This window comes from Anomaloglossus baeobatrachus, chromosome 2 (genome assembly GCF_048569485.1).
Source record: "Anomaloglossus baeobatrachus isolate aAnoBae1 chromosome 2, aAnoBae1.hap1, whole genome shotgun sequence".
NCBI lineage: Eukaryota > Metazoa > Chordata > Amphibia > Anura > Aromobatidae > Anomaloglossus > Anomaloglossus baeobatrachus.
In genome coordinates, this window is record NC_134354.1 from 133,158,351 (window position 1) to 133,280,246 (window position 121,896).

General features: G+C 46.3%; 2 protein-coding genes across 2 annotated transcripts in view; one reads left to right on the forward strand and one right to left on the reverse strand.

Moving 5' to 3' along the window:
• Window positions 1–1,180, reverse strand: part of VTN (vitronectin) — a 65,524-nt gene extending 64,344 nt beyond the window's left edge. Inside the window, exon 1 of the mRNA XM_075333266.1 lies at window positions 1,114–1,180. Within this exon, the coding sequence (XP_075189381.1) occupies window positions 1,114–1,180 (67 nt within the window). The remainder of the gene's footprint in view (window positions 1–1,113) is intronic.
• Window positions 1,181–52,306: 51,126 nt separating this feature from the next.
• On the forward strand, window positions 52,307–108,738 carry SARM1 (sterile alpha and TIR motif containing 1). The gene is made up of 10 exons (XM_075335350.1): window positions 52,307–52,391; window positions 54,469–54,980; window positions 64,342–64,960; window positions 74,064–74,276; window positions 74,354–74,445; window positions 78,268–78,503; window positions 97,605–97,707; window positions 100,726–100,915; window positions 101,758–101,879; window positions 106,984–108,738. Exons 2-10 carry the CDS (start codon window positions 54,526–54,528, stop codon window positions 107,111–107,113), a joined length of 2,160 nt encoding a protein of 719 aa, XP_075191465.1. The 5' UTR covers window positions 52,307–52,391; window positions 54,469–54,525; the 3' UTR covers window positions 107,114–108,738.
• Window positions 108,739–121,896: the final 13,158 nt, after the last annotated feature.

A 121,896-nucleotide genomic window follows, 5' to 3' on the forward strand; every position in this document is an offset into this window, starting at 1 on the left:
ACACATCGCTGGAATCAGGATCTCCACCCCTATGTTATGCTGCTCTCAGATTAGATGGCAAAAACCTGATGATTCCCTTTAATGCTCATTCAGATGCTAGTGTTTCTTGTATAAGTTCTGTGTTTTTTTACAGAGAAAACACGACTGTTCAGATGTCCGTGTATTTTTGCTCACCGAGTGGTCTGCACAAAATCAAGGAGACTCATCCGACTTTGATCTGGGTTTTGGATCAATCCATGTGCTGTCCATTTTTTATGAACTCTATGATATGAGAATGATGAGAAACTGCCATCATTTTTTTCATCCAAGATAAACTGATGAAATTCTGCCAAAACTAACTATGATACTTTGACCCGTTTTCTCATACAAGAAAATCACTGACGTCTGAATGAACCATAAGGGCTGATCTTGGATCGCAATGCATGGATTGACCCCTCATCTCCCGAACCGAGTGTGACAGCCTTATACTGTAGAAATATATGAAGCTGTCACACTTAGGTCAGCAGACGCATGGCCTGTCAATGCATTGCGATCCGAGATTAAACTGATGATCAAGGACATGTAAATGAGCGCAAAGTTAAAGATCATAGTAGAGGTAGTCCCTTCCCAAACTGTAGCTGCTCCAGTGTTATGTGGTTTGGTAAACATTACTCCTGTTATTTTTATACATTGTCAGCCATTTACAAAAATGAGCTTAAGGGTGAGTGCACACGATCAGTGTCAGCCCTACTGCGGAGACTCAAGTGAATGCAGCGTCCGTGCCCACGATTAGGGTTGTGGGAACTGCAGACTTTTGCTATGTTCTCCCCTCAGAGAACACTTCCGTCTCCACAAGCATAAATTGATATGATGTGGCTCCGCAAACCGTGCCGCATGTCAGTTTACGCTGCAGAGAAAAGAAGCACAGTGGGCATGGGATTGCTATCAATCCCATCCATTGTGCTTTTACTGTACAACGCAGCGTCTTGGAGGCAGTGGATATAGGCTGGCTGCAAAACGTTGCTAATCCTGATCTCGGGAACCCGGCCTAAAACCTCTTTAAGGAGAACTTACTAAACTAAAGCTACAGCCATACATGTAGATATACACAACCATATTTCTATGTCCACCTACCTTCTGCAGCCTGGACAATCCATGCTGCCCCCAAGAGCAGGAGAGCAGAGAGCCGCGGAGCTCTCATCACTGGACTGGACACTTCATCTACGAGGTGCTCTCTGACCTCTGGTTTTATCTGCATCTCTGTTTGACATTTCATCACTTTTGTTTGCGCACATCCACAAATGAAAACATTTTTCTCTACTTCCCTCCACCTCCGCCATGCCTCTGTATTCTTGGTATCCAGGAATCCTTTCCAGGGCCTAAAACACACTTCCGCATTAAAAACGTATGTGTCTCTCGTTCCGTGTGTACGTGTGGAATGTCCGTATTGGCATAAAATACATACGTGTGCTGTCCGTTTTTTTAGAACCGTATTTTACCACTAATAACCTTGTTAGCCCATCATGATGTGCTCCAGTTGTGTTTAATTGGACAATTAACTTCCCAATTTAGTTTTTTAGGTTAAAAACCCTGTGAAATCAATGCTTTTGGGCTCTTTATCACATCATACACACTCCAACATGTCTCTCCCCAATGAAGCAACCTTGTATTTGCTGTGGTTGATATCTCGGAGATTTGGGGTTAGGCGACATGATTGAAGAAGAGCCAGCACAGGAGAAAAGGATGTGGATTCACCCCCTTGTGAAGCTCAGGAAAACACATGGGCATTTTAATATTCTGTATGCCGAAATGCGGAATTTCCTGCAACATGATGTAGGGGCAAAAACACTGATTTCAGAGATGTGCCACTTTATTTACTGGATGCATAATCACAATTATCACTACTGCAGTTCTAGCAAAGCTCGGAATGCTGAGCTGTATCTAACCCCATCCACACCACTGATTAGCAGTTTTGTGTCAATATGCAGTATACAGAGAAAACTGCCAATCAGTGCTGAGCGGTGGTTGGCCCAGGAGGCATGAGTCTTTTGCGATAATCTTCTGCACATAAAACACAGATTTAATTAAAGTAGCAAAAAACAGCCTAGTAAGTGACAAATATTTTACCTGGAATCAGGGTCTCTGACCCTATATTAACCCCTTCAGCCCCCAGCCTATTTTGACCTTACTGACCTCGCCATTTTGCGCAATTCTGACCAGTGTCCCTTTAAGAGGTTATAACTCTGCAACGCTTCAACGGATCCTAGCGATTCTGACATTGTTTTTTTGTGACATATTGTACTTCATGAAAGTGGTAAATTTAGGCCGATATTTTTTTGCATTCATTTTTGAAAATTTCGGAAATTTGGCGAAAAATTAGAAAATTGCGCAATTTTCAAAATTTGAAAATTTATGCCCATAAATCTGAGAAATATGTCACACAAAATAGTTACTAAATAAAATTTCCCACATGTCTACTTTACACCAGCGCAATTTTCAAAACAATTTTTTTTTTTTGGTTAGGAAGTTAGAAGGGGTCAAAGTTCATCAGCAATTTCTCATTTTTCCAACAAAATTTACAAAAAACTTTTTTTAGGAACCACATCACATTTGAAGTGACTTTGAGAGGCCTAAGGGACAAAAAATACCCAAAAGTGACCCCATTCTAAAAACGGCACCCCTCAGGCTACTCAAAACCACATCCAAGAAATGTATTACCCCTTTAGGTGCTTCACAGGAGTCAAAGCAATGTGGAAGGAAAAAATGAAAATTTACTTTTTTACACAAAAATGTTACTTTAGCCATAAAATTTAGCATTTTCACAAGGTTATCAGGAAAAATTACACCATAAAATTTATTGTGCAATTTCTCCTGAATACACCGATACCTCATATGTGGTGGAAATCACTTGTTTGGGTGCACGGCGGGGCTCGGAAGGCAAGAAGCGCCATTTAACTTTTCAAACGCAAAATTGTCTGGAATCGTAAGGGGACGCCATGTTGCGTTTGGAGACCCCATGAGGTACTTAAACAATGGAGCTCCCGCACAAGTTACCCCATTTTGGAAACTAGACCCCTCATGGAATTTTTTTTAGATGTTTAGTGAGATCTTTGAACCCCTGGGGGCTTCACAGAAGTTTATAACGTTGAACCGTGAAAATATTTTTTTTTTTTTACCAAAAATTGTTACTTCAACCAGGTAGATTTTTTTCACAAGGGTATCAGGAAAAATTACACCATAAAATGTATTGTGCAATTTCTCCTGGGTACACCGATACCTCATATGTGGTGGAAATCAAGTGTTTGGGTGCAAAGCAGGGCTCGGAAGGCAAGGAGCGCTATTTGACTTTTGGAGCTAATTTTCCATTCAAAAAGTCAAATGGCGCTCCTTCCCTTCCGAGCCCTGGCATGCACCCAAAGAGTGGTTTATGACCACATATGAGGTATCTATGTACCCAGGAGAAATTTCCCAACAAATTTTATGATCCATTTTATCCTGTTTCCCATGTGAAAATGAAAAAAATTGAGGCTAAAAGAAAATTTGTGAAAAAAAAGTATTTTTTCATTTTTACAGATCAATTTGTGAAGCACCTGGAGGTTCAAAGTACTCACTATGCATCTAGATAAGTTCCTTGGGAGGTCTAGTTTCCAAAATGGGGTCACTCCTGGGGGAGCACCAATGTGTAGGCACACAGGGGCTCTCCATACGCGACATGGTGTCTTGCTAACAATTTGAATGGATAATTAGCACCAATTATTTACGGACACCATGTGGCGTATGGAGAGTATGTAGTGTATGTCAAGGTTGGTGTGTGTGCGTGTAGTGTAGTATACATCAGGTTGGTGTGTGTGGGGTTTACCACACAGAAATCAACCTGACGTACACTGCACCCCGCACCAAACTAACATACACTACACCCCACACACCAACCTGACTTAGTGTATGTTAGGTTGGTGTGTGGTGTATGTCAGGATGGTGTGTGTGGTGTATACTACACCACACATACCATCCTGACGTACACTACACCACACACATAAACCTGACCTACACTACACCACATACCAACCTGACGTAGTGTATGTCAGGTTGGTATGTGGTGTAGTGTAGGTCAAGTTGATGTGTGTGTGTGGTGTAGTGTACGTCAGGTTGGTATGTGTGGTGCAGTATACACCACACACACACCATCCTGACATGCACCACACACCAACCTAACATACACTAAGTCAGGTTGGTGTGCAGTGTGGTAGTGTACGTCAGGTTGGTGTGTGTCAGGTTGATATGTATGGTGTAGTATACACCACACACACACACACACACACACACACTACCTGATGTACACTACAACACTCACACACCAACCTGACGTACACTATACCACGCCACATACCAACCTGACGTAGTGTATTTCAAGTTAGTGTGGTGTAATGTACGTCAGTTTGGTGTGTGTGGTTTAGTGCACTAGTGCTAGGTTGGGGGTTACTCACACTTTACTGTGGGTCTTCCTCCATGGCCTCCTGCTCTCCTCCCAGCCTCCAGCTTCTTCTCCTCCCGGCCTCCAGCTTCTTCTCCTCTCGGCCTCCGGCTTCTTCTCCTCTCGGCCTCCGGCTTCTTCTCCTCCCGGCCTCCGGCTCTTCTCCTCCCGGCCTCCGGCTCTTCTCCTCCCGGCCTCCGGATGATTTCTTGTCCTGCGACGTAGAGTCTGTGTCACTGGAGGAGGAAGAGTGGGAGAAATAGAGAAAAGTGGGACCCTCTCCCTCACTATCAGCTACGGAGGGACGGACAGGACATTTGTGTGTGCGTGTGCAAAAAATCCCAAAACCCTAAACTTTATTTTAGTGTGCGTGTGTATGTACAAGTGTTTGGTGAAACTTTCTACTGCAGGAGGGGGCTGAGGAGATGCAGGAGCCAGCAGGGGCCGTAATCACTGTGGCGCAATCTACGGGGCGCAGGCGGACGCAATCACAGGGGACGTAATCACAGGGATGCAATCACAGGCGCGTAATTACCGGGGCACAGGGGGACACATAATCACAGGGGCGCAATTGCAGGGACGCATAATCACAGGGGCGTAATCACTGGGGCGCAGGGGGACACAATTGCAGGGATGCAATCGCAGGGGAGCGCAGTCGCAGGTGAGCGCAGGGGCGCAGGAGGAGCGCAATCGCAGGAGGAGCGCAATCGCAGGAGGAGCGCAATCGCAGGGGCGCAATCGCAGGGACGCAGGGGGACGCAATCGCAGGGATGCAGGGGGACACAATCGCAGGGATGCAGGGGGATGCAATCGCAGGGACACAATCGCAGGGACGCAGGGGGTGCAATCGCAGGGACGCAGGGGGCGTAATCGCAGGGACGCAATCGCAGGGACGCAGGGGACACAATCGCAGGGACGCAGAGGGACGCAATCGCAGGGCCGCAGGGGGCGCAATCGCAGGGACACAATCGCAGGGATGCAGGGGGACGCAATCACAGGGACACAATCACAGGGACGCAGGGGGATGCAATCGCAGGGACACAATAGCAGGGATGCAATCGCAGGGACGCAGGAGGTGTAATCGTAGGGACGCAATCGCAGGGGGCGCAATCGCAGGGACACAATCGCAGGGACGCAGCAGAACGCAATCGCAGGGACGCAATCGCAGGGACACAGGGGGATACAATCGCAGGGACACAATCACAGGGACGCAATCACAGGGACGCAATCGCAGGGACGCAGGGGGTGCAATCGCAGGGACACAATCGCAGGGACGCAGGGGGACGCAATCGCGGGGACGCAATCGCAGGGACACAGGGGGAGGCAATCGTGGGGCCGCAGGTGGGGCGCAATCGCAGGGGTGCAGTTCGCAGGTGGGGCGATCGCAGGGGAGCGCAATCGCTGGGGAGCGCAATCGCTGGGGAGCGCAATCGCGAAGGTGGGACGCAATCGCAGGGGCGCAGGTGGGACGCAATCGCAGGGGCGCAGGGGGGTCCGGGTGATCACCCCCCTGCTGCCCAGTGATCACCCCCTGCTGCCCAGTGATCACCCCCCTGCTGCCCAGTGATCGGCCCCCTGCTGCCCAGTGATCGGCCCCCTGCTGCCCAGTGATCGGCCCACTGCTGCCCAGTGATCGGCCCCCTGCTGCCCAGTGATCGGCCCCCTGCTGCCCAGTGATCGGCCCCTTGCTGCCCAGTGATCGGCCCCCTGCTGCCCAGTGATCGGCCCCCTGCTGCCCAGTGATCACCAGGGCGGGGGATTGATCACTGGCAGCAGCAGCAGTCACTCACACCAGCTGGGTGTCAGAAGCAGGACACCGGTGGAGAGTGATCACAGGAAGCGGAGGTCGGGGAAGGCAGTGGAGGTCAGTGTGGGTTGGGGGGGGTAGAATCGGACGGCGGGGGGAGCGGAGGTCGGGGTGGGGGTGGGATTGGACAACGGGGGGGAACGGAAGACAGTGGGGGGGGGACGGAAGACAGCAGAGGGGAGCGCGGAACAGCACAGAAGTGAGGGGGAAGACAGGACAGAAACGAAGGGAAAGACAGCAAAGAGGGGAGAAAAACTTACCGGATGGTGATCGGTGGCAGCAGATCGCGGTGGCAGCAGATCGCGGTGGCAGCGGCAGCAGGTGACCATCCTCTTCAGCATCACAGTCCACGGTCAGGATGAAGCTGAAGGGGGGGGCACCCACTGGTCACATCGCTCCTCCACATCTTATTGGAGGGATAGCGTCACATGGACGCTACCTCCAATCAGATGGGGGGGCATTACACGGAGCTCTCCCTGCTCCAGCCAATGGCTGATGATATTGCATCATCAGCCATGGCTGGAGTGTAGTATTTCACCAAGTTTCATTGGTGAAATATTACAATCGTTCTGATTGAATGTGAAAGTGAAAGTGACACTTTCAAAAGCCAAGCAGAGCGATCGTAGCCACGGGGGGGGGGGGCAAAGCCACCCCCCTGGGCTCAACTACAAGTCCTTATGTACCTGCAGCGCTGGTGACATTTCAGTAAACCCAGTCACCAGCGCTGCAGGAACGGAAACCCGCCATGACGCATACGGTGTGTCAAAGGTCGGGAAGGCACAAGGTTTCATGACGCATATGGTGCGTCAAAGGTCAGGAAGGGATCTGCTTTCAGATTACATAGCAAAAACCTGTTGACAGATTCCTTTTAAACTATGCCTGATGAATGCTTAATTTTTGTTACCTTATTTTCAGCTAAGTACTTAAAGGTATAAGCTAATGAGGACCCACAATCTTGATTTTTTTCTATCTGGTGACTAAAGCCCCCGTCACACATAGCGAGATCGCTGAAACGTCACAGGTCACTGTCACTGTGTGTGACAAGCAGCAGAGAGCGGGCCCCTGCTGCGAGGTCGCTGATCGTGACACAACGATCAGGACCATTTTTTGCTTGTTGGTCTCCCGCTGTGCAGCACGTTTCGGCGTGTTTGACGGCGAGAGACCAACGAGTGCCGCCGGTTCTGAGTGTGCAGGGAGCCATTGTTACACGGGTCGCTGGTCGCTGTGGAGATCTGCCTGATTGACAGCTCAACAGCGACCATGTAGCGACATTCCAGTGATCCCTGCCAGGTCGGATCACTGGTGGGATCACTGGTACGTCGCTATGTGTAACGGGACCCTAAGGCTGAGCTCACATGTCCTGTAATCATCCTGCAGAGATCCATTCTCCATAGACTCCAATGTTAAAAATACAGATATCAGTTATTTAACAACGGACAAAAAAGTTGTGATTGCAAAAATTTGGCCCAGCCGATCTCTGCAGGATCCGTCCTAATGGATATGTGAACTCAGCCTTACACGATACACATACGGTATATTGTTCCTGTAGTTTTGATAGTCAGTATAAATAGGAAAGGGAGATATCACCACTATTACTAGCATGGCTACAAACATATACAGAAAATTGCTTAGCAAACTATAAGATTATATAAGTATTTATTTTCCGGATAGACTTCAGATTTTGTAATTTCCCTTTCATGCCTATTTCATTTTGCCTCCCTTTACTCTCTGTATTCTCAATACTCTAAATATTTGAAGCAATAATCATATAGATGTCACTGGCCAGAAAGAAAATTATTGGAATTGTTTGTGCCATTGCTGCTTCTCACATATATAATTCTGTAGCATGTGCCAATATTTCCAGCTCCATGCAAGACTCAGTTTTTATGCCTTGCAATCGACCAGATAAGAAATAGCTTCAATCTCTTTCATTAGCTCTGCCATATTTCTCTAATAAGCCATTAAGTATTACTATGGAGAAGGGGTTAAAATTGCAGAAATGTTCTGATATGGAAAAGTTTCCAAGCTGGAACCCTGGAGGAATCATAATCTGGAACATTAACATCAGAGCAAAATCAATGATCATTTTAAAACACAGAAAAGGGAAGAAGATGAGGAGGAGGAGATCTGCGAGTGTCGCCCATAGCAAATATTACTACAATAATGATGTGCACTTATAATGCATTTTTTTTTCCAATTGAAAGTTTTATTGAATTTTAAAAGCATACATTGAGAAAACATAGATCCCTGTTGTAACGAATGACGCGAATCAAAAGTCTAAGTGACATAACACATTCGCAAACTTCATAACAAAATATAGATGATTAATATAATGCTTGGGTAGTCATTTTAAATCTCAGAAAACACTAAAACAAAAAAGGAGAGATTAAGAAAAGGGCAGTCACCATGAGTAGAAAAGAAAGAATGAGTCCGGAAAGGAGGAAGGAAGATAAAGAGTAGAGAGTGTTGGCCGAGTCTAATGCATTGTCCGTTGTACCAAAACTTGTCATAGGGATGCTGTATATTGTCTGAAAGGGATATAGCCAAGGTGCCTAACTTCCGGAGATTAAATTAGTTCAAGAAATTTTTTGCCCGAAAGGAATGAGTCCCATTGAAACCATTTAGTGGCCGTCTCTACCGTCTGTCCATGCGACTGGGCCATCACCATTTCCATGCGGTGGATCACGTTCACCTCCATTACCCACTCATCTAGCGTAGGGGGGGCAGGGTCTTTCCAGCGCCGCGGAACCACCGTCTTGGCTGCTTGAAGGAGGTAACCCAAGAGGGATTTTTTATAGGCCTTTTCCGAAACGTTAAAGATGTACAAAAGGACTGCCTCCGGACGGCTAGGGACTGTGACCCCGGTGACCTCCTGTATGGCTGCCAACACTTTGTTCCAAAAGACCGCCAAACTCGGGCAGTGCCACCAGATGTGGGACATGGTACCCCCATGTGCTCCACAACGCCAACAGGTATCAGGTACTTCGGGACACCACGCATGGAGTGACGTTGGGACCCTGTACCACCTGGAAAGTATTTTATAGCTGGTTTCTTGCATCCTGGTGGCGACCACGGATCTGTGGGTCAGACGGAAACAGCGTTCCCACTGATTCCTTGGGAACGTCTGATTGAGCTCTACCTCCCATGCCGCGCAAAAGCGAGGGAGAGATACATCTGCCTTGCTAGTTATGATCTTGTAAATTTTTGATATGGCGTGACGTGTATTAGTAGGCCCAGTACAAAGGTTTTCAAAAGGCGTTATGGGAGAGGGGTGAGCCACGACAATGTTCTGCGAGACTATGAAATGTTTGAGTTGGGCATATTCAAAGTGGAACCGCATTTTGAAATTACGATTTTCCACAATCTGCAGTAGTGGTAGGAGAGAACCCCTCGGGGCCACCTGGTTCAGTCTTAGGGGGCTCTGTTTCGTACTACCCAGAAAATTGTTGGATGATGCCCCCGGTAAAAACTCTGGGTTATCGGTTAATGGCATGAGGGGTCCCCCGGACTGAATCAGGCGACCCCGCAATGGTGCAGAGTGCACAGTCTTTAGTGTTTGTTTAGTGCTATAGGACATTTCAATCTTATGTTTGGTAAGAAGTGGCCAGGTCCACGGCAGGGTCGGCACTGATAAGGGGCATAAGTCTTGTGCTAGACAAACCCAGAGTTTGGACCCAGAGCTATGTAAAAGGTCCAGGACTCTGGCATGGGCAGCCGCCATGTAATACCGCCTTGCATCAGGCAACCCCACTCCTCCTGCGTTCTTGGTCCTAGTCAAGACGCTACCTCCGAGACGAGCGCGTTTCTTCGACCAGACAAACTGATTAAATAGGCGCTGCATCCTGGCCCAGTAGGCTGCCGGGACATAAACCGGGACCGTCTGTACCAGGTATAGCAGTCTTGGCAAAGCCGTCATCCTGAGGGCACCAATCCTGCCAAACCATGAGAGAGTGCCCTTTTGCCATGAGGCTAAATCTCCCTCAAGTCTTGACAGGAAACTTTGATAATTTAATTGAAAGAGCCTGGTCAGGTCGGATGGGATGTTGATGCCCAAGTATCCAATACTGCCGTGGGGTGGCCATCTAAAGGGAAAGTTTGGTTTTATAGCATCAACCGTCGTTTGGGGCAGGGTTATATTCAGGGCCTCTGATTTATCAAAATTAATTTTAAAATTGGACCACCTGCTAAAACGGTTTAGTTCCATCATTAGGGAAGGAAGAGATGTGAGGGGATTACAGAGGTATATAAGGAGATCGTCAGCAAAAGCGGCGCATTTATGCTCCCGATTAGCGATCCTAATTCCCTGTATATCGGGGTTGGACCTGATGGCCGACAGCAAGTGTTCCATGACCAGAATATATAGTAGAGGTGACAAGGGGCACCCCTGCCGGGTCCCATTATGGATGGAGAAGGGTCTCGACAGAGTGCCATTAATTTTAAGATATGCAGTCGGGGAATGATATAAGGCCATAATCCTAGATGAAAAAACTGGCCCCAGACCTATATGGACTAGAGTCTGTGAAAGCGACTGCCAGGAGACTCTGTCAAAAGCCTTCTCGGCATCCAGAGATAATAACATTAGGGGAAGTTTTTTGGTGTGTGCGTGATGGATTAGATCCAGGGTCTTTATTGTATTGTCCCTTGCCTCCCTACCCGGGACAAATCCGACCTGGTCCAAATGAATCAGGTCCGGGAGCAGGGGGCCAAGTCTATTTGCCAAAAGCTTGGCATAGATTTTTAAATCTACATTAAGAAATAATGCATTTTTCATTGAAACTGGATTTAAATGCTTCTTAGTAGATTCTTACATTTGCATATAGATTATAGTTTCGGTATAATTGTGGCTACACTTAGACATAAAAAACTGAACGTCCTCAACAACCTGTTCTTTTAAACCTCTGAAATGAGAAGTCAAGATAAAGATACTGGATAAATATTGTACTGGCTCCAAAAGCGAAAATCACTACTAATGAAAAGTGAGGCAGACAGAGAAGAAATTAGGAGCGGAGGCCGAGTGTGGGCAGAATCGGTTGTAGTCTATAAGGAGCAACTGTTCTGTTTTTATGTACACTTTAGTCGGATGTCATTTGTATTTTTTGTATCCTATTTAATAATTAATGGCTTAATTGCTGTTATTACATGCCAAAACTCACTTCAAAGAAGCATTGATCACAGTTGGAAGCTGCTTGAGATAATGTTACCCAGAGGAATTTGACAATGAGGAGGGGCCAAATATATCATCAATCCTTATCTACACAAGATTAGAAAGGCAAAGTGAACTATTCTAAATGGTAACATTGTACCATATTATTGCATACAAATAAGTAAAAAGTAATTAAATCTATCAGGATAAAATAAGGCATCAGTGGTATATAGCTATAGATGCAGGAAAATTATGTAGTCATACCTGGTTACATTTTACAATTATTTTCAAGACTTGCGATGTGCTGAGCAGAGACGGACTGAGGCTAAAATTCAGCCTCGGCATTTGAAAGCACAGACGGCCATACTGTCCCCAACACTTTCCATAGATTGGGGTTTCTGTCACTAATAATACCCTGACTTCACAAAATCAAGATCTACTACAAGACCAATATACCCAATAATACTATCATACAGTATAAGAAATAATAATCTATATATATAATTGCCTTATTCTGTCTGTCTGTCTTGCTCTAAAATGACGTCATTACAGTGACAACCGTCGCACCACCTCGCGCGCGCAAAAGAGCCTGCGACCAACGGCTCAGCTAACTGAACAGCCCGAACTACGGGCCGACAGGACGACGCCCGTTACTTTTCCCCGTACCCACACGGAGCCCCGACTGCTGCACCCCCTGGAGCCCACACCGGCAACCCAGCCAACACATACCCACTGCTTGCCTCCGCCCCCCCACACATTACCCCACTCGGCTCCACCCCCCCCTGCATTCCACCCTCCGCATATAGATCCTGAGCACACACACACACGAAGTCACCTGCCTCCAGCCATGCAGTCCCCAGCATTGACGTCCTCAGCGCCATGGCCCCGCTCGGCTCCGCCACCCCCGCACCCTGCCCCCCGCACACATTACCCCGCTCGGCTCCACCCTCCGCATGTATACACTGAACACACACACACACACCTGGATAGTTACCTGTCCCCAGCTATGCAGTCCCCAGCACTGACGTCCTCAGCGCCACCCCCCACGCACTCCGCCCCCCGCACATTATTACCCCGCAGGATGGGGGCACATGTCAGGATGGTGGCTGCACTACGATGGTGGCACATACCAGCATTGGGCCACATCACAGCATCAGCATATTTTTACTTTACACTGTTCATGGCCTTCTTTCATTACAAGCCATGAACATCATTAAACATTAGACTCATCTATTAAAACTGTTCCTTCTGTTGTTTGTCATTTTAAAACCAATAAACAATTATAAGAAAACTAAATTAAACCTAACCCATCCGGTCAATTCCTTACCTTATTATTCAATCTGCTAACCTACATACACATTCTAGACTATCTGATACGTTAGAATCGGGCCACCTTCTAGTAATAATAATAATGCAATATAGCAGACAAAAAACACCAGACCATAATCCCCACTACACCAGTGCTATGCAGATCATATATGTGTGTATTGTACAGGCTCTAACCATTGACATACTCGCTGATTGTAGTCATGCATTTTTCCTTTTATTTTCCATTCGGCCCAGACCGCCATGACCATTTCTTCCAATCAAAACTCTCCAAGAATGTAATAAAATTACCCATCATCTAATTCAAACAGCAGTCTGTCATACCCAATTGTCAGGACAAGCTGCAGAAGAAACACAGCTCCCGAGACCTGTAACTCAATGATAAAGAAGCTGTATCATAAGCACACATACGTTTGTGAACCGAGGAGAAGAGCATGACATCAAAAAAATATATCTTCTCTGCTGGCTGACCACAAATAAAATTTTTTCTACAGCCTCAATCCTCTGTGTTCAGTCAACCAAGAAGATTTATTTCTTCTTCTGTCACTCACTTGTCTGGCAGTTCGAATATGTGTGCTTATGATACAGCTCACTTGGTTGATACATAGGTCTCAGGAGCTGTGTTTCTTCAGACTACAGCCCATCCTGAAATATGACTTAGGCTATGTGCGCACGTTGCGTAACTGCATGCGTCCTGCGTCCCCTGCATAATCTATGAATATTATGCAGGAGACGTGCGCACGTGGCATATTGGAACGCAGTGCTTCGGCTGCTGCCCGAAGCGCGCGTTCTAAAAAGTGACATGTCACTTCTTTCATGCGCTCTGCCTGCAGTCCCCGCTCTGTCTATGGGAGGGGCTGCAGTCAGAGTGCATGAAATCGGCTTTTTTTTCATTACGGACTGTTTCTGCAGCGATTTGAAGCGCAGATGTGCTGTTCAAATCGCTGCAGAAATTTCTGCAGGGACAGTACGCAACATGCGCACTAAGGCTATGTGCCCACGGGACTCTGTATCTGCGGATTTTTCTGCATAAAAATCCGCAGTTTTCCCCCGGAATCCGCACCTTTTCATAGGTGCAGATTTTGTGCGGATTTGACACAGATTTTGTTGCGGATTTTGCGATTTTTTTTTAAATTCAATTAAATAGGCAAAATCCGCATGAAAATCCGCAACAATAATTGACATGCTGCAGATTTTTCCGCACGAAAATCCGCACGATTTCCGCTGCGGAAAAATCTGCAGCGTGGGCTCAGCATTTCCCAAATGCCATAGAAATGGCTGGGGAGTAGCTGTGCTGCAGATTTCTGGAAAATCCGCTGCTTTTCCGCGAGAAATCCGCGGCAAAATCCACGCATTTTCCGCAGCGTGGGCACATAGCCATAGCCTAAGAAGGTCTGCTGTTTGAATAATGTGATGGAGGCCATTTTATAAAATTTTTGGAGAACCTCTTTAGAAAGGAGGAAGAAGCAATTAGTATTTATTCAGAGGATTAAAAGAGCATGAAACGGATCTGGCACAGCTTTAGGCCCGTTTCACACGTCAGTGAAAAACAGTGACGTTTTTCACTGGCGTGTAAAACACGCACATGTCCCTGCGTTGTCTAAGTGCAATCCGGGCTCCGTTCTCCGTGGCCCATGATTGCACTTAGAAAACAACTCACCTGTGCGCGCTCCCGCTGTCCATGGTGCTGATCGCTCCCGCGGTGCAGCATCCGGCCGGCGGTGACCCCCGTAGCAGCTGCTTCCGGGTCGGCTGTGTCGCGCATAATGAATATGCGCGACAATAATGAGCCGGCTCAGAAGCAGCCGGCAGAACGGGCTGCAGAGGACATCGCTGGACACCGGGTGAGTTAAAATGTTTTTTATTTTAAAGAAGGGAATTTTGTTACTTACCGTAAATTCCTTTTCTTCTAGCTCTTATTGGGAGACCCAGACGATTGGGGTATAGCTACTGCCCTCTGGAGGCCACACAAAGCACTACATTAAAAGTGCAAGGCCCCTCCCCCTCTGGCTATACCCCCCCCGTGGTATCACGGGTTCTCCAGTTTTAGTGCCAAAGCAAGAAGGAGGAAGCCAATAACTGGTTTAAACAAATTAACTCCGAATAACATCGGAGAACTGAAAAACCGTTCAACATGAACAACATGTGTACCCGCAAACAACAAAAAAACATCCCGAAGGACAACAGGGCGGGTGCTGGGTCTCCCAATAAGAGCTAGAAGAAAAGGAATTTACGGTAAGTAACAAAATTCCCTTCTTCTTCAGCGCTCTATTGGGAGACCCAGACGATTGGGACGTCCAAAAGCTGTCCCTGGGTGGGTAAATAAATACCTCATGTTAGAGCTGCAAAACAGCCCTCCCCTACGGGGGTGTCACTGCCGCCTGCAGGACTCTTCTACCTAAGCTGGCATCCGCCGAAGCATAGGTATGCACCTGATAATGCTTGGTGAAAGTGTGCAGACTGGACCAGGTAGCTGCCTGGCACACCTGTTGAGCCGAAGCCTGGTGACGTAATGCCCAGGACGCACCCACGGCTCTGGTGGAGTGGGCTTTTAGCCCTGAAGGAACCGGAAGCCCCACAGAACGGTAGGCCTCTAGAATTGGTTCTTTGATCCATCGAGCCAGGGTGGCTTTAGAAGCCTGCAACCCCTTGCGCGGACCAGCGACAAGGACGAAAAGTGCATCGGCACGGCGTATGGGCGCCGTGCGGGAAATGTAGATTCTGAGTGCTCTCACCAGATCTAGCAAACGTAAGGCCTTTTCATACCGGTGAACCGGATGAGGGCAAAAAGAAGGCAAGGATATATCCTGATTAAGATGAAAAGAGGATACGACCTTAGGAAGAAACTCCGGAATGGGGCGCAGCACAACCTTGTCCTGGTGGAACACCAGGAAGGGAGCCTTAGATGACAGAGCTGCCAGCTCAGACACTCGCCGAAGCGATGTGATCGCAACAAGAAACGCCACTTTCTGCGACAGCCGAGAAAAGGAAACTTCCTTCAGAGGCTCGAAGGGCGGCTTCTGGAGAGCAACTAGTACCCTGTTCAGATCCCATGGATCTAACGGTCGCTTGTACGGGGGCACAATATGACAGACCCCCTGCAGGAACGTGCGCACCTTAGGAAGACGTGCTAGACGCTTCTGAAAAAACACGGATAGTGCCGAAACTTGCCCTTTAAGGGAGCTGAGCGACAAGCCCTTTTCTAACCCCGATTGCAGGAAGGAAAGAAACTTGGGCAATGCAAATGGCCAGGGAGACACTCCCTGAGCAGAGCACCAGGACAAGAAAATCTTCCACGTTCTGTGGTAGATCTTAGCCGAATTCGACTTTCTAGCTTGTCTCATTGTGGCAACGACTCCCTGAGATAATCCAGCAGATGCTAGGATCCAGGACTCAATGGCCACACAGTCAGGTTCAGGGCCGCAGAATTCTGATGGAAAAACGGCCCTTGGGACAGTAAGTCTGGTCGGTCTGGCAGTGACCACGGTCGACCGATCGTGAGATGCCACAGATCCGGATACCACGACCTCCTCGGCCAGTCTGGAGCGACGAGTATGACGCGGCTGCACTCGGATCTGATCTTGCGTAGCACTCTGGGCAAGAGCGCCAGAGGCGGAAACACGTATGGGAGCTGAAACTGCGACCAATCTTGAACCAAGGCGTCTGCCGCCAGAGCTCTTTGATCGCGCGACCTCGCCATGAATGCCGGGACCTTGTTGTTGTGCCGGGATGCCATTAGGTCGACGTCCGGCACTCCCCAGCGTCGACAGATTTCCTGAAACACGTCCGGGTGAAGGGACCATTCCCCTGCGTCCATGCCCTGGCGACTGAGGAAGTCTGCTTCCCAGTTTTCTACGCCTGGGATGTGAACCGCGGATATGGTGGATGCTCTGTCCTCCACCCACATTAGAATGCGCCGGACTTCTTGGAAGGCTTGCCGACTGCGCGTCCCTCCTTGGTGGTTGATGTATGCCACCGCTGTGGAGTTGTCCGATTGGATTCGGATCTGTTTTCCTTCCAGCCACTGTTGGAAGGCCAGTAGAGCAAGATACACTGCTCTGATCTCCAGAACATTGATCTGAAGGGTGGACTCCTGCGGAGTCCACGTCCCCTGAGCCCTGTGGTGGAGAAATACTGCTCCCCACCCTGACAGACTCGCATCTGTCGTGACTACTGCCCAGGATGGGGGCAGGAAGGATCTTCCCTGAGACAATGAGGTGGGAAGGAGCCACCATTGTAGAGAGTCCTTGGCCGTCTGGGAAAGCGAGACTTTCCTGTCCAGGGACGTTGACTTCCCGTCCCATTGGCGGAGAATGTCCCATTGAAGTGGGCACAGATGAAACTGCGCAAAGGGAACTGCTTCCATGGCTGCCACCATCTTCCCTAGGAAATGCATGAGGCGCCGCAAGGGATGCAACTGGCCCTGCAGAAGAGATTGCACCCCTGTCTGTATTGACCGCTGCTTGTCCAGCGGAAGCTTCACTATCGCTGCTAGAGTATGAAACTCCATGCCAAGATACGTTAGTGACTGAGTCGGTGATAGGATCGACTTTGGAAAGTTGATGATCCATCCGAAAGACTGTAGAGTCTCCAGCGTAGCATTCAGGCTGTGCTGACATGCCTCCTGAGAGGGAGCTTTGACCAATAAGTCGTCTAGGTAAGGGATCACCGAGTGTCCCTGAGAGTGCAAGACTGCTACCACCGCCGCCATGACCTTGGTGAAGACCCGTGGGGCTGTCGCCAGACCAAATGGAAGAGCTACGAACTGAAAATGGTCGTCTCCTATCACAAAACGTAGAAAACGTTGATGTTCTGTAGCAATTGGCACGTGGAGATAAGCATCTTTGATGTCTATTGAGGCAAGGAAGTCTCCTCTGGACATTGAGGCAATGACAGAGCGGAGGGTTTCCATCCGGAACCTCCTGGCGTGCACATGTTTGTTGAGCCGTTTTAGGTCCAGAACAGGACGGAACGAGCCGTCCTTTTTTGGAACCACAAAGAGATTGGAGTAAAACCCTTGCCCTTGTTCCTGAGAAGGGACTGGGATAACCACTCCTTCCGCTTTTAGGGAATCCACCGCCTGCAGCAGAGCATCTGCTCGGTCTGGACGTGGGGAGGTTCTGAAGAACCGAGCTGGAGGACGAGAATTGAACTCGATTCTGTACCCGCGAGACAAAATGTCCGTCACCCACCGGTCTTTGACCTGTGACATCCAAATGCCGGAAAAGCGGGAGAGCCTGCCCCCGACCGGCGATGCGGAGGGGGGGGGCTGGAAGTCATGAGGTAGCCGCTTTGGAAGCGGTACCTCCATTTGCTTTCTTGGGGCGTGTGTGAGTCCGCCACGAATCTGAGTTTCTTTGCGTCCTCTGAGTCCCTTTGGACGAGGTAAATGGTGTCTTGCCCGAACCTCGAAAGGACTGAAACCTCTGCTGCCACTTTTTCTGCTGAGGTTTGGATGTTCTGGGTTGTGGTAAAGAGGAGTCTTTACCCTTGGACTGCTTAATGATGTCAGCCAATGGCTCACCAAACAGTCTATCTCTAGATAAAGGCAAACTGGTTAAACATTTTTTGGAACCAGCATCTGCTTTCCAGTCCTTTAACCACAAGGCTCTGCGCAAAACTACCGAATTGGCGGACGCCATTGAGGTGCGACTGGTAGATTCTAGGACCGCATTGATAGCGTAAGACGCAAACGCCGACATCTGCGTGGTAAGGTGCGCCACTTGCGGCACTGCTGGATGCATGATAGCATCCACTTTTGCTAAGCCAGCTGAAATAGCCTGGAGTGCCCATACGGCTGCGAATGCCGGAGCAAACGACGCGCCGATAGCTTCATAGACAGATTTTAACCAAAGGTCCATCTGTCTGTCATTGGCATCTTTAAGTGAAGCGCCATCCTCCACTGCAACTATGGATCTAGCTGCAAGTTTGGAAATCGGGGGGTCTACCTTTGGACACTGTGTCCAGCGCTTGACCACCTCAGGGGGGAAAGGGAAACGCGTATCTTTAGATCGTTTAGAGAAACGCCTTTCTGGGTGAGCGTCGTGCTTCTGGATTGATTCTCTGAAGTCAGAGTGATCCAAGAAAGCACTCAATTTACGCTTGGGATAAAGGAAACGAAACTTCTCCTGCTCTGCCGCTGCCTCTTCTGCTGAAGGGGCTGGGGGAGAAATATCCAACAGCCTATTGATGGCTGAGATAAGGTCGTTTACCATGGCATCCCCATCCGGGGTATCCAGGTTGAGAGGGGTTCCAGGAGTGGATTCCTGATCACTCTCATCAGACACATCACAGGGAGACTGATTGCGCTGAGACCCTGAGCAGTGTGAAGACGTCGAGGGTCTTTCCCAGCGAGCTCGCTTAGGGTGGCTGGGGCCATCATCTGAGTCATAATCCTCGGCCTGTGAAGCCGGGGACCCCCCTGTGGGCTGGATACATTCCAAGTAAGGGGGACCTGAGGACAGAGGCCTCGCCGTGCCCAGAGACTGCGTCCCATGCATAGATTGCAAGGTTTCAAGGATTCTTGCCATAGACACAGACATATTATCTGCAAAAACTGCAAAGTCCGTCCCTGTCACCGGGGCAGAACTTACAAGCGTCTCAGCCTGGGTCGCTACCTCTCCTGACTCCGGCTGGCGAAGCAGCACCGGGTCGGAGCATTGCACACAATGGGGGTCATCGGAGCCTGCTGGTAGATTAGCCCCACATGCAGCACACGCAGTATACACAGCCCTTTTTGCCTTGGCCGCCTTGCGTTTTGAGGATGACATGTTGCTGCTTCCACAGAGCGATCTGGGATATGCAGCCAGAAGCGCACCTCACAGTGCAAGAAATACAATATCTATATATCTGTACCCAGTACACTGAGACACAGTGAGGCACTAGAGGGACCAGCACAGAAAAATCGCTTACCGCCCGCTTAAAAAGCGGGTGTGTGGTCGCCAGATAGCCCCTAGTCCAGGTCTCCCAGAGCCTTGCGTCCTTCCTCCAGCCAGGCATGCATGTAATGGCTGCCGGCGTCTCGAGAGAGGAAGGGGGGCGGGCCCTGGGCGTTCCTGGCCAAGAGCGGGAAGCCTGCTTCCCTCTGTGCCAAGTGAGAGGGCTGGAGCATGTAAAACAGGCTCCAGCCCTCGTCGCTGCTAGCGAACAGCGTCTCTCCCCTACCCTGAATGACAGGGTGGGGGCGGGAACGAAACGGAGCTGCCGGCGTCCTAGGCCCAAAAAGCCGGGGACTAAATTTATAACCGCCGCCGCCGTAAAAGCGCGGACGGCGGATCCCCGGCGCACCACAAGTCACAGCAGCGCCGCCCGGTCCAGAGGGGGTCGGCGCTGCGTTCCCATACACAAAAAAGTCCCCCAGTAATCTGTAGGGACACTAACTCCACGTTGCGGTCCCCGGCGCACTACAACACCCAGCCAGCCCGGAGTGTGTCTGTGCCTGCCGGGGACACAGAGTACCTGTATGATGCAGGGCCTGTCCCTGATCGTACTCCTGCTCCGTCTCCATCAGGTTCTAATGGGTCTGTGGATGGAGCCCGGCATCAGAGCTGAGAGGCCGGCAGGATCCCACTTCCACAGAGCCCTACAAGGGGATGTGGAAGGAAAACAGCATGTCAGGCTCCAGCCCTGTACCAGCAATAGGTACCTCAACCTTACAACACCATCCAGGGGTGAGAAGGGAGCATGCTGGGGACACTATATGTGTCCTCTTTTCTTCCATCCGAAACAGTCAGCAGCTACTGCTGACTAAAATCTGTGGAGCTATGCATGGAATGTCTGACCTCCTTCGCACACAAAGCTAAAACTGGAGAACCCGTGATACCACGGGGGGGGTATAGCCAGAGGGGGAGGGGCCTTGCACTTTTAATGTAGTGCTTTGTGTGGCCTCCAGAGGGCAGTAGCTATACCCCAATCGTCTGGGTCTCCCAATAGAGCGCTGAAGAAAGAACGTTTTTTTCTGGCACGTGTTTCACGGACCACACCACTGCGTGGTCCGTGGAACATCAGTGATGCCAGAAAAAAATGGACATGTCTCCGTGCAGCAATCACGCACACGCGGATACGCCGCACGGAGACACGTGCAGTGAAAAATCACTGACGTGTGAGCAGACCCATTCATTATAATGGGTCTGCCAATGTCAGTGATTCTGGTACGTTTAAAAAAAAGCACAAACGTCCCAGAATCACTGACGTGTGAAAGGGGCCTTAGCCGATAGCTTCTGAGCAGGATGTGATATCAGCTACAGGACAGTGTTTTGTTGCTGTATAGCTAAGTAACATGTAGCAGTAGTTCTTATTACCTGTGGGCCATGGAACTATCATATACAGAGCACCTGAACCTGAAAACAGGATATATTAATTTGTCAATTAAAAAAAATTAAAACATTAAGTTTTGTCACTCATTGTCCCATTAAACATACTCCAACTCTCTAAGGAAATTGCTTTTGATGCTTATGAAAAGACCTGTTTCCACTTTCTTCCCAATCTTTAGCGGAACAACCCTTATGGCTGCAGAGCTATTTTTTGTAATTCGGGTTGTTAAAGAGTAATTGTTGTTTACAAAGATGTTCATAAATGAATAGTACACATGAAAATAAGAAACTTTTCAATATATTTTATTGTAGAAATCTCATTCTTTTTCATCCTGGACAGTCACTTGATCTATTGTTAATTCACAGACAAACTAAGTTGTCAATGAATACAGACTTCAAAGTTCAATAGAGAGCGGATGACAAGCAGGAGTGTTTTCTGAAGATCCAGAGGTTTTACGCCACAAGTGAATCCAATTTAATTTAAAATGAAATTGTCAGAACTCTTGTTCAGCTCTTCCATTATCATCTGAGAAAAAAAAGACAAATTGAAAACCCCAAATCATTAAAATGCTTGATTTTATAATAATCATTTTGTAAACATTTCAGAGCAAAGTAGAAGTATCTGCATAAATGAATCTTACCAAACATCCAAAAATAAAAGGTTGTGAAACCTGCTAATAGGGTAAATAAACATCAATGAGGGCTATGCCAGACTAAAGGCCCCGTCACACTAAGCAACATCGCTAGCAACATCGCTGCTAACGAACAACTTTTGTGACGTTGCTAGCGATGTTGCTGTGTGTGACATCCAGCAACAACCTGGCCCCTGCTGTGAGGTCGTTGGTTGTTGCTGAATGTCCTGGGCCATTTTTTAGTTGTTGCTGTCCCGCTGTGAAGCACAGATCGCTGTGTGTGACAGCGAGACAGCAACAACTAATGTGCAGTGAGCAGGGAGCCAGCTTCTGCGGAGGCTGGTAACCAATGTAAACATCGGGTAACCAAGAAGCCCTGTCCTTGGTTACCCGATATTTACCTTTGATACCAGCCTCCTCCGCTCTCACTGTCAGTGCCGGCTCCTGCTCTGTGCACATGTAGCTGCAGCACACATCAGGTAATTAACCCGATGTGTGCTGTAACTAGAAGAGCAAGGAGCCAGCGCTAAGCATTGTGCGCTGCTCCCTGCTCTGTGCACATTTAGCTGCAGCACACATCGGGTTAATTAACCTGATGTGTGCTGTAACTAGGAGACTGGGGGCTGGTCACTGGTTGCTGGTGAGCTCACCAGCAACTCGTGTAGCCACGCTCCAGCGATCCCTGCCAGGTCAGGTTGCTGGTGGGATCGCTGGAGCGTCGCAGTGTGACATCTCACCAGCAACCTCCTAGCAACTTACCAGCGATCCCTATCGTTGTTGGGATCGCTGGTAAGTTGCTTAGTGTGACTGGACCTTTAGGACCCCCTTCTATAAGTGAGTGGAAGCAGAAAGCCACTTCAAAGAGTTGCCCTTTTGCTGACAAACATAACGTCACTGTGTATGACATAATTGCCATTCAGTTGGTCAGGAGTGCAGTTTCATTTACAGAGGGGATTGTCCAGTAGGTCGGTGAGTAGAGACATGCAGATTTATATTTATGATCCTGCAGCCGAGCCTTTGCTGGTTTATAGCTCAGATCTAGCCTATAAATAGACTGCCACTTATTCCAAACCAATTCCAGACCTTTTTGTTCTCATAACTTAGAAAGTGACTCTTTAGGTTGTAATAGGGTATTTGATGGCTAGACTAGGGTGTAGAGACTAAAGGCTGCTTTACACACAGCGACATTGCTAGTTAGCGATGTCGCTCATGAAAGCACCCGTTCCGTCGTTTGTGCGTCACGGGCAAATTGCTGCCCGTGGAGCACAATATCGCTAGGACGCGAAACACACAGTTACCTTGGCCAGCGAACAACCTCTTTTTTAAGGGGGAGGTTCGTGCGCCGTTACAGCGACGTCACACAGCGGCCCGCCAATAGAAGCGGAGGGGCGGAGACCAGCCACATTAACGATATGCCCACCTCGTTGCCAGAAGACGCAGGAACGCTGATGTTCGTCGTTCCCGGGGTGTCACACATAGCGATATGTGCTGCCTCAGGAACGACGAACAACCTGCGTCCAGTACCAGCAACAATTTTTTGAAAATGAACGACGTGTCAACGATCAACGATTAGGTGAGCATTTTTGATCGTTAACACTTGCTCATAGGTGTCACACGCAATGACGTCACTAACGACGCCGGATGTGCGTCACAAATTCCGTGACCCCCGACGACATATCGTTAGAGATATCGTTGCGTGTAAAGCCCCCTTTAGAGATTCTCTAATTTTAACTTTAAGAACTTTAAGACCTTCAGGGAACTATGGATTTACCTACAATCAGATACAGAATTTATTGGGCCAGATTATGGACTAATTCAGGAAGTACAAGGACCAGACCGTAGATAAAACCAAGAGCTTCCAGGGACAGCAATCAGGAACAGGTCTCAGATGGACTCAGCAGAAATCAGGGGATCCAGGAGTGAGACCTAGTGAGGAACAGAGCAAATGTTTGTGACAGAAGACAGAATGAGTCAGGAGCATAGTTAGGAGAAAGCTGGACTAAGCGTAGCACTTTTGGTATCAGGTGTAGTATCCAAAAGCTTAAGATGAAAAAGTCAAAAGTCAATAATAAAAAGGCAGATCAGGGCAGGATCACACAGGCACAATGGCTAGAATGGTGCTGGAGAGGAGTGTGGTGACTGCAGCACTGAAAGAACTGTCTATCTGAATATGGAAACCATAGCACAATGTCTTGTTTCTGTTTTGTGCAGAGACAGTGCCACTCTCACATGTGGGTGTAATGCTCTCCGCTGGTGTTGAGGTGGCGAGCAAAAGTAGAAGTGGACACACTGCACTACAGGGGGAACCTGAGCTCACCCTCAGGTAGGAGGGGCTTAACACTAAGCTCTTGCCGCAAGGCGGACGCCAGGTACCACTCCCAGGGCAGTGACTGGGACTGTGGCAGCTGACCCCCCAGGGCAGGAGACGGACTCAGGTATGGATACAGGTGCTGGCAGGTACATGCAGGATGGCTGAGGCAGACAGGAAAGTGAGTACGGACAGGTATGGTGGGCACAGCAGGGACAGATAGGTATGGGAAGGCAGACTCAGGTCTAGCATCAATTGATGTGGAACAGCTCTACAGCAGTATTCCACACGACAAGGGGATAGAAGCTGTTCGATATTACCTCTCTACACGAGGTAACCAGTGCCGAGAACATAGTGATTTCGTGGTTGATCTCCTGCTCTATATTTTGTCACATAATTACTTCCTATTCGATGGAAGGGTGTACCACCAGCTCAGGGGCACGGCTATGGGGAGCCCTTGTGCCCCCACATACGCCAACATGTTCCTGGGTTGGTGGGAAGACACCCGTGTCTTCAGAGACGAGGATGTCATCTTTGCCCCCCATATACAATTTTGGGGGCGCTATATAGATGACATCCTCGTTCTCTGGACGGGGGAGCAAGCCCTTTTTACTCAATTCATTGAGAGACTTAACAGCAACGATCTTGGGCTAAAATTTACATTTGAAGTTGGTGCAGAGAGTCTAGCCTTTTTGGATCTGAAAATATCGAAGGACTTAGGAGGGGGATTGGTCACAAGCATCTATAGAAAACCCACAGCGACAAACAGCTTATTGAGGTGGGAGAGTCATCATCCAGCACCCCTAAAAAGGGGGATTCCTAAGGGACAATTCCTCAGGCTTAGACGGAATTGTTCGTCCCTGTCAGATTTCGAAGCCCAGGCCTTAGACATGGGAGGTCGGTTTCGACAGAGGGGGTATCCCCTGCACATACTCGAACCAGCATATAAATGTGCTAGATCAACCCCAAGGAAAGAACTTGTCAGGTCACAAAAAAGACAAAAAGATGAGCAGATTACCCGACTAATAGGAACGTATGATGACCAAAATCCCAGGATAATGGAGGTGCTTAGGCGTTATTGGCCCATCCTTAAATCTGATCCAGATATAGGGAAATGTATTTCATCACATGCCAGTGTTACATTTAGAAGAGGGAGGTCTATAAGGGACAAGTTAACACACAGCCATTTCTTGGCCCCAGAGGGACAAGGGACTTGGCTGGGTCGGAAGCCTCAAGGGACATTTAGGTGTGGTAGATGCAGTTACTGCCCACGAATCAACCAAAACAAAGAATTCCATAACAACAAGACAGGCAGAGTCTTTAGGATTAAAGAATTTGCAAATTGCAGGACCCAGGGAGTGGTGTATCTCTGTACTTGCAGCTGCCCCATGGGATACGTGGGCAAAACCAAAAGGGAACTACGTGTCAGAATTGGGGAGCACCTGGGGGATATTGGCCATAAGAGAGACACGGCTTTAGCCCGACATGTTAATACATGCCATAATGGAGACGTTGGCACGATATCATTTCAGGTGATCGAGGTGGTTAAGAAACCAATTCGGGGGGGTGATTGGAATAATAAAATCCTCCAACGCGAAGCCAGGTGGATATTTCTGTTAGATTCTGTTTCCCCGGTAGGAATTAATGAGAATTTGAGCTTTGTCAGCTTTATCTAAGCCCTTTTTGGCTTTCAGTGTAGGATAGGAAAGGCATCTTCTCGCCAATTTCTGGGTCATTTTTACCTAATTTCATTATAAAACAACTCCAAGAATCCTTAGAGACATATAACGACATTCTCACAGATTTACGCAGACTGTTGACACTAGGCAATCATTGTGTCTCAAGGTTAAGCTATATTTCATAACGAACTGGCACAGGCAGCATGTGCTAGCTGATTAATTAAAACATGTGGAGGTGGTCTTACGGGACAATATCAGTGGACAATGTGTATGGGCATGCGTTGACACTTGGTCTTAGGTGGGATTATATTGGCTGTAGTGATTACTGAGATGAATATTGGTATAGCTATGCAGTGTTGCTGAGGGCAGATGCGATTTAGTGATGCACCTCCTTTTAGTGCTAGCAACCAGGATAGGGCTATTGTGCTGTCAATCTAATCGAGTTACATCACATCCGGTCGGGCAGGATCTGTCTCTATCCAGGCTGATGCGGTTGCTGGGACGCCTGGGTGTCACTACCATTGAGGGCGGCTGCAATTGAGTGATACGTCACTCTCTGCAGTGTTAGTCACGAGGATTGGATGTGGGATCTGTCAATCCGTCCCTGACGCGTCACTTCCGGCCACATGGGATCCGTCTCCGATTGGTCCATCAACATGTCCATTTTCGGAGAACAGGATGTCCCACCCCTATATCGGGAGGCGGGCGTTTTAAAAGAGTAGATGGCAGTGGAGAGGCAGACAAGTAGCAGGGACATTACGGACCATCAGATCTTCAGCCTGGGAGGTCATATCGCTGCACCCTGGGGAACTTTATACGTCTGAGCGCCTGGTACCTTGGTCACTGAAGACCGAACCTCCTGCTGGTAGGTGACTCTCCTTATTTAATCAGGACTGTATATGATATCCAGTATCTGGATATGCTTGATGAAAAAACCTGGCACTAGCGCTATTTGTATATTATGTCTTCATAGGACGTGTTTATTTTACTAGTGGGATCTGAAGCAGTGACCTAGGATTCCCACTAAGGAAACACCTAGGGCTTCTACTAAGGAAATACCAGTGCCCAGGTAATGACAAGCGAGAGGGCAATGTAAGCCAATATGCTTCTGCCCTGCATGTGAGCTATACAATATGTTTTCTCTACATGGCGCTAACCAGGAGAGCAGGATCCACAACCTAAGAGAGGGCAGACAGATTTTTTCTGCTAGAGAGTGCACGCTGCACCTCATCTCAAGTGCCAAACTGTGCATCATCCATCATCTAAAACCTTCTTTCAGATTCATAGGTATTGTTGATATTTGTTGACATTGATGCCTGTTTATGGTTATATGAGCTTTGAGTATACAAACCCCTTTGGCCTTTTGAGATGGTCTTCCTTTCTCTTATAGCAAAGGCCTAGAAGTGGCGCCAGAGAGTTGACTGTTCCTGGAGAACATTATGCATCATTTACCTACAATGGGTATGCTCCGCTCTAGCACTAGATACCATAAGACACCATCTCCATGGTATATTGTGGAGAGATGTTATTTTAAAGCATAGACTTACATATTCATTTTTCTGTATTGTCTATGTACATGTAGATATGGTGGTGTTAGACACTGAACAACATTAATACTACATGTTGGAGGAAAAGAAAAGTGGACCTAAGAAGGTAGTGGCATAATATGCACTGATAGGTGTGATTATTGCATGGTGCAGAGATATTTTGGAGACACAATGACTTATGTGCTGTATAACTATATTGAATTCCAGGAGGACATCTATAGTCCCTTGTGTTGATGGTGTCAAGTTATATTGTACAAGCACACCCTGCTGCTGCTATTATACCACACTTGGATGCCGTTCCAAGTAAGTTTTGTATGTGAAGGGGATTTCTTGGAGACTGGTTGGATTTTATATTGAAAGACACCAACTGTCTGTTTTTGTCTATTCACAGGTGTTTGTTGGCTAATCACCCCTGATGAACCCCCGAACATTTATTTAGGAGGGGGGGAAACGCGTCGGGAGGAGCTGTGGGTACCGAATTCGTTGGGCCCATTAGCTCTGTCCTAAACTGCTGTTTACAGTATCTGGACTGTAGCACAGTCTCCAGTCCTAGTCAGGAACCAACAGATTTTAATATATTATATGTTGTCCTGGTCTTTTCACAATGCACCTGGTGGTGGTGGTTTAGGTCAGTGGAGTACAGGGATATACAGGGACAGCCACCCGGAGCGGGGAGTGTTCAATACTTTATAACACTCTCCGCAAGTAGGCAGGAGGAGTTGAGGAGTATTGTAGTCCCTCCTAGTTCACTGAGAGCTATTTAGCTATCTATCTCTGCACGCTCCCTTTGCTCTCCACTAGGCCTTGATGAGCACTGTGTCTTTGTGTTTATGTCAGACATCTGGTGTCTTATATTTTCTACCATAAATTTGAATAAAATATATTTTTATAGAGGTGTGTCTTAGTGGTTTTCGCGTAAGGCAGACTCAGGTGTAAGCAATGGGACAGGAGCACGGGACCTCACAACTAGCTAGCAGAAAAGACTGACTAACTAAAGGCATTAGGCAAGCACCTCCCCTAGTAGGAGGATGCCTTAAGTACCTAGTGCCTCTCAGCCATAGGCTTACAGGCTGTTACGAGGGGGACCCGGGTAAGCGTGCCAAGATGGGAAATGGACTGCTTCCGCCGGTCAAGGTCCACTGTGCGGTGTAAGGGACCGCCGCTATGGTGGGTGAAGAGTGAGCGGGTTGCTGCTAGCGATCGTCTGGAATGTCACAGACGATCTATGTACACCGATCTGCCCTAACCCGTGAGGGTTGTATGGCACAGATCTCACGGCTCGGTGTACCTGTTGCACGGGGAAGCACAGAGGTGCCCACGCACGTGTGCCAGTGGAAGTCACGAGAATATGGCACGAGGGTAGCACAGAGGTGCCCACGCACGTGTGCTTTCAATAACCAGGTGAGTCCAATGGAGACTTGAGGAGCTCACCTGGGACAGGAACACGGCCTGTTGACGGGGGTACTGCCGGAGCAGCAAGGCAGGAACACGGCCTGCAAACGAGGTACTGCCGGAGCAGCAAGGGCCAAGCCCACAAGAGACAGTAATGCCTGAGCAGTGGCGTGGCAGCACGCTGCCAGACATCCAAACATAGAAGGACGGTCGCGCGCCGCCATAATGGCAGGGGGAGCTTTTAAGGAGGTGCAGCTCCACCCGAGGGCGGGCGCGAGGCGGAGATGACGGACTTGACCCAATCAGGGTCCACGACGTCCCAGCCTGGCCAGTCAGGATTCACCACGTCACCAGCCTTGTCATCAAGCCGTGTGACGTCAGTGAGCGAATCAGGACCCACCACGCCTTGCACATGCTCACCCTCCTGCCTCTGGGAAATAGAGGCGGGATCCTCGGTCTCACAATGTGGAGAGATAACGGGAATCTCACTGCTTCCCTGAGCAGTAAACCTCTGCACATTGCGCAGCCTTGCAGACCTTCGGGGCCGCTGAGCAGGAGAGTCTGCGGCAGGCCAGGAATGGGAGACCGCTTCACTCCTTGTAACAGGAGAACCACTAGGTGTCACCCTTCTGCTGCCTCTCTGAGAAGGTATCTCCTGCACACTGCGCAGTCTGGCAGACCTTCGGCGCTGCTGAGCAGGAGTGCTCGTGGCAGGCAAGGAATGGGAGACTGCCTCAGTCCTTGCCTCAGGAGAGCCACGAGATGTAACACAGGCCCTTCTGGGAAATGGCGCTCCAGCCCTTTAAAAGGAGGGCAGGTGTGCTTACGCGTGCCCTAAGGTTACTCTTGGGGCAGTGCGTGAGTCGGCGTTCCTGCTGGGGAGAGGCAGGGTTGTGCAGGGACACCAATGCTACAGTCCCTCCACACGCACCAGGCCTAAAAGGAAGTTTTTTCCCAGCAAGATGTTCTTGATAGCTGTAGGAATGGCCAATAGAAGGGGTAGGGTGGATGGCTGTTGCTTGAGAGGACTCTATCTGGACCCTGAGAGGCAGACGGCACTGGCTTCCAGGACAGTCATCACTGAGGTTTCAGGAATCAGACATTTCTTGCGGCAATTCTGCCCCCAATGAAGCACCTCTCTGGATTTCAGGGCAGGCTCATGGGCACAGAGTTAAGGCAGACCCAAGACCAGTGGACAGGACAAGTTCGGAACCACCAAGAAAGATATCTTCTCTGAATGTGAAGTTATCACTTGAAGTCCAACCTGCTCAGAAACAAAGCGTATTGTTCCATCCACAGTGTTCCATCCACTGCAGACACCATCACGGGACTTCAGAGGCATCGGACGGGAATCTAGTACCGATTCACCACACCTTGTTGAAGTTCCCAGTAGATCCGGAATCTAGGTGGGCTGTCTCAGAGAACTGAATACCTTTATGCAAAACGGACACGGACAGGGCCAACGAGGATTTGTTCTCGCCAAGGGTGACCCCCACCTACTGACGCAAGGGAAGAGGGTACCAGCCTCGCGGGACATGCATGGATGAAGTGCTTCGCAGTAGAAACGTAGGCCCATGGCTCGACGATGGTCTCGATGTTGTCCAGACATCTTATTACGGTCAACCCGCATGGGTTCATGAGCAGGAGTGGCAATTTTAAACTGGGACACCAGCGACCTCTGGAGGGATGTATCGGTCTCCTATCACATATCACCTCCATGGATCGCTACTGGAACCAGAGGTCGACTCAGGTAGCCAAGGAAATCAGGTCATCCAGAGTACTGGGAATATAATGGCCTGACAGTTCATCTTTAATTTTACCAGATAAGCCTTCCCAAAAGGCAGACACCAGCGCCTGATTATTCCAGTCTAGTTCCGAGCAGAGGGTGCGGAACTGAATCACATACTGGTCAACAGTGTGATCACCCTACCGTAACTGCAGAAGAGAAGACGCAGCAGCGGCAACATGACTCTGCTCATCAAAAACCTCATGGAAGGCTTCCTTAAAGTGTAGGATGTCAGAGCAGTCCGGATCTCTTCACAGGAGGTTGACCCAAGCGAGAGCCTCCCCACTGAGATGCGACATCAGGAAAGCCACTTTGGCCCGGTCCGAAATGAATTGATGTGACAAAGGTTCAAAGTGCAAGGAGCGCTGATTAATGAACTCTAGGCAATCCATTTCTTGGGATTGCTGTCAAAACATGGAGGAGCAGACAAACAAGACCAGGATTCAGTCAATGCTGGAGCTGTGGGCTGCATGAATGCAGATGAGACAGCTGGACCCATTTCATTCAGACAGGCGTTGACAGTTCGCAGAAAGGAAATTATTTGATCTTGCTGTTCCTACATCTGCGACATCTCCCAGTACAGCGCTGGCAGCATTAGGGTGTCGGAGTCAGTGGAGTCCAAGGCCTGCACAAACTGTAACACTCACTGCTGGTGTTGAGGTGGCAAGCAAGAGTAGAAGTGGACCCACTGGACCACAGGGGAAGCTGGGTTTATCCTTAAGTAGGAGGGGCCTAACTAAGTGCCTGCCGAGAGGTGGACACCAGGTACCACTCTCAGGGCCGTGACAGTACAGGAGACTGACTCAGGTATGGATACAGGTGCAGGCAGGTACAGGCGGAATGGCTGAGGCAGATAGGAAAGCGAGTACGGACAGGAAAGGTGAGCATGGCAGGGACAGATAGGTGTTAGATGGCGGACGCAGGTGAAAGTAACAGGACAGGATCATGGGAACTGACAACTAGCTATCAGAAAGACTGACTAAATAAGTCATTGGGCAGGCACCTCTCCTAGTGGAAGGATGCCTTAAGTACCTAATGCCTCTCAGCCATGAGAAGCACTTCTGGGAAATGGTGTGCTGGTCCTTTAAGAAGAGGGCAGGTGTGCGTGTACGCATGCCCTAAGCTTACTCCCAGGTGACCTGTGCTGCATGCACAGGCCTCAAGTAGGAGGAGGAAACAGGAGCACATGTGGGGACGACCATGGGAGTGTGGGGTGATGACGCAGCCCAGCTGGGGCAGAGAGTGAGTCGGCGTCCATGCTGGAAGAGGCAGCGTATTGCATGGATGCTAGCGCTACAGTGGTCTGCGCCTGGTAGTGTAACTCAGCACTATACAACTGAAAGAGGCTGAGCTGCAATACCAGAGACTGCCCATCAGCAAGAGTAGTGTGGTCTCTGAAAAAATGCCATATAAAAGAGCTAAATGCGCTCAAAGGAAGCATAGTATGTATCTTTAAAACAAAAATAAAATAAAATAGAAGCAGTAGGGGATGCAGAAGTTGTAAATGCAATTTGGAATAAACTAGGGGGCCCATTGGCTTCACCTGCCACATAAAAGAACATGTATAAAGAAACAATAGCATAGTATGTTAATTGCTAATTGTGCCATTACTACTAATTAGATGAAGCTATTTGACTATAACTTACTGTATGTATAAATGATCTCTTGTTTCAATATTATTTAATGTGCTACATATTCGCAGTGGTGGGTCAAGACACATAAGGCCAAGGACCTGCAAGCTGTGATGAATGCTATTTAGCAACCAGAAAATGATAGCGTCACTATTGATTAGAAACCTTAGAGATTAAAGCTGGGTTCACACACAACGACAACGACGTCGCTGTTACGTCACCATTTCCTGTGACATAACAGCGACCTTAGATGATCGCTAGTTAGCTGTCAAACATGTAATGTTAAGCAGTGACGGAGTAGCGATCATAGCGACCTCAACGGTCGTTGTGCGGTGTCACACGCATCGCTATGCGACGACTCAGACCTTGATAGAGGCGTGGTGTTTACCCCTAGACATGTTTTGTGTTGCCTCTTTTCACGCCCCTCTGTTCTGATTGGTGATCGCTACAGCGCCTTTGTGTTGCCTTTTTTCACGCCCCTCTATTCCGATTGGTGATCACTACAGCCGCGCCTGATTGGGTAACCGTGCCAAACAAAGGAAGACGCAGTAGTGCTTTCATTCATTCTATTTCATTTCATTCAGAGCCACAAAGAACGACACACTAGCGACACCAGACAGAAAATCTACTACGTGGAACAAAGAATGGAACTTAAAGAATGAAATCACTGTAACGCCTTCGGCAAGGTACCCAATCGGAACGCTGTTGTAACCACCAATTGGAGTCATAAGGGCGTTGCAAAATACACCGCAAAAACACGCCCTTGTCCTGCCTTCAGTCCTACGTCACTGCCTTCAGCGTCGTCGTGACCGTCGCTGCTGCGGTGTCAAACACAAGGATGCTGAGCATATCATCATGGCGCAGCGGAATAGCAGCGATCAAAAAATGACCTGGAATATTCAGGAGCGAGCAGCGATTTCGCAGCAGGGGTCTGATCGTTGTTATGTGTCACACAAAGTGACGTCGCTGTTGAGGTCGTTACTGCGTCACAGAAATTGGTGACTTAGCAGCGATGTCATTGTCGTCGTTGCTGTGTGTGACACCAGACTTCAGAAATGTAACACCCCAGATAGCAGGAGGTCAAGAAAAGGCACAACAGAAAGATAAGGATGAACCTGACACATTTAACAATTGATATGAGAAATGCATATTACTCCTTGTAGAATATGCTAAGGGAGGACCGCATTCATTTGTAGTTTGTACAAGGTCCTATTCACACATCATTTATTTTATCATCCCTGTCAAATGTCTGTTTTTTCCACTGTCAGCACACGGACACATTAAATACTATGGCGCTATTTACATGGTCATTTTTTCTTTACGGACTCATGGTCCAACATACAAATAGCACAGCCATGGCCTAGAGAGAGGAGAAAGAGGAGAGAGAGAGAGAGAGAGAGAGAGAGAGAAAAAAAAAAATCCCGATTTCGGATTGTGCAGCCGGATTAACGGGTCCGGGTCAGACCCGGATCGGACGCTAAAACCACGCGGATCCGGATTTTTACACTTCGGGTCCGCTCAACACTACTGCTTAGGCCTCATTCACATGTCAGTATTACTTCATTGGGGGACACAGGAAATAATGGGTGTATGCTGCTGTCTCTAGAAGGCTGACACTATGCAAAAATAGTTGGCTCCTCCTCAGCATGGTGCACCTACCAAGTGGCACAAAGCTATTCAGTTTCAGTTAAGTGTCAGTAGGAGGCAGACACAGGTCTATCTTCACACCCGTCTGTACCTACAATCTTATTGTTTTTTTTATTAATCTTTTCTCTTTTTATTTCATATTCTGCTTGTGAGGGAAACAGAGCACTTACTTACTTAGTTATCCCACCTAGGAACCAATAGAACAGTGTGAAACCTGTCACAAGATGCCCTCTCTGGATTGTCCACCACAGTGACAGTGCCTGGTGTAAGACGGTCAAGGAAGTCTTTTCAGAGATTTTTGATGGCCGTCTACAGTGCCTTTGAAGAGGAGCCAGATTTCATCTTCAGGGATTGTCAGGTATTCTTTTCCCACAAGTTATTGACTGGCAGACTTTTACTGTGGCTCCTAGGGTAGCCACACTCCACTCCTTTTCAGGTCCTACTCCTCACCTTCAGGCAGTGGGGGTTTTCACCCCCATGTGGAGGCAGGTTTTTTTTTTTTGGCCGGACCAACTGCACCACTCCCATACTCTCCTTCGGCCTTAACTCTAAATTTAGCTCTCGCCTTCTATGAGGCCCCTTGCGTCAATATGCCAAACCCCCTTCTTCTCTCATCCATCGCACAGGCTTTCTCAATGCGTGTTTTTGTGATCACCCCTATTACCCTATTACCCTGCAGGCATCTCTATCAGTATAGTGCTGGCATTCGAACGCTGTTTCATTCTTTGCCTCTCTCTCCTGAATCACCATATTCAGTCCAGAGTCCTTATGCAACATTACTGTATTCCTGGTGTGCTCCAGCCTCTGCACACCATTTTAAAGCTTTGGATTGATTCTTTGATTCTCCACCTCCCCTATACCACCAGATCCTCCTGTGTCAGGTCAGGTAAACTCTGCCCTCGGTAGGTGTGACACTCCTCCTCTGCAGCTCCCTCAGGCTTCTTTGCTTTCTTCTATGTTGAACTCCAAGTGAGAGGTTTCTTGCCCTCCCACTACTCTTATAATACAATTCGCCTGTTCTTCATGCAAATGTAAATTCTATTCAGTTCTGTTAAGCTCAGTCATCCCCCTCTGCTCTGATTGCAGTCGCCCTTCCGCGCATGCGCCTCAAAAGCTTTCTACTGCCCAGAAGGAGATAAGGTTGACCCCTTTATGTGGGCCATGTCTATTTCTCTGTCCTTTGCCTACTTAACCAATGTCTGACAGACCTTATTCTCTGTCCTAAACCTCCTACCTAATCTCGCTCCCACCTTGGGGTCCCTGACCACACCCCAGACTGAGTCACACCCCACTTCCAGTTCTCAATCTAGTGGCAGGCCCCTTAAAAGATCCAAGGAAAAGATCCACTCCAGCTCCTCTTCTGGATCTCCTTTTCCTGGTCCCTCTGGAATGGTCCCTCTCTCTCGTTCCCCTTCCCTGGAGCTTAATGTAGCACTTGAATCCAACCCCGAGTCCAACTCGGATTTTGATCTGGATTCCAAATAGGCCTTCAAGTTAAGGAACATGGTAGATGGCTTAAGCTTGGTAATCAGTCTTTGAATGTTAAGGATGAAATTTCCTTTCCAGCGGAGCATTCGGTTTCCTTTAAGCAAGCAAAGCAAACCACCAGGTTTTTCGCTAACCATAAGGAATTTGATGGTGTTCACCGATGTTGGGGTAAGCAGTAGTAGGAGTGGACCCACTGAACCACAGGAGGAACCCTGGCTTACACTGACATGGGAGAGACTTGACTAAATAACCACCAAGGTGGATGCCAGGTGCCACACCCTGGGCCGTGTCCGGGACTGTGGCAGCTGACCCATAGGGCAGGGAATGCAGTGACGGACACAGGTGCAGGTGGGTACAGTCTCTAGGGCAGACGGGATGGCTGAGGCAGACAGAACGGCTGGAGCAGACAGGTATGGTGGGCATGACTGGCAGACAGATATGGGAAGGCGAGTACAAGGATGGATAACAGGACAGGAGCATGGGACCTGACAACTAACTAGCAAACGGTAGACTGACTAAGTAAAGGCGTTGCGTAGGCGCCTCTCTTAGTGGGAGGATGCGTTAAATTCTGGGAAACAGCACGCACAGGCGATCGAGCACATGCCCTAGGAGCATTCCTGGGGGAACCTGTGTAGCAGGCACAGGCCCTAGGAGGAGGCAGCAGACAAACACATGAACGGCCGTGGGATTGTGGGTGAAGATGTGAGTTGGCTTCTCTGCTAATGAGAGGCAGGGTAGTGCAGGGACGTAGGTACTGCACTAGAAGAAGAAACAACTGGATATCTCTTTCCTCCTATTCATCTAAATAATTGGACTGATTCTCCTGCCGTGGACCCATCAGTGTCCAGACTCTCTGCTAAGACTATCCTCCCTCTTTACGACTGAGCATCCCTCAAGTATTCTACTGACAGGCACATACAATCCCTGGGAAAGTCAGAGTTCAAATCAGCTGTCTCAGCCCAGCCTTCGCTGCAACATGGGTCTCCATATCAGTTTCGACCTGGAACAAGCAATTACGACAAGGCATTCTCGCAGGCGACTCTCCGGACAACCTGGCAGAATTTATATATAAGAATAAGGCTGCACATCAAACTTAGATAATGGTATAATGCCTCAAGCATATGGAAAAATATTGGAATATACAATGAAAAATGCTACTTGCTAATTTGAACATGTGAATAATGAATTGCATACCTGCTATGAATATCCCTCTCCACCCATAGCAGTTTTTAATTGCAATGAGATGACACACAGTTAGGGTCACAGAGCTAGGGACCCCAATATAGAGATATGCCTTGACGAGGCCTTGGGGCTCAGTTACATTGATCAATGCGATTGCTAAATATCTCCTTTTTCCTAATATTCATAGCAGGTATGCAATTCATTATTCACATGTTCAAATTAGCAAGTAGCATTTTTCATTGTATATTCCAATATTTTTCCATATGCTTGAGGCATTATACCATTATCTAAGTTTGATGTGCAGCCTTATTCTTATATATAGTATGTATTTTTGGCTTGCACTCATATATATATATATATTAGTGCTCACTTCAGTTATCCTATTCAGTAACCTGGCAGAATTAGCTGGACAGATTGCCCTCGCTGCAAAATATCTTCTCTTGGCCTCCCTTGATGCCACCAGTTTTACCACTTAAGCCTCCATCTTGCGATCAGATCACAGCTGTGGATGAGAGGAAGAGAGTAATCTCTCCATGTCCTCCATTGTCAGCTAGTGCTTATATCACACTGCACTTGGTTGACATCCGTAGACTTGTATAGGTGCAAGTGAGCCAAGACTCTCAATCGCAGCACGCTGTGATTTTTTTCTCACTCTGATTAGGGCTGCGGAAAAACTCGCAGATCTGAGCTGCAGCATTGTCCTACATGGGGCTGAGTGCAATGTGAGATTTTCTCGCATTGCACTCGTGCGAGTCATACGCCAGTGTGACTCTGCCCTAAGAAGCGGCTCATAGTCGGGTCAGTCTCCTGTCCCTCTCCTGCACTCTCATCTAAGCTCAAACCAAAATTTAATCAATCCAAGTTATATTTGAAACTAGATGAGCAAGGAGACTGAGCCAAAAGGGCACAGCTGTTTGGATTTGGACTGAGCGGCATTAAAGGGATTGTCAAGGAATATTTGTTTTTATTATTCCTGACTTCATAGATGCCTTTCCATTTCTGCTCCAGACACGGTTGACAAGTTCAAACAAGAAGCCTCATGGTTATACCTTAAGGTCTCATATAGGTCACACTGAAAAGGGTATACATTGACCCTCCAGTGTGACCACGAGACAGCACACTCCAGGAGACATATAATAAACAAGAGCACGAGGAGTTATGGTGCAAAAATAGAAGATTTATTTTAATCTCAATAGATAACAGGAAAAGAGTAAAGGACATACTAAGCACAAGAATGGGGAATTAAATACCCAGGTCCCGTGGACCACTAATATCAGTATTAATAAATAAATGCATTAATACAGTGGGACTCAAATTCATAGTCGACCTAACGGGGTCACAGAGCATATTGTGAGCTAGGCAGGACACAAAGGGTATTCTATGTCTGTTATATACTTATATGAAAGGCTGTATATAGTATAATGTAGTATAGTGTAAAATACACAAGCCTATATCAAAAAAGAGTACAAGTTTAAATAGATTGCCTGTCTGCTCACAGCTGTGGTGCAGGGGAGCCAGATCAGAGAATTATCTCCATCCAGGTCCCATGGACCCCAGCCATGCTAAGATTTAAAAGTATAGGTAATTGCTAAAAAGAGCCCACATAAGGTAGCACGTATAATTCATTATAGGTAAGGCAGTGTATTTACAAACAATCCACTTATAAGGGAGCCCCTGAGATAAATAAGAGTCAACAAAGTATAATGTATATTAAAGAGTCTCAGCGGTAACCCATATATAGAGTGGGTCATGAGCAAAGATGGAGCGCTTACCAAATAAGTGAAGTGGTGCAGGGGGACCCAGCCAGAGGGGATCTCCGACGGCCGTTTCGCGGTATACTACCGCTTCTTCCGGGAGGAGTAAGTGCGGTGTGGATGAACCGCGCCACCCTTTTGAATGTTCGCCACCCGGTCACATGATCTAAATCACGTGACCGGATGTCAGGGAATCCAGGGACGCCCGCGCAGCCGCATAACGGAGCCCCGCGCTGCACACTGAGTGCGCAAGCGCGCGACGCGTCAGAGGGAGCGCAGCGTCACAATTCCCCAGCAACAGGAGGGACACATGGGGCGCAGATTGCCAGGACGAGCACACAGGCACCCGTGGAGCACATAAGTACCAGGTGCACATCGGGCACTACACTCCCTGCGCCCCTCCTGGTGGCAGACAATGGAGAGCATGTTAAGTATAGGGATTATATTGTAATGGACATACAGAGTCCATGATCAACCACCAAATGTGTGACACATCACCGAGCATGTCGCCAGGCTCAGAGGGGGGACGCGTCACCGCCGACGAGCATGGCAGCTGTTCAAGGTGGAAAGTAAAACATTTGGTGGTTTTTGGGCAGACTGTCCAAAAACTGCTCCCATACACAAAAGGAGGGGGGGGATATGAGTACAGTGCTGGAAATATACAATTTGTATGCATGTCTAAAAGAGCTGAACTATCAGACAAGCCAAGGAAATAAATGGTATGATAGAAGAGGAAATGCAAAAATACTCGCATGTAATTACACATGTGTGGTATATAAACAAAACGCATGAATATATGTATTATGATATAAGTAACACTATAGATATACTTGTTTTCCTAGAATAAAGAAGGGGAGGAAAAGGAGAAGGGAAAAGAAAGGAGAGGGAAAAAGAGGAGAAGGGGGGAAAAGAGGAAAAGACAGGGGGAAAACATATCACACATAAAAAAATTTTTTTATGAAAGTGATGACACATTCCTCTTCAATATGGATTCACAATCCCAATTAGACGGCTTGAATGATGTCAGCTCACACCGCAATAGGTCAAACATGATGGGGGGGGGGATGATGACGAGCAAGAAGCCTAGTAACAAACAAAAAACAATGAATATATATACAACACAGAATTTAAAATTTAAAAACATATAAACAGGAGGATCATTAGTAGTTTATATTTTATCTCAGACCCGCATGTGGTAGATTCTCAATCTCTTACCTCTCACGCCTCAAAATCATAATATTTATATATGATTTAAATAATCCCTTACACCCACTGTGTAGGAATTGAAGGCATATATTATAATGATCTAATGGGGTAAGAAGGTCAGGGATAACAAAAGGAAGGAGGAGAGGAACGGAGAAGAAGGCCCAAATCCTCAAGAAAGCATGGAAATTACAAGAAAGGGGCAAAACTAATGGACTCATTTAGACCAGCGGGAGTAAGCGTACCAAGGACAGAGATCCAGCGGGTCTCAGTCTGTGCGAGACGTTTTTTGAGGTTGCCCCCCCTGATGCCCCCATGCACAACATCTATCCCCAGGACCTTCAATGATCTAGGATTACATTGGTGCGCAATCCTAAAATGTCTGGGTAGGGTCTTTAAGGTTGAGATGTCAGTTACCGTCTTGGCTCCACAAATATCCCTCACGTGTTCTCGTGTTCGTATATGGAGCTCACGTGAGGTTAAGCCAATGTATATCAAAGGACAGGCACATGTGGCATAATAGATGACATGGGTGGTATGACATGAAATGTATTCCTTAATTTGGAAAGTGCGAGAGCCATCGGCAGAGGAAAAAGAATTCCCCCTGCCGATGTTAACACATGCCACACAGTGCCCGCATGAGACACAACCCCTTCTAGGTGTGATCACACCAAAAAAGTTTGAAGGGGCTGGTACATCTAAGAGGACTGAGAACACCATTAGGTTTATTTCAACATACAATCAGCAGTGGGAGAATATGCGCCATATATTGACGAAGCATTGGTCCATTCTACAGGCGGAACCAGCCCTTAGAGATTGTCTCCCGGATGCCCCTTCCATGACTTCTAGGAGATCCAGGAACTTACGTGATCTTCTGGTGCGTAGCCACTATGTACCAGCCCCTTCAAACTTTTTTGGTGTGATCACACCTAGAAGGGGTTGTGTCTCATGCGGGCACTGTGTGGCATGTGTTAACATCGGCAGGGGGAATTCTTTTTCCTCTGCCGATGGCTCTCGCACTTTCCAAATTAAGGAATACATTTCATGTCATACCACCCATGTCATCTATTATGCCACATGTGCCTGTCCTTTGATATACATTGGCTTAACCTCACGTGAGCTCCGTATACGAACACGAGAACACGTGAGGGATATTTGTGGAGCCAAGACGGTAACTGACATCTCAACCTTAAAGACCCTACCCAGACATTTTAGGATTGCGCACCAATGTAATCCTAGATCATTGAAGGTCCTGGGGATAGATGTTGTGCATGGGGGCATCAGGGGGGGCAACCTCAAAAAACGTCTCGCACAGACTGAGACCCGCTGGATCTCTGTCCTTGGTACGCTTACTCCCGCTGGTCTAAATGAGTCCATTAGTTTTGCCCCTTTCTTGTAATTTCCATGCTTTCTTGAGGATTTGGGCCTTCTTCTCCGTTCCTCTCCTCCTTCCTTTTGTTATCCCTGACCTTCTTACCCCATTAGATCATTATAATATATGCCTTCAATTCCTACACAGTGGGTGTAAGGGATTATTTAAATCATATATAAATATTATGATTTTGAGGCGTGAGAGGTCAGAGATTGAGAATCTACCACATGCGGGTCTGAGATAAAATATAAACTACTAATGATCCTCCTGTTTATATGTTTTTAAATTTTAAATTCTGTGTTGTATATATATTCATTGTTTTTTGTTTGTTACTAGGCTTCTTGCTCGTCATCATCCCCCCCCCATCATGTTTGACCTATTGCGGTGTGAGCTGACATCATTCAAGCCGTCTAATTGGGATTGTGAATCCATATTGAAGAGGAATGTGTCATCACTTTCATAAAAAAAAATTTTTATGTGTGATATGTTTTCCCCCTGTCTTTTCCTCTTTTCCCCCCTTCTCCTCTTTTTCCCTCTCCTTTCTTTTCCCTTCTCCTTTTCCTCCCCTTCTTTATTCTAGGAAAACAAGTATATCTATAGTGTTACTTATATCATAATACATATATTCATGCGTTTTGTTTATATACCACACATGTGTAATTACATGCGAGTATTTTTGCATTTCCTCTTCTATCATACCATTTATTTCCTTGGCTTGTCTGATAGTTCAGCTCTTTTAGACATGCATACAAATTGTATATTTCCAGCACTGTACTCATATCCCCCCCCTCCTTTTGTGTATGGGAGCAGTTTTTGGACAGTCTGCCCAAAAACCACCAAATGTTTTACTTTCCACCTTGAACAGCTGCCATGCTCGTCGGCGGTGACGCGTCCCCCCTCTGAGCCTGGCGACATGCTCGGTGATGTGTCACACATTTGGTGGTTGATCATGGACTCTGTATGTCCATTACAATATAATCCCTATACTTAACATGCTCTCCATTGTCTGCCACCAGGAGGGGCGCAGGGAGTGTAGTGCCCGATGTGCACCTGGTACTTATGTGCTCCACGGGTGCCTGTGTGCTCGTCCTGGCAATCTGCGCCCCATGTGTCCCTCCTGTTGCTGGGGAATTGTGACGCTGCGCTCCCTCTGACGCGTCGCGCGCTTGCGCACTCAGTGTGCAGCGCGGGGCTCCGTTATGCGGCTGCGCGGGCGTCCCTGGATTCCCTGACATCCGGTCACGTGATTTAGATCATGTGACCGGGTGGCAAACATTCAAAAGGGTGGCGCGGTTCATCCACACCGCACTTACTCCTCCCGGAAGAAGCGGTAGTATACCGCGAAACGGCCGTCGGAGATCCCCTCTGGCTGGGTCCCCCTGCACCACTTCACTTATTTGGTAAGCGCTCCATCTTTGCTCATGACCCACTCTATATATGGGTTACCGCTGAGACTCTTTAATATACATTATACTTTGTTGACTCTTATTTATCTCAGGGGCTCCCTTATAAGTGGATTGTTTGTAAATACACTGCCTTACCTATAATGAATTATACGTGCTACCTTATGTGGGCTCTTTTTAGCAATTACCTATACTTTTAAATCTTAGCATGGCTGGGGTCCATGGGACCTGGATGGAGATAATTCTCTGATCTGGCTCCCCTGCACCACAGCTGTGAGCAGACAGGCAATCCATTTAAACTTGTGTGGCGCCCCTGACCTGGTCAGGCACCACTGAGTACTGCACCCATGCTGGGGACAGTACAATACAGGTAATCCAGAAGGCTGACAGGGGTGTGGTACACAGGCGCATAGTAATCAGCTCTCACACATGTACCCATGAGAGGACCCCTGGGGATCCCAGGAGGGGGAAAAGCCTTGACCTTCACTGGAATAGTGGAGGGGGCCAAAAGCCTCCATCTCCTCTCAAGGGGTGTGGTAAGAGAGTCTGGTTGCTAGGTGGCGTAGGCAAGAACAGGAGAGGAGGGGCAGTGAGTCAGTGAGGGCAGAACTCCATAGGGCTCAGTGAGGAGCAGACCTGTGGGGCTGTTGCTGTCTAACAGCGCCCGCGCAGTGGCTACTGACGGGGGAGAACGGTCAACTAGGAGTGCTACCCGAAATCCATCTTCAGCTAGAGAGAGAGCAACGGAGTGGGAAGTAAGGAGACTGCTAGAGAGTACCAGGCCCAAACGGGCGGCAGATCCCGAAGCGGAGATAGATCCAGCTTTCTTTTGCTAAACCTGCCGGTGTGGGGCTCTCAAAGCCCACACCACAACACCACAAAAGCCGCAGCCACGTAGCCACAGTTAGGGCCCATAGCTCACAGGAGGCAAGAAGCTGGAGTGATCTGGCCCAGGCGACAAGCACACGGCAAACGAAGGGGAGTGAGGCTTCAGCAACTTCCCTGGGTGACCCCCATAGGGACTCAAAGTCGGGGTCACCCCAAACCACCAAGGGCTAAGGAAGGCGAGTTAGTAGTCACCCTCACAAGTCAGCCTGAAGGACACCTGGTTCCCGCCTGGTTCATCCCAGCTACGCCCGGGTTACTCACCCTGCCACCTGAAGTGAGTAAAAACCCTGAAAGACATTCTGCCTGTGTGGAGTTATTCTGCGCCTTGTGGTACTACGCACCTACACCGGGCCCTGGGGCTTGCCTCACTCTCAGGAGGCTATTCCAACTAACTGCACACACCATCAGCCCCAGGCGACCCTCAACCTGCAGTGGCGGTCCCTACTGGCCGCAATACTGAGAGTGGCGTCACGACAAGAAGAAGATCTCCTACCTGTGACCAGATCCAGCTACGTGGAGTCCCTGAAGGTAATGCACCGACACAACACCTGTGGGGCTTCACATCTGGCGTCACGAACAGGATAAGGACTAGACCTGTTCAGACAGGTGACCATGTGCCTGGGCGGTCCGCTTGGAAAATTGGAAGCGCCGCCATATTGCCACCATGAAAAGCGCGCCGAAAAACAACAGCAGCCCGCGCTGGGAGAAGTTACCGCCCACGAAGAGGTGTGGTTACCCAGAGATCCTCTGCAGAGTTCTGACCTCGCTTGTGAAGAGAGCGGAAGCGTCCAGAGACGTCGGGACAGAAAGGAAGCCACAAGCCTGCTGCTGGGAGAGGAGCTGCTGAAAGAGGCAGAGCAGAAACTGAACAGCTTGCTATCAGAGGCAACGGCGAGTCCACAGCTGGAGAGTCGTGCAGAAGAGGGCGCAGAAGAAATGGCGTCTGACCGCAGAAATCCAGAACCGGGCTCCGCTGCCTGGTGGTATCGGGAGCTGGCCCAGTTCTGCGACCGACTGGAGACCCGGGTTGTGGAGCAGATCCGGGAAGAACGAATGGAAATGCTGGAGATGACCGCGGCGGTTCGGGCCTATGAAAGGAGAGCCGCGCGCCGAGTGCCAGACAGGACGGCGATGACGCAGACCCCGATGCTGCCACCGGTGGGTGAGTCGAGTGATGCCCCGGCCAGCGCAAGTGCCCCGACCCCTGCTGCCACGCCCGCGGTCCCCGAAGAGGCGTCCGGTGCGGCGACGCTGAAGCAGGCCGCAGCCACGCCAGGTGCGGCCTTCCAAGCCCCAGCGGCCGCAGCGATGCCCTGCTCGGCCCACCAAGACCCGGTCCCTGCAGCAACGCCCAGTCCGGCCCGCAAAGAACCGGCTGCCACCGCGACCCTCATCCGCGCCGCAGGCGTAACGCTGACCCAGGCCGCCGCCCTGCTAGGCCCGGCCCGCCGAGACCCCACCGCCGCAGCAACGCTCGTCCGCGCCGCAAGTGAGGTGCTGAACCAGGCCGCAGCCACGCCAGGCGCGGCCCGCCAAGCCCCGGCCGCCGCAGCGATGCCCTGCTCGGCCCACCAAGACCCGGTCCCTGCAGCGACGCCCAGCCCAGCCTGCACAGATCCCATCACAGCTGTGACGCCGATCCAGGCCGCCGCCATACAGGGCGCGGCCCGCCAAGACCAGGCCGCCGCCATGCCGGGCGCGGCCCGCCAAGACCAGGCCGCCGCCATGCCGGGCGCGGCCCGCCAAGACCAGGCCGCCGCCAAACAGGGCGCGGCCCGCCAAGACCAGGCCGCCGCCATGCCAGGCGCGGCCCGCCAAGAAGAGATTACCTCATCATTTACCCCGGCCTGCAAGGCCAGAGCAGACACCGCTCCCCAGTCCAAAGAGGTCCCTGCTAGGAAGACCCTGATAGGAGAGGACCCCGAATACTGGAAGCTGAAGGCTGACCTAGAGGCCCAGTTCCCACAAGAGATGGTGGATCGGTATCTGCTCCCTCCGCATACCCCCAAGGAGATTCAGGCAACCCCTGCAGCCGCGCCAGAGAGTCCACCGCCCAGACCAGCTGAGGACCACTCATCTCCAGCGCTACCACAACCAGAGTGCTCAGAAGCACTAAGGGGGAGAGGAGGCCAGGAAGCTGAGGAGCTGACTCCGGAGCCACCGGCAGTGGAGCAATACTCAGAGCCGGAGATGTTACCCTATTCACCTTGGGATGAGGAGGACTTGACACCGTCTGCTGACGAAGATCAGCCCAGAAACCTCACCTGGGGCCCTGCAGGCATTGAGGTAACAGCCCAGCAAAACCCAGCCCGCAAGACAAGGCGTCGCAACAGAACAACGCTGTCCCCTGCACCACAGTCTCCAGAGCAGAGAGAAGTCACAGCCAGAGACCTACAGGAGAAAAGGTTACTGAGAAGGTCCAGAGCCCAGGTCAGAGGACCCCTTTGCAGAGGAGTAGTGGAGGATTTCAATTTGAGAAGTGGATATGGATTCATTGTAGCCCCTGGTATCAAAGAAGGGATATTTGTCAACAGAAGAGATGTGAACGCTCATCTGCCTAGAGGACACCCTGGCAGAAACCTAAAGATGGGGGATTCAGTACAGTTTACCATGCATCAAGGCGAAAGAGGACTGTACGCGCTTGACGTAGCACTATGTGCCAGCAAACCTTACAGCCACCCCATGCTACAGGAAAGAGAAACAGATACAGGAAAGGAAACAGATGAAGATAGAGAAAGCAGAGACAAGGAACCTGCAGATGAGACAACAACAGATGAAGAAAGAGGCCAAGAAAGCAACAGGTGCCGCAGCCCTACAGGCCCAAGCCCTGGTATGGAGGAGTAAAGTAAAGAAAGAAGTTATCAGTTAAAGTTTTGAAAAAGTTTGTTTTGCAACGTTCTCAAGTTCAAGTAATGTGCCCACAAAAACTATTGTGAGAAAAACCATAAACCTTAAGGCTATGAACTGGCTATAGCCACAAACTCTCGCAGTGTAAATAGTTACACCAGAGGGCACCACCACCACCAGAGTCAGCCTGTTTAGGGGCTTGGCTCGTCTGCAACCAGGAGGAGCCCGTCCGTATATAGGGCCTTGGCTTACCTGCGACCAGAGAGCATGCCTGTTTATGGGGCCTGGCTCTCCACCACAAAGAGGGTACCTGGTCAGCACCAACTGTGGAGGCCGCCTCTGCATCCTGCCAGAAGAGGCTGAAGGCGCGGATCCACCAGGCCAGGTATACCCTGAAAACCACCAGCCCATGTAAGCCGCCTCTACATCCTGCCAGAAGTGGCTGAAGCCGCGGCCAACGTGAAAGGGTTTTGGGTGGGTTAACGGACTTGTGGGTGGAGGGTGGTGATGTATGGTACCTGGTGCTTTTAAAAATGTTTTACATGTTTTAATGTTTTATGCATTTTTAAAATGTTGTCTTGCAGCCCGAGGACGTGCTGGTGATAACTAAGGGGGAATGTGGCGCCCCTGACCTGGTCAGGCACCACTGAGTACTGCACCCATGCTGGGGACAGTACAATACAGGTAATCCAGAAGGCTGACAGGGGTGTGGTACACAGGCGCATAGTAATCAGCTCTCACACATGTACCCATGAGAGGACCCCTGGGGATCCCAGGAGGGGGAAAAGCCTTGACCTTCACTGGAATAGTGGAGGGGGCCAAAAGCCTCCATCTCCTCTCAAGGGGTGTGGTAAGAGAGTCTGGTTGCTAGGTGGCGTAGGCAAGAACAGGAGAGGAGGGGCAGTGAGTCAGTGAGGGCAGAACTCCATAGGGCTCAGTGAGGAGCAGACCTGTGGGGCTGTTGCTGTCTAACAGCGCCCGCGCAGTGGCTACTGACGGGGGAGAACGGTCAACTAGGAGTGCTACCCGAAATCCATCTTCAGCTAGAGAGAGAGCAACGGAGTGGGAAGTAAGGAGACTGCTAGAGAGTACCAGGCCCAAACGGGCGGCAGATCCCGAAGCGGAGATAGATCCAGCTTTCTTTTGCTAAACCTGCCGGTGTGGGGCTCTCAAAGCCCACACCACAACACCACAAAAGCCGCAGCCACGTAGCCACAGTTAGGGCCCATAGCTCACAGGAGGCAAGAAGCTGGAGTGATCTGGCCCAGGCGACAAGCACACGGCAAACGAAGGGGAGTGAGGCTTCAGCAACTTCCCTGGGTGACCCCCATAGGGACTCAAAGTCGGGGTCACCCCAAACCACCAAGGGCTAAGGAAGGCGAGTTAGTAGTCACCCTCACAAGTCAGCCTGAAGGACACCTGGTTCCCGCCTGGTTCATCCCAGCTACGCCCGGGTTACTCACCCTGCCACCTGAAGTGAGTAAAAACCCTGAAAGACATTCTGCCTGTGTGGAGTTATTCTGCGCCTTGTGGTACTACGCACCTACACCGGGCCCTGGGGCTTGCCTCACTCTCAGGAGGCTATTCCAACTAACTGCACACACCATCAGCCCCAGGCGACCCTCAACCTGCAGTGGCGGTCCCTACTGGCCGCAATACTGAGAGTGGCGTCACGACAAGAAGAAGATCTCCTACCTGTGACCAGATCCAGCTACGTGGAGTCCCTGAAGGTAATGCACCGACACAACACCTGTGGGGCTTCACACTTGTACTCTTTTTTGATATAGGCTTGTGTATTTTACACTATACTACATTATACTATATACAGCCTTTCATATAAGTATATAACAGACATAGAATACCCTTTGTGTCCTGCCTAGCTCACAATATGCTCTGTGACCCCGTTAGGTCGACTATGAATTTGAGTCCCACTGTATTAATGCATTTATTTATTAATACTGATATTAGTGGTCCACGGGACCTGGGTATTTAATTCCCCATTCTTGTGCTTAGTATGTCCTTTACTCTTTTCCTGTTATCTATTGAGATTAAAATAAATCTTCTATTTTTGCACCATAACTCCTCGTGCTCTTGTTTATTATACGGTTGACAAGTTGTAGTGGTGACGTCACACCTACAACACAGATGAGCACTGCAGCCACTCACTACGATCAGCCAGTAATTGGCTGCAGCGGTCATGTGTGCTGTAGTCATGTAGTCACAGCCTATCAACAAACACTGGAAGAAATGATATTGTCCACGCATTGCCTACATTTTATATACAGTATCTGCACGATTAGTCCCATTTGTAAGACGCTCCTGGTGCAGGGTATAGAGCTGCTGTAATAGACATCTGGCAGGAAATACATTATTATATGGAAACTAAAATAGTGGGGCTCTACCCTGGAGATATTCCATATAACACATAACAAGATTTCAGTATCCGCAGGATCCTCACTGGCTGCTAATGTGAGGCGGACAACACAGTGCATATGGCTCTGCATATAGCAGAATGACTCGGCAATCTTTAAATAGTGGCAGAGAAATCCAATAACCGGAGGGACTTGTCCTTAGGGCATCCTCTGCACTGAGCCATACCTCGCCAGCCATTACCAGTGAGGTGTCACATCCTTCACAGGCAGACAATAGTATTCTTTGTTTAATAAAAAGTTGTACAATTTTCTAATATATTTTCTGAATTAATTCAATGAGGGATCCAAGATCTCTGCTTGTTGTTCTATAAGAATCTTCACTGTTCACTTCCAATGGATAAAAAAACCTGCACAGCTCATGTGATGGACACACAGAGGCGCGCTGTTAAGTGATGGACACACAGAGGCGCACTGTTAAGTGATGGACACACAGAGGTGCGCTGTTAAGCGGTGGACACACAGGCGCGCTGTTAAGCGATGGACACACAGAGGCGCACTAAGTAATGGACATAGAGGCAAACTGCTCATGTGATGGACACAGAGGCGCGCTGCTCATGTGATGGACACAGAGGTGCACTGCTCATGTGATGCACACAGAGGTGCGCTGCTCATGTGATGCACACAGAGGCGCGCTGCTCATGTGATGGACACAGAGGTGCACTGCTCATCTGATGCACACAGAGGTGCGCTGCTCATGTGATGCACACAGAGGCGCGCTGCTCATGTGATGCACACAGAGGCGCGCTGCTCATGTGATGCACACAGAGGTGCGCTGCTCATGTGATGGACACAGAGGTGCACTGCTCATGTGGTGGACACAGAGGTGCACTGCTCATGTGATGCACACAGAGGTGCACTGCTCATGTGGTGGACACAGAGGTGCACTGCTCATGTGATGCACACAGAGGTGCACTGCTCATGTGATGGATACAGATGCGCACTGCTCATGTGATGGAGACACACAGAGGTGCACTGCTCATGTGATGCACACAGAGAGACTGCTCATGTGATGGACACAGAGAGACTGCTCATGTGATGCACACAGAGAGACTGCTCATGTGATGGACACAGAGAGACTGCTCATGTGATGCACACAGAGAGACTGCTCATGTGATGGACACAGAGAGACTGCTCATGTGATGCACACAGAGGGACTGCTCATGTGATGGACACAGAGGCGCACTGCTCATGTGATGGATACAGAGGCGCACTGCTCATGTGATGGACACAGAGGCGCACTGCTCATGTGATGGACACAGAGGCGCACTGCTCATGTGATGGATACAGAGGCGCACTGCTCATGTGATGGATACAGAGGCGCACTGCTCATGTGATGGATACAGAGGCGTACTGCTCATGTGATGGAGACATACAGAGGTGCACTGCTCATATGGTTGAATCTGCTGATATTAGCCAGGCCAGTAATAAAACTGCTGATGAACTGACTGGAGGTCCAGCCTGCAATCTAGACCATGCCACTTCACCACATTAGAGGATAATGCCATTATGGTACCTGAGTTGTGGACCCCAATACTTCATCTTTAAAGGGACTCTGTCAGCACAAAATAAAAGTGGTGCAGATGGAGTCACTGTGTGCTCTGTTGTGTATCATTTTTGGGGGTATATGCCTATTGGAGTCGGACACCCAGACATTGTAAATGCCTGGAAATGATGCACGACAGATTCTATCTGCACCATTAGGCCATGTGCCCACGGGAGATCGTACCTGCGGACTTTTCTGCAGGTTCACGCAGCAACTCCTCGGAATCCGCAGCTATCAGTTGCTGCGGTATATCTGCGGAGTTGTTACAGTAAACCTGCGGAAACAGTGCGGATTTCCAGCCCTGTATCTCCATAGTGGAGGAGCGGGAATTCCGCAGATAATTCTGCATGATTAATTGACATGAAGTTACGTGCGGCTGCAGGAAATCCGCAGTATTGATAAAACACTCCCCAAATCCCATGGGATAACATGGGGAGTGTCTGTGTGATGCACTGGCCGGGCCAGGTAGTCACAGATAGAGCCCCGCACTACACCAGTCCCCTAACAAGGTGACAGAAGCCAAACATTAAAACCCTAGTCACCCCCTCAGTGCTTGGTGGACACACCAGGGGGTGGAACCAGGCGGTTGGAAGACGAACACCGAGGAGTCTTAGACAGCCTGGGGCGGGAAAAAGTTCAGATCAGTTTGAGTGTTGAGCAGAAGTGGTCAGGCCTGTGTGTGACAGGCCTGATGTAAACTGAACCGGTGCCAGGGTAGGAGCCCTGGTACTGCTGGCTAGGAGGCAGACTGAGGCCTCTCTCTGCAGGAGCCGGGAAGACGGCTCAGTGGAACCGAGGTGGACCGGGACAGGGTAGTGGCCCGCCGGTACCGACCCGGGGAACCGACTCTGAAACCAGAGCACAAAGTGGGGGTACTCAGACCCTGAAGCTAAGTCCAGAAGCTACTGGCGGCTAGCTAATTAACTGATTGCGGCCAGGGCTATAGGTCCTGTCCCAGCCAAAGTCCTGACTGAAGGCAACAGCCCAACGAGGGGGATAGAAAGCCACCGCCACGGCAGAGAGATCCCAAGGGCCAGCGTCTGCGGGCAAAGGGCTCTTCAGGCAACCACAAGCCGGGAAGCGGACTCCTGAAGTTGCAAGCGCAGGTAGTCCACTATCACAAACAGGTGCAGGAGAAAAGCAGAGACCACCAACCGGGTGGGGGACCAGATTGCAGCCGGCTGCGGGCACCAACCACCATCATCTTGGTTTACCAGAGACTCGTGTGTTTACCAATAGTGAGTACATCAGTGCCCTCCGGCCGCCCATCTCCCTGCACTGCCAAACACCCCCAACGGGTCCCGGGGACACCATCCCTGCCCACGGAGGGGTTAACATCTTGCTGCGTAACATCTCCCCCGGGTGACCCATAACTGCAGCGGTGGTGTCCACCTTCACCACATCCCAGGGGTGGCATCACAAACTCAAACACGGCTCCGGCCGTACACCTACGTCCCCAAACCACAAACCCCTTTTGATCGACATGACCGCAGGACCCCCGGGTCCGGAGACCCTCGAGCCACCCACTGAAGGTCCGGATCCGAGCGGCTCTGCTGCTGCAGAGCACGGGGCGGCACAACTGTACTTGCGTAAACTCGTGGATTTATCTGGAAAATCTAGAAAAATCTAGGGTTTTACGCGTCAAAATCCGCGGTTACTTTCTCCCGCGGGCACATGGCCTTATAGTCAATGGCCCCATCGGTGCATATGTCTGAATCCCGTTTTGTGTGCGTGAGGGGTGTCCAGACTTAAGCCCCGACGGGGGCCACTGAATGTGGCGAAGAATGCAGTGTGAAACCACCCTAAAGCTTGGGTATACATTCACTTTGGCGTCCCCCTGACTCTCTGGTGCCTGAATCTTTGCTCCATAAGTCTCTACTCTGAGTCTGCTGAGACCATGTTCTCTGAGCCTCTTCTGAGTCTGCTCCCTGAGTCTCTGCTCTGGGTCTCTGTGTCTGCTCCCCGGGTCTCTGCTGAGTCTGCTCCCTGAGTCTCTGTTCTCTGAGTCTGCTCCCTGAGTTTCCGCTCCATGAGTGTCTGCCGAGTCTCTGCTCCCTGAGTGTCTGATCCCCGAGTCTCTGCTCCCTGAGTGTCTGCTGAGTCTGCTCCCTCCCTGAGTCTCTGCTCTGGGTCTCTGGGTCTGCTGCTCCCCGAGTCTCTGCTCTGGGTCTCTGTGTCTGCTCCCCGAGTCTCTGCTCTGGGTCTCTGTGTCTGCTCCCCGAGTCTCTGCTCTGGGTCTCTGTGTCTGCTGCTCCCCGAGTCTCTGCTCGTCCATTATTTATAGCCCTCAGAGCACATCACCGCGCGCTCTTTGTTCCGGACACTTCATAGACAGCAGCCCTCCCGTTCCGTGCTCCAGGCTGCTACCAGAAGCGCCACAACTGCTGATTGGCTACAGCCGGCTACAAGCCACACCCCAAGAGCTGATTATTGGAGGACGTGGTATATGCCCCGCCTTTCTTAGGCTGAAGCTGAAATAAGCAGAAGTGGATGTTGCTGTCAAGGAGACGGGATCTGACTGTTACCAGGGGGTGGGGCGAGGATGTGGTGACGTCACTCTGCGGCTGCTCGTCTCTGCGAGATGCTGGGAATCCAGACAACAGAAGATCAGCAGGACAGGTGCAGCCGCTTGCTCTCGGCCGGTGTCGCTTGCTCTCGGCCGGTGTCGCTTGTTCTCGGCCGGTGTCGCTTACTCTCGGCCGGTGTCGCTTGCTCTCGGCCGGTGTCGCTTACTCTCGGCCGGTGTCGCTTGCTCTCGGCCGGTGTCGCTTGCTCTCGGCCGGTGTCGCTTACTCTCGGCCGGTGTCGCTTGTTCTCGGCCGGTGTCGCTTACTCTCGGCCGGTGTCGCTTGCTCTCGGCCGGTGTCGCTTGCTCTCGGCCGGTGTCGCTTGTTCTCGGCCGGTGTCGCTTACTCTCGGCCGGTGTCGCTTGCTCTCGGCCGGTGTCGCTTACTCTCGGCCGGTGTCGCTTGCTCTCGGCCGGTGTCGCTTGCTCTCGGCCGGTGTCGCTTACTCTCGGCCGGTGTCGCTTGTTCTCAACCGGTGTCGCTTACTCTCGGCCGGTGTCGCTTGCTCTCGGCCGGTGTCGCTTACTCTCGGCCGGTGTCGCTTGCTCTCGGCCGGTGTCGCTTGTTCTCGGCCGGTGTCGCTTGTTCTCGGCCGGTGTCTCTTGTTCTCGGCCGGTGTCGCTTGTTCTCGGCCGGTGTCTCTTGTTCTCGGCCGGTGTCTCTTGTTCTCGGCCGGTGTCGCTTGCTCTCGGCCGGTGTCTCTTGTTCTCGGCCGGTGTCGCTTGTTCTCGGCCGGTGTCGCTTGCTCTCGGCCGGTGTCGCTTGTTCTCGGCCGGTGTCTCTTGCTCTCGGCCGGTGTCGCTTGTTCTCGGCCGGTGTCGCTTGTTCTCGGCCGGTGTCGCTTGTTCTCGGCCGGTGTCGCTTGTTCTCGGCCGGTGTCTCTTGCTCTCGGCCGGTGTCGCTTGTTCTCGGCCGGTGTCGCTTGTTCTCGGCCGGTGTCTCTTGCTCTCGGCCGGTGTCGCTTGTTCTCGGCCGGTGTCTCTTGCTCTCGGCCGGTGTCGCTTGTTCTCGGCCGGTGTCGCTTGTTCTCGGCCGGTGTCTCTTGCTCTCGGCCGGTGTCGCTTGTTCTCTGCCGGTGTCTCTTGCTCTCGGCCGGTGTCGCTTGTTCTCGGCCGGTGTCGCTTGCTCTCGGCCGGTGTCGCTTGTTCTCGGCCGGTGTCGCTTGTTCTCGGCCGGTGTCTCTTGCTCTCGGCCGGTGTCTCTTGCTCTCGGCCGGTGTCGCTTGTTCTCTGCCGGTGTCTCTTGCTCTCGGCCGGTGTCTCTTGCTCTCGGCCGGTGTCTCTTGCTCTCGGCCGGTGTCGCTTGTTCTCTGCCGGTGTCTCTTGCTCTCGGCCGGTGTCGCTTGTTCTCTGCCGGTGTCTCTTGCTCTCGGCCGGTGTCTCTTGTTCTCGGCCAGTGTCTCTTGCTCTCGGCCGGTGTCGCTTGCTCTCGGCCGGTGTCTCTTGCTCTCGGCCGGTGTCGCTTGCTCCCGGCCGGTGTCGCTTGTTCTCGGCCGGTGTCGCTTGTTCTCGGCCGGTGTCTCTTGCTCTCGGCCGGTGTCTCTTGCTCTCGGCCGGTGTCGCTTGTTCTCTGCCGGTGTCTCTTGCTCTCGACCGGTGTCTCTTGCTCTCGGCCGGTGTCTCTTGTTCTCGGCCGGTGTCTCTTGCTCTCGGCCGGTGTCGCTTGCTCTCGGCCGGTGCCGCCTTATCAGTGCATGTAATGGAGGCTTTTATTTTCTCTGTGTCAGGCTGTAACCGTCCATAGACGGAGGAGCTGCATTACAGTGCGCCGTGTAGTCCTTTCTCCCATCAGTGCATGTGTCTGAGGAGCAGTAGGTCACTTATTGATAAGTTCCTGTGCCCATTATCTGCAGGGTGCGGGGTTTCTGCAGTCAGTGTTGTCTTAGTGACTGTAGCATTGTGGTGCTGGAGAGAGGATGACCTGACAATCCCCAAGTCCAGGCTTGTGCTCCCCTTTGAGCTGCACAGCCAGGGCAGGAAAGGGTTAATAATACACTGTGATGAGGGGGTGCCTGTCTGCTTTGCCTGCTTTAACCCCCTGATGTCCAGTGTACTCTCTACCTCCCTATGGATGACATCTGTGCATTGGCTTCTGTGCGTCGCTGACTCATCTGCTTTATTTTTATACAGGTAACGCGGCGTCATCCCTAACAGTTCTGTCCGAGGAGAAATGCTGTAGGAGGCTCCATGGTCCTCACTCTCCTGATCTCAGCTTATAAACTCTGCAGATACATCACCATGTGTAACAACGAGCGCCTCGTCGTGCCGGGGTATATGAACAGCATTTGCTGGTGGCAGACTTCAGGGGGCCCTGGCAAGGCTGAGCAGGGGTCCCCGGGACTCAGCACTGATGTGCAGGTGGCTTTGGATAGAGTCCTGCCGGATCTCCATGTTGCCATCTCGAAGCTGAAGCAAGCCATGTGTGAGGAGAGCGTGTGCGACACCATCTCTGAGATATTTCAAATGGTGGAAGAGGCCTGGGTAATGCCAGCAGTGGGGCGCGAGGTTGCCCAAGGGTTGTGTGAAACAATCAGACTTGAAGGAGCGTTGGACTTGCTCCTCAGCTTCCTTCAGTCCACGGAGAAGGAGGTGCAGTACAAAGCATGTCACCTGCTGGAGCAGGTTCTGGTGCTGGAGAACAGGTAAGATGGGGCTGCGCTGAACACATGGACCTCTGTATAACCCAGCTGGGAGGCTATGGCTAAGTTCACACTTCCGTTGTTTTATATCCGTTAGGTCCGTCGTTGCGATTACGGCGGAATCTAGCACCATAGACATCCATTATAGCTCTTGACGGATTGCGACGGACACCTGCGGAGTGCATTTTTTTGCCGCTCCAAAAACGTTACATTCAGCGTTGCTCCCGCCTGACGGTCAGTCAGTAAATGACTGATCCGTCACACGACAGATGCAACACAAGGCCATCAGTCACAATCCGTTGCTAATAGAAGCCTATGGGGAAAAAACAGATTCCTGCAAAATATTTTGCAGGATACCATAATTTCTCAAGGCGACGGATTGTGACTGATGCAAAACAACGGAAGTGTGAACTTAGCCTAATGGGGCCATCTTAGGAACATTGACAGCTGAGGACTGTCCAGTAGTGATAAGCGCGCACTGCCATTCTCAGGTGCTTGATGCTGGTAACGACACTCAGACGGGCTCAACTCGTGTACCAAGTATAATGGAAGTCAATGGGAAGATCTTACTGAATAATACTCAAGTTCCCCATTCATTTCCATAACACTTAGTATACGAGTCGAGCCCGCCTCAACAAACAACTGCTCATTACGAGTACCAAGCACCTGAGCCTAGCAGTGCTTGCTCATCACTATTGTCCAGTGTTTACATGGCAGCCTGCGTAGATTTTTTTTTCTTTTTAAAATAACACATGGAGGGGTGTCGTCACCTTACACACCATCGTGCACCCAGCATAGGCCGCATCGGAGGTCTGCACCCGCTCCGGAAGGGATGCCACCTATGTCCGCATGTCACTGGCTGCAATAGTCAGGTGACTAGTAGTACAGCACATCAGCGGGAGTTTCTCGAATAACCCTCTCTTCTAATCACCTGACCATCAGTGGTGCTGGGACATCCCGATGGCAAAGTCATCATGTATGGAGCTGGTATAGTCCTCTGGAGCCGCCTATGCTGGATCTATAGGGATGACGGAAGGTGAATGTGCCTCTGTGTGTTATCTGGAAAAGTTATAGGACTACGAAAAATGTTTTCACTATCAGAGAACCCCTTTGCATGCTTTTCTCCTCTCAGCTATTATCCGTAAGTGCAGAGACAACATTTGTATAATATTTATATTAGTTTGAGCATTTAAGTACTTTTGCATTAAAAACACGTGTCCAGTAGAAGGAACACACGTCATGTAAATCTGCAAGCGATATTTCACGCCTTATACAGGGAGGTAAATACAAATCATAAGACCTCACATCAGAAACCTGAATTGAACCCTTTCCCCATTCCTAAATAAAAATTCAGTAGAGTAGGTAAGGTCATGGCACAAAGGCATCATACACCTAACGTTTAAAGCCAGGGTGACGGCATGTCCTGTGGTGTGTACAAACGAATTGTGCCTCTACTTATGCCCCTTAGTGACCATACCCCTTTTATGGCTCAAATAGAGTATGATGCCCCCTAAAATGCCCCCCCCCCCCCTCACACACAGTATGGTGATGGTGTATTTATGTGTTTCGCTATGTATTGTCATCCATCTGTTACTAGTAGAGCACATGCTCTGCGAACAAAATGACAATTGGTATATATAAGATATTATCCAGCACACATAAGAAACAAACACTAATACACAGACAGCGCAGAGATACCATCAGCCGTAATGTCCGTCCTCAGGATCAGCGGTGAGGATGTGATTATAGCCAGAGAGCTCTTCTGACTCTTCAGTAAGTGGCTCAGAGAGAAAACAAGATAAAGAATTATTCACTATTTTATGTCAATTATTCTGACTTAAAAGAGTTCTTAGACTAGTTATACCGGGGTGGAGTGGGTTATTTAATTTAGTACATCCTACCTCCTATTCAGAATCTGTTATCAGCAAGCAGCCAGTTCAGTGGAGCGACGGTGAACGGCGCGTCCTAAGGGATCTCGGAAATATTCACAGCCATTATCACTGCTAGATTTCATATCTCCTTTTACCTTAGCATCTGCATAATTACCTGTGAACGATATTCGCAGATCTTTTTGTAGGTTACACTAAGTTACACTGCAATAGGGAGAAGACTGTGCCCCTTGTAAAGGAACACTGATGCCCTTTATACAGCTAAAGGTCATTAGATGGGCTGATAATTTATTAATAATAATAATAATTGGGAATGAGCATTTATACTAATATACAAATTCGTTCTTGACTGTCAGCCCTAAACAGGCTGGCAAACACCCAACAAAAGAGCTTAAAATTGATTGTTCTCCGCAGCACATTGTCCTGTGTAAACAGGAGGTGTACTGTCATTAAAGGGTTTTTGTCAGCACAGAATGACTGTTCAAACCTAATACAGGCGCTCGGTGCATTATGGCGGAGCCAAGCATTTAAATACATCTTCCCACCTGCTTGTTTTCCATCTACCTCCATCCTCCCTACTTCTTTGATTGACAGCTCTGGCTTCATAGAGCCAGAGAAGGGAGGAGATAGATGGAAAACAAGTAGTTGGGAAGGTGAATTTAGATGATTGACCCAGCCAGGGTGCACCGAGCGCCTGTACTTGATTTCTACAGGCTCTGCTCTGACAGAATTCCTTTAAAATTTTGTTCTAGGAGTACAGAACAGTCGTATCGACCATCGACGTTGAGTATTTGGTGAGTTTATTACTTCAGTATTTGTAGCCAAAACCAGGCATGGGTAAGAAATACAGCAGTGGTGACGTGTTTCTATTATACTTTTCGGCTATGTGCACACGTCTCTGCGTTCTATTCCACAGCGTTTAAGTCACTGCATGTGCGTTTCAAAACGCAGCCGAAAAGCTGCGTTTTGAAAGCATTGTTCATGCAGAATTCATGCGTTCTGGTGCTTGCTTTGCCGTAGACAGAGTGGGAAAAGCATCCGGAACGCACAAAAGAAGTGACATGCTGCTTTTTAGAACGCAGCGTTTGGCAAAATATTTCAGCAGCGTAAAAGCATGAAAAATAGCACATGTGCGCACACAGCCTTCCTCTGATTGTTCCACTCCTCGTTTTGGTTACAAATACTGAGGTAAAAATCTCACCAAATAGTCAGCATGTGCACGTGGCCTCAAACATAAAACCACACATGTAGCCCTGTGGTCTGTATTTCTCATTACACTGTCATCTCTTTACAATCTGTTGGTCAATAAACAGAACTTATTAATCAGTGACATCATTGTTCGACTCTAATTCCATTTGCTGCTGCTGTGACATCACTGACTGGCTCTGATTTCATTTACTGGTGCTGTGATATCATTGTCTGGCTCTCATTTCAATTGCTGGTGCTGTGATATCACTGTCCGGCTCTGATTTCATTTACTGGTGCTGTAACATCATTGTCTGGCTCTGATTTCATTTACTGGTGCTGTAACATCACTGTCCGGCTCTGATTTCATTTACTGCTGTTGTGACATCACTGTCAGGCTCTGATTCTATTTGCTGGTGCTGTGATATCACTGTCAGGCTCTGATTTCATTTGTTGGTGCTGTGACATCACTGTCCGGCTCTGATTTCATTTGCTGGTGCTGTGACATCACTGTCCGGCTCTGATTTCATTTGCTGGTGCTGTGACATCACTGTCCGGCTCTGATTTCATTTGCTGGTGCTGTGACATCACTGTCGAGCTCTGATTTCATTTGTTGGTGCTGTGACATCACTGTCCGGCTCTGATTTCATTTGTTAGTGCTGTGACATCATCACTGTCCGGCTCTGATTTAATTTGCTGGTGCTATGACATCACTGTCCGGCTCTGATTTCATTTGCTGGTGCTGTGACATCACTGTCCGGCTCTGATTTCATTTGCTGGTGCTGTGACATCACTGTCCGGCTCTGATTTCATTTGTTGGTGCTGTGACATCACTGTCCGGCTCTGATTTCATTTGTTGGTGCTGTGACATCACTGTCCGGCTCTGATTTCATTTGTTGGTGCTGTGACATCATTGCCCGGCTCTGATTTCATTTGCTGGTGCTGTGACATCACTGTCCGGCTCTGATTTCATTTGCTGGTGCTGTGACATCACTGTTCGGCTCTGATTTCATTTGCTGGTGCTGTGACATCACTGTCCGGCTCTGATTTCATTTGTTGGTACTGTGACATCATTGCCCGGCTCTGATTTCATTTGCTGGTGCTGTGACATCACTGTCAGGCACTGTTTTTATTTGTTAGAATCAAGAGAGAGTAATTTGTGCAAAAAATAAACAATTTTATTAGAAATTCATAAACAGACAAAAAAGATCTAAAAACAACCACAGGAGAGTGGAAGGGGGAGACTAATGGCCCAATGATAGGAAAAAAAGGTTTCCAAATAATGTATAAAATACCACATTACTTTGCATTATATTGTATCAAATAAATACAGCAAACAACAAGACCCAAAAACCCTCCAAAACAGGGCAATACCAATATAATAAGTATAGGGGAAAAAAAAATCCCATATTACAGATGTTGTGCTGGAGACAAGTTATGGAGACATATATGTTGTATATCAAGCAAGGAAACCATATTTACCTAAGGTGCAAGTACAGAATAGTGCTGTTAGGAAAAACTCCTAGGCCATCAAGTACCCCCAAACAGGATCAGAGCACCACCAACGCGCGTTTCGCTACGGGTTGCACGCTTCTTCAGGGAGGAAGATCTTAGGAGTTTTTCCTAACAGCACTTTTCTGCACTTGCACCTTGGGTAAATATGGTTTCCTTCCTTGTTATACGGCATATATGTCTCCATAACTTGTCCGGCTCTGATTTCATTTTCTGGTGCTGTAACATTACTGTCTGGCTCTCATTTGATTTGCTGGTGCTGTGACATCATTGTCTGGCTCTGATTTCATTTGCTGGTGCTGTGACATCACTGTCAGGCACTGTTTTTATTTTCTGGTGCTGTGACATGACTGTTTGGCTCTGATTTTATTTGCTGGGGCTGTGACATCACTGTTCAGAACTGACATAATTTTCTGGTGCTGTGACATCACTGTCCGTTAATGGATGCATTCTCATTAGACTTCAATGTTAAAAAAACGGATCCTGCAGAAATCAGTTATTTAACAATGGATTAAAAAGTTGTGTTTGCAGAACTTTTTTGCCAACGGATGTCTTCAGCATCCATCCATAACGGATGATTAGTGACATGAACTCAACCTTAGTTTGCTAGTGGGATGTCACTAACCTAAGGTCAATCAAACATTCCCATCCTGCCCTTGGCAGTCTACGTTTTAGACAAGTTTACTCAATATTGTAATGACTAGACTGCAAACCTGACCACTAAGGCCTTGTTGTTTTGCCACAAAACTGCATGCAAATCCTCATGCCAGCAAAGTTAATGAGAATCCTGAAGTTTTGTGCACTTGTTGCTTTTTTTTCCCTTGCAGATTTGGTGCAGAAATAAATGCACCCCAGAATGAAAGGAAAAACAGCACCAAAAACATGTTAAAATGCACATTTTTTTCTACCAAGAGATGCAGATTTGTTGCACAAATTTCTGCAACCAAATACTTAGGGGTACTTTGCACGCTGCGACATCGCTAGCCGATGCTAGCGATGCCGAGCACGATAGTCGCCGCCCCCATCGCACATGCGATATCATGGTGATAGCTGCCGTAGTGAACCTTATCGCTACGGCAGCTTTACACGCACTTACCTACCCTGTGACGTCACTCTGGCCGGCGAACCACCTCCTTACTAAGGGGGCGGGTCGTGCGGCGTCATAGAGACGTCACACGGCAGGCGGCCAATAGAAGCGGAGGGACGGAGATGAGCGGGACGTAAACATCCCGCCCACCTCCTTCCTTCCACATTGCAGCCGGGACGCAGGTGGGAGATGTTCCTCGCTCCTGCGGCTTCACACACAGCGATGTGTGCTGGCTCAGGAACGAGGAACAACATCGTAACATCGGTCTTTCCGAAATTATGGAAATGACCGACGCTACACAGATCGTCGATTTACGCCGCTTTTGTGATCATAAATCGGCGCATCTAGGCTTTACACGTTGCAACATCGTTACTGGCGTCATGTGGCGGATGTGCGTCACTTTCGATTTGACCCCGACGATATCGCAGTAGCGATGTCGCAACGTGCAAAGTACCCCATGTGCGCACCTAGCCTAAAATGAAAGAAACTGCAAAAATATATAGAAACCAAATATACAGACATCACAAATACATTCTGTCAAGCAAGCTCCATTATACAAAGCTATGCTCACAATTGTTTATAAAGGGTATGTAAACATAAGTGAGGGCCAGCAAATACTGTGGTATCATGGTGCAACCTTCTGTATTGATTTATTATTCTATGCCAGGATGCAGCATGTTCAAAGGTACTGCACAATGTGTACTGAGCTCTCCGACAGACAGTCTCACTTCCTTTCCCGTCACCACCAGTATATACTCTAAGCACTAATCATTAAGGTATCTCTCATTAATCACGCCAATTTTAGAAGTGATAGAATTACTTTATTGCAATGCACTCAGAACTCTGTGTGCCGGGATCCTGAGCAGATCGGTGCAGAAAGCTTCTGGACTTTTTTTTTTTTTATTTATACTTAACCCCAGTGTGTGAATGAAGGTGTATGAGCACTTTAGAAACCAACTTTAGTTCTATAATGCTTATAGAATGTAAAAAGAAAAAACCTAATAATAATATTAGTAATATTTTGGCAAAAGATTTCTTGCTAAGGGTGATTGTAAGGTGCATTTACACTGCTCGTTTATCAGCAATGAGCATTAGAGATGAGCGGTTTTGGACCCATTCTTGACCCCAAAACTCAACCTCCCAATAAGTCAATGGGGACCCAAACGTCTGTGCTGTAAAATGGTTGTTGTTAGTGATGAGTGTACTCATGGAAGTTTGGGTTTGCCTGGTTTAGCCACACTTTAGTTAAAAGTTCAGACTTGACCCCTGACCCTGAACCTCATATAAGTCAATGGGGACCCAAACTTCTGTGCTGTAAAATGGCGGTGGTAATTCTTTCTCTCCCTCTTTCTCTTTTTCTCTCTTTTGCTCTCTCTTTCTCTTCCTCTTTCTTTCTCTCTCCCTCTTTCTTTCTTTCTCTCTTTTTCCCTCTCTTTCTCCACTACTAATGTGACCCACTTTCTTTTATCCTAACTACGGTAACACTTTCATAATATACTTCTATCAATGCTCCTGTAAGCTTATCTCTTAAGAAGCTTGTAAATACCTATATTGTTTTTGCAGATTTGATCCTTCCGGCTGCAGATCGGAATTGGACCAACTGAGCTGGGCACGTCACTGGTGAGGGCTAAGAGGAGACTGAAGAGTGATCTGGGCATGTGTACCGAGACAGCTATCACTCACAGAGAGGCAGCCCCATCCTTACCAATGATGTGCCCTGCTCAGTTGGTCCAATTCCAGTCTGCAGCCGGTCAAAGCTACAACAACAATAAATGTATTTACGAGCTTCTAAGGCTAGTTTCACACATCCTTCTTTTCGCCAGTTTGGCGGATCCGGCTCAGTCCAGTACAGTGTATACAGTACAGTGGCAGCGTGACAAGCTCCGGTCACATGCTGTCATGTGACCGGAGCATGTGACGTAGAAGTTACAGCGCTGCTAATGTACTGTATCATACTGGCGAAAAAGTGATGAAAGAGTCGGCTCAGCACAAATCCAATAAAATATAAAAAAAATTACTTTATTGATATTTCCTTAAAATAGTCATTCCTGGAAATACATCACACAAAGGTATAATCTGCATACAGGTGAAACTTTACGCGTTTCGGACCTATATCATAAAAACAAAAGGGTCCTTGGTCATAAGTGAATGTATCATACTGTACTGGAGTGCGCCGGATCCGCCAAACCGGCGAAAAGAAGGATGTGTGACACTAGCCTAAGAGATAAGCTTATAGGAGCAGGATATATACCGTAACATAATTTATTAAGAAGCTATTAGTTAGGAAGAGTTAGGATAAAAGAAAGGGGATCGCATTAGTAGTGGAAAACTTCTTTAAGGATCCAGCATATCCAATATTGGACTGCCAATCCTTACGTTCTCCCAAAAAAATGCTCCTGTGTATGGGAGAGTCTGGTGAGATAGCTGCCGGCTGAATGATCAACCGAACCATCATTCAGCTGACATCCCTCTTAGCCTAAGGTATATGAGGGCTTAAGTTCATCCATCCTGATTTTGACAGCTGTATATGGTCCATTTTTTTACATCAATAATATATACAAGTCCAAATACAGTTTCTTATGTAAATAACTGCACTGGATCTGTTATAAACAGATGCCATACAGATAGTGCCTGTTTGGCATCCATTGATTTGCACACCTATTGAAATAGACGAGTCTCATCTGAAAATGGATCAGACTAACTCATGCTGCAGTTTCTTTCAAACAGACCATTGATATTTGTAGAAATTTTTTTAATTCTTAAATCCACCCCCTTTTCTCATCTCCAAGTCCTCCTTTTGAGTTGTCAGTGTCTTGCCCCCTTTACCAATGTCGACTTTGACAACGCCCAAGTATATAGAGAGGACAGTACTGCAGGAGGTCCTAGTGATGCAGAGTGGTGGGGGAAAGTAGGTGGCACTAAGAGTGTCAGAGCAGGCCACACTGCAGGAGTGCCCCCCACAGTGACATGCCACACTTGTTGTTTTGGCCTGTCTGGCATCATGGGTCCTACTGTGATCGCAGGATGCTGCGGCTATAGGTGCGCCCCTGTATGTTATTTATTAAAATCCTGCAGTTATGTCTTACTTCCCGCACACTAACACTTTCAGCACACACGGCGAGTAATACGGAGCAAGTGGAATGCGATAAAAAAATTGCATTCCTCTCGGAACTCTATGGGCCCGCTCCCATGAGCGATTATTTTCTCAGCCCTAATCGGACCGAGAAAACAGTCTCAGCATGCTGTAGGTGGAATGTGATCCTGTTTCACTCGCACCCATTCAAGTCTATGGGGAAAGAGAAACATCACATTGCACTCGCGTTACACCAGTGTAACGCAAGTGCAGTGCGAAAATTGCATGAGCCAGCACTGGAGGAGATAGGGAGATAAATTCTTCCCTCTCATCCACAGCGCCTGCCCTCCCCTCCTCAGCACCGACTCTCCGCTCCGCAGCGCTGGCCCTCCCCTCCACAGCTGTCGTCTGATCGCACGATCGGCCCACAGTCACTTGACACTTGCATGACACTCGGCTCCCGCTGTGCTGCCAGCGTGAGCCGAGTGTCGTGCGACACTCGCACTAATCCCAGAGTGGCCTCAAACTTACAGTCCACTTAGGATTTTAATGTCCCTTTTATAGCACATGAACATGAAGTCCTTTTATACAATGTGTTTTGTGTTATTCTCTTTGCAGAGATCGCATTGCACGTGTTGGATTGGGCGTTATCTTAAACATTTCAAAGGAAAGAGATGACCCAAGACTCGCCCGACACCTCTCTGGCGTCCTTGAGCACATGTTCAAACACTCCGAGGAAACCTGCAAAGAGCTGATATGTGATGGGGGTCTGGACTCAATCCTGTTTTGGTGTCGCTGGACCGATCCACTAGTGCTGAGACATTGTGCTATGGCTTTGGCCAACTGTGCTATGTATGGTGGACCTTCTAATCAGAGGCTGATGACTGAGAGAAAGACGGCTGAGTGGTTGTTCCCTTTAGTTTTCTCAAAAGAAGATGAACAGATTCGTTTTCATGCTTGTCTGGCAATCACCGTATTAGCAACGAACAAAGAAATTGAGAAGGAGGTAGAAAGGTCTGGCACACTGGCATTGGTTGAACCCTTTATCTCTTCCTTGGACCCTGAGGAATATGCCCGTTGTATTCTGAACAATAGTGATAACACACAAGGAAGGACAGCTGGCGACCTTCAGCGGCTGGTGCCACTGCTGGACAGCACACGGCTGGAAGCTCAGTGCATTGCTGCCTTCTACTTGTGTGTTGAAGCTGCTATCAAGTCCCAGCACAAGAATACAAAGGTGAATTCAGTTATGTTTACCCTGTCCATTGATCCATTCTACAAAGGGTAAAATAAAAGTAATGTAGCTAAAGCCCCCAAACACAATAGAGCAACGTTGTCCGAACCCATCCACGATATAGATGTGTTTGGCTTAAGGCCATGTCTCACTAAGCGACATCGCTAGCGACATCGCTGCTGAGTCACGGTTTTTGTGACACAACAGCGATCTTGCTAGCGATGTCGCTGTGTGTGACATCCAGCAACAACCTGGCCCCTGCTGTGAGGTCATTGCTGAATGTCCTGGACCATTGTTTGGTCGTTGCTCTCCCGCTGTGAAGCACACAATCGCTGTCTTTGACAGCGAGAGAGCAACAACTGAATGTGCAGGGAGCAGGGAGCCGGCTTCTGCGGACACTGGTAACCAAGGTACACATCGGATAACCAAGCAAAGCGCTTTGCTTAGTTACCCAATATTTACCTTGGTTACCAGCGTCCGCAGCTTCTAGAAGCCGGCTCCCTGCTCCCTATACACGTAGCCAAGGTACACATCGGGTAACTATAAGCAAAGCGCTTTGCTTAGTAACCAGATGTGTACTATGGTTACCAAGCACAGCGCAGCGTCGTTACACAGGTCGCTGGTGCCTGGTGGCTGATCTCTGATCGCTGTGGAGATCTGCCTGATTGACAGCTCACCAGCGACCATGTAGCGAAGCTCCAGCGATCCCAGCCAGGTCAGATCACTGGTGGGATCGCTGGAGCCGTCGCTAAGTGTGACGGTACCTTTACAGTCTGATGTGTATTACTGATGATCGTCAGGTGAGATAAGGATCTGGTATGTCTGGCTTTGGAAAGCCGATCCTTTTACTCTTTCAAAATTAAGTTGCCCTAAAGATGTTTTGCAGTGGCTCTTTCATAGAGTACAAAATCACGCTCACTACTGTGCACTCCTGTATATGGGAGAGTTGGGCAAGATAGCTGCTGGCTGAACCATCATTCGGATGACAGCTTTCTAAAGTGTATGGGGAATTTAAGTAAGACTTTTTTTAGGCCGCTTTCACTTTGCGTTTCCATCTACATTCACTGGTCCCGTCGGGGCATCCATCAGAACCCCCTTACCCCCTTGCAAAACACGTTTCGGACGCATGTGCCGACAGGGCCATTGACTATAATGGAGCAGACAGAGTCAATGTGTGCTCTGTCTTGCACCATTTTTGGGCATATATACGTTTTCTGCAGGCGGACAACCGAACGTAGTCTGCTATGTCTGGGAGTCCGCCTACAGAAAACGTATATGCCCGAAAATGGTGCAAGACAGAGCACACGCTGACTCCGTCTGCTCCATTATAGTCAATGGCTCCTTCGGCACATGCCTTCGAAACACGTTTTGCGAGGGGGGTTTGGACGGATTCCCCCAACGGGACCAGTGAACGTAGGTAGAAATGCAATGTGAAAGTGGCCTTACCTGTCTACAGAATAAGTGATAAAAATTCGATCACTGGGGGCCGCACTTTTGTCAACCCTGTTAATCACTACAATGGGGGTCCGAAGCCCTCCATCTTCACTGCATTAGGAGAACTGTGATTGGAGCCGTGGTTGTGAGTATAAGCTGATGCGCCCTTCAAAATCAAAGACATAGGTAACTAAATGCCATGCACTGCTGTTTTGATAAGCTCACTAATAGGGATGATCGAATACCACAAATATTCGGCTTCGCGAATATCCAACGAATAGGTCGGCGCTATGCGAAAATTCAATGCGCAATGTAAAGGCCGCTTTACACGCAACGACATCGCTAACGAGATGTCGTTGGGGTCACGGAATTCGTGATACACATCCGGCCTCGTTAGTGACGTCGTTGCGCGTGAAACGCAGGAACGATCGTTAACGATCAAAATTACTCACCTAATCGTTGATCGTTGACACGTCGTTCTAATCACAAATATCGTTGCTGTTGCAGGACGCAGGTTGTTCGTCGTTCCTGCGGCAGCACACATCGCTATGTGTGATACCGCAGGAACGAGGAACCACATCGTACCTGCGGCCGCCAGCAATGAGGAAGGAAGGCGGTGGGCGGGATGTTACGGCTGCTCCTCTCCCCACCTCCGCTTCTTTTGGGCGGCCGCTTAATGACACCACTGTGACGCCGAACGAACCTACCCCTTAGAAAGGAGGCGGTTCGCCGGCCACAGCGACGTCGCTAGGCAGGTAAGTATGTGTGACGGGGACTAACAATGTTGTGCGCCACGGGCAGCGATTTGCCTGTGACGCACAACTGACGGGGGCGGGTGCTTTCACCAGCGACATCGCTAGCAATGTCGCTGTGTGTAAAGTGGCCTTTAATCTATGGGAAGGCCGAATAGTTGTTATTCGGGTTTCCCATAGACTTACATTGCGCATCAAATATTCGTAAATAGTCGAATAGCGGCGATCTATTCGGCGAATATTCGCAAAGCCGAATATTTTGTGGTATTCGATCATCCCTACTCACTAACAATCAATGAACCGTCAGGATCCATGTTTGGGAACTCCTGTATTCAAACGCATGTACGCAGAGAAGGAACGTTGGCTTATCAGCAATCAGATATTTATCAACTATAATGTGGATAGGGCGCATTATGGGAAAACCCCCTTAAAGGAAAACTCAATTCAGAGGAGAAACTTAACTCAGACTATATTCACATGCAGAGTTTTTGCAGCGTTTTCTTTTTACCTCATTTTTAATGCGAATTAAAAGCTGCATCAGTTTGAAATCTGCAGCTTATCAATTCTTTCAGCATTTTTCAGCATTTTTTTACCCGTACAAAGCAAAGAAAAAATGCTGCAAAAAACATGAGGTTTTTTTAAGTGTTTTTGTTCAATAGAATTAACTTTATTAAACATGTACCGTAGACAAAGGTCCAAAGCTGGCTTTACACGCTACGATATCGTTAATGATTTATCGTCGGTGTCCCATTGTTTGTGACGCACATCCGGCGTCATTAACGAGATCGCAGCGTGTGACACTTATGTGGACCTAAAACTATTGCAAAAGCGTCCAAAATCGTTTGCCGCGGAGAGGTAGTCCTAAAACAAAAAATCGCTCTCTTCTAATTAGCGTTGTTGTTCCTCGTTCCTGCGGCAGCACACATCGCTGTGTGTGACACCGCAGGAGCGAGGAACATCTCCTTAACTGCCTCCACCAGCTATGCGGAAGGAAGGAGGTGGGTGGGATGTTTACGTCCCGCTCATCTCCGCCCCTCCGCTTCTATTGGACGGCTGCCGTGTGACGTCGCTGTGACGCCGCACGACCCGCCCCCTTAGAAAGGAGGCGGAAAGCCGGCCAGAGCGACATCGCAGGACAGGTAAGTAGTGTGATGGGGGTAAGCGAGGTTGTGCGCGACGGGCAGCGATTTGCCCGTGTCGCACAACCGATGGGGGCGGGTACGATCGCTTGCGATCTCGCTAGCGAGATCGCAGCTTGTAAAGCCCACTTAAGGGGGGCTTTACACGTTGCGACATTGCTACCGATATATCGTCGGGGTCATGTCGTTAGTGACGCACATCCGGCGCCAGTAGCAACATCGCAATGTTTAAATCCTAGGTGCGACGATGAACGAGCACAGAAGCGTACAATATTGCTGATCTGTGTAGCGTCGTTCATTTCCATAATGTCGGTTCGACCGCAGGTACGATGTTGTTCGTCGTTCCTGCAGCTCCACACATCGCTGTGTGTAAACCCGCAGGAGCGACAAACATCTCCTTACCTGCGTCCTGCCGGCAATGCGGAAGGGAGAAGGTGGGCGGGATGTTATGTCCCGCTCATCTCCGCCCCTCCGCTTCTATTGGCCGGCCGATTAGTGACGTCGCGGTGACGTCGCTGTGACGCCGAATGCACCTTCCCCTTGAAGGAGGGTTTGTTCGGCGGTCACAGTGGCGTCGCCGACCAGGTATGTGCGTGTGAAGCTGCCATAGCGATAATGTTCGCTACGGCAGCAATCACCATGTATTGCATGTGCGACGGGGGCGGGTACTATCGTGCTGGACATCACTAGCAATTGCTAGCGATGTCACAACGTGGAAAGCCTGCCTTACACTCTAGCACCAGGAAGGTATAAGTTATGCTCAGCTGCTATAGTCCTGGTGCTCGGGAGAAAAAATAGCCAATAGAGAAAGTAGCCCCGACACACAGTACAAGAAAAATAGGAACAGTCCAGGTATGGTATGCTTGAACAGATTTTATTTTTCACCAATCAAACGGTACTGCCCGACGTTTCGGCTTGTGCAAGAGCCTTCAACAGGGACAGAAAAGTAACGTGGTTATCGGATATAGGAAAAAAATCTTATAGGTACATCAAGGCCTATAGATGGGAGTGAATGTTAAGAGTAGGCGTGAAGAATACTTGATGGGAAGATATCGTTGCTACATATGAAGTAGTCAAGGAGAGCGCCAGTAAAATGCTATCATGCAATGTGGACAGGGCTCACATAGGAGAAATGGGGTAGAGAATGAAAGCAATAGGACATTAGAGTATATGTAGTATAATAACTGATCAGGCGTAGTGTGGTAGATGAGACACCAAGGTGAGGTCAGTTACACTATTAGTAATGGGATAATGGTGAGAGCACCAAGGAAATACCTATCGCGGCATGGTGAAGGGTGAGTATGTGGAGGGAGCCTCATGCAGTGTAACACATCTCCTTCACGTAGAGTTGATCAGGTTGCTGACTGTGGTTTGTGCAGTGTTGCTCCACTTCTCTTCAATAGCTGTGCGAAGTTGCTGGATATTGGCAAGAACTTGAATATACTGTTGTATACACTGACCCGCATATGCTCAATGGGTGACACGTCCGTGAGTATGCTGCCATGCTAGAACTGGGATGTTTTCAGCTTCCAGGAATTGTGTACAGATCCTTGCAACATGAGGTCGTGTATTATCCTCGTTGAACATGAGGTGATGGTCGTGGATGAAGGGCACAACAATGGGCCTCAGGATCTCGTCACTGCATCTCTATGCATTCAAACTGGCATCAATAAAATGCACCTGTGTTCATGGTCGATAACATACGCCATACCATAACCCCACCGACATCATGTGCCACTCAATTCACAACATTGACATCAGCAACCGCTCACCCGCATTGCGCCATACACAGTCTCCATTCTGCCCTGTACAGTAAAAACCTGGATTCATCCATGAAAAGACCACCTCTCCAATGTGCCAGACGCCATTGAATGTGAGCATTTTCCCACTCATGTCAGTTACGATGAACTGCAGTTAGGTGGAGACTCTTGAGGATGATGAGCAGCAGATGAGCTTCCCTGAGACGGTTTTTCACAGCTTGTACAGATTCTTTGGTTTTGCAAACCTATTGTTGCAGTAACTGTCCGGGTGGCCGGTCTCTGATGATCTTGGAGGAGAAGATGCTGGATGTTGAGGTCCTGGGCTGGTGTGGTTACACATGGTCAGCAGTTGTGAGGCCGGTTGCATGTACTGCCAAATTTTTTCAAGTACCTTTGGAGACGGCTTATGGTAGAGAAATGAACATTCAGATCACGGGCAATAGCTCTGGTGGACATTCCTGCATTCAACATGCCAACTGCAGCTTCTTCAAAACTTGCAACATCTCTGGCATTGTACTGTGTGATAAAGCTGCACATTTTAGAGGGGTCTTTTATTGTGGCCAGCCTAAGGCACACCAGTGCAATAATCATGCTGTCATCAGCATCTTGATTTGCCACACCTGTGAGGTGGATGGATTATCTCGGCAGTGAAGTGCTGCTCACTAAGAGATTTACGCAAATTTGTGACCAATGAGAGAAAAATGACTTTTGTAAACATAAAAAAAGTCTGAGATCTTAAGAGTTCAGCTGAAAAAAGGGAACAAAAACAAAAGCGTTGAATTTACAATTTTGTTAGTTTATACACATATTAAATATTCATGCAGCAAATAAAGGATCGGCACTCCAAACTTCATAAACAATTATATTAAATATTCATGTGTTTTCATAGTGGACATGTGGCAAATTCCCCCATACACATTAGACTAAAGGCAGCCAAACCCGCCAATATCAGTGGGTCAGTTTAATATGTATGCGAACCTCCCAGCTCGTTAACTGTTAGGGGAAAGACGGATGCGACCTGTCGAATTTCAATGGCTGATCCTTTTGTTTGCTCTTATTCCAGCAAGGCATCCCTTAGTTTACTGGGTGCAGCAGTTGTGACAATCAGAATTTTTAGCTGTAGCATGTAGCAGAGCTCAGAAAGCTAACCCCTCCCACACCACAGCTTTCTGTATACATTGTCTATTGACAGTAAGCTGTGTACTAGAGAAGGGGGTGTTGTTGGACCAGGACTCACAAGGGACCTAGTCCAGGCAGTGATAATCTACTGGTGATAAAACACTTGTATTGAAACAGCAGCACACAGCCTAATAAGTGACACTTCACTGAAATCAGTCTCTCGGCTATTACCTCATGATGTCCTCAGATTACATAACAAAAACATGCTGGCAGATTCACTTTAAGCTATTGAAAGACACTTTTGCTAGTTGGTAATCTTCTGAGAGAACAAGGATCAGACATGTAGTAAATTAATTACCGTAACTTTTTGTTGACATCAGTCATCTGGAGAAGATTAGGGACATGAATGAACAGATGTTAATCCATTCATGAAAAAATTGGCAGGTTTGGATTACAGTCTCCTTGTGTATATGCCTGGGTATTCACATACAGTACAATCATTCAATCTGAAATGCACAGCAAGCTATTTTTTTCTATTGTGTTGAAGTTAACTACCACTTTGGATTAGGAAAGTTGTTCATAGATTCAAGGGAATTTGTCAGCCAGCGTTACCAGACATGTGGATCAGAAGAGCAGACTGTCAGTGATTACATGTCTCACACTGGCAACACCCCCATTCATTTAAACTAAGGGGTGCTTCACACACAGCGAGCTCGCTGCCGAGATCGCTGCTGAGTCACGCTTTTTGTGACGCAGCAGTGACCTCATTAGCGATCTCGCTGTGTGTGACACTGAGCAGCGATCTGGCCCCTGCTGCGAGATCGCTGCTTGTTACACACAGCCCTGGTTCGTTTTCTTCAAAGCCGCTCTCCCGCTGTGACACACAGATCGCTGTGTGTGACAGCGAGAGAGCGACAAATGAAGCGAGCAGGGAGCAGGAGCCGGCGTCTGACAGCTGAGGTAAGCTGTATCCAAGATAAACATCGGGTAACCAAGGTGGTTACCCGATATTTACCTTAGTTACCAGCCTCCGCAGCTCTCACGCTGCCTGTGCTGCCGGCTCCGGCTCTCTGCACATGTAGCTGCTGTACACATCGGGTTAATTAACCCGATGTGTACAGCAGCTAGGAGAGCAAGGAGCCAGCGCTCAGTGTGCGCGGCTCCCTGCTCTCTGCACACAGCGCTGGTAACTAATGTAAACATCGGGTAACCATACCCGATGTTTACCTTAGTTACCAGTGTCCGCAGCTTCCAGTCAGCGGCTCCGTGCAAGCGCAGCGTCGCTTGCACGTCGCTGCTGGCTGGGGGCTGTTCAGTGGTCGCTGGTGAGATCTGCCTGTTTGACAGCTCACCAGCGACCATGTAGCGATGCAGCAGCGATCCTGACCAGGTCAGATCGCTGGTCGGATCGCTGCTGCATCGCTAAGTGTGAAGGTACCCTAAGTTCCAGGGCAGATCATCAAGGAGATCTGTATCCAGACCACAGATCTTAACAGCTCATTTACATATTAAGAAAAATGTGGATGCCCTGGAATAAAACATTGGATCGCAGATATCAAGGTATAATTTTCTTTCAACTTTCTGTGGTCCACATGCCCATATAGCCGGTGTATGGTGATTTTCCTGAAAGAATCCCTTTAACTCCATTACAACCCATGATGTGCTATGTACATCACAAGTCATTTCCTTGCCTTTGGTGCGGGCCCATATGCTGAGCCCGCATCTTTATTTGCAGATGAAGGCTGTTAACCTGTTAAATGCCGCTGTCAATCTCTGACAGCGACATTTAATGCTTGCTGATAGGCAGTTCGTTGTTTTGATCCTTCATCGGTGTGCCTGCGACACGAATGCGGAACCTCAATGAGTGGTCATGACAGCCAGGGGACTGCTGAAGACCCCTGTGTCTGTCATCTCAGTATACCTATGAAAGCCAGCTTGTGGCCAGTGTTCATAGGAGACAGCGATTTTTTTTATATATACAGCAATGCTCTGGCATTGCTGTACATAGAACAAGTGATCAGAACAATGCAGGTTAAAGTCCACTAAAGGGACTATTAAATGCAGTACAAAGTAGATATATATATATATATATATATATATATATATATATATATACATACAGCATATGTTGAAATCATTCTCCTTTTTACCACATTTCAAATTAAGAAATAAAAAGCAGACATATTGGTATTGTTGCTCTCGTAAAAGGCCGAATTATAAAAATATAAAATAAATTAATTAGATCAGTAAACAGCATAACTAGAGAAAAAACAATATGCCAGAACTGCAGTTTTTTTTTACGGCTGCAACAACAGAAAAATGGTAATAACAGGGGATCAGAACAACGTATATTCCCTAAGATAATATCAATAAACCATCAACTCGGGGCGCAAAAAACAAGCCTCACATAGCCCCAGATCCCAAAAATTCAAAACTTTAGAAAGTCGTGACACAAGCAAGATTTTTTTTTCAAGTCTGAATTTTTTTTCACCACCTAAATAAAACAAAAATGATACGTGTGGTGTAATATAATCATACAGACCTGTAGAATCATACAGCCAGGTGATTTTTATGGTAAAATGAACGCTGTAAATAAAAAAACAATTGCAGAATTGCACTTTTTTTTGCTGTTTTGCCACACTTGGAATTTTTTCCTGCTTACCAGTTCATCATATGATAAAACGAATGTTGTGATTCAACAGTACACTTCATCCCACAAAAAAGCAAGACCTCACACTGCTATATCGGCGGAAAAGTAAAAAAGTTATGGCTCTTAGAATAATGGGAGGAAAAAAACTATAGCGCAAAAATAAATAAATAAATAGATAAATAAATTTAAAAAAAAATCGCCCAATCCTTAAGGGGTTAATTAAAGGACCTTACATGTATTCTCATTTTTTAGGTGTTCAGTGAAATTGGAGCAGCACAAAGCCTAAGACGGATCGTATGCTACTCTGTTGATTGTACGGTTTCCTCCCTGGCCAAAAAAGCTCTTCAGATGATTGGTGAAGAGGTCCCTTCTCGCATTGCACGGTCTGTACCTAACTGGAAACCATTGGAAGTACAACACTGGCTGCAGCAGATTGGCTTCAACAAATTTTCACAAACGTTTTTAGTAAGTTGTGGGAATATCACACATATACATGTACTTTATGCAGCAATGTTAACTAACATTGTACTTGTTCACAACAGGACCATCAGATAGATGGTGATCTGCTGCTGAGGTTAAGTGAGATAGATCTAAAAGAAGACTTGACTATGACCTCCAGTATCACTCGGAAGAGGTGAGTGTCTGGCCTACTGCATCACTTCTATCATGGGTTTTCTTTTGATGTAAATGAGGAGACCACGCCATAGAAAAGCAGTCATTTGTACAAGGTCCAGGTTCCATAACTCAGTCAATACTGTCGACTATCCAGAAAAAATACCAGTTTGCAAACTACTTAAAGTTGTTGTCTACTTTAGGAAACAAAGTACCGTTTTGATTTTTTTTTTTTACTAGAAGACACACCTGACCATAAAACGCACCTAGGCTAAAAAGAGGAAACTAGGGAAAAAAATTAGAGCAAAAAATGTGGTCATGATGCACTGTTATGGGAAGGATCAGCTGCTGACACTGTTATGGTGGTAATTAGTGATGAGCGAGTATGCTTGTTACTACTCGGTACTCGCACGAGTATCAATGTACTCGGGCTACTCGGCGGGGACCGAGTAATCTCGCGATACTCGTGCTGTACTCGTGGTCTTCATGTTGGCGCTCTTTTTACAGCCATCCCTTATGCAGGGATTGGCTGGCAGACAACTGCAATGCCACAGCCCTGTTGTGGAATTGCAGTGATTGGCCAGCCCGCACAGCGTGACCGTGCCTTTAGCCCGACACTTCCCCGCTCGGCTACGGCCCCTCCCGCACTCCACTCCGCGTGTATATATATATGCATGCTTACACACACACACGCAAGTTTTTTTTTTTTAATTTACAGTTTTATGGTTTCTACATGCTGCCGGGGGTCATTTCAGAATAATACTCGGGTCTCCCATAGGATAACATTGGGCTCGGTGCTCGGGCCGAGTACACGAGTATTTTGAGATGCTCGGCCCGAGCCTCGAGCTCCCGAGCATTTTAGTACTCGCTCATCACTAGTGGTAATGTCCCCCAATTCTGTATTAATGTCCCCCATTGTGGGCCCCTTCTTGATATATATGTCCCCATCCAGGTATATATTTTCCCTCATTCTGGTATATATGTCCCTCATCCTGGTATATATGTTCCCCATTCTGGTATATATGATCTCCATCCTTGTATATATGTTCCCCATCCTGGTATACATGTCCTCATCATTGTATACAGTGCCTTGTTAAAGTATTCGGCCCCCTGGAAATTGTCAACCTTTTCCCACATTTCAGGCTTCAAACATAAAGATAAAAATCTTAATGTTATGGTGACGAATCAACAACAAGTGGGACACAAATGTGAAGGTGCATGAAATGTATTGCTTATTTTAAACTTTTTTAAAAAATAAATAACTGAAAATTGGGGCGTGCAATATTATTCATTCCCTTTCCTTTCAGTGCAGCAAACTAACTCTAGAAGTTCATTGAGGATCTGTGAATGATCCAATGTTGTCCTAAATGACTGATGATAAATATAAGCCACCTGTGTGTAATCAAGTCTCCGTATAAATGCACCTGCTCTGTGATAGAGTCCGTGTTCTGTTTTAAGCGCAGATAGCATCATGAAGACCAAGGAACACAACCGGCAGGTCCGTGATCCTGTTGTGGAGAAGTTTAAAGCCGGATTTGGTTACAAAAAGATTTCCAAAACTTTAAACATCCCAAGAAGCACTGTGTAAGCGATAATATTGAAATTAAAGGAGTATCATACCACTGCAAATCTACCAAGTCCCGGCCGTCCATCCAAACTTTTATCTCAAACAAGGAGAAGACTGATCAGAGATGCAGCCGAAAGGCCCATGATCACTCTGGATGAACTACAGAGATCTACAGCAGAGGTGGGAGAGTCTGTCCATAGGACAACAATCAGTCGTACACTGCACAAATCTGGCCTTTATGGAAGAGTGGCAAGAATAAAGCCATTTCTCAAAGATATCCATAACAATTGTCATTTAAAGTTTGCCAAAAACCACCTTGGAGACACAGCAAACATGTGGAAGAAGGTGCTCTGGTCAGATGAAACCAAAATCGAACTATTTGGGCAGAATGCCAAACGATATGTTTGCCGTTAAAGCAACACAGCTCATTACACTGAACACACCATCCCCACTGTCAAACATGGTAGTGGCAGCATCATGGTTTGGGCCTGTTTTTCTTCAGCAGGGACAGGGAAGATGGTTAAAATTGATGGGAAGATGGATGGAGCCAAATATAGAACCATTCTTGAAGAAAACCTGTTGGAGTCTGCAAAAGACCTGAGACTGGGACGGAGATTTGTCTTCCAACAAGACAATGATCCCAAACATAAAGCAAAATCTACAATGGAATGGTTCACAAATAAACGTATCCAGGTGTTAGAATGGCCAAGTCAAACTCCAGACCTGAATCCAATCAAGAATCTGTGGAAAGAGCTGAAAACTGCTGTTCACAAACGCCTCCATCCAACCTCACTCAGCTCCAGCTGTTTGCAAAGGAAGAATGGGCAAGAATTTCAGTCTCTCGATGTGCAAAACTGATAGACAAATACCCCAAGTGACTTGCAGCTGTAATTGCAGCAAAAGTTGGCGCTACAATGTATTAACTTAAAAGGGATGAATATTATTGCACGCCCCAATTTTCAGTTATTTATTTTTTTTAAAAAGTTTAAAATAAGCAATACATTTCGTTCAACTTCACAATTTTGTCCCACTTGTTTTTGATTCTTCACCATAACATTAACATTTTTATCTTTATGTTTGAAGCCTGAAATGTGGGAAAAGGTTGAAAAATTCAAGGGGGGGGGGGAGCGAATACTTTCGCAAGGCACTGTATATGTCCCTCATTTTGGGATATATGTCCCTCATCCTGGTATATATGTTCCCCATTCTGCTAATCCAAAATTAATATTCAATAATGCGCCCCATGCCCATAATCCTGCCCACCTCTCGGTGCTGGCGTCAATGATAGTAAAAATCTTCACAGTCATTTACTATCACTGGCTTCAGTACAGATAGGTGGGTGGGATTATGGGCATGGGGAGCAGTGCCACACCCGCCATCAGCGAGCAAGGTAGATTTTGGAATATAAGATGCACCCCACCTACCTCACAAATTTTGAGAAAACAAAACGTGTCTTATAGTCTAAGAAATATAGTGTCATACACCCTAATAGAGATTACTGAGTAAAAGGGAATCTGTCACTAGGATTTTTCCTAGTAAATCTGCTGCCAGGTAGTCCTCCATATTCATAAACTCTGTATAATGCTACCCCCTGCTACTAATTGGCAGCTTTCTTCCTTTTCACATTGAACACAGAAATCTGCCAATTATTGTTGGAGGTGGGGTTTTAAAGAGTTCAGCATTCAGAGAACTGCTAGATCTACAGCAGATAAAACTGTAATTTTATCAAAACTGTAGCAAGCAGCCCACAAAGTGATAAATCACTGGAATCAGGATTTGTGCCTCCAAATCATGCTGCTCTTGTCAATCATTATATGGACAACATACTCATTTTCATTGGGAATTGGACAATACTGAGTTTTGGTTATGAATGATGGAGCTGCAAGAGGAACTGACCATTGCTGCCATTTTTGCCCCGAGCTTATAGCTGATTACTGGGGTCCACTTTGTGGTTAACCTTTTGTCAGTGACAAGTAAAGAAGATGTTGCTATTTGGTGATGGATGTGTTTTTTTTTCGACCGTACTAACTATATAACTTTTTTTTTACCTGATCCCCTACACATGTTCTCAATTGGGAGAGGACCTCAGGCTGCAGCTTGTCAATAAAGGATCGGGCATGCTGGAAGTCTTCATGCCCAATTCTGTTTTCCCCAACACCGGCTGAAGTAACCATTGGCTGAACTTGTAATTCAAAGAATAAGAAGTTAACGTAATATTTGCGCTTTTGAGATTGTTGTGTATGAAACACTGATACCCTATTACTTATCTTTCCTCAGATTTATGAGGGAACTGGTGGAGTTAAAAACGTACGCAAACTACTCGACGTGTGATCGCAGTAATCTGGCTGATTGGCTCGGCAGTGTGGAGCCCCGCTTCAGGCAATATACTTACAATCTGGTGACTTGCGGCATTGATCGGAACTTCCTTCATCACGTGACGGAACAGCAATTAGAGGAGGATTGTCACATCACCACAGGCTTTCACAGAGTCCGTATTCTCACAGCAGCCAGAGGTCAGTTCTTCACCGGCCTCCATATTTATTGTATCATATTCATTTATATTATCTTTATTCTGATTTATTGCTGTCATGGCACGGACTTAGGGAAGGTCCAGCATGAGCTAAAAAACGCACAACAGATGGGTTTTACCAAGACAAATAAAAGGTATACCAGGGGCAAATTGACAATGTTGGGCCCTGATGCTAGTGAGAGGGAAGATGGACACCTCCTCCACTTACTTGCCTCTGTATCTTGCACTCCTAGCTAATCCATATACAGGTACCTCACTTGTCGCCGTACAGGAACCTAAGGCCCTAAGAGACCGTGCGGTAAGCACTGGCTAGTGAGTGGGAAGGTAAAGATCACTAGTCCCACCGCTGCACTTAAACAACACACCAGGCGAAGGTAAGACAGACAGGGGGGAAAATTACAACAGACTAACTCCAACAACTAGGCTGCAGTCAGGCACCAGTACTGCAGCCTACACCGCTACCAACAGCATGGACTCCAACAGCTCCTTCCACCTCTAGGTCCAGAATCCAAATGGCAAACAGCAAACAGCAAAACCGACACCCTCTGCTGGAAGCAGAGGGTATATAAAGGGACTGGGAGTGGTCCCAAACCGGAAGCACCTGACCAGGAGTCAGAAGCTGCTGTCAAGGAAGACTGACATTAATCCTTGCCACACTGAAAGAAAGAAAACACATTTAATATGTAGTCTCAGGTGACAAGGCGTATATGGGTCAACCTAGCAACTCCAGTCTGGTATGACTGTCACTGCTCCATCAAAAATATAGGAGCCTCTGAAATGGATCTATCAGCTTGGAGATCAGAACTTCTGCACATGTCGGGCCCCGCATCAGTGGTCTACTCATTGAAGACCACTGGTTTTGGGGGCGCTGCTAACACAAAATGATTGATTTCATGCAAGTAGTATAAAAGAGCTGATTTTCAGAGCAGAATGTCTCTGTCGGTCTATGTACATGAGTATTCATACTTCCTACGTGATAACTGGTCGAATAAGTTGTGTCAGCATTTAAAGTACACTCAAGGTGTTCTGCTTTTCTGGTTATTGTACATGATGTACCCATTATGGTCTGCCAGGCAGCATCACATCCGATTACTTGAAGACAGCGAACTCGGGAGACGTCTTCTCTTGTACAGTTAAGTAATTATTTATAACATTGTGCTTCTCCAGGATCCAGTCATTTATTATACTTCATACCTCTGTAGACACATAATCTGCACTGTTATCCTATACTGTCTATGCTGGCTGCATGTATGGAAGATGTCCATTATCATTTGTGCTCTAGTTAAAGGGGTTGTCCGCTCCTATTAGGCCGTGTTCACACTTAGCGTAAATGCTGCCTTTTTTCTGATACTTTTTATTTGCATGTCTTCTGCACCATGATATGTGATAACAATCTATGGGGGGGGGGGTTTCTCTGCATTTTTCCCCTATATTTGATGCCTGTTTGGTGCAGATTTGCAACAGTGTTTTTATGTGGTTTTTATGTTTTTGTTTTTTTTCTTAGTTCTGTACTCGCAACTGCGTATTTTTGTCATGCGTTTTTTCAGTCTCTCCATAGAAGCCCATAGGGAAGGAATGCACCGAAAACACACAGTTTAACACGCACATTCCTCTTTGATTGAACAGATAAGGCAGCAGCTTATCTGCGCAAAAAAAATGCAGTGGGGGCGGGGCGATGTTGCCGACCAGAGAGGACGCATGGGAAGAGAGCTCCTATAATCCGGATCTTATCCTGGCCCTTTACACCCGGTTACCTGACCCATTTACTCACTGACCTGCTGCTGTGACAGGAGACACCATCTGGAGGCTGGCGATTCCCACTGGAGCTATTCCCTGACTCCTGCACGGCGTTGCTGGATCTCCTGAGGCTGGAGAGTGTGGAGCAGCAGCCATCTTCCCTACAGCATGCATTTTCACAGTGAGCAGCAGAGCATGACTCCAGAGAGCAGTGAGGAGTGACAGATTTATGGCCAGAGGTGAAGACCCGGGAGTGGTGAGCACAGGGAGTTAATCCCTTAGCTGTGCGCTCTGCACCGCACCTAAAAGGTGTGCTTCAGAGCGCAGCTAAAAAGCTCCGTTCTGAAGTGCATGGTGCCGGCAGAGAACGTGCGCTCTGCATGCTGCATCTCCCTATAGACAGCATGCAAACCGCACGGAAGAAGTGACATGTCACTTCTTAGAACGTAGCGATTCGGGCAGCAGCCGAATCGCTGCGCTCTAATATGCCACGTGCGCACGGCTCCTGCACAATCTCTATAGACTGTGCAGGGGACGCAGGACGCATGCAGTTACGCTGCGGTGCAGAACGCAGCGTAACTGCATGCAATACACACACGTGCGCACATAGCCTAACTGGCAGTCAGTGAGCAGCAGCCCATTAAGGGGCCGGTGGCTGTGTGGGAGACTTTAACCCTTAGAGTGCTGGATGGTCTGGAGTGTGTGCCTTGCAAAACAGGCCCTGCAGATTCTTCCTGACACATGAAAACAAATAAGTGGCACATATTGAAGTCCCCACGCTGCGCAGGCCTGCATCATCCTGATAAATACACCCTGAGTGCTGTGCTGCCCTGGGACTCCCTTCATTCTTATTATCCACCATATAAGTGGCTGTTTTCCGGCTCTCTGGACGTGGTGAGGAAGTGGAGACAGACATATTACTAAATATACATTATAAAGGCACAGATTCAGACGCACGGGGGCACAATAAGAGAGGGGTGCAGAATCAGCAAATCCCCAGTGTATCAATATGAGTCCCCCTAAACAAAGTGGAGCTATTGACAAACTTAAGGAGTTCGCAAGGGGTGGTCAGGCAGATGCCCCTAAAGCCAAGAGAAATGCCACCCCAAAAGGTCAGGCACTATTGGATGACGGGTCAGAGGATAAAGATGATTTAACCCTGAGGCAGGTGTATGAACAGCTTCTACAAGCAATTTCTACAAGCAACAGCTCCCTCACAGGGAAAATTGAGCAGGTACATTCAGAGGTGGGCCTCCTGCGTCAGGACATGCAATCCTTGACGGCCCAAACAGCGGAAGTCGAGACGCGAGTGTCTGAACTTGAGGATCAAACTGTAACACTCAAAACAAAAATGACCACAATGGCCGGATGGGCAAATGCATAGCGCCAGAAAGCAGACGATCTGGAGAACCGCATGCGTCGAAACAATATACGAATCATAGGACTGCCAGAGCACTCGGAAGGTCAGCATCCGGAACAATTCCTGGAGGAGTGGCTGAAATGTAATCTCGGAGATGAGTTCTCCTTGACATTTGCGGTGGAGAGGGCGCACAGAGTTCCAACGAGGCCTCCTATTCCAGGTGCGCCACCACGTCCCTTTTTAGCAAGGATGCTCAACTACAGAGATAGAGACACAGCACTCCGTCTGGCCCGACAGAAGAGTCCACTCAAGTTCAATAATGCTGCGCTCTCGATCTTTCCGGACTTTTCGGTGGACCTCCAGAAACAGAGGGCCCACTTCATGGAGGTGAAGAAGAAATTAAGGGAGCGGAACATCATCTACTCTATGCTGTACCCTGCCCGGCTCCGCATAGTGCATGAATGGTCACTTCTGTTTTTTACTACACCTGCTGAGGCTGAGGACTGGCTACAGGTACACCCGAAACCTAAGGGGCAGAAGCAATGAGATTACTTTTCTAGGTGACATTTTCTGTGCCCCCTGGCGACCCTCTTCTTCCATGGTTGCTTGAAGCCCCCTTTGGAGACAGATGGGACTTCCCCGTGCCTCGGGTGATGGAGGAATTGGCCAGGAATTGGTTCTTGTGAAATGGGAGCCCTATCTTGTGCACCCTTATACCACCTATACCAGGACACTGTATTCAGTGGTGGTATCCCCATTGATGTTTGAAATGTTTTACAGGACTTATCGGAAAGGTCCTGAAGTTCGATATTGGTTCTATGTGTTTACAGCTGCAATTGCATTAACTTTATTTCTTTGCAGGGACAGGCTTATTACTGTTGGAGGGTTAACCACACTTAATTGCAGGGCAGAAAGCGTCTTATACCTGGGATCCTGGTTCTATAAAAAGATGTATGTAATATGGGGTCAGAGCTAATATTTATGACCTGGAATGTCAGAGGCCTTAAATCGCCCAAAAACGTATTAAGGTATTCTCCCAAATTAAGCAAGTCAAGTCCCAACTGGTGGTACTAGTAGAGACTCACCTCACACGGGACACAGCCAGACTAGTACAATGGTCGGCACATGCGTTCCACACCAGCTACTCCAGGGGTGTCTCTCTATTGGTCCATAGACATATCCGTTGGGAAGTGAAGGTGGTGAGGCGTGACCCAGAGGGGCGATTTGTGTTTATATATGCGTCTATAAACTCTAGAGATTATGTGCTATTATGTATTTAAACCCCCTGCCAGCTCGCATCTCCATTCTTAAACAAGCACTGAGCTTTGCCCTCAATTATCCAGATGCGTATGTGTTATGTATGGGGGATTTTAATCTTGTGATGAATGAGGAGCAGGACAGGTTTCGGATGGATGGAGGGGGACAACATTCGGCCACACACTTGACTGATTTGCAGCAATGCGCGGAGGGAGGTGGGAGGATTGACTTTTGGCAACTCCGGCATCCTAACACCCGAGAATATACATGTCATTCTTCAACTAGACGCACGCTGTCCCGACTGGATTATATTTTTGGGTCGAGCAATATCGCAACCTGGGTGGATGACGTGGTACACAGGGTCAGGGGCATATCAGATCACAGCCCAGTGATTCTTACTATGAAGACTAACCAAGGTGTTGGTAAACCCTTTTGGAGGTTAAACCCCTTTTGGCTGAAACTAATAGATCAAAGTGATAGAACTCTGAACCAAATAGAAGATTTCCTGGAAGCCCACCCTAAACCCTGGAATATTAACTTGGTGTGGGACACTCTTAAAGCCTACCTTAGAGGGTGTTTGTCTTCAACCATAACATATCTTAAAAGAGTGACTAAAACTGAGGATGATATAGTAGAGGGGAGACTTAGGGACTCAGAGGCAATATATATATCGGCCCCAACCGATGGAAATAGGGCGGCCTGGATGCAATCATATAGGTTATACAGTGCCTACAAGTAGTATTCAACCCCCTGCAGATTTAGCTGGTTTACACATTTGGAATTAACTTGGCATTGTGACATTTTGACTGTAGATCAGTCTGGAAGTGTGAAATGCACTGCAGCAAAAAAGAATGTTATTTCTTTTTTTATTTTTTTTTTAAATTGTGAAAAGTTTATTCAGAGGGTCATTTATTATTCAACCCCTCAAACCACAAGAATTCTGTTTGGTTCCCCTAAAGTATTAAGAAGTATTTCAGGCACAAAGAACAATGAGCTTCACATGTTTGGATTAATTATCTCTTTTTCCAGCCTTTTCTGACTAATTAAGACCCTCCCCAAACTTGTGAACAGCACTCATACTTGGTCAACATGGGAAAGACAAAGGAGCATTCCAAGGCCATCAGAGACAAGATGGTGGAGGGTCACAAGGCTGGCAAGGGGTACAAAACCCTTTCCAAGCAGTTGGCCCTACCTGTCTCCACTGTTGGGAGCATCATCCGGAAGTGGAAGGCTTATGGAACTACTGTTAGCCTTCCACGGCCTGGACAGCCTTTGAAAGTTTCCACCCGTGCCGAGGCCAGGCTTGTCCGAAGAGTCAAGGCTAACCCAAAGACAACAAGGAAGGAGCTCCGGGAAGATCTCATGGCAGTGGGGACACTGGTTTCAGTTAATACCATAAGTAACGTACTCCACCGCAATGGTCTCCGTTCCAGACGAGCCCGTAAGGTACCTTTACTTTCAAAGCGTCATGTCAAGGCTCGTCTACAGTTTGCTCATGATGACTTGGAGGACTCTGAGACAGACTGGTTCAAGGTTCTCTGGTCTGATGAGACCAAGATCGAGATCTTTGGTGCCAACCACACACGTGACGTTTGGAGACTGGATGGCACTGCATACGATCCCAAGAATACCATCCCTACAGTCAAGCATGGTGGTGGCAGCATCATGCTGTGGGGCTGTTTCTCAGTCAAGGGGCCTGGCCATCTGGTCCGCATCCATGGGAAGATGGATAGCACGGCCTACCTGGAGATTTTGGCCAAGAACCTGCGCTCCTCCATCAAGGATCTTAAGATTGGTCGTCATTTCATCTTCCAACAAGACAACGACCCAAAGCACACAGCCAAGAAAACCAAGGCCTGGTTCAAGAGGGAAAAAATCAAGGTGTTGCTGTGGCCTAGTCAGTCTCCTGACCTTAACCCAATTGAAAACTTGTGGAAGGAGCTCAAGATTAAAGTCCACATGAGACACCCAAAGAACCTAGATAACTTGGAGAAGATCTGCATGGAGGAGTGCGCCAAGATAACTCCAGAGACCTGTGCCGGCCTGATCAGGTCTTATAAAAGACGATTATTAGCTGTAATAGCAAACAAGGGTTATTCCACAAAATATTAAACCTAGGGGTTGAATAATAATTGACCCACACTTTTATGTTGAAAATTTATTAAAATTTAACTGAGCAACATAACTTGTTGGTTTGTAAGATTTATGCATCTGTTAATAAATCCTGCTCTTGTTTGAAGTTTGCAGGCTCTAACTTATTTGCATCTTATCAAACCTGCTAAATCTGCAGGGGGTTGAATACTACTTGTAGGCACTGTATATGCAGCACTCTGAGACCAAGTCCAAACGCAAATTGTTCTTTACCCGACAATCATATTTTGAGCTTGGAAATCAATCCAGTAAATTATTGGCATATATGGTTAGGCAACACAACACTTCAAATACAATATTGGGTATACGGAGGATGGATGGCTCAATAGCTACATCCCCTGAAGATATTTTAGAGTGCTTTTGTGAATACTATAAAACCCTATACACTTCTAGAAATCCTCATGGAGTTCAAAGTTGCGTGACATATTTGTCTGATTTGGAGTTTCCCACTTTGAGTGAATCACAACGGGAGTCTCTGGAGGTGGACATCACACTGGATGAAGTGATTACTGCCATCTCGGATATGGCTAGGGGGAAATCCCCGGGTCCAGATGGCCTTCCCATAGAATTCTATAGTAAATATTGTGACGTATTGGCCCCGATTCTTTTAGAGGTTTTCTCACATTTTTCAGCCAGCGACTCTCTACCTGCCTCCTTATACGAAGCACATATAGTCGTGCTGAGGAAGGAGGGTAAAGACCCACTAGACTGCGGTTCATACCGTCCTATATACCTAGTTAATGTGGATTACAAGATCTTTACCAAAATACTGGCGTCCAGGTTTAATTCACTCATATTGAGTATAGTTCACCCAGATCAAACCGGATTTATGCCTGGGAAAAACACCTCTATAAATATAAGACGGGTCCAGTCCAACAATTACAATCCGCTCTCATCCACAGATCACTGGAATCACTATAACCGACCGCATAGATCAAATAGGATTGTATGCGGATGACATGGTTGTCATCTTAGATCGAGTGCAAGAGACTCTACCGGTGGTTATAGACACTATAGATAAATTTGGGGAGTTTTCGGGACTACGCATCAACTGGGATAAGTCGGCTTTGATGCCATTAATGAATGGGTCTGGGATTTCAATGGAGGGTAGGGCACCTTTGCAAGTGGTAACTAGCTTTAAATACCTGGGAATACACATACAGAAAGACCATACACTAGACCTGCAGACGAGTATAACACCACTTCTGGAGCACGTTAAACTTAAATATAACTTGTGGAGCAAGCTACCCCTGTCAGTGGTTGGCAGAATAAATTTAATCAAAATGATATTGTCAAGGAAGGAATTTTGAGTGAAGACTGCTAATGGAGTCTTCGTTTAGGATCCAGAGACGGTGCCCCATTAATGCTGTATACCAGTGCCGATATATTAATGTATGTATCAGACAATGAATACACAGACACCCTTTCTGCTTGAGTCAGCGTCATCAACTAACTGTATTGAAAGAAACTTAATTATTACAGAAGGCATCTTTGGCCTTGAAAATGATACATAGAGTTTATGGGAGTGTCACTCCCCTATTTCTCCCAGCATATTGTACAATACATCTGTTCATTAAAACATTCTTTCTGTGTGGACACTACTGATAAGAGTTTGTAGCTGCACATTTTGGCGTCATTATCTTTGGTTAACCCCTTCATGACTATACAACTTTGAATTAAACTATAGGTCTGTGGAATTGCTACATAGACAGACAGATAATTATGCAATTACATCTATATTTTGATTATTTATATACACAGATATTCTTATTACGTTTGAACAAACAAGCTATAGCTCAGTGCCACCTCCACAGTCCCCCCTTTAATAAAATATCTGTGAATATTATTAACCTTAAATTTAAAAATTTTCCCCATTTAGATATATTTTATTATTTGGGACTTATTTGTGACCTACTGCCTTTGGGACTTTAATTATATCCATATCTATATATGTGGACTTTCTATGGGATTGTTGTTTAATTTAACACTATAGGCTTTTTTTAGCTCCCCCCTTAAGTACTTATTTTTATTTATTAAACATAACTCTATGATTTATAGGGGCTATTAGAATTGGCATTATTATCTTGATTAAGAAAAATTGAATCTAAACCTTATTTAAAAATTAGCACATAATTAAAAAACAAAAAAAACAAAAGGACATTTGGAAATTGGAAATTGTCCATGGTTCTTCGTTCCGGATATGAAACAAAAAGGAGGATGCTTAGTCAGTGCAAGTCCACTTAGGGCCACTTTGTGAACCTGAATAATCTGCTCTTGATAAAAAAAAACAAAACATGATGAGGCTTCATGTATACAGTTTGTGGCGCAGACTTGGAAAAACCTTCTTCTGGGATAATGGGTTGAATAGCGTCCGCTTTCTGCTTCGGTTGTGTCGGGTCCATTGGTTTCTGAGATGTGACGTCAACTCGCGTGTCACTGCCAGTGCTCAGCAGACTAGGCCGGAGAGACATCAGCCTGATGGGATAGGCTCTTCCAAAACTTTTCCCGAGATGAGAGAATCCATAGCTAGCATTTTATATTAAGGAAAATCACTGAATATATACATATGAGTTAGTAGGAGACAAAAACATTTGTAAATGGTTAGATTACATTAACCAAACCACATTTTTGGGTCTATGAAATGGCTGAATTAAGTAGTTTAGATTACTCAATTCGTACCCTTAACAGTCCCCCCTTGACTTACTTCTGCCATTTCCAAATACTAAGGGTACTGTGTTCCCTTAGGAAAAGAGGAAGAAAGATCTGTTGGGAAATCCTGCCTGACTGAACGTTGAGGCATGGGTTGAGAGGGGAATGAGATTTCTTCACCGGTTTGAGACCAAGGACCCCTAGGCGAGTCCTCACCCTTTGTAGTTGGACTTTCCCATGTCTCAAGGTTCTCTAAGTCCTCTTTTCTAACTGTTTCGGCAATGATGGTTTGGGACTGTACAGGTTTGTTTGGTTTTTTTTTTAAAGGATAAATATGAGCAGGAAGTTTAGTGCAGCTCCGGTGGATCGACCCTTCTGCAATACGGGGCATGAATCCATGTTGTCCTGCCGTTGTGCTTTATCGAAATTTGTGTCCTTTTAGGATTAATCAGTCTCCTGACCGAAAACCATATACTACTAACTCTGCTTTAGGATCTGGAATTAGAAAATACACTTGTTTATTTCTCTAATTAATCAATCATATGAAAATTATACGTGCTTTTGCGCTAGACCCAAAAAACATTTTACATTGGAACCTGTTTATTACTAAAGAGAAACACAACACACACTAAAGAGAAATACAACACGCATTGGTTTACAACTTATTAGTTTGTTTTTTACATACCACTTGCATTATATGGATTTTCAGCAATGACGTCGTTTTCTGCACTGGAAAGCCTCTGACCAGACCTGGAAAGAAATCTACACAACATGCACAGACTTGCATACAACGTGCTCATGATAAACATCTATAATCAGTTTGCAGTCTCTAAGAATGGATAGAGCAGGTGCAGAGTGTTTCTACTGACTCTTTACAGTTTTTCCTCATTGTTTTAAAAACGTGCTTCACAAGACCGGGTGAGTTTATCTACCTGGGTACTGAACCCTGGCGTCACCAAAGCACACACTGATATCCAACTGTCACAGATGTTAGTCCATGTTACTTGGGCCATCATTAAGAAGAGATCTCATGGCAGAGAAAGCTTACCGCCCTTCATCCACAGACCTTCCTCAGTCAGCCGGCTCCCTGCGTCTCGCACTCCACTCCTTATTGGTTCACTTGATCCTGTAGGGATTTAAGAACACAAGGAGTGACAGAAGTCACTGACGTGACCAGTGTCACCGAGGCATGGTCTTTATGCATGGTAAAGGACTCCTCAACTCTAGGCCCGTTCACTGCTTCTTGGTCAGCTGCACCTGTGCGGGGATCTCCATCCGATTCCATCAGCTCAGATCTAGACTTTCTTTTCGGCGTACCTAGCTTATTTGACAACAGGAAAGATCTACATCCTACATACATTTTGACTATCTTACCTACCTCTGCTCCACCCATCTAGAGAGGCACTTACGTCACTTCCTGCTGTACCGATAGGAGGGGAGGGAGTGGCCTAAATTTAGATTACCTCATGTTGTGTGAACTGTAGCATATCCAGTGCAGAATCGACCACCATCTGGTTTCATCTATAAAAACAAAGACTAAAAGAAATATTGATTAGATCATTCCTATAACAGACATATATTCCTACATTCATAATAATCCAATAAACATGACATAACTGTTGCAAAGGAAAGGCCAGCTTTAAAGCCTGCTTTAAAGCCTATCCAATATATCTGCTGCTGGAAAAATGCAATAGATATCTACTCCCTCCCTTTTTATATACTACTTTGGCAAAATATATAGATCCATAACAGTAAACAATATGATTAACCAACCAATAAATATAACTTATACTCTACTGGGAAATTTTGAAACCTTACAACAGGGTTCATAGATATTCTGTATCTACAAAAGAAAAGGAAAGTAATCAATATTGGCAGTCTGTATGCAAAAATAATACAAAATAAAAACATAACCATAAAAACAAAAAAAAAAAACTAATTTGTATATTTTAAAAAATATACTTTTCCCTGCAAAATTAATTTAATTATTTAAATAGCAGCAGAATACTATTGATAATCTCCTATGAAATTTTGAACTCTTAAGGATTAAACAAAATCCACTCCAACGCCCGGAAAAAACACTTGTTAGTACATAAGACAGAAACAGCTTTGTAAATCTGCTGAAACTACCTTTTTTTTTTTAACTTTTCTCTACTTCCTTATTTTTTTTCTCTGTTCTCTACAACGTGTGACTAGCAGCAGCTTACTGAAAACACTCTCACACATCCCTGCGCTGACTTATGCCCCCCCTGTCTCCTTCAGGATGCGCGATGTTAGAACAGCTGGTGGGAAAAACAGATACAAGAAAAATAACCATGGGCAGAACTTTCACTATAGAAATATATAAAATATATTTCTGTACCGTGTCAGCCAGCAGAAACAAAAGTACTACAGAAACATGTATTATAGAAAGCTTAAGATTGATGGAGTGGAATGGAGAGCATCATTAGAGCGGGTAGCTTGGGACTGGAAATCACTGCAACAAAAACAAGCAGTCCGGGGCTCCCCCCTGTGTCAGTAGGGAAGGTTGGGGCAGACTCGTGGGTGCAGCCGGACTGTGGGCAGTATCTTGGGAAATCTCCTGGGACTGATTTAAAGGGATACTGTGATACTCTGGGAAAAAGCACACCAGGCTTCAGGTAGATCATTACTGGATCTACAGGGAACACCTGTATTGTAAATTTATGTGTTGCAAGTTTTGGTTACGGTTTTGAGGGTACCTGGCCAAACACTGAGATTTGTGGGTGTGACACTTTCTTTGATAGTGGCCGGGCTGACCACAACGCCAACAATTCCGTTGCTGGCTCTGCTGGTTTTGTTGATTGGGAGCTATGTATACGGGGTTTGGGCCCTGCTGGGGCATGGGCTGTGGCGGGGGCTGCACCGGCGCGGTTATATACACAAATTGATCTTGAGCCCATCTTTTTAAAGTGGCACAATACTGTTCTCCACTTCGGAAAATGGTGTCATCAGTGCCTGGGGGCATTGGGAGATGGGGTTCCATTAAGGGCCAAAAACTGTCTCCTGCTTTTATCCAGGTGAGATTAACTAGGTCCTTCCGCGCAGCTGAATATAACTGGTGGACCTGTAGCATCTTCCTATAAAATCGCATAGGGTTAATGTCGGGATCTGGCAGGCAGGGGATTAATGCCGCTGACTGGATAGGGTTGAAAGGGACATATTTAAATGAGGGCTGTTCCTCGTTAGGTTCAGGGTAAGGCTCACTATGTGTCCTAGGGGAAGGAGGGGGATCCAAGGGGAGGGGATTGGTAACTGGGGAGCGTGATGTCAGACTGGCCGGTGAGGGAAGAGACGGCATTGCAGGTATGGGAGGAACCAGGGGTATGGGTGTGGAAAGGGTTAAGGGATGCTGTCTAGTGACTGCAGCATCTGTGAATATCTCCGGGACAGGGGAATAGAATGGGGATCAGGTTGTGGGGCAGCAACAAAACAACCTGCCGGAGGACCCTCAGATCTGTCCTCAGACTTGGGTAACATATAGAAAAACACAACATCTCCTCGCTCATCCTCTTCTTTGACTTCAGTATATCTTTCTGATAGCAATATCTGCGTTATTCTGTTAAACAATTCAGCATCAATTAACAAGTAATACTCTGGAAATCTCCGGGGCACGTTACACAGCTGAACTGTCTCCAGCACGTGCCCCTCCCTAAGGAAGGCTTACTAAATCCACTGTGAATCCTCAGCTTTCTTAACCTTGTCTTCTCCGTTCTAAACATTTTTGCTATCTTGGTGGTGTCTGAATTACACTAATATAACTATGCGGTGAACGTTAGAGTCCGGCCGGCACCTAAGGCTACACCTCTATACTAGCTGGCAACTCCTCAGCTATATAGTAATAAGGGTATCCCGCGCTTGGAGGAGGGGTACAAAATGTATTCCCTCCGGACTTGATCAGCTGCACCAATATTTTTTATTGTCCTAATCCCTATCTTCTTTCATTGAGGATCTGTCTCATGAAAGGAGGAGGACGTGCAAAAATGTACATGCATATACAAAAATGTCCCGACCTCCGGACTTGGTCAACTGTATCAAACTTAATGTCCTAATCCCTATCTTCAGTCACGGGAACTCCCCCGCGTCTTTAATTACAGACCGGGTCAGTCTAACTAGCTATATCCAGCCACCACCGTCTTTCCTGCCCTAACAACCGTCCTCTGGATCCCGTGTGACACTCGATCCACACCTCAGGGCTGGGATCGTGCTCTGAGCTCCAGCGGGCACTACTCATGAGTCACAATCAGGTACCTTTTAACACCGATATGGACACACAGCCCATCACTCCCTCCTCTCCAAAACCAACCACAACGGCAGTGAATACACAGTATGTAACACTTACCCGTGGGGTCGGAGGTGATCAGCCTGTTTGGAGGAGAGGGAGATCTGAGTCCGCGACGTCCAAACCATCGGTATCTTCAGGTCAGCAGTGCATCCGTGGAGCCCCACGCTGGTGCGCCAAACTGTCAAGGAAGGAATTTTGAGTGAAGACTGCTAATGGAGTCTTTATTTAGGATCCAGAGACGGTGCCCCATTAATGCTGTATACCAGTGCCGATATATTAATGTATGTATCAGACAATGAATACACAGACACCCTTTCTGCTTGAGTCAGCGTCATCAACTAACTGTATTGAAAGAAACTTAATTATTACAGAAGGCACCTTCGGCCTTGAAAATGATACATAGAGTTTATGGGAGTGTCACTCCCCTATTTCTCCCAGCATATTGTACAATACATCTGTTCATTAAAACATTCTTTCTGTGTGGACACTACTGATAAGAGTTTGTAGCTTCACATTTTGGATTCATTATCTTTGGTTAACCCCTTCATGACTATACAACTTTGAATTATACTATAGGTCTGTGCAATTGCTACATAGACAGACAGATAATTATGCAATTACATCTATATTTTGATTATTTATATACACAGATATTCTTATTACGTTTGAACAAACAAGCTATAGCTCAGTGCCACCTCCACAATATTACTTCCAAAGTTTAGTTATACACTACAACATAGTGCAGTATCAGTACCCAAATCCTTCTTCTCAATGTTGAACTCGCTTACTACCTCTTTCATATGGGGGAAATCCAGACCCAAACTTCGGTTATCCATTTTACAGAGATCCAAAAGACTGGGAGGGATGGCTTTGCCGGAATTCTTCCTGTACTATCTGGCGGGACAGCTTACGGCACTAGAGACTTGGATGCCTGAATGTCAGCTGCCAAACTCTGAGAGTCACTTGGCACACGTGGCTGGGACTGATTGTTTAGTGGGTTTTCTGGAATCAGATGGACTGAGAACACCACGGCAATTACCCCTCCTCAGGTTGGCAAGATTAGTCTGGCGACAAGCCAAGAGGGTGGTACACTTCGTAGGGGTGGTGGCGGAACTCCCATTATGGGGGAATAGCCACTTCCATACTCTGAGAGATCACCCCTCGGCGCAATTCTGGGCCACTCACAGCATCTGTGCATTAGGTGATCTTTTTGTTTTTTGTCCCGGGAACCACAACCTTCAAGTCCTTTGAACAAGTCCAGATTGAATATAATGTTCCAAGATTAAAGTTTTTTAGATACCTGCAGATTCGCACAGCGATTCAATCCCACATACAGAAAATTGGAGTGAGGAAATTGATATCATCACTTCCTATGATAGGTATTCTAAAATCACAAGGACCTCGAGGCCTCATCTCAGCTATATATACTTACCTGTTGTCGGTGGGGGTGGAGTCGGACCCCTTGCCAGCCCAGGATAGATGGAAATCTCTAATTCCCTCTCTACAGGGAGAGGAATGGGAAGAGATATTGAAATCTCCGACTGCGGTATCGACCTTCGGTTAATAATAAGTTGATTCAATGCTACATTGTCCACCAGGCATACCCTCCAACTTGATTATTTAGTATGGGCCGTTCTCATACATCGGAGTGCCCGAGGTGTCATCTCTCAGGGGCAAATTTCATACATATGATTTGGAGCTTTCCCAATATATCTTTGTACTGACATCGATTGTGTCAATTCCTGTTTTGTGTGACCCTTTGATATGCCTGTTTGGGGTGGTGGAGGAAGAGTCCTGGGATCATTACATGACAATATTCCTCAGAGAGGCATTGTTTCTGGCTAGGAAATTAATAGCTCTGAGGTGGATGGGAGATTCGAACCCAACTGTGCGGTCCTGGGTTAAACTAGTCAATGCAACCATAGTCTTTGAGCGGGTGGTATATTATAATAGGGGGTGCCCGGGAAAATTTAACAAAATCTGGGGTTTGTGGAATTCTTCTCCAGACACACTTGCGGAGGTTTGAGGGAGATTATGCGGATAATGGTGGTTCCCGCTAGATGTTGGGATATGAAACACTGTCCAATGGTATATTGAGATATAATAATGCAACATGGCTGCTGTTGTTGTTCTTTCTTTCTTCCTTTTTCTCTTCCTCTTTCTATCGTGTTTTCAAAATATGGTCATGCTGATAGTTAGAGCTGTTCTTATGGTCAATATAAATTTAGATATATATGCAAATGATAAGAAGTTTGGATAATAACATTGTTCTATGTTAAGTGCTAAAGATATTATGGACTTTATATGACTGTTCATTGTTATATTTAAATATTACTATCTATATACTGAGCTATCTTTATATGGCAAATGTCAGTTGTACCATGTTTGAAATTGTTAATAAAACGAAGTTAAAAAAAAAAAAAATGCAGTGGGAAAAAACGCAACATTTACTCTATGTGAGAACAAGGCCTAAGGCTGAGTCCTCAGGATGAGCTTTTAGTGTGATTTTGATACCAATTGAGTAGTGCTCCTTGTAATGTTCAGAGCTTGCGCTATATTTTTTTTTATATTTTCACATTTTTATTGATTTTCAAGAAGCATAACCGAAGATTGACATACATAAATGGGAAAGTGGTATAGTGGTACCATTAATACATCAATTTAGAGTCACCTATTAAAAATACTCACACACCTCCAGTAACATCAGATACAGTGCCTACAAGTAGTATTCAACCCCCTGCAGATTTAGCAGGTTTGATAAGATGCAAATAAGTTAGAGCCTGCAAACTTCAAACAAGAGCAGGATTTATTAACAGATGCATAAATCTTACAAACCAACAAGTTATGTTGCTCAGTTAAATTTTAATAAATTTTCAACATAAAAGTGTGGGTCAATTATTATTCAACCCCTAGGTTTAATATTTTGTGGAATAACCCTTGTTTGCAATTACAGCTAATAATCGTCTTTTATAAGACCTGATCAGGCCGGTACAGGTCTCTGGAGTTATCTTGGCCCACTCCTCCATGCAGATCTTCTCCAAGTTATCTAGGTTCTTTGGGTGTCTCATGTGGACTTTAATCTTGAGCTCCTTCCACAAGTTGTCAATTGGGTTAAGGTCAGGAGACTGACTAGGCCACTGCAACACCTTGATTTTTTCCCTCTTGAACCAGGCCTTGGTTTTCTTGGCTGTGTGCTTTGGGTCGTTGTCTTGTTGGAAGATGAAATGACGACCCATCTTAAGATCCTTGATGGAGGAGCGCAGGTTCTTGGCCAAAATCTCCAGGTAGGCCGTGCTATCCATCTTCCCATGGATGCGGACCAGATGGCCAGGCCCCTTGGCTGAGAAACAGCCCCAGAGCATGATGCTGCCACCACCATGCTTGACTGTAGGGATGGTATTCTTGGGGTCGTATGCAGTGCCATCCAGTCTCCAAACGTCACGTGTGTGGTTGGTACCAAAGATCTCGATCTTGGTCTCATCAGACCAGAGAACCTTGAACCAGTCTGTCTCAGAGTAATCCAAGTGATCATGAGCAAACTGTAGACGAGCCTTGACATGACGCTTTGAAAGTAAAGGTACCTTACGGGCTCGTCTGGAACGGAGACCATTGCGGTGGAGTACGTTACTTATGGTATTGACTGAAACCAATGTCCCCACTGCCATGAGATCTTCCCGGACCTCCTTCCTTGTTGTCTTTGGGTTAGCCTTGACTCTCCGGACAAGCCTGGCCTTGGCACGGGTGGAAACTTTCAAAGGCTGTCCAGGCCGTGGAAGGCTAACAGTAGTTCCATAAGCCTTCCACTTCCGGATGATGCTCCCAACAGTGGAGACAGGTAGGCCCAACTCCTTGGAAAGGGTTTTGTACCCCTTGCCAGCCTTGGGACCCTCCACCATCTTGTCTCTGATGGCCTTGGAATGCTCCTTTGTCTTTCCCATGTTGACCAAGTATGAGTGCTGTTCACAAGTTTGGGGAGGGTCTTAATTAGTCAGAAAAGGCTGGAAAAAGAGATAATTAATCCAAACATGTGAAGCTCATTGTTCTTTGTGCCTGAAATACTTCTTAATACTTTAGGGGAACCAAACAGAATTCTTGTGGTTTGAGGGGTTGAATAATAAATGACCCTCTGAATAAACTTTTCACAATTTAAAAAAAAAATAAAAAAAGAAATAACATTCTTTTTTGCTGCAGTGCATTTCACACTTCCAGGCTGATCTACAGTCCAAATGTCACAATGCCAAGTTAATTCCGAATGTGTAAACCAGCTAAATCTGCAGGGGGGTTGAATACTACTTGTAGGCACTGTATAGTAAATTTGAAGCCAACCCAACACAGCAAGGTACCACTTTTTTTCCCCAAAACACAAGAGGAACGAAGAACCTGAAAGAGAACAAAAGGAGGAAAGAGGGTATAAAGGAGAAAGAGGAAAAGAGCGGGATACCGCAGGGACCCCCTAGCCAGGTCCAAGACATAACACTATAGAACATTCAGGAACGCATTGCCACGCATATACCTGCAGACATCACGTCCTACTTCGTGGTACAAAAGCTGGGACTAGTTAAGAAAGATTCCCAGTGGTACCACTTTGTTGCAGTGGAAGCCACGTCATTACGAGATTGAGCAAGTATTGGGCTTTTTTTATTCATAACCTAACCTTACTTTACTAATCTTCACAACTTTATCCCTGACCTGTCTAGTGTGTTCCTTGGTTTTTTGATCCCTAATGTTTTCAGACAATCCTCTGAGGCCTTCACAGAACAGCTGTAGTTATAATGAAAATAAATTATACATAAGTGGATGCAATATATTAGCTGGGTGACCTGAAGGCAATTGGTCATTCAGGATTTTATTAAGGGGTTTTGGACTACATGGGACTGAATACAAATGCAAGTTACAATTTTCAGATCTAGATTTTTCAAATGTCAAATTTTTCAAATATTTAGAAAACCATGTATCATTTTCTTTACATTTTACAAATACTTAGTGTTGGTATATCACATAAAATTTCAATAAAATACATTTACGTTTGTGGTTGTAGCGGAAAAAAATGTAGAAAGTCCATGGGGTGTAAATACTTTTTCAAGGCCTTGTATGTTTGTATGTGGATACAATGTAAGAAAAAGTAACTGTTGTTTAATTTTGTTCATAAATCGGTAAAGCAAAGATCACAAACTTTGCAATATATCTTAACAAAGGAAAACGCCTCTTTTTCCACTTACCAGCCACACCACCACACTTCCTTCTCAGTCTCTTGTTTCTACCCTTGTAAATCTATGGGAAAAGGACAAAAGAATACAGCTGCACTCTGTAAATGCTTAGATAAATGCAAACATAGAATAAATGAAATTTAAACTGCATTAATGCCATATGGAATATACTTAGAAAAATTAAAGTACTTAGCGCATAAATTGGCCAATTCATGTGAGCCCATCAACCACGACAAGGTGACCCTTCTTTGTTGGGACCCTAACTTATTTCATGCCTCTCCTGGATTTATAGTCTACAAATTTATTTGCAGATAGGATCCAGTACTAGTTAAAAACTCATGAATGTCTATAGCAATTAGTATACATCATGACTGAGATATGCTGCTTAATAAAATGACTTATCTTCCTTGTGTATCTCAGAGATGCTGCACTCGCCACTGCCGTGTAGTGTGGGCAAATCTAGTTATGATGGCCCAGATGTCTTCATCAGTTATCGGAGGAGTACGGGATCTCAGCTGGCCAGGTATGTGATATGTAAGTCCTTAGGCCAGGTGCACACTTATACAGTGCTCTCTGACAATCACTCTGTTGAGGTTTCCATTGGAATCTCAGAGAACCCTGACAGCCATTCACTTAAATTAAGAGGAAGAAGTCACTGTGGCAACTTTTTGGACTCCAACCTGGCAATATTCATCTTTTTCAGACATGCACAAAAACCTGGTCAGCCAAATGTCTGAAAAAGACAAGTACCACCATCCCGGAGGTCAGAAATTGTCAGTTCTTTAAAATTGATGGCCTTTTGGTTGGCTGACATTGGTAGATCAGTGGGGATACAATTCTCCTACTGCTCGGCACCTATAGATTGGCTATTACTAAACAAAGAAAGGTGAAACCAGTTAAGGATTGTTCACACATTGCATTTTTGCTATGGAAAAAAACACAGTATTTTTATCTCAGGCACATACTGCAAATTTTTTCTTTGCAGATTTAAACCTTCAGGCTATGTTCCCACAATCAGGTTTTGGTGAATTTTTGATGTTGCAGAATTTCTGCACCTCTTATGCACATTAGGGTATTTTCAAATTTGCAACATGTCAGTTTCTCTTGCGTGGATGCTGCGTTTCATGCGCAAATTCTTCCCACAGATTTACATTAGATATGGAAAATCTGCAGGTAAAAGACGTGTGTTATCCGCATATGCTAAATCAAAGCCAAAAACCAGGATGTATCAAAGACAAAGCAGCTTTATTTAATACATCACACACCAACAAGAGTCAAAAAACGTGATAAAAACGCAAGTAACCTAATTTACCAAATAGATGCAGAAATGCTACAGAAAATCTGCAACATCAAAAACTCCCCAAAAGCTCATCATGGGATTGTAGCCTCAAGGAGTTATTTATTTTATTTAATTTTTTTTCAAGTTTGTTGCATGTCAAATGAAGGTAATAAGGCAGCGAAAACTTAATCATTTGAATGGTTGAAAAACGCAGCAAAAACACTGAAAGAATTGACATGCTGAAGATGTAAAAAAACGCTTTGAAGGGTCAAATTTGCATAGAAAAAAGATTAGTAAGTCCATGACATTTCAGAAATCTCATACAGCTGTTAGTGTATGTGCCCACGATCAGGACTCGCTGTGTCCTGGACGCAGTGGGTCCTGTACTGCGGGGTCACGAGTCTCCTCTGCAGGAGAGCGCAGGAAACCGCAGCTGCTTGTACCCACGATCAAGGTTCAGTGCGCTGCGGTCTTTTGCTTGTGTTCTCCTTACGGAGGACACATGAGAATCCGCAGCAAACAATTGACATCTTGCAGCTTGTAAAGCCGCACTGCAGGTCAGTGTTTACTGCGGAAAAAACAAGCACAGTGGGCACGGGATTTCTAGAAATCCCATCCTCTGTGCTTGTACTGTACAACGCAGCATTTTGGACGCAGCAAAAACATGCTACATCCAAAACGCTGCAAACACTGATCGTGGGCACGGGCCCTTACTGTAAAATGCTGCATTTTCTTTCACTCAGCAAAAACGTGGAAAAAATGCAACATGGGAACAAGGCCTTAGAAGGGTATTCCCATCTGCAAGATCTTATCCCAATATGTAGTAGATTAAATAATAATAATAATAATATTAGCAAATACATCTAACTAGAAATATAGTATAGTTCTCCTGGTATAGCCATGTCTCTTACCTCATGTGCAGGGCATTGCAGCATGGGTATCCATGGTTACGCCCACTCATATAGTGACAGTTAGGCAGTGGTCGTAACCATGGATACCTGAGCTGCAATGAGGTAAGATTAAAAAATAGCAGTTGAACTCAAGTAAAGGGAAGGAGAAAAACAAAAATGTAGATGGTGAATACTGGAATTTGAATACACATTACTGCCAAGAAAACATGAAAAAGATTTTTTGAAAATATTTTTTGGAAAAATATGAGTTACTTAGCAAATAAAGGTCATCAAATGTATCCGTGCCCAGAAACCAACGTCAAGGTGTAACTCTTATCTGGGTCCTACTCTAAATGCTATGCCTCTCTTGTCCAATCTGAACTATTATATGGGCTAGAATAGAACCTGCAAAAAGAAAATTAAAAACACCTGATGTAACTGGGAGGAGGGAGCAGATAAAGGACATTTTAAAAAAAATGCTCATGTTTCCTTAGCAGTAATGCGTATTTAAATACCAGTATTCACCATCTACATTCTTGTTTTTTTTCTCCTTCCCTTTACTTGAGTGCAACTGCTATTTTGAATATTGTATGTCATGTTCCGTATGCACCAGTTCAGACTATGAGATTATGAAGTGCTGGCAATTATTCTAGTTTGTATTATGGAGTGATGTCCTTTGGACAAGAGAGACATAGCATTTAGAGTAGGACCCAGATGAGAGTTACACCTTGACGTTGGTATTTGGGCACAGATACATTTGGCCATCTTTTTTGCAAAGTAACTCATTTTTCCAAAAAATATTTTCAAAAAATCTTTCATGTTATCTTGGCAGTAATGCATATTCAAATTCCAGTATTCACCATCTACATTCTTGTTTTTCTCCTTCCCTTTACTTGAGTGCAACTGCTATTTTTGGATATTGTATGTCATGTTCAGTATGCACCAGTTCAAGCTATGAGATTAGGAAGTGTTGGCAATTATTCTAGTTTGCAATGAGGTAAGAGACATGTCTATATCAGGAGATCTATACTATATTTCTAATTGGAAGTATTTGCTAATATTATTATTATTATCCCCACTACATATTGGGATAGGATCTTCGAAATTGGAATACCCATTTAACTTGGAAGAGGAGGATTACACAAGAGTGATGGCGTTTTTGAATTTTTCTACTCATATCTGTAGAAATATAACATTGTCAATAGCAATCAATAAATTGCATGCGTAATAGTAACATAATGTTTCCAGCAATACCTCCTTAGTATGCTATCCTTGGGTCTTTGTGTTGGGCTGTAGATTTAATTATTATTATTATTATTATTATTATTATTATTAATTACTAATTGTTCTTTATGTCTTTGCTTCCTGACAGCCTCCTCAAAGTACATTTGTATCTCCATGGCTTCAGTGCCTTTATTGATGTCGAGAAGCTGGAGGCAGGAAAATTTGAGGATAAATTGATACAAAGTGTTATCAGTGCCAGAAACTTTGTTTTAGTCCTCTCCGCCGGATGTTTGGATAAATGTATGGGAGACATTGAATGCAAGGACTGGGTACACAAAGTAAGTGCTATGTTTCAGCCTCTCTCAACACGAACCTTCGACGAAAAGCTGAGTATACAGCCCGCTGTTTGATTCAAAGGTGGGATACGGCCCCATAAGGACCAGAGGTAGACGGCATATACAGCTAACCATATGCATATACAGTGGGAAATGTTTCTTGTAAGGTCACTTTTTAAAGAAACTTTTATTGTTTGGTGTATTTGCTATACTGTACACCTCGTTTTATAGAATAATGCAGTCTGTTACATCAATCAGCCTCCGTTGGGGGAATGAAGCCTTATGAGTTCACCACTCATGTACACGCTAAGCAAAGGTCTATGTAGTGAGGAGAGGTTTACCCAACTAGGGAATTATAAGAAGTTTGTAGAAAGTAATTGGTTGTATTGTCTGCATGATGTACAAAGTGCGGCAGAAAATAAGAGATCACAGTTATGAAGAATGTTATGTAAATGTAAAGCTCAGTCCTCACTTTGCCCAGTGTCGGGCTCACATCCTCAGCAGCGAAGCACCCAACAGTGGGCACAGTCGGGATGGCTGCTGAGGCATCCATCCCCTATAGGGCCCATTGTAAAGAAATGTATAGGAAAGCACAGTCCTTTGCACTTTCCTTTATAGTTAAACAATCTTAGTAGACGCATATCTTTCAGACACAGGCCGAAAAAAGGTACTTTCATCCTCGGTCAGGTATGGAGATGTTACACTATCCGTCAGGAAACACTCCTAACATACACTGTTGTCTAGGTACAAAAATGTAGAGTGACCTAGCCTAAGGATTGTTACATCTTGTCTTGACCTTATAGTTTGACTTTTTACCATGTGAATTATGTACTCATGTGTTTTAGGAGATTGTCACCGCATTGAACTGTGGAAAGAACATTGTGCCGGTCACAGATCACTTCGAATGGCCAAATCCAATTAGCCTTCCTGAGGATATGAGAGCAGTGTTAAAGTTCAATGGCATCAAGTAAGCACTATTATTAGTCTCCCCAACACTAAGGATTTCCAGAACATTATTAAAAATAGATAGTAATTCATAAAGACTCCAAATAATAATGCTGGACAGACAAGCACAAGAAGCTACCTGAAGACTAGGGAAACACGGAGTCCTTTTGCGGAGTTTTCTGAGAGGAACCATAAAGGAAACTCCCAGTTTTTGAATAGTTTTGCCTTTTTGAGAAGGATTTGGAGAGTTTCCGATCAGTTTTTACTCCAAATACTCTGCAACAAACTCTGTGAGCACATAGGCTACCGCTACATGCACACATTGAATCCGCCTCAAAAAGAGGCGAAAAAGCACCCCATAAAAAACATCTTATGTCACATCTTTGAGCCACTTCAATGTTCAAAAACCCTAAAGTAGTTAAAAGAAGTGATCTGCTCATTTTCTGGGAACCTTCCACTAGGAACCTGCCCGATCTCTGTACTTGACAGTATAGAGTAATAGACACTGGTGAAGCTGCATCGAATAAACATCCGCCAGTGGCAGTGGTGCCGGTGTCTAAAAGATGCCATGTACCATAGTCTCAAGGAGTTTCCAGTTTCAATAAATCCCTCTCCGTCAGCTGCACTTTGTTTGAAAACAAAGTGCTTTACTTAAGGGGGCTTTACACGCAGCGACATCGCTAGCGATGATGCTGGTGAAAGCACCCGACCCCGTCGGTTGTGCGTCACGGGCAAATCGCTGCCCATGGCGCACAACATCGCTAGGACATGTCACACGGACTTACCTGCCTAGCGACGTTGCTGTGGCCGTTGAACCGCCTCCTTTCTAAGGGGGCGGTCCGTGCGGCGTCACAGCGGCGTCACTAAGCGGCTGCCCAATAGAAGCAGAGGGGCGGAGATGAGCGGGCGGAATATCCCGCCCACCTCCTTACTTCCTCATTGTGGGTGGCCGCAGGTACGATGTTGTTCCTCGTTCCTGCGGTGTCACACATAGCGATGCAGGAACGACGAACAACCTGCGTCCTCAACAACCGACGATTTTATGAAAATGAACGACGTGTCAACGATGGGCGATTTGGTGAGTATTTTCCAACGTTAACGACCGTTCGTTGGTGTCACACGCAACGACGTTGCTAACGATGCCGGATGTGCGTCACGGAATCTGTCACCCTGGCGATATATCGTTAGATACGTCGTTGCGTGTAACGGGGCCTTTACCCTCACAGGGTTCAGTGCTGAGTCTCTGCTGCTCCCGGTTTCTGTCATTGTCTGCAGTGATGACCTGACAGTCAGCGCTGCAGACAATAACCGGCACCGGGAGCAGAACACTCAGCCTGGTTTCTTGGAGGGGGAGTAAAGCACATTTTTGTTTTTTTTGTTTTTTTTTCAAAACAAATTGCAGCCAGGGAGTAGGATTTTCTAAAATGTGAAAACTCCTTTGACCTTTTTTTTATCTTTAGGGAATTTTTAGACAATTTTTCTTTATGGTGGAAAAATAATTGTTATGGTATCATACTTTCTATTGTTTCCCTATTATCCTCTATATAAGTACCATACAAGCTTTCTAAGTATTTCTTGCTCATTGAGGATTTGTCACTTACCATAAATATATCATTTGTTTACCTGGTGTAAATGCTGCTGTTCTCCTAAATCTGCCATAAATATATAATTGTTTAATCTGGTCTAAGTGCCATGGACCTTCTAAATCTGGTATTGTTTTTCTTTTATTTCTGCAGCAATCCATTCCTGAAATATGCCCCCCTATTGCCTGCACAAGGCATGAACCTCAGTTCTTCTGTGTGGGTACCTTCTTGAGGACCATGCCCACTTGACTAACAAGAATAGATTTATAAACAGGAAATGTGAGGGCTATATCTCAGGAATTACATATTTATTGCAAGTGACAGGTCCTCTTTTTGTCTCCTCCTTGCAATTTTTCTGTCTCCATGTCATCAGTCTCTTGTTTAGCAACATACAGTGGGGAAAATGAAATACTTGATACATTGCCGATTTAGCAAGTTTTCCCACCTACAAAACAATGGAGAGGTCTGTAATTTTTATCGCAGGTACACTTCAACTGTGACAGACAAAATAAAAAAAAAATCCATAAAATCTCATTGTATGAATTTTAAATAATTAATTTGCATTTTATTGCATGAAATAAGTATTTGATCACCTACCAACCAGCAAACATTCTGGCTCCCACAGATATGTTATTTTTTCTTTAAGAAGCCCTCATACACTGCACTCATTACCCGTATTAATTGCACCTGTTTGAATTCGACACCTGTCCACACTCAATCACACTCCAACCTCTACACCATGGCCAAGACCAAAGAGCTGTCTGAAGTCATTAGGAACAAAATTGTAGACCTGCACAAGGATGTGATACAGGACAATAGGCAAGCAGCTTGGTGAGAAGGCCACAATTGTTGGTGCCATTATTAGAAAATGGAAGAAACACGAGATGGCTATCTATCTTACTCAACCTGGGGCTCCATTCAAGATCTCACCTCGTGGGGTAAGGATGATTCTGAGAAAGGTCAGGAATCAGTCCAGAATTACACGGGAGGATTTGGTCAATTACCTGAAGAGAGCTGGGATCACAGTATCAAAGATTACCATTACCATTAGTAACACACTACACCGTCATGGATTAAAATCCTGCAGGGTATGCAAGGTCCTCCCACTCACACCAGCTCATGTCCAGGTATTTAATCAAGTTCATCAATGACCATCTGGATGATCCAGAGGAGGCATGGGAAAAGGTAATGTGGTCAGATGAGAACAAAATAGAAACTTTTTGGTATCAACTCCACTCGCCGTGTTTGGCTGAACAAAAAAGATGAGTACAACCCCAAAACCACCATCCCAACCATGAAGGATGGGGGTGGAAACATCATACTTTGGATGTGCTGTTCTGCAAAGGGGACAGGATGACTGCACCTTATTGAAGTGAGGATGGATGGGGTCATGTATCTCAAGATTTGTCCAACAACCTCCTTCCTGCAGTAAGAGAATTGAAGATGTTTCATGGCTGGATCTTCCAGCAAGACAATGACCTGAAACACATAGCCAGGGCAACTAAGGAGTGGCTCCATAAGAAGCATTTCAACATGCTGGAGTGGCCTTGCCAGTCTCCAGACCTGAATCCAATAAAAAAATCTTTGGAGGCAGCTGAAGCTCAATGTTGCCCAATGACAGCACCGAAATCTGAAAGATCTGGAGAAGATGTGTATATAGGAGTAGGCCAAAATTCCTGCTGCAGTGTTTGCAAACTTGGTCAAGAACTACAGGAAGCATCTGACCTCTGTAATTGCAAACAAAGGTTTCTGTACCAAATATTAAGTTTTGTTTTTCTATTGTATCAAATACTTTTTTCTTGCAATAAAATGCAAATTAATTATTTAAAAATCCTATACAGGGATTTTATGGATATTTTATTCTGTGTGTCACATTTGAAGTGTACCTACAATAAAAACTACAGACCTCTCCATTCTTTGTGTCACGCCCCTGGACTATCAGGCCGTCACAGGGTACTGCACAATCTGCCCTCCCGTGCAGTATCCACCTCCTTCTGGGTGCCCAACTACATGGTGTTGCCTACATCAGCTAATCAAAATCCAAGGTACACTCTGCACCACACCCACCAAACACACCAGTGGGATGGCCTGAGTGGAATATGGTTGCCCACCTGGGGGGGTTGGATAGGGGAGGTCAGGAGTGTCAGGAGAGGAGAGTGTCGGAGTTTGGAAGTGAAGGAGAGAGGAGGTCAGGAGCATGGCTCCTAGGACGCTATCTAGGTAGCAGACGGTGGTCTGGGCGAAGAGGAGCTGGACCCCCAGTCGCAGGGGATCGTGGCAAGGGGCACGGATCTGTTGAGGAGGACAGCCGGCGGCCTTGCACCATCACCGGGCCGGGACCAGGGCACGATGGGGTACGTGGACCCTAGGTCAGGGAGTAGCTTCAGGTAACCTGACAATTCACCTGACGAGAACGGAGCCTTCAAGATCCGCTCTCCACCCACTCCAAAATCGGGGTACTAGCGCAACGAGGGGGATAGGACTTTCCACTCAAAACGGTCCAGAAAATCCCAAGCGTGAACCCTGAGTTCAAGCTCTCATACTTAGCCATAGTGGGGAGTGGGACCTGGCAAGTTCCATACTACCGGGACCAACAAAGAAGTAAACTTAGTGCCAGGAGGCAGGTCACGGATCACCAGGCAGCACCATTGGGGACGGGACCCGAACTAGCTCCCCTCAGCGGCAGCGGTATCCAGAACTTTGGTTTATCCAGTTGTCGGTGTCAGCTTAATGGACTGAGTGAGTACGCAAGTGACCCCTTCGCACCCATCGGCACTCCCCCTCACCATCACCGAGTCCCCGGGGTATTCCCCCTAGCCGTGGAGGGTCACAACACCTGGCTGCCCCGTTCCATCATCCCCGGGTACTCCCAACTGCAGCGGTGGTGCTCCTGATTACCACATACCACAGGTGGCATCACGAACTTTACAATCCCCTGTAAATACCCCCTTCATTTGAGTGGCCGCAAAACCCCCGGGTCCGGAGACCCCTTGAGCCACCGCGGATCCAGGATCAAAGCAGCTTGGCTGCTGGCATGGGGGCGGGCACATTTGTAGGTGGGAAAACTTGCAAAATCTGCAGCGTATCAAATACTTATTTCCTCAACGGTAATTGATTCAATTTAAGCTAAATTATGATTGTTTAAGGTAAAATTTGGCATGGGCTACAACTAATGGTGAGGCTCAGTCATCTTTTTCTACTGGCTGGTGAGGTCCTAGTAGAGAAAAATTAAGACACCATGACTTCGAAGTAACTTGTGACCTTTTAAACGATTTCTCATTAGGTATTCATAGAGATATCGAGGATTTACATGGATCCATGTATGCAGATATAATTTCTTTACTTTTATGCTTTTATGGGTTATGGCAGCATCTGATCATGGTGGTAAAACCACTGCATACAAATGTACAGCATCACTTACAGATACAGAAAGCTCCATAGTATAACTTCACCATTGTATTACTGCTCAGAACCACTTAGCAGTCGAATAATGGTTGTGTTCTGCTAAGCCTAATTCATCTAGAAGTATTTTTCTCCCCCCAGGTGGTCACATGAGTACCAGGATGCAACCATCGAGAAGATTATCCGCTTCTTGCAAGGGCGCTCCTCTCGGGATTCTTCCGTGGGATCAGAGACCAGCCTAGATGGCACTCCTCCACTAGGGGACAAATAGGAAGGTCCATATGAAGATCTAGCAATGACTTGTGGACTGTAGTACCAGCAGGATAGTTCTGCGCTTCCTTGTGTCCCTTGGCTTATTGGATCTCTATAGATACATCATTTTCTTCAAACTGTATTCAGAATAGGGAAGCCACATCACCCATGGATGAGACCCATTCACAGCTTTCGCGCAGTAAGGACCTAGACTGGAATACACAGCCTTACACCTCTTCTACATGGACATACAGCAAAATGAAAGGGAAGACTAATATAAAATGGCATCTAGCCACTAAACTTTATCAGACTCGGGGACAATATTAGAAAAGTCCATTCTGCAGTATCCAGAACTTCACATCCCAGTGTTGACTTGCAGCACTGACTGTTATCAGTTTCCATATTTCTGAGAGAAGAGCGTTCACTGGACAATGGGCAGTGATGCAATTGGTTCACTTCCAGGTATACTTGTTAAAGTAGATTAATTATAGGCACATTTTCTGGAGCAATAGTTATATCAATCACGATGACCAGGATATGATCGGACTGTCTTGTCGCACCGTCTCTTTACCTTTTCCGAGGTACTTCCTTATACTGAATGTAAACGGATTTTCTCTCAATAGACTATTCCACATTCACTAGATACGCCATAACAAATTGATCTGAATTGTGTCTGACTAACATGAACCTAATGGATCCTCGGAACAAAGATGGCCGGTCTTCATTGCCAGCACAGAGGTAACCATGCATGTGCGTGTGCTGTTACCATACATTAAAACCTCTGTCACCAGATTTCACAATACAACCCACATACATTGTAAGATACACCTGCTGTACTTACTTTAAAAATCCATGTCAGAATAGTTGTTCAACGATTTAGAAAAGTTCTTCTTGCCTGATATTACAATCAGCATTTTATAAGCTCATCTAGAACTGGACTCATAAAATCCTAGGCATGATATTAGGCAGGAAAACAATAAAAATGCGTTATATAGCCATTCTGACATGGATTTTCAAAGCATAGTCATCCAGTCTGAGATACAATATGTTTAATAATATATGCATATTATAGTGTGAAATCTGATGACTCACAGTAAATACTTAAAGGATTATTCTCATCTTCATAAATGGATATTGTTGGATAATGCTTGTAAATGTAAATACAACCACTTTTGCAATTTACTGCTTATTAAAATTTTCAGCCGTTCTTGAGATATCAGCAATTTACTTTTGTTTACAGTTCGTTGCCCAGGAGACCGACCACCGCCGCTGTCTAGCTTGTAAGCACTATGCGGGTTCTGCTGTTTAGCAACAAAGCTCAGTTTCCAAGGCAACACGTTGGAAACAAAAGAAAATAAAATGTCTGAAAATGTTAAAGAATAGTAAATTGCAAAAGAGCTTTACAAGCATTATCCGACAACGCCCATTTATTAAGATGGGAATATCCCTTTAATGATATATGCATTTTATATTGTGAAATATGCTGACAGATCTACTCTAAATACATGAATGACAGCTTTTCTCACAAGTACAAATATGTATTATTATTTCTCTATCAAAATAAGTGATTTAAAGGGAACCTGTCACCGGCTTTTTCCCTTATGAGCTGCGCCCACCAACAGTAAGCCCTTATATACAGCATTCTAGAATACTGTATATAAAAGCCCAGGCTGCTCTGTAGAACGTAAAAATACACCTTTTTTATACTCACCTAGGGAGCGGTCCGGTCCGATGGGTGTCGCTGCTGTCAGTTCGGCGCCCCCTCAATCTTGTGCTAACGCCGTCTTTCTTCTACCCAGCCCAGTATGGATGATGCGTCCTTCGTCATTCACAGAGAGGCCTCCATTGTACTCCTCCTGTGCATGCGCATTTTGATCTGTCCAGCCGAGGGCAGATCAAAGTACTGTAATGCGCATACGCAGGCCTGTCTGTGAATAATGCAGGGTGCATCATGCACACGGGGCTGGGTAAGAGGACGGCGATTGTACAAGATGGAGAAGGCACCGGACAGATAGCGGCGACACCAATCAGACCAGACAGCCTCCTTAGGTGAGTATTATGAAGGTGTTTTTTACGTTCTACAGAGCGGCCTGGCCTCTTATATACAGTATTCTAGAATGCTGTATATAAGGGCTTACTGGTGGTGGCCGCAGCTCATAAAGGGAAAAACCTGGTCATAGATTCCCTTTAAAGATGTTTTCCTACTCTCAGGTTGTAGGGTCAGTGCATGATGTCCTGCAATCCTTAGTTATTCATTGTACTGACTTTATGTGAAGGGCAATTATAGAAACCAGCTCGGGTATCTGTACATAACAAAATCATTGACTATCAAACCTCAGCAATACCTCTAAGGCTACATTCACACATCTAAGTGTTACATTGGAGATAAATGGGACGATTTTTTTTCTCAGGTGTCATTTTATTTTTTGTTTATTTCGACTGAACTTTTTTTATCCAGTTAAAACAGCATGAATTTAGGATGGAAAACTGAATTACAAGGACTCTCTTCTCTTCCTAATTTCATCCTTGTCTCATGGACCCCTATAGACTTTAATGGCAGAGTCTGATCAGCAAAACTGATGAGAATGGGAACAACTCTGTCTCATTGGCTGGACACATGGATCCATTTTTGAAACAAATGTGCGCATGGATCAATTTAACCGAAGGGCCTTATTTATTTATCAAGGTTAGCTGTGTTCACACCGACCTTAATAGAGATGTGTGCTGGAGTTGGACGCTTCTGATTCATGAAGGAACACGCATGCCTCTGAGTGCAGGATGAGTGGTGTAGACCTCAGTGTGCGCCTCAACACAAATCCTACAACAGTCCCTGCATTAGTAAACTTTGTGGCACAGGACTGCCGCCACTAGTCATGAATTTCCAAAATACTGGCATAAAAGCTTTTAGGATTCGAGCACAATGGATCCTGTGTGCTGTCGAAGAAAAAAACTCAGATGTGTGAATGCAGCCTCATATGCAATATTTAGCCAAAGTGATCAACAAACACACAGTATAGCGTAAAGTGTCAATCATGGTGACACTAAGCTGCACGGCCAATCAGTACACAAATTGATAAAGTGTTAAGAGCAAACAGAATATATATAGTTTCTTAATGTCATATGTTTGTTCTAAGAGGAGAAGTAATAGAGTGACAGAGACAACTCGCGACCCTGAGGAGAAGACAGAAGCGCATTATCACGGCTTCTGTCCTTTTGCATAGTGGTATTGATCAGCAATTCTGATGCCACTATTAGAGGACCAAGGAAAGAAAAAGGAGCTTTTCTTAGATAGGTAGTCCAGTGTCAAATTTAATTAGTCCCCAGGTACACAGACATTTAATACTAGAAGTCCCAGAAATTTCGAGCTCCCCCCTGAAGTCCCGATAGAGGGTCAAATGACCCTTAAGGTACCGTCACACATAACAAGATCGCTAGCGAGATCGCTGCTAAGTCACCGTTTGGTGACGTAGTAGCGATCCCGTTAGCGATCTCGTTATGTGTGACACCTACCAGCGATCAGGCCCCTGCTGTGAGATCTCTAGTCGTTGCAGAATGGTCCAGGCCATTTTCTTCAAAGGCGATTTCCTGCTGGGCAGGACACATCGCTGTGTTTGACACTGTGTGACAGGGTCACAGTGACTGCTGAGATCGTTATACAGGTCGCTACTGCGACCTGTATTGTTCCTGCATCGCTGGTAAGATCTGACTGTGTGACATCTCACCAGCGACCTCCCAGCGACTTACCTGCGATCTCTATCAGGTCGCATCGTTTTCGGGATCGCTGGTAAGTCGTTGTGTGTGACTAGGCCTTTAGTCCAAACTGAATTGAACTAACTAGAAACTAAATGGCTAAACTCAATGGAAAACAACAACCTCCTGTGGTGCGACAGTAATGGCCTTAATTACAGAACGAAAGTCGGTGATTATAGGATGTTAGCTAAAATCCTTCAGGTCATTCGACCCATCTCTGGGTTCCAAAGGTAGAAATGTTAAATGACCCCTCTCTGGGACTTCTAGTGCTAAAATAACAAATGATGCATAGGCAGAAAGGTGTCGCTGGCCCCAGGGATAAGTAGGAAAAGCGAAGTTTGTTATTTTACAAGTCTACCTATGGGCTAATAAAATGATAAAATGTGTAACAGGACTATTGGGCATGGTCTTTAGAGGGTTAAATTAAGATTATAGGTCCTATCATTGCAGGATGGGATAATAATATATATTCCTCATGACCCTGACATCTTCCAGTTGTATTTAAGGCAGGGTACAAATGATGCTCTGGATGTTCAGAAGGTAAAATATATCAAAACTTATATATTTTTTTTAAATGAAAAAGGGCAGAAATTATTGATTAAGTATTACTGAACTTGTAAGCAACATAATTAGGAAGCGTGAATATTACAAGACAGTGACTATTATATTTACTAACTGTTTGACCTTTGTAAACCAAAGGTGACCCATCAATTCAATATTAATGAACAGATTGCAGTTTACTAGACCTGTAATAACTATTATTAGAGTTGAGGTCATCATACGTACCAAAAGTCACAGATTTCTTTTCTTTTGGTGCAGTTTTAATGTCCACTGAGGGTGGTGTAATGATAACGCAGTGTTTGTGATAGACTCAAACCCAAACCTCAGGGGTGTTTTTTTTTTATTTTCTAAGCTCCCCAAAGGCCCCTATACACATTAGACAGCTGATGGATAGATTTTCCCTCACTTGACCGACCGCTCCTGTTTTCTTTTTAAAAATGTAACAGGAAAAAAGTTCCAGCGAAGGATCACGTTGAAATCTAAGAAAAAAAATCACCTTTTAATATAAATCTAATTAAAAAACAAAAGTTCTGAAGTAATCCTGGCAATACGTTAAATACAGTCCATGGTGGAAAAATCAGATAACTCGTTTCGGCTTAAAGAGCCTTCATCACAGTCTGTTAGATCGTGATGAAGGCTCCTTAAGCCGAAACACATTATCTGATTTTTTCCACCATGGACTGCTTTTAACGTATTACCAGGATTACTTCAGTACTTTTGTTTTTTAATTATATTTATAATAAAAGGTGAATTTTTATCTTATATTTCAATGTGATTCTTCGCTGAAATTTTTTTCATGTTACATTTTCACTGCTGTGCGGTGGCTCCTGCCTCTTGTAAGTGTGGATCACTAAAGACTGATTTTCATCCAAATGACTGAACTGGTGAGCTGAATATATTTTTCTGTTTATTTCTGTGTTCTCTATGAATCTGAAAATAAGAAGCGCTGATAGTGTAACACCAAAGGAGATCAGTGAGGTATACCTGGAGAATTATACACTCACCTGGATCAGTTGTGACAGTCACAACCACTAGTGCGCATGAGATAATGGAGTCTGCTGCAGCCCCACGTGGATGAGCATATAAGATAGGATAGGGAAGGGGTTAATGCCGCGCATCAGCCAAATGAAGACGTATAGTGTTGATGAAGTTTTTCTTTGATTCCATAGGTCTACGCGTTTCAAGGTAAAACCTCTTCCTCAGGACCAATGTATCAACAACAAGACAAGATCTTGTTGTTGATACATTGGTCCTGAGGAAGAGGTTTTACCTTGAAACGCGTAGACCTATGGAATAAAAGAAAAACTTCATCAACACTATACGTCTTCATTTGGCTGATGCGCGGCATTAACCCCTTCCCTATCCTATCTTATGTGTTCTCTATGAGGAAGTCTCCTCCAGCGAATAAAATTGGAATTGAAATGCGCTCATCATTCTATTTCCCCATACGTTGTCTGTCACGCGAGAGGTCCCCTATATACATTAGATTGTCGGCCGATCCTACCGTCTATATAATGTATATGGGGGCCTTTACAGTATATATACTATTTACATCATTTATACAGTAAAAGGTTAGTGTTGGTTGGTAATAGTACTTTTCCTAGTAATGACAGGTAGTGGAGGATAATGACCTTTTTCTTGGTCGTCTAGGGAAAAGGAAAGGTTAAAGGGAATCTGTCACCAGGATTTTTTCCAACTAATCTGAAGGCAGCATACTTTAGTGGCAGAGACCCTGATTCCAGCAGTATATCATTTTCTTGGCGGTTTTGCAGGAGATTATCACTAGAGGACTAATAAACCTGCTGTCACGTAGGCAAACATATTCATGAGCCCTTCCACCATGACTGGCAGAGTTCTTACTATGCACAATTTACACAGAATCACTGTGTGAGGAGCAGGTTTCGCAGAGCTCAGCATTCAGAAAAGTACCAGATCTGCATCTCTGGATACCGTCATCAGATAAGTTACCGTTTGTTGGTCCATCGTTGCGCTGCTATGGGGGTTATTGATAGTTTGCATATATGGTGTTTTTAGTCAGTGTAGGGTATAACGGGGTGATTTGGGGGTTCCCGTCGGTGAATAGGGGGCGCCACAACCCTAGGGCGTCATACCCTCCATTGCTAGGTAGGGAGAGACAAATTAGGGCCAGTCTGTATCTATCTCCATCTCCCACCTAGCTATTGTTACTCTACACTCTGCACCCTACCTTTTTTCTGCATTTTTGTGTGTTGTTGGTCACTTGACCTTTTAATGCGATTATTAAAAGTTAATTTTTAACGGGGTTTATTTTTGTTCCTTGGTTTTCTAACTACTAGATCTACAGCAGAGAAAACCGTGATTTTATCAAAATGACATCACACAGCCCAGTAAGTGACACATTGCTGGAATCAGGTACTCTGCCCCTACATCATGCTGCTCTCAGATGGCTTAGCAGAAAATCTGGTGACAGATTCCCTTTAATTGCTTCTTTGATCAATTACATGACGTTGATAATATAGATAAGTGTTTAGTATCCAGTGTCCTGCAGCGGTTTACTGGTCTCCCCAGCACCAGCTATGTCTGCTGAGTTCTACTTCTCTACCAGTAAAGTGAACATGACAAACACAGATTGATACAGAAAACCATGCTGCCATCATGATACAACCTAACAAGTCTCTCTAGGTCTAGGATCACGATTTTTTTGACCTCGCGGCACTCATCATTATCAGTCAGTAGCCACATTATGGATCAGGGCCTTGGCCAACATCGTCCCTTGCCCTGGTAATTATTCACAAACTGCAAAGTCGTTCTTCAGCAATAGGAAACGTACCGCACTGTGAAGGAAGTGTCATTCAGATGCATTTCTGAGGTGCATAAGGCCGTATAGACATAATACATATATAATATAGAATTCAGTAGACCTGCATAGGTCCTAGGAGTTTTGGGATATGGACCCTAAAATGCAGCCCCATTATAACCACAGACTCACTATAGGAACAGAAGCAATGATTACGGATATCAAGATCTGCCCATCGTGTCTAGTCATATAGGTTATAAGCAATTGTTGTGCATGTAAAGCCACCTAAAGCAGTGATGTGTCTATTGATGCCTTTGTAATCGAGCTTCTCCATCCTAAAGAGAAAAAAATGGTGGTGCAATGCAATATGACTATGTAGTGATGTAAATAGGTTTCTAAACCTATATATCTGCATGTACAGTAAACCTGTGATGAGTATACCTTGGTATTTGCTTTCCTGAATAATGAAGTTCATCAGGTAACCAAGACTCTGCCTTTATTGCCGGAGCTCGGAAACTGGAAATCAGGTTAAAACCCTTTCCTTGTGGCCTTTTTTTCCAGATTGTAATTTTTATCTGAAGTTTTTTTTTATATATATATATATATGTACTGTAAACATTTAATGTCCATTATCTCAATACTGTGTCCCTTTTATGTCCTGACATTTCCAATAAAGGCTATTATGGAACAAAATAGAGAACATCTGTTTACTTCATATGCAAATGTTTTCTGTTCAGGTCTGTAGTCATGCTAATTATGGCCTAAAACACACTTCCGCAAAAAAAACGTCCGTATGACATGGTCCGTTTTTCGGGTCCGTGTTCCGTATTTTTGGGGCGTTTCTCCGGTACGTATGGCATCCGTATGATGGCGTATGCGAGCCGTGTGTGCATGTGGAATGTCCGTATTGACATAAAATACGTACGTGTGCTGTCCGTGTGCCGTCCGTTTTTTAAGATCCGTATTCTTACCCAATTAACGATTTTAATCATTCATCATGAGATCCTGGTGTTGTTTGCTTTCAATTGACCTGATAGATTGGTAACAAGTGTTTCAGATTTTGTGATGAAAAACGGACACGGATGATACGTGCTGAACACGGACATACCATTGAATAACATGGGTCTCCGTGTGTATGTGTCTCCGGTACGTGCAAATACGTACCGCACACGTACAAAAAAACTGGATGTGTGTTGCGGGTCTATAAGACAGCTCATATGTTTTTACACTAATATATTAAGTTTATGTAAAACCTCAGTATTTATAGTGTTGATTCTTATTTTTCAAGACTTCTACAATTCTCCTTGACTTGCTGGATTTCAGCTTTTGGGCCAAATCCTGACTGATGGTAACACATTCTTACCTAATCAGTGCTTGCAGCTCATCACAGGTTAGGTTTTTCTTTGTCCGCCTCCTTTTAGATGTTATGGATACGATTATAAGAACATAGCCAAAATAACAGTACTTAAAATAGCACTTGCACTATGTACCGCACAAATGTCTGCACTCTAAAATCATAAGACTCAATCATAAGATATTGTGTGATTCATGCTGATTCAGCTCATTAGAGAATCATGAAATATATATACAGTGTGTCCACCCATATTCTATCCACCGCCATTAACTTGAGAACGGCGGCAGCTATAGGAATAGAAGTGGTGTCTAGGTATAGTAAAGTAGCCATGTGCTACGCAATGAAACCACCTATAGCGCCACCTGGTGGAAAACAACGGAGTTAGCATTTTTATCTCGAAGACGGAACGAGACAGAGGAAAAAAGTGAATTACAAAGTTGTAGGGCATCATCAATTCAATACGAATCGACACCTTGCATACAGAAATGCTATGATTAGAACGTGTAAAACTCACAAGGCTGCGGACGTGAAGTGATACCTCCTGGAGACCTTCCTACAAGTCATTGGGTTTGGTGGCTGCATGGACTGGTCTCCACGCTCACTTGACCTGACCCCATTGGACTTCTTTCTGTGAGATTACATCAAACAGCAGGTGTATGCGACCCCTCCACCAACATTGAAGACCTACGACGACGTATCACAGATGCTTGTGCAAATGTGTCAACTACCATATTGCACAACGTGCAGCAAGATACAGTATGCTGTCCAGAGTCCAGATGTGCATTGCAGCTGACGGTGGCCACTTTGAGCATCAAAGTTATATGAGCGCCATATACGTGACCAGCATTCAATGTTTTGGGGGGTGGGGTGGGGTCATGGTTTTCATATCAAAGCATTTCTGTATGCAAGGTGTCGATTCGTATTGAATTGATGATGCCCTACAATTTTTAAATTCACTTTTTTTCTCTATCTTGTTCCGTTTTCAAGATAGAAATCCCAACTCCGCTGTTTTTCACCAGGTGGCGCTATAGGTGGTTTCATTGCATAGTGCATGGATACATTACTACACCCAGACACCACATCGATGCCTATAACTGCCGCCATTCTCAAGTTAATGGCGGTGGACAGGATATGGGTGGAGTGTGTGTGTGTGTGTGTGTGTGTGTGCGTGTGTGTGCGTGCGTGTGTGCGTGTGTGCGCGCGTGCGCTTTCCTGCAGCTTGACCAATAGTAAAAGAATATGCACCCTTGGATTGCATCCAAGAGACTCGCTACAAGTATTTGAAGTTCCTTAATAAAAATCAGTCTTTTCCTGCTTTGATCAAAGCCTTTGGTCTCTGTGGATATTTTGCACATATTTAACTTGGACTACAGACAACTGAGACGGTTTATGCACATTTGAAGTGCATTCCACAAATCAGAGAATTGACCATGGATTCTCTATGGCATTGAGATCTGGGGCGTTTCTTGGCCATGCACCCAAATGTAAATGTTTTGTTCACAAGCTACTTAGCTATCACTTTTGCTTTGTGACATGGTCTCCATCATCCTGGAAAAAGCAATTGTTCATCACCAAATTGCTCTTGGAGGAGGATTAGGCTATGTGCGCACGTTGCGTATTTACATACAGTTATGCTGCGATCTGCACCGCAGCGTAACTGCATGCGTCCTGCGTCCCCAGCATAATCTATGAAGATTATGCAGGAGACGTGCGCACGTGGCGTCTTAGAGCGCAGCGCTTCGGCTGCTGCCCGAAGCGCGCGTTCTAAGAAGTGACATGTCACTTCTTTCCTGCGCTCTGCCTGCAGTCCCTGCCCTGTCTATGGGAGGGGCTGCAGTCAGAGCGCATGAATCAGCTTTTTTTTTTTTTTTTTTCCCACTACAGACTTTTCTGCAGCGATTTGAAGCGCACGTGTGCTGTTCAAATCGCTGCAGAAATTTCTGCAGGGCCAGTACGCAACGTGCGCACATAGCCTAAGATTCCATTCTTTATTCATGGTAGTTTTCTTAAGCAAAATTGTGAGTGAGCCTCCATGGACGAAACCCCTCACACATGAATGGTCTAAGGATGCTTAACTATTGGACTCATGATGGTGCTCACCTTATTTTTTTTTTTTCAGGACAATTATTCTTACAGGTATCCAAGAATATAACTTTACTTCAGTCCTCTGCAGTCCAATCCCGGTACTTTCTGCAAAATTTCAGTCTGTACTCTTTGGAGAAAAATGTCTTCTTTGCTGCCCTTCTTGACACCAAGCCACATCCAAAAACCTTCATGTCACGGTGTGGGCAGATGCACTGACACCTGCCTCTTCACTGATATTGATCCTATCCCATAGCTAAATCCTCTTTAGAAGACCGTCCTAACCCTTGCTAAACTTTTCTGTGTGCCCTGAAACCTTCTTCACAGCAATTGAAGCAATGTTTGAAGTTCTTGAATTGTTAATTGAGGGGCAAAGCAATGATTAATACATGTATTTACTTGGATAAATTAATTCACGTGCTTACCATACCCCTAATATCCTCCGTTAGGCCTCTTTCACGTGTCAGTAATTTTGCACCAGTATCTGTGTGCCAAAGCCAGGAGTGTAACTCACAGGCCTAAACCACACGGCGAGAAAACCGGTGCGAGTGGAGTGCGATAAAACATCGCATTCCACTCGGACCAATATTAGCCTGTGTGTCAGCGCACATGAGCGATTATTTTCTCAGCCCTAATCGGACCGAGAAAACAATCGCAGCATGCTGCAGGTGTAATGCGAGACTTTCTCTCTCACCCATTCAAGTGTATGGGGAGAGAGAAAAATCGCACTGCACTCGCGGTACACCGGTGTACCGCTCGTGCAGAGCGAGAATCGCAATAGCCGGCTATGGAGGAGAGAGGGACATAAATCCCTCCCTCCCCTCCTGAGTGCCGGCCCGCCCCCCGCAGCTGAGGTCCGCTCGCACAGTCGAACCTCAGTCGCAGGGACACTCGCATGATACTCGGCTCCTGCTGTGCTGCCAGCATGAGCCTAGTGTCATGCAAGGATCGCACTAGTGGCCCCGGCCACAGATGAACACTATCATTGAAAGATTGACACCTGGTTTCCATTTTGGGGACAATCCTGGTTTTGGCATTCAAATACTGATCAAAAATGCTGATGTAAAAATGAGGCCTCAAAGATGGTTGTTCCTTTCAGACAACCTTCTCAGTACAGCTGTGGCACAGCAAATTTTTTTTTTTCGCAGAGATTGCACACTTATGACCTGCAATCTTAACTTTACTCTTGGTGCAGGAACCTTGTTCCCCTAAAAGCTGGTATAAGTATAAATATCCTGGTTCAAAAGGAAAGACCTATCCATGCCAGATATACTTACTGGGAGTGGGATAATGCTGGAATCTACACATGCAGAGTAGGAAGAAGCTACACCCTCCATAATTAGAACAGGTCCTACCTTGAATGTCTTCTGTTCAAGCCACTAATAATAATAATATTAATTATTATTAAACAATATTTATATAAAAGTCAGAGAACTCTTTGGATGAGTCTCCTCCCCATGGTCAAGTAGGTGTCCTTGAGGCACAAGGTAAGGGTTCTCTCCTGGATACTGCAGCCACCCACCATGACAGTACACCCCAGGTGCTGAAATACGGCATGCTTTCCGCCATGGAACACAACCAGAAATGATATCTTGCATCAATCAATGGTGCGTCTGACGTCACTTCCAGTCCTTCGCATGCTGCAGAGGAGAAAGGCCGGGGAGCTCCAGGAGGTCTCTGGCCTGGCAGCCATTCCACCTTACCACCAGGGGTAGGAGGAATGGCATTAGTCCAGAGGGGACAGGAACGGTGTGAGGGGGGTAAGGAGAAAAAAAAAAATTGCCGTTAGCCGCCCGGCTAGCAAGGTACTAGAAGGGGGCGTCTGTCACCAGCTACAATGCCCCATAGGATGACTACCTCATGCCCACCCCATAGGGACAAGAAATACTGGAGATGGAGGGGCTATTTGACATTTTTGTGTTTCATGAGGCAACCTTCTCCTGTGGTGCTGTGATGGAGAGTGACTAGAGAAAAATTACATTCCCAAGATAAACTATTTACCAAGATCAATTCAAATGAAGAAAAAGAAAAAAAACCCAAATCTACGGGAGCAAACTCAACTTATATCAGTCTTACGGACACCGAAATTTGTCAGAAATCTACATGTGCTCTATAATTGACTGCAACACAGTACACGAGGGGCTGCTGATAAGTCTTTGGATTTGTGATTTTTTTTTGTTTCTATGGTAACGAATGTTACATCACATGAAAGCTTTATGTGTCTAATAGGTTTTCAAAATGTTGTGTTTGTTGCTTATGGCAACGGTGTTCTACACATGCAGGAAAACAAAATGGTGTAATCTAGTGCGATATTCACAGCAACTGAGAGCAGCGAAGTGCTAAACTTCTTGTTTCTGCAAGGAAAGTCCACAAAGGATATTCATGGTGATATGTCGCAGACATTGGGAGATCAATGCCCTTCATATTTCACAGTTAAGAACTGGGTCGGCAAATTTAAAACGGACCACTTCAGCACCAATGATGAGGAATATCCTGGACGACGGAGAGTGGTTGTTCCAGGGATCATCAATGCTGTGCACAACCTCATACTGGAGAATCAACGAATTTCAGCTAACGCAATAGCAGACATCATGGGGATTTCCCGTGAACGTGTTTGTGTCATTATCCATGAACATTTGGATATGAGAAAGGTATCTGTAAAGGGGGTCCCCAAATGTTTGACAACAGATCAGAGAAGCATGCGAGTGAAAACCTCCTGGTCCATTTGTCAGAGTTTCCGGACTAGTAAGAATTTGCTGATCGACTGGTCACTATGGATGAGACCTGGATTTATGTGACCCTGAAAACAAGGAGCAGTCAAAAAAAACGAAGGCATTGCCGAAACGCGCGTAGGGCATCCTTGGATGTGACTGATCATAATCTGGTGCAGGTAATTGTACTTACAATATCATATAACCTTATTCCTTTGGGAACCCAGGATGGCGGGCCATTACTGACACCTGGTGGATGGATTTAGTACATACAATCCCGATGGAGATATACAAGTTGTTATCCATGGTAGCTTTGGATCTATACATCAGTATATGTATTCTGCTGGGTGATTGCACTATATATCCTATACTATATAACAAATGGTCGGATTTCTTTCCTTCCCAGTAATAAGCATATTGTATGCAATCCCTATGCAGCTATATAGGCTGTAATCCATTGTAGCTTATGACCATATCTACATATAAATTCTGCCAGGTGATTGCATTATAATTCTGTTAGTATATTATACATTATATGGTCGGATCCTTCTGTTCTATCAACAAGCTTATTATTTTCCCTGACATTATAAGGATCTTTTACATATGTACTGATTAGGTACGGTATAGATATGTATACAGTTTTACAAAGACCTGATGATGTGTAATAAGGTTATAATTACTACCTGCCAATGACGAAAAATTGTCTATATGGTTGTTATATATATGGTCATCCACAGTCCTTTTTGTTATTGTTTTTAATCGAACACTGTGGTGTCTATCTCCTGTCTCTTATCAATTAATAAATATGTGTTTGCAAGAAATAGGACTTTTGGTAGTTTTCTCTTTTTTCGCACAAAAAAAGTGGAGGCACAGTGGTTCTCCTTGCCCAAAGAAGTTCAGGGTGCAAAAACCAGCCACTAAGCTCATGGCGTCTGTGTTCTGGGATAAGGAGGGCGTGCTGCTAGTGGACTACCTTCAAAAGGGTTCCACCATCAATGCAAGGTATTACATTGAACTTTTGGACCAAATGACGGCAGCTCTGAAGGCAAAAAGGTGCGGCAAGCTGTCCAAAGGAATCTCGTTCCTGCAAGACAATGCCTCCGCAAATACTACACAAGCGACTACAGCAAAACTGGCAGAGCTAGGCTTCCAGCTGGTTGACCACTCACCTTATTTACTAGATCTAGCTCTCTCCGACTATCATCTGTTTCCAAACCTGAAGAAACACCCCAAGGGTACCAACATGTCATACCATTTCTTACAGAACTTGGAATACTGATGTAAGAAGTGTGTTGACATGAGCGGCTAGTATGTACCGTAATAAATGTAAAGTTTCAGCAGCCCCTCATATAATGGATTTTATATTTGTATTTGGGTATATCCTATAGTCTGGAAGTCTGGAACAGTCAAGTAGGCCAAGTACATAACTATAGGAATTTTTTTTTTTTTTTTTTACATACTGTTAAAGACAAAAGCAGAATTGACTATAAACCGGACTCATTTCCAAACCGAGTGTAAGAGAAATGATGAGAGTTCAGACTTCTCAGTTATCTGAGACATTTTAGAGT

Coding starts and splice junctions, on each gene's coding strand:
- SARM1 (XM_075335350.1), top strand. CDS start 54,526: ATGGTCCTCACTCTCCTGATCTCAGCTTATAAACTCTGCAGATACATC. Junction 74,446..78,267: donor TCCAGTATCACTCGGAAGAG/GTGAGTGTCTGG, acceptor ATCTTTCCTCAG/ATTTATGAGGGAACTGGTGG. Junction 100,916..101,757: donor GCAAGGACTGGGTACACAAA/GTAAGTGCTATG, acceptor CATGTGTTTTAG/GAGATTGTCACCGCATTGAA.